The sequence below is a fragment of the Sinohyriopsis cumingii genome, chromosome 8 (genome assembly GCF_028554795.1).
Source record: "Sinohyriopsis cumingii isolate HCF-2022 chromosome 8, ASM2855479v2, whole genome shotgun sequence".
Taxonomy (NCBI): domain Eukaryota; kingdom Metazoa; phylum Mollusca; class Bivalvia; order Unionida; family Unionidae; genus Sinohyriopsis; species Sinohyriopsis cumingii.
The window spans coordinates 61609400-61731295 of NC_142968.1; the positions used below are offsets into that span (position 1 = coordinate 61609400).

At 35.3% G+C, this 121896-nt stretch overlaps 1 protein-coding gene across 1 annotated transcript; it reads right to left on the minus strand.

The window, feature by feature from the left end:
* Positions 1 to 1614: 1614 nt before the first annotated feature.
* LOC149793664 (SCO-spondin-like) lies at positions 1615 to 114362 on the minus strand. The gene is made up of 43 exons (XM_089969031.1): positions 114268 to 114362; positions 112127 to 112171; positions 110639 to 110722; positions 109881 to 109913; positions 109579 to 109608; positions 107776 to 107891; positions 105116 to 105241; positions 104559 to 104658; positions 104106 to 104147; positions 101233 to 101400; positions 94269 to 94430; positions 92363 to 92524; positions 90579 to 90740; positions 86198 to 86362; positions 85080 to 85139; positions 68132 to 68302; positions 65335 to 65478; positions 63807 to 63955; positions 63164 to 63317; positions 61872 to 61993; positions 56866 to 57017; positions 54338 to 54370; positions 47218 to 47360; positions 42413 to 42541; positions 41539 to 41583; positions 40143 to 40229; positions 39688 to 39720; positions 39365 to 39394; positions 38323 to 38438; positions 36162 to 36293; positions 35305 to 35404; positions 34848 to 34889; positions 32834 to 32995; positions 19930 to 20091; positions 18323 to 18484; positions 15676 to 15840; positions 14759 to 14818; positions 14355 to 14525; positions 11443 to 11586; positions 9472 to 9620; positions 8795 to 8948; positions 7437 to 7558; positions 1615 to 1792 (listed from the first exon to the last, which is right to left on the minus strand). Exons 1-43 carry the CDS (start codon positions 114305 to 114307, stop codon positions 1637 to 1639), a joined length of 4884 nt encoding a protein of 1627 aa, XP_089825157.1. The 5' UTR covers positions 114308 to 114362; the 3' UTR covers positions 1615 to 1636.
* Positions 114363 to 121896: the final 7534 nt, after the last annotated feature.

Sequence of the window (121896 nt, forward strand, 5' to 3'; positions counted from 1 at the left end):
AAATTGAGTTAATTTCTGCTTGACCTGGTATACTATGTTCTATTTCATTTAATTAAACAACTAATTATAGCTTCTTTATTCTCTATGTGGATGAGCTTAGTATCAGACTTATTTTTCGGGTAAACAAGAATTGGTAAATATGTTGATTTTTGTCAAGGTTTTTGAGTGAATGTTATAGGTTAATATGTTGTAAATAAACAAGGCTCATTATATCATTCTAGAAGGTTATTTTCCGTTAGGTAATGATTGTATTTAGAAAATGCTAATTGCAACCTGAGTTCAAGCAGAGAACTATATAACCTTGTGACTGAAGATTTTACCAGTCGTGCCTTAACATCTAGCACCTTCAAGTTGCATTATGATGTGACCACTTTGGGCTGAATTTTATTTTCTTCAAATTATTGAATTCAAGCGATTTTTATTCTCTGGAAATACAAGAGTGCTCTAATATAGGTCGTGGATAAAGACATTCATGGAATTTATACTGAATTCAAACCTGGAATAATATTTCTGAGATTCAGGAAGAGACTGCTGACACATCAGCACTCCGAAAGCTTTACCCCATCGCCCTCAGTTTTGGATCTCTTGTGGACTGTTACTGAATTTTATTTTGGACTTTAAATTACTAGGACTTGTATCTTTAGTTCATGGACTATTTTTGGATTTAATTCGCAATACCGTAAGTTTTTTTTCTTCTCATTTTCACTTTTTATTTTAGGGAAATAAATTATTTGTAAAAAATTTCAAAGCTTGATGTCTTTCACACTTTTCTGTTACTTATTTTAAGAGCATTTGACTCCTAACTATCATAACCATCTAAAAAAAAGTATTCTTATGAATTATGTTTGACCAACGCACATAAAAGACACCCCTCCACTCGGACTAATTGCATAAAATAAAAGCTACAGCATGTAAAGAAGAAATAGTTGAAGGCAATTTTTATATGCGTGTGTCTTTGTGCGTTTGTGCCTGTGTCTTGCTGGTTTGGAAAATTGTTATTGAATTATATTAAGGTTATAAAAGAATTAAATAGTTGCAAGATATTGTCTTACCTGTTGAATGATGATTGGAATGAGTAAAACTTGGTCCAAAAAGCTCTCTTTTAAGCTTTTAAATCTACCACCTCTTGTCTGTAATTTATATGCAACATTGCCATCACTCAGATCTTGTACTTTCATTGTGGATTTTGTTAATGACTGTTGTTGAGTTTCTTCATTACTGAGTATAACTTTGGAGCAAATGTTAACTGTGAAAAGCTAGCAATTGAATGCAACAAGGAATGACTACATCGCATTAACGATATCGAAAGAGGTCAGATGGAGACATCCTACCTGGACTGACCTAAGTCGAATTTGAAAAATATGCGTACCTGCTAATATTTAAAAGGCAATCATTTACCGGCAGTGTATCCAACACTGTGCTTGAATGCAATGAGGAAACATAATGGCTTGTGCATGTACGGTCGTATGATGTGTTTATGTGTGTATGAATATATGAATTTTTACGCTGGCAAAATATATCTATATTTAAAACTTAAACGTTCGCCATATTACGAACACAACAAAACGGTCAAAGAGTTAGACAATGTATCGATTTATTTTTACAACATCGTCAAAAATGTACATGTTACACAATATTAAACAACGATATCTCTATGAACTGATCCCAGTTTGTTTATTGCACTGCATGTCCAGGTTCCTCCATACAGCACACTTTGGAATGAGTCAATATCAAGTTCCTTTCCGCCATCTTTGTAAGACACTGGTGGTGGTACGTACACATTTCCGGAGCGCTAAAGACCAATAGGAAATTTCAATGTTTGCATGCAATTATGTGCGGTTTTAAGCGGCTATCAAATACATTGAAGAACACTGGAAAGAAACTGTTGCAAGTTTGATGACGATGAAATGAGGGAGAACTTTAACCTAAAACATCTGTAATTTATGACTACTGGTGAAAATCTCTATAAAACAGTTTTAGGTTTGGGACTGCTGGCATAAGAAAGAACAAACAAACTAACGTGACTTTATGATTGTATTTACAGCGAAAATGACTCCGTGTTTACAAGGAGAAGCAAATATATCATCCAGTCAATTTTGTTCGAAATCATCGTGCGTGTAACATCCCCAACTTTAATATACAGTTGCAAAATATAAAAACGACTACAATAAATGTTTGCGGTTGCATATGATTTCAGTGTATATCACAACTGCACTTAACTGAAGGTCCGCCGCAATACGTATCTAATTATAATGATTAGTCATTTTTAATAGATATTTTAATGAGATTTATAAGAAAGTAGTTCCTTCAGAACTTTCATAATGTAAAAATAGATACTACAGTGATATAAATATTATCTACGTTAATTTTATTTATATGGCAAATATTACACACTAGTTATACATATAAAATCGCTATAACATCGATGTTTCTCTCTTTTAGTTTTCTTCCACAATGATTGTTTCATCTCTACCGAGCGGAAAATAATACATTTTCGCATCGATCATGTAATGCAGTGACATGTAAGCTCCTGTGGTTTGTGACCCACTCTGCGAACTTGAAACGTTGGATTGATGCGTACTAACTTCTAGCATGTAGTGTTGAGTGGTCTTCAACATATGTTGTAAACCACTCCTTCGTAAGTGAGCCATCTATTTGCCCTTCGGGCCTCAACTTCCACATCATTAGAAGGAAAACAATCAAGTAACAGACCTAATGTAATTTTATAGTTTCATTTTAAGCCAGAAATGGCTCAAACATAATCTGATGCCGTGCGTACTGATGAAATGTTAAAATGCTTTATAGCAGACCAAATACTAACAACATAAGAATTTGTATAGATTACTACAAATGGGGTTTCCACAACATTCTAAGGCAAAATTTTGTAATATAGTATGCTTTACTAAAATAAGGGCTGCAAATGCATGTAGTCGTAAATCCTGATTCAACCAAAATTTGTATTCAACATATAATGAATCAAATCACCCATCGGTGAGCACTGTTAAGATAACGTTTCATTAATATTTCTTTTAAAATATCAAAGTTCGATATTATTATCATTGCATTTACATTTGCATGCAATTACAATAGGTATTGTAATGATAACGTTTGATTTAATGATTATTCAGTTAAACTACCAATCACAATATCTATCAAAGTGAACAGGTAATTGCATGTATTGACAGTACAAATCCATAATTAGAAAGGTGAACATTGTTACATCTGCACAGAAGCACTACGCATATTGTAAGAAAATTGGCGTTATTATACCGTGTTCGCAACTGCAGTCTATTTCAGCCTGACATTGTTATACCACTTTCAATTGACGAATAGTCGATCAGACTACATATTGCCAAAAAGTTAAAACAGTCAGCAACTTTTCAGACCATATTTAGGAGGATATTATAAATTAAAGACCATATTAAATCAACTTATTACAAAAATGGGTCCATATCGTATTCAGTCACAATATAGTTTGTATTGCATGGATTATTGCTGCATGTACTTTTAATTCTGATAATAATAAGAAACATTCATTTACATCATGCATGGGTATAATCGTCAGGATCAAGAACGATTTAGAAAAGGCAATACAAAGAAAATTAGAGCGTCATGTTCAGATCCAACTTAGTACACGAAATGATTTTTATATCCAACTATGTGGCAATATAATGCAATATCATGAGTCCAAAAGGATAGCGCTGGCATTGGAATAGTGAAGTTAAACCCCATTATTCTATCCTAATCATGATACATTTCACCGCCTGTGTGTATGCGTGATGCAGGCAATATAAAGGTCCATTTAATTTTACTTGTGAAAATTATTACAAACTTCTTATATTAATGCAAACTTTCATCAGGCGTACGCAAAAACGATCCATAACCTCCTGCTAAAGTTTCAATAGGGACTCTAAACACTAAGAACAGACTTTTGAAAAGAAACTGATTTGAATCATAATGACCTCATGCTGATGTCTGTTCAGAACTGCAAATTTAAAACGAATACTACACCTATTGCAGGGGCCCCGAGTGGCCGAGTGGTCTAAAGCGCTCTTCGTTACGGATCACTGCCATCTCACCTCTGTCTGCGGCGGTTCGAGTCTAAGATTCAGCCAATGTGGGTATGTGAGAAAGCTTGCCAGTAGCTTCTCGAGGGTCGGTGGTTCTTTCCGGGGTTTTCCCGGGTTCTTCCTCCACCATTAATACTGGCCGCCATGTATAGCCTATCGTGTGCTGAAAAATGGCGTTAAACCCCACAACAACAACAACAACAACTACACCTATTGCATGACAGTTGCACTTTTTAAGAAAAGCCAAAGATATGGTGATGCCCTGCATGGACGTGGTCAATTTGTCGAATGTAAGGTTTGAACGCATTGTGCGTCAGAATCGTAAGACCCAGAAAGTTCAAGTAACGCACTTTTCAGGATTAGCATTTAATTGCGACATAACGTTTACTTCACAACAAGACACGTCTTTCAAATCGCTGCTGTTATGCAATTACATATTCATGTATGTTATTGTAATTATATAAAGAAAACGGTCCTCCATTTATTTCATTTGATTAACACCTTTTCTTTGAATTTTGTGGCTTTTCCCTGCTGAAAACTGCCACATAGCTTGTGACTTCACGAATATTATTACGTGTCGTAGCAAAGGCACAACACACTTGATAATGTGATACGTTCCTAATGTGAAAATTACAACAGATGATTCAAAAACAATGGAACGAACACGACTGTTTATACTTCGCATCGCTGTCCAACCTAAATCTAATCAAATCTTGTTTGCAAACACACACAATGACACAAATATGACACTTCCCACGAAACTTCGAAAGAGTACTAATATTTAACAACTAACAAATGATAATGTATTATAAATAGATATGCAGAGCACAAGCATGATTTTTCGCATTATATTTCCATACGGACTGACAAGTGGCTGTTTCTTAAATTACCTTACAAAACATGTAAAACAGAATCATGTAGTCCATGAGAACAAAAGCCAAAAATTAAACAAAATAAAGCAAGCAGTGGCTAGCGTGATACACTCTCGACTAGACTGTGAGGATTTCAAACTTATTCTCGGTTCAGCCTAGTACAGCTGCAATGATGTGTCCTGTGCCAAGGCATTTTACCAATTTGCATGTCATGAGAGTAGTGTGCTATTGAGTCTTGAAACTCCAAAACAAAACAACGTCAAACTCGTTTTTGACTCATGTTAATCACGTGATAAGAATAAATATATCATATATTATTTTACAATATAGTTTTATTTACGTCGTTTTGGTTTTTGACATGTTTTTCAATTATTTAATTATGTGGCTGGCTTGTAGTGTATGAGGAGTAAATGTACGTGCATTCTGCATTCATACATTACTGTAAAACGTATTCTAAACAGACAGTACCTTGCTGGATTATTTTGAACTGTTGACGGCGTTGGAATTTTATTTAATTTAGTTGGATTACTGTGAAAAATTAAAAGACTTTCATGACATTCACTTTCATTAGATTTACCTTGACGTAAAACGTTTGGATAATATAACTGTATTTCTAAAGTGGTGACAGCACATCAGCACATCAGAACCTTCATTTAGAATATCATTGTATAGTTTTTGGATTGCTAAAAATACATTTTAGTAGTTTTAATGAAATTCATATCATGCTGTAAGTTATGTTTAATTCTTTCAGATTGTTTTGATGTTTTATTTTAGGAAAAATGATATATGCTTGGAAACTTGAATGTTCGTTGGATTTTAACTTGTCTTGTTACACAGTTTATACCACTATGATGTAACAAATTTAATACGTTAGTTTAACGAGAGAGATAGAGAGCAGGAAATGGATAATCAACCAAAAAAGTCTCAGTTGATTTTATTTTTCAGATTCTTCCTGTTTCAAGGATGTGCATATTTTTCCGTCACACCAAACTATTTCACCACCGGGGCACGACGTACGCGAGCTATAGCCAATGCATTTTTTACTGTTATCGGTTATTTTGCATTGTACTGAAATTCAGATGAAGTAGGTCTATATCACATTGGCCACCAATACATCACTACATTTGAAAAGAACCAAATAAGATATTGTCATCTATTTCAAGAGTTCTGAATAACTGAGTAAATATCTGCAAGTGTTTGAGAAAACCTATATGAGGAACTGATACATGCTGATCGGTGCCGATCGGCGCTACTTGATTTGTCATGGCATTGTCAAACAGCGAGTAATATTTTATCAATTATCCTCATCTGAAACGACAGACAATGAAACACTATTCTGGAAAATGTGATGTAGAACAGAGTGGCTGTCTTCTATTTGATTGATGCCTGCCAACTCGTCTAGGATTAAAGATATGGCAAATGTTATTCTACCTATAATAATAATAATAATAATAACAATAATAACAATGCTATCAAAACAATTAAAACGGCTGAAACAATGATGTAGCATAATATATTGTCAAAAAAAGTAAGTTATATTTTGTGAAATTTGGTTTCATATCTTTTTTAAGCAATAAAGGTTGCGCAACTATGACAATCAAAAGCAAAGAATTGGAATTCTGTCGGAAGTAATTTGATTTAATTAGGATAGGAAATCCAGTTTTCAATTGGGAACTGTCAGTTTGATACTTTTCGATACATTTACACATCATTCCGTATAATACTAGCATTTACGTTGTCCATAAATTTTGAGTATGACGATGTCATAACATTTACAATGTTTTCTTTTATATCAACTGTCTTATCGGCAAATTATATAAATATGCCTCAAACAAATATTGATAATTGATTGGGGATGTTGACACTGCATGCTGTCGTCATCAGAAGTCTAATAAATACAATTGTATTAATATATGTATAGTGATTTCATGTAGTCGTCGACCGGAATGGTATTAATTTTTACAATTTACAAAATAAATGATCGTTGTAATATAATCCAAATAACTGCTGATCGTTACAATTATACCGATAGGTGATATAGTTCGATATTCGTCAAATAAAAGTTGATATCATAACAGGAGCTAAATTTGATTCTACCGCAATCACTGTTGTAATATCCAAAACGTGATTACGATATGAATTATGATTGTACGCAATCCACCCTAACTCCAACGGTAATAATTATTACTACTTGCAACTTTGTTAAAGTAGGATTTACACATGATTGCAACTTTAACCAGTCGAATCATTAAAGTCATTCAAGTGCAGATATTTGCTGGGTTTTCTATTTATCGTATTCTTTTCTCTCAGTTAATATTACTGTAAGATATCTACTAAAAGTCAGTAAAGTATCATTTATAAATTAGTTGTGACAATGTCGTATTCATTGTTAAATGCAATCGGAACACTGGAGCTTTTACTTTTGTTTCACAAATTAAACTATGTTGTAAACTATCACAAAAAAAGGTGTCCATAATATGAATCGCTGACTTACATCTTTGTATCCCCATCTAATAACAGGATCAGGAAATGCTAAAACATCGCACTTCAGTTTGACTGGCGAGCCCTCAGCAACAGTATCAGGACTTTTTATCAAAGACAATATTACGGGCGCGGCTGTAAAGAAAGAAAACCTGTATTATTTATCTGTAATACCTGTATTATTTATCTTTACCATGACCATTAAGTATATAAATGATTATAAAAACTTCGTCTGTATTACGTCCCATATTTATATCAGTGTTAGCATATTTTATGAGTAGCAAAATTCATTATTTTTATTGTTATTACTATTATTATTATTAGTATTATTATTGAAATGAATCAATTAATATCTGTATTATTTATCCCTTTGTTTTTAGTATATTGTAACAGAATGGTGATATTTATGAATTTTAATTGCAACTCATTGAAGAGATTGTTGTTGTTGTTGTTGTTGCTGTTGTGTTGTTTAACGCCTTTTTCAGCGCACGATAGGCTATGCATGACGGCCAGTATTAATGGTGGAGGAAGAACCTGGGAAAATCCCGGGAAGAACCACCGACCCACGAGAAGCTACTCGCAAGTTTTCTCACATACCCACATCGAAGAGAAGGTAATGGAGAGCAAAATTTGTATATCGGCTATAAAGCCCCAACTTTGACTTTTCAAAGACAGTTTAAGGTATTTTCTCATTTGGCTTTCAACCGTATGTTTCTTTAAGAAGACTAAAACTGGCTTCTGTTAAATGTTCACTGTATGTTTGAAGCGGCTGACACTCTTATTCTCATTGTGGAGTACTATTAGGGTGAGATGCTTTAATGAAGCGGAGGAATAATTTTAATTAATTAAAGAACATATGTGAAAATATGATGTTTCATAGGACTGCAGTAGTGGTGGTCGTATGACTGTTTACGCCATGGAAACTAAAGTAGGTTATTTGGTGCCGCGGCAAAGAGCATTGAAAGAAGGACACGACTCGTTGGCAGACCAGGCTAATTCGATGCTAGAGTTCGAAACCGCAACCTTTCTTTTTCATGACCTGCACTCTAACCATTGCCTTATCTCGGCTCGGCTGGGAGGAGAGGTTTTATGAACGTATCTGTTTCTGACCGATGATAAAGACGAGGCTATAAATATATTAAAAAGATTTATGAATTTCTAACTGGCAATCTTTCCAGAATGCAATGCAGTTCGTTTCTGCAGACTACTTCAATATAAAGGAGATGTCATGGTTTCAATGCGGCATGCAACAATATTAAAAATAGTAATCTGTTCTGTAAAATCCATATTCTACAACACATATTATCTGAAAGTATGTTTGTTTATATTATGCGTCGTTTATAAAATATATAAGAACTAAAGGACACGTACACTCACGAAGGTTTATAAAGACTTGATTTTTCACCGTTTGAGAACTGTCTGAAAGGGCACATGTATATTTCCCATAATTCTTTGAGTTGACACCAGTAATTATAAGTTCATTTGTTCCAAATGGTTGGCGTACTCCCACAGGAAGGCTACCGCTCTGAAAAATTATGAGGTAGATTGAATACAAAAAATGGCATTGACTAGTTACATCATATCATATTGGAACATATTAAGTTTATCTTTTTGAGTCAAATTAAAACGAAGCGAATTATTAATTTTGAAATTGTTAGGACCATAAGAAGAGACCGAATATTATTTTGAAACATTAAGCTAAATTTGTTTTCTTGTTATATGACTTCTATTTCTTGAACATTTTAAATTAATAAACAGTATTTCTCTGGAGACTTATACTGTCGTTCGCTTTATTATAAGATTGCAGTATTAAAGTGTCTCTCTCTCTCTCTCTCTCTCTCTCTCTCTCTCTATATATATATATATATATATATATATATATATATATATATATAGAGAGAGAGAGAGAGAGAGAGAGAGAGAGAGAGAGAAAGATGATTCAGATATATGCATATAACTTGAACATTTCCGTACTCATTATTAAATGTAAATTAGTAGATTTCCGTATGAGAGAACACATAAGATTCATGAACATGTATAACGTTTACCTCTTGGTAAAACCAGGTGACGTTAAGACCCGGTACACCTGTCAGACATAGAAGAGTGATGTTGCCACCAACATCAGTTTCAGTAGGACCGAATATTTCTGGCGGAAATAACTGGACAAGCGGTGAAAAGGTTGTAACCGTTGTCTGTTCTGAAAAGGGTAAGCTACATAAAGTAACGATATTTAGCAACCATGTCAACTGTAACTGCATTACAATTTCCTTTTCGATCCGATATGTAATGAAGACAGATGTAATAGTAATCATTATAGTAATGTATCCTTTTAGTTTCAGTGCCTTTTTTCATAACCTATCAACTCGCGTTTTGTTTGTCTCTCTGTCTTTCAATAACTCGTTAACCTCGCAAATCGCTCTATCAAATTTCATATAGGTGTTCTTATTAATTAGGTACAGATTAGTGTATTATTTTCATCCCCTTCGTCCAGAAACCACACTAGTCTAGTTGGTAGAATGTCGGACTCGTAATCCAAGGGTTACGGGTTCGATACCCACGCAACCTTGATTTGCTGCTTCTGTTTGGTCTTGAAAATGTGACCTACCGAGAATTTATTTTCATGATATGGCAAATAAAGACCGAGAAGTGCCGTACAGAGCCAAATGTAAACAAGTACGGTATCCGAAGTAACTGGGAAGGGTTCGAAGATCATATAAGTACTTTAGACATTTCCCAATACTTCTTTTCAGGGAAATTATATTCAGGTACTTTTAAAAGGAAGAAGTATAATTTAAGTTATTCTGGGTTGCGACCCGTGTGGAGTGACAGAGGATGGTAGAAATTATATTAGGTGCATTTGGACAATTATAAATATTATTCAAAGCAAGATGGTTTATTATTGCATGATATCAATGTTATGGGTTGCGACCTGTGTGGAGTGAAAGATAATTATAGAAAATGGTATTGGGTGCATTTGGACAATTATCACTATTATTCAAAGCAAGATGGTGTACGATTGCATGATATTAATGTTATGGGTTGCGACCTGTGTGGAGTGAAAGAGGATGGTAGAAAATGGTATTTTATGCATTTGGACACTTATCACTATTATTCAAAGCAAGATGGTTTATGATTGCATGATATCAATGTTATGGGTTGCGACCTGTGTGGAGTGAAAGAGGATTGCAGAAAATGGTATTGGGTGCATTTGGACAATTATCAATATTATTCAAAGCAAGATGGTTTACGATTGCATGATATAAATCATACTGCTAGTGGTAGTAGGAATAACAGTAATTTGTAGTCGTCCTCGTGGTCATCTGAATCTCTGTCAGATACAACATATTTAGCTAGAAAATTTCATATCTAAGAGTGATTATTGAAGCGCAAGGTTCTTACATGGAAGTATACATATTGATTGATGTGGTGTGGGATGATTGCCAAACAATTAAAACTGGAAGCAAGAAAATGTTTATTGTATAGGTCATTTTATAAGTTCCAACAACTGTTGTATAAGTGGTTATATTTTAAACTAAATTTCAATATTTCAATGCGGGAGGAGTGTTTCGATAATTTTTAACAATATTTTATTTTCTATAATTTTTTAAAAAAAGACACTTAAACATGTGTCATATAAGCTACTGGGATTAAAACTTCTTCGATAATGGCAATACCTCATATTTTCATTACTTGCGGACCGTTCCGTTAACCTAGTGGTTATAGTGTCCGTCTCAGATGCGGGAGGACACAGATTCGAACTCCGGCCGAGTCATGACAAAGAATTATAAAATGGTATTAACAGCTGCCTTGCTAGGCGTTCAGCATTACGAGGTTATGTTAGGACTGGTCAGCCTGGTGTCAGGATGATGTGACTGAGTGGAGCATCATGCTACATGTTTGCGACATGATGCCCCAGTGCTAGACATCACTATAAACTGTCACAAAGCGACAGTGTAGCTATCTGACTGAATTTCTTTTAAAGCTACATCAAAATTCCAAATCACACACACAATACTTACCAATACAATTGGTTACGTCTTCATTGGTTCCCTGGCAATCCGTACCATTATAGAGTGGAGCTGGATTATTACACTCCCTTGATCGGGATTGTAGTCCTCTGTGACATCGACCCCATCCGTTCCACTCTGACCAGGAACCGTCCACTATACAGTGGATAGAGGATACAAATCAAATTAGACATGAAAAACAGCAAAGGGAATGAAAAATTTATTAAGCGACTCTTAATAACTAAACGCTGTAGCATTTACCTTTTAAAGTCAAATAATCACAAGCGTTAATGAAGTCATTGTATGTCAAGCATTAAGGTTTATAGATTGCTGCATTTGTATGGGAAAATATGAACGAGTTTTTGTATAGTTAAACTTCGTGACCATGTGAGTGCGATAATAGTCCGAAAACAAAGAGTTCATCTGCAGTAGCCTTTTTATTATACACTAATTTTATTTTACCACATATGGCTTAATAGTGCAAAGAATACACTGCAAAAAACAAAGTAAATGAATTTCTGTTGCATTTTTAAAAAAGCCCAACCGTTGATTCATCAATATACATTTACAATATTAATGTGCTCATAGCATCACCCAGCGACCTTTGAGTTTCGTCGTACGCTCAAAAGTATTTAAAAATAAAATTCTTATTTTTGTCTACATAATATTGAAATTTAGAGTAATATTTTGAATAAATGCGCATTGAAACAACTTTTCCAGGGAGTCTGAAATGGATTGAATCTGTGTTTTCTATTGATCCAACATAGTTTTGCTTTTCTGCTTGTGATAGACTGGATTTTTTAGCTGAGTCAATGTCATAAGATGTACAAGGAATTTCATCAGTGGACCGGCTTTGAATCAACGGCACATCGGTTACATCATTGATTGTGGAATCATAAAGTGCAACAAATATTAATTATTTTAATTGAAAGTTTCAAAAGATGTTTAAAAAAATTACATTCATTTCATTTTGAGTGCAGTAAAGAGAATTCTGTTTCTGTTAGAAATGTAGTTAAACTTACAGTACATTTTTGCGGTGTGTAACAAATCTTGGAACCCATGACATGGGTCATAAAATTCGGATTTGCAGACCTAACTATGAAAGAACATTTTCAGAAAATTCGAAATGCCAAAATATAAGTACATTGTATTGCCAGCTAAAGAAGAGATATGTGTATGCCCTGTCAGTTGCATGTTCTCTGTTGAGGGACCCAGAGAAGTACATGACCTGCATGACTTTTATTGTTAGCCTACATAAAAACATTGTATCGGTAAATTTATAAGTGGAAATTGGCAAAGTTGGCACTGTGTGACAACCAGCAGATAGAAACTTCCTCGTCATCTTGGCATAATTCCCTGAGGCTCTGAGTTTTTTTATATCGAAACCTTTAGTTGCATTTTTTCTCGAATGTAATATTTGAATGACTTTTAAAAGGGCACTATTTGATAGATATGCAACATCTCTTTGCCTCAATCTGCTTTGTATGGTATTGTTATATATCCTGCAGTGCACTGGTCATTTTCTCGACCATTTTGTTCGCGAAAGCCTTATGAAAATTTCTCCTAAATAACTCTTTGAATGATCAGAACTGTATTTTCGATACTGCGTCTCTCACTTTGTTGTGGACATTGTGAATATCACGTTTATCCGTTGGCTTCTTTGACAGTTTCTTTATGCCTCTTTTAAATACATATTTCATGTTATCGTCTCGACTTTAAAATGGACGAAAAAACTTGGGTAATTATCCACAACAAATGTAATAAAACAATTCTTAACGTCTACTACACGAGCGTATATGGCTTGTTTTATCAAATAGTTCCTAATACTCGGTGCTAATGTTAGACACACGTGTCTTGTTATACGGAACCTTGCAGTACGTAAAAATACTACACGGTTCTCACAATGTAAAGTTAACGGAGTAAACAAATATGAAGATATAATGAGAAAACAAATGCATCATGTGTAGCACAGATGAACCATTTACATACTCTTGTTCCATTCGTTGTGTTATGTTCATGTATCAATCGATGGGCTAACTAGAATAGTGTTATTTATGGCTTGACATCAGTTATTACTTTTATAATTAATTGCAATTATAAGAATTGAACCTTGTAGTTTTAGAGTATTCATGAAACCACGAGGTTTGAAAATCCATTACATATTATACACTCATCCCTATGGCAATACATGCAGTACATAATCTATACCGAAATCGACATGCCTTCTTAACGTCTAAATAAAGATATCAGACCATTATTCGAGAACCCGTCTATTCGTGGGGAAATATAAAAGTATTAAACATTTTTATATGCACCCATTTGCTTGTACATGGGTTTAATTTTCTTCCGTTATACATTTCATAAACTTCAATAGTAGACAACACAATATCTACTGTAATTTTGATATCATGTATTAAATTTCTTGCTAACTAAATATCATATCAACTCTTAAAGCGAGGCTATGTTATTAGATGAAGACCAAGGAGAAACATATCTATTTCAAGGCCTGAATGGAATCGTGTGTTATTTGTATGTCGATCCAATAAAGACATTTTATTAAGTTCTACGTGAAACGAGTTAATGGTCCGATCTTAAAAATGTAAAGTTACTTTTTCAGGAAATATATTTCTTTCGCTGACTTTCACAGGTATGACCAATGTTTGATTGCCTCATTATTATCAAAGACGTTTCTGTTGTCACCATCGTTATTATCACTGTGCTTGTTTTTATTTTGTTGAGATACCGAAATACCTTAGCCATCACTAATATAGCTAAATTAAGTAAATTTAAATATATATTTGTACTATCAACTTTGTTTGCGATACTATCAGTGAAACATGAAAAATTATCAGGAACATTATATTGCCATTACCGAGACAATTAGCAACTAAATGTTATTACAATTAGTTGATTAAATTAGTTACCAGGACAGTTCTTTACATCACAACTCACGCTGTCAACGGCCAATCCAGGACAGTCATGTTTCTCATGCTCTGTACGAGGGCCGATGCAGAACCTGGCAATATAGCGGAATCCGGAACCACAACCTGTGCTACAGGCTGACCATTGAGTCCACTCTGTCCATACTCCAGGACCTTAATAATGTCACGTGAATTAAATATTGTACATAAAGGGCCAACTTTACAGCGAATCATATCGTTTAATATGTATGTATGTGTGTATGTGTGGGTGAGAGAGAGAGGATATTTTACTTTTGCTTTATATGGAATTCAACGAGAAGTACTCAAAAAGAACATAATGTCATTTTAAGTTCTAAATATTTAGCTCTGCATAAGACATGTTTATGTAACATTGATAAATCACTTACCTTCGGTAGTCGTAGTCGATGGTGCTGTCGTCACAACCGTGGACGGTACTGGGGTGGTGGCTAAAACAAAACCATATCAATCAAGCAGATTTAGCTCATGATGTTATTGCTGAAGAAAACAATACAAACTGTTAAATTCTCCTTAATAAATATCAGTATCAAACGTTCTAATCAAGTCTTGTATATTTTAAATATTACTCCTTTTTGTATACTATTGCATCGTTACATACATTTACGGTTGCAGCCCCTCTGTCTTTACTCGTTAGTTTCGTTTTATATCGCCTTTTATCATGGATTAACTTGTTCACTTCTACAGCACATGCTCCAAAGATTAGATCAGGCATGCAAATACATCCTACGGCCAGCTGGCCGAACCTGGTAGTATCTACTTATTTACGCCACAGGATGTGACCATAGTTTGAGTCAGTCTTGTTTGTAACTTTCTCCAGCCCACAGCTCGGGATGAACCAATATGAAGCAAGAACAATTCATTCTGCACTAAACGCATGAATTTCTTTTTTCACCTTGTTGTAAATGTCGTACGATTTACAGCAATGCTTTTTAGGGCTGGCTCGAAATGTTGGTTTTGGCCCTTTTACCTGAAACGTACATTTGGGCCCTAGAACCATCCATCCATCAATGAAAGACAAAAAAGCTTATTTTTTTTAATTTTTGTTTACGGAGAACCGCTGTAGATGGTGAAGCGCACGACTCGTAATCCAACGGTCGCTGGTTCCATAACAGTCCAGGCAACCAGGAATCGTCTGAATCTGTGTATCCTCGGAAATGGTACTTGACTTCCATTTCTTCGACATGATATAGTCTGGAATATTTTTAAAATGCCATTAGAACTGCAAACAAATCAATATAATGTCTCTTGTGATGAATGCGTGGTAAATATGAAAGAGAAGCATTACTTGGGCATGGCAAATATCTGCAGCTTTCATATGCAATGGACTCTCCAGGACAGTTGTAGGTTTTAGTGATGTTATCAGAAAGAACACAATGGCGGAGTCGAACACGATTTCCTTCACCACATGTTGAGGAGCAATCCATCAATATATTCCATGCCATCCACTGACCTACATGAAAATAACACTAATTGTATCACTGAAAGTTTCAAATTCGTTGGTAGAAAGAAAACAAAACATAATAATTTGGGGGAGTACAATATTATATCAAACACAAAATGCAAACACAAAAATTAGATAGCTTATGACATAAAGATCAACTACCGGGTCCGACATAGTGTGTTGTTACTATCTTTTATTTATTATGTTTAATGTCATCAAATCTATGTTCCAGCTTTCGAATAAAGTGTATGTGTGTGTTGGTTTTTTGACGTAGCTTTAACAGTTTTTCAGTCATACGACTTCTGCAGTGTATCAGTTTATAGTGATGTCTAGCACTTGGTCATCATGCGGTAAATATGTAGCATGATATCCCATCCAGTCACATTAGCCTGACACAAGGCTGACCAGTCCTAACACTAATCGCTTAATGCTGAGCACCTACTGAGGCAGGTGTTAGCACTATTTTTGTACGTCTTTGATAAGACTCGGTCGGAGTTTGAACCCGCGACCTCCCGCAGCCGAGGCGGACGTTCTTACCACTAGGACATCGGAGCCTTTTCGAATGAAATAGGTTATGCGACGGATGACTCCGACCAACATCGGATTCATTCGTACTCGTGCGAAAAATGGCCGGGTGTCTCGGTTTGAGGGAGAAATTATATGGCTCATAATGTTATCAAACGTCGATATTATGCAATTTTAATGAAACGCATTAATGATTGGGACAAATACCTTTTAGGATTATTCAGATGATTTGTGTATAAAATCTCTTGCACGCAAATGCGGCATTGGGGCTTTAAATCGCAAGACCACATAACGTCACCACAAATTCCGGGTTTTAGAGCTTTGTGGCACAAAAGTTCTGAACGTTAACATTTCCAGCTGAGATACAGTGTTATTTACTTTGTTTTTATTGAGATGCTTATTTTATGATGTCATTCCCTTTTTAAAAAAATGTGAAATTTGGCAAAAGGCCATTTTTTAATTATCGAAACCACTAATATTTCAATATATAGAGAGCTCTAATGTATGTACCATGTTCACCTCTTGCCTAATCGACTATAATTCACCTATCATTTTACACGTTAAATGGAGCTTTGTTACTCCAAGGCATTTTACACCGAGTCTTCCGGGATATCGCTTATTTTGGCTTAATTTCACATTTCTATATAACTCCCATATGAAGTTTAACTTGCACCGAGTGTTCCGATTAGCCTTGCCCTGGGTGTTCCGATTAGCCTAAAATATGTAAGTCCTGAGTATAATTTAACTCATCTCATCTATAATAATAAAAACAAGTTTCACACTGTTATTCGTTTTCAGTATTTTAATACAGAGAATATTGTATACAGAAGACAAAACGAAATGTTAAACAAAACCGCACATCTTTTTGAAACCAAATGTTTTAGTAAACACAGTTTTACACGGTTGTGCTTTAACACTGGCAATGAACATCTATCACTACTTTTGACAATGGCATATAATTATATGAAACCTACAACCTGTATACCCAATACTACTTACATAATTTAAGATATTCAATATTTGCCTTCAGCATGAAATAGTCCCATTTCGTATCTAATATAAATGAAAATCTTATTTAATAATAGCTTTACATTCACATATATATGAGAGGGTCAAATGATAGGCGTAAGCAGCAACATTACTAATAGCTTTACATTCTGGAATGTGGTGATATATAAGATTGTGACCATGTCACTTTTATGAAAGTTTTTGGTTTCATTCTAGAGTTTCCCGAACTATTTCCAACCATATTTCTGGTGTCTCTGTGGTGAATAGATAGAACACTTCACCACCAATCAGATCTGTGGCGAATAGATATAACACTTCACCGCCAATATCATATCATAATTTTGGTTCAGGGAGTTGATCTGCCGAAGGCAAAGGACTTGTATCTGACAATAAAGTACCTGCTGTAAATAGTTCAAAGTGTTCATTTGTCCTATATTTACTTAGGTATTATGTTTTAAACAAGCGTCCTTAAGTTACGTCACATGGATGTGCTTTACGTGCGCATTCTGATGTGTGTCAAAGGGTCATATTCGGATAAATTCTCGACTTTTGAGACATATATACATCTCAACATACCACTATACTGTCCCGTTCTTATAAACTCATTAAATGACAACATTTGAGGTCATTTTACTCAAGCACAACGACTATTTTATGCATACCGTGTAAACAAAATACATCTGAAATATTGAACATGTTCCTGTAAATGAAAGCATGTGATAACAAGAATTATAACATGATACAATATACAACTGGCCATAACATGTCAAAGAATGCTTTTATTTGGGCCACGTAAACCTATGTAAGGCATAAAATGGTAGCATTTTTTCACGTTAATTCTCTAGCTGATACTTTACAAGAAAATTAAGATAATAAGGAACCGACGGTCTAAGGACAAACAACAAAAATAAAAATGGACTCCATTCGTAATACAGTCCTTTAAAAAGAATAACGTTACCTGGGCATTGTCCAGCACATGATGATTGTTCAAGTGGAATCCCAATACAATCAGCACCACCTCTAGCTGGCACTGGATTGTTACATTCCCGAGTACGGTTACGTGTCCCCGTGTTGCATACACAATTACTCCATGTTTCCCACTCGCCCCAGTTACCATTAACTAAATGATAATAATAATAATAATAATAATAATAATAACAATAATAATAATAATAATGTGGACTTAGGAAAACGCAGCAATTCTAGAGGCTCAAAGACCTTTACAGTATTTGATGGCGCATGCAACACATACAATGGTAAGATTACAAAATAAACACCATGATTAATAATGCAAAACATGATGATAATAAGTAAAGACGTAAAAATCATTAAGTCATTAAATCTGTTTTAGTAGTGGAAATAGGTGCATTTAAGAGCATTCTCGAATGAGATCACATTGTTCGTGGAAATAATGAAAACACGATTGTCTGAAGAGGATCGTAAGTCTCTAGATGGGGTTTACACATGGGTGAGGTCATATAGTTATATTGTATTGGAACCAGTAAACGGAATATAGCATAGTGACCTAATATTATGTTTGAATTTGGATAGAATGGATAGCCAGCGGATGTTACAGAGCATGGGAAGTTTGTTCGGTTTTTCGTACTCGAACGATTATCTGAGCAGCCGTGTTTTTTTTATTTTTTTCTTGGAGTTATGTAGTAGACAATGAGGCGAACTTGAGACAAGTGAATTCCAATAGTCCTTTCTTAGGCGTGCTTAGGAAGACACAAGTGTTTTAGTGGCATCAAGCGAAAGAAAAGTGTGAATTAAGTGCGTTTCAGTTCCAGATCTTTAGTAATGCATATTTTCATTACGTGTTTATTTAATGAGAGGGTACCGTCGAGTGTGACAATTAGGTTTAGCACGAATTGTATGATTTTAATGTTGGTATTGAGCATACTTATTTTTTGTAGGTAAATGATGTGAATTATGAAGTTTTGTTGTGGTGATCAGAAAGGCGTATGTTTTAGCGTCATCACCTGCAGCTTGGTACATTGTGGCATCCATATATTGTCACCATAATTGCGTCTGTCTATGCCTTGAATGGTAGCCTCAGCATCAACTTTGCTAGAATGTTTTCTATAGCAAGACACAGTTTGTGTCCTGTTGACTAATAAGGATCAGAAACAGGCAATGGCGGGTATGATTAGGATATAATTCTTATGGTCTAATTCCATTATTATTATCTTTATGTATAGTTGAAAGCTGTAGGTGCGAACAGGAGATATTAGCTATGACAACCGTAGATTTTAAAAGTCTATTCCAAATATGAGAACTTTAAGTCAAACGACAAAACAACAGAATCCTTTAAATAATGACACAGTCAATGGCACTACAATGTTCACAAGTTCTCAAGGGAATGAAACCCAGTGATAATATGAATTGGAGTATGATAATATTTGCCATGCCACGTAAAGTCAATAAAGCTTTAACTAAATGAACTTTCAAAGCAAAATTAGTCTATTTTCTAAAATGCCTGCACATTCAATGACCCATGACCCAAATAATAAAAATTTACATTACGAAAACAATGATCAATGAAATGACATAGTATCGCATTACCTGGACACTGATCTATACATGACGATTGTTCAAAGCGGTTCCCAACACAATCAGCACCACCTCTAGCTGGTGCGGGGTTGTTACAATCCCGAGTTCGGTTATTTGTCTTCGTGTTGCAATTGCAATGGCTCCATGTTCCCCACGTGCCCCAGTTACCATTAACTAAATACAAAATAGTAAAGAGTGTGTGAAAACTTCCAATTCTTTAGAATGATTTGACATTTTAGCATCTGCTTCTAGAGCATGAGCAAGGAACGTTGTATGATTTTATTATTTGCAGGGATAATTTGTGTTAGTGTTGCTCGACCCAATAGGCACGTTTGAAAACACTAAACCTAATTTATTATTTGTAGTAATACACTATAAAAAACAATGAAATATTAAAATATATTGTGTTGAATGATTCCATTCAGTTTCCAGGAAAATTATTTCCCTTGCAAAATACAGAAAAAACTAATGCACCTGAAAGAAGCATTTGTCCTCTGCCATTTAATTTGAAGCTGGAAATGTAATGCCATCGAGCAACACTACCTGGTCATAATACTATTATTTTTGTTCGAACTTAGATTCTATTGCGATCCTTGATCTAACCTCAAATTATTTTTACTTTCAAATTGTCAAAAAAGTTAAAAATATTTCATTTCATTGCTATACGAGGATTTGCCTATCTTTTCTGTAACATTGCATGCACATATTATTATTAATGACTGCGGTCATGAAAGTAACTGTCTAACTGTCACTCAGGAAGAACCCGGTCAATTTACATAACATACATGATAGTGTAATTGTCTGTTACATGATTTTAGTACTCATCAAGATCATTCATCAATTATACAATATGACCATGACTACTATTATCAAAGTTAATTTTGGTTATTATTACTTGGTTGTTCAATCTATGTCCTGCATACCAAGAGGAATCTAGGATAATAATACGAAATAACCATTGTTTGTACATATGATTAGATGAGTAGCGGTCCATGTTTGTAATCATCAATTGAGTTATAAAGATGTTACATTTGCAATATATATATATATATATATATATATATATATATATATATATATATATATATATATATATATATGAGATCCACGCCTAAAAGTGTTGTCGAGCACCAATATAATTTGATGTTTTGTAAATTGAGCGTCATATTGACTACTCTTAACATTGTTTCACACCTTTCATTATACAGACGTATAACGACAGAATGATATTTTTAACATCGCTAGGTGAAAATCACATAACAAGGACCAGGGGTCGACTTCAGGCTTAATGTGTCCAATGTAGCTATTACAGCGTTTCATTAGACCATAGCATTAATATAATTCGCAAAACCGTTAAGTTATGTTTTCTCATTTTTCACTTTGTATTCCTGAGAAAAGTGTTACTGGTTAAATGATACATAGCTTGTTGTCCTCATAATTTTTCTGTTATGTAATTTAAGAGCGTAGACTAGTAACAAATGACTTGTAATTCCTAGTGCACAAATGCATTTCTCTGTGCTGGTGGTATCAATGATAGTGTGTTGGTTGTTGCGGAGTGTAAATCATGTCTGATATCGTGAATGTAACTAAAGATCATACTGGGTCAATAGCACGAAGCTGTCCATTTCCAACTACCCATGTTTATACATGTACCACACCAGGCCGTTTCCATCCAAGCTTTTGAGATAAGTATGCGAGAGTCTTTAACCGGATTTTGTAATAGGGTCTTACAACCGTCTTACGTGTTGTTTCATTAGCTAAAGCCAATATGACCGGGAACGATTGCTAATCACTTCGCGATTCATAAGGAGTTGCTGCTCGTGCTGATGCCTGAAGATTCCTACTGAATTCGTTCAATAATGGCTTGGTCGGGACGCACGATGACATGGTTGCAACCAGCAGAAAACCTAGTGTTTCGTCATAAACGCAGCTACGGTTCCTAGGAATTCACATCCAAATTTGTTATATCGAGGACTTGCATAATTCTTTCGAAGACAATCTTTGTGGCGATTCTTTCTGTAATGGTCTACAATGTCTACAATGTCATTCAACATACGGATGAGATCCACGCCTAAGTGTTGTCGCGCACCAATATAATTTGATGTTTTGCACGCAAAATCATATCGGTAAATGCAGTATGTAAGAAGCTTACGGGTCCTTGTCCGGACGCTAGTCGGTTATGGCGTGTTTGATCGTCAAGAACAACAGTATATAGGGATATGTTTTCACCAAGATATTAACTACTCAGTGTCGCGGTCAGCTTCCTCAGCGAAACAGTGCTATCAATGCTAAAATAAGTTCAGAAAACTTTGTTTTTGAAATTTAAATTCCCTAATTTCGGAATTTTTAAAATCCCAGTTATGATATCAAATTTTAGAAATCTTAAGTGATATCAGCAAGCTTTATAGAATGTCATCAAAAGTGGAGATCTTTATTTCAAATCCTACCCAGGAGAAGTTAGACTCTTAGAGAAAAGATTAATTGCTTCAGCTTCCCAGAAAATATGATCTTTCTGATGCAAAGGCTAGAAAAAATATTAAAACTAAGAAACAAATTAAATTAAATATTTATAACACAATGCCCTATGGATGTTGATGGACGATGATAGTGAAAATGCTGGACTTCAGATTAGAATCGCGAATCACTCCGTCCGAAAAACAGCAGTTACCATACTCTCAAAAGTACCACACAAAACCCCATGCAGATCATAGACAGAAAAACCTTTTAACAAATGTTTTTTCGTATCAATATTGCATCGTTTTTCATTGGTTACATATCTGTCGCCCACCTTCCCCCCTTTCGAAACCTTACTCTTGTCCAAATCATGTCAACACATGTGTGTATGTGTGTGTATGTGTGTGTGTGTGTGAGTGTGTGCAGCGGGTGGCTGATAGCACTGCCACCTCTGTCAGCGCGGGTTCAAGTCTGTGGATGACATGCTTCAACAATCAGGAACAATATTGAGGTATAGTCGTTCTGACGTGGAGTTTTTAAGGCGATGCTGTGGAAAATAATTATTAATTTAGCACGGAGGGACCTATCCTTTGAAAAAAGCCTGCAACATTGACAAAACGTGTTTCTTAATGTACCACCAAAGTTTCATGCCAGAGAAGACCCTTGCTTTCATTCGCCCTCAAACAACCAATTGTGTCAAACGTCAATAATTGATAAAAGCTCTACGCCGGCTACATTACTTGTGTGATAAGGAAACAAAAGGACCCAACAGGCCCGAAACAGAGGAGGTGAACCTACCATTGGAATTCGTTCGGTGGATGGTTGGAACCTAGAAAACCCTCAAATAGTTTAACGGTTGCTTATTTCACGGATGTCCTATCTGTAACCTCAAAGGTATATTAAAACTCAGTTTTTACAAAGTGTCACGGACTTCTACGATGCCTCTTGTCAGCGGTGCTTGAAGTTAGAATATAGAGGATACCAAGTGGTAGAAATGTGGGAACACGAGTAAGATCACATTATGAAAACCGATCCGGAGTTAAAATGTATCGTGGAATGTTACAAGCTGTTAAACCCTATTAATCCACGGGTAGTTTGTATGGAGAACGGACAAATGCCAACTCTTTGCTGTAACAAGTCCACTAGGAGAAAGGAGAAGAAATTAAATACTTGGACATGTGTCAGCTGTATCATTACGGGTGCAAATATTGTCACTTTCCCAAAGGACACCCACAAGTGCTGACAGAACACATCGACTTGGACAACATTCGACATTACGAAGGATTGATTAAATGTAAAGTCTTGCCTTTCGGGGACTTGTACAATCCCGTTTTACCTCACTATTGCCAAGGCAAATGATGTTTACCTTGTGCCGTTCTTGTGCCCAAACGTGCAATCAAGACCAACCTTCTCAGCATACCCAGGAACAACGCGCCTTGACAGGAACATGAGTCAGCGTGGGCGTTTTTAAAGTTCTGGAACTGGGATTATACTGTCTGTTACAAGTGTACAAAATTTACCATATTCCCAAGAAAGAAAAACATCACAAGGGTGACGAGACTCAGAAAGGTATTTTTTGCAGACTGCGTGGATGCCATTATGAAATTAAAACAAGAAGCCAGTGGATATCCTTCCTCGTGCCACCCTCCCGAAGACCAAACTAAATTCAAAGATGAATACTTTGGGTAGGAAGGCATCATTTTAGATCACTTGGAGAAAAAACGAAGAAAACGATCGTTTGACAAAGTGATGGCACGAACGAAAGCAACAGGTCACGGACTAAAGACTTCCCCAAAAAGGGAATGGTCTAAGACTGCAAGGAAACCCTCATTCATGGTACGGTCAAGACTCGGGCGACTCAGGTCTAAGACTAATCTGGAGACTTCGCTAAACATGCTTCGCATGTCCAGTTTGGATTTACTTGATGATGATAAGAACTTAAACGTCAACATTTTCAGAGGTATTTTTATGTGTGATCAATTACAAAAGCAACCAAACCGTGTTGAAACCGAAATAATTAATCTCAATGGAATTTCTGGTCCAGGTACTCACTGTGTTGCATACGCGATTGATCTACGTGGAGATGGTTGTTTTTATTAGTATCGGCTGGCTCCAGCTAAAGCATTTCTACGATATAGTTGCTTAGCTGGTGAAATACCAATCTGGTATTCAACATTACCAATACAAAACAATAACTGATCCGCCAATATGTGGCCGTGAAGTACTCCATGTGCTCAACGCTCTATCAAGGTCCCAAACACTACCTCATAAAGTTGTGTACGAGTATATCGCGTTGTCCAACGTTTAAAACAGGCCTTAGTGAATATGCAATGGTAGATATTTACCTACGTTTTGCTTGGAGTCTTACTCAAGGCAAACCGAAAGATGAATTATCAAAATATGCAACCCTCAACAACGTCAAGGATGAACCCGCTAATCATTTGCGTCTAGCCGATGTAAACCAAAATGTTGTTGTTGTTTTTCAGCATTAGCAAGGACAATTAAAGCCAAGCAATTTCCCGTTGACATATATTATTCTGCGGGTTCAAGATACGGCCGAAGATAAGTTAGTGGTGTTGCTAAAAACGGTACAACTAAAAACTCGGAGGAATCAATTCTTACACTCCTGAAAGATTACCGGCCTGTTGTATTATTGGTGTATTGAATTCGTCGCCAAACTACATCCTACTTAGAGTGTTCTAATTACATAGCAATAGGAATCTAAATAATAAACCATTCGATTGACTTTCAAAGCGATAATGCAGTGCAGCATTACATATACGAGCAGGCATGTTTTAAATTTGTTGGAAGTTCTGCAGTCCTGGACATAATTTCTTTTTACTGATGATGTAACTTCGAAATCAACTTTATGGACACCACTTAGTAAATCCATCACACATGGCACTGAGGTTAACGGCATATAATGGCTCTCCGTACTCGGCTTTACAAAATTTGCAATATCTATCACAATTTCACGGAATGTTCCCATTCCTGATTCCACAAGGCTGATCTTCTGGATCTGTGTAAGTGATACTGGAGCAATATGACAAAGAAACATTCGTGGTGGAAGAAAAAGCCATCGGCCTGTTGAATTATTGTTGTATTGAATTCGTCCCTAAACTAACATCTATTTAGAGTGTTCTTATCACATAGCAATATGCATCTACATAATGAACCTATCGATTGACTTTCAACGCGACATTGCAGCGCAGCATTACATATACGAGCACGAATGTTTATGGAAGACCCAACTGAAAAATATAATTAATGTGGAAACAGTAAATCTAAAAATATACCACATACTAGTCTTTGTTACTGATATAAATATATACTATGCATCCGGGGTAGTCGCTGGAGCACCAAATATAATCGGATCATAATCGACTACATAAATAGGAGTAAGTATTGCAGTTATATCCAATGTTGCTGATAATCTTAATATCATCGCAAAAAATATATATGTATTCGGTTGATGAATTACATGAATATACAACTTTACTATAACGGAAGCACTAGCACATTCGAATTATCATCGTTATTTTCATAGGAGCTTAAAGATGGAATAATATCAGATTAAATGTTCGAAGAAATGATTAAGGTTTACCATAAAGCAACTCTAACTCAAGAAACCGCCGTCTCAGACAAGCACAATAAAAATCTAAAGATTCCGCCTTCTCCAACATTCAAATTCCGGACTTAAATAATAATATCGCAATAATTACTTGAACATATCGTCACTAAACACAACACACCAACAATCAGGATGATATCAGCAAGCTCAACCAAGCCTGAGTTTGATCTTAGCTTTCCAACGGCAATATCAGCTAAAGAAATAGCCTTAGCTCAATTGAGAGTATATTTTAGCTGGCCGAATATTAGATCATTCCATGGGTTGCACGTAAATAAAGCATTAGTGTTTTCGTACCAAGATAAATGTGATGGAAGCCCTGATTGGCTATTGGTCTGGTCTTCCTACTGGCAATTATCAAATATAACAGATCAATAGTGAATTCCAACGCAGGATTAAATCTAGAAAAGAATCCAAAATCGATATTAGGGCTCAAAAGCCAATATTATCGGCGGCAATGGAAATATCGGCACAAGATTATGTAGTACATGTATATCAGTCGTCGGTTTGAACTGTGTTAGAATGGCCAGAGATAGCACCACCAGCACCTGTCAGCACGATAGCACTGTCAACGCGCCCTCAACTGAGCGAATTTATCACAAACAAATAATCGCATTTGGAAAACATTCCAGAATATCATGGGTCTCGGATGTGGAATGAAATTTTTAAAAAAATGGACATTTCTGTATTTGGTACTTCTGGGATTAGAATCATGCGTGGGGGGAGGGGATTCGTCCCACAGAAATGAGTTGGAAGTATTCCAACCTTTTACTTACCGAAGATAATATCAAAATGTTGTTTGATGGTTTTTGATAAATGAGTATGTCATTTAGTCGAAGGATGAAATTATCAAACAAAGAGAAACCTGAACTAAGTTGCACGGACTTTGAGAATGTTCACCAGAGCCTTATGCAGGCGGTTATTGAAGCCATCGGTGAATCTATCAATTTGCTTGATGGCACTAAACACCAACATAAGCAATTTCTCTTGAACAAATATTCGACAGCAACAACTCAGCTGTCAGAGGCAGTTCTGCCAACATTTAAATTTCCTGGGTTTAACGCCGACGAGCTGAAGGAAAACGTCAACGCAATCATAAATGAATACTATCCTCAACTCGTTTAGGCATGAAAAAATACCTCCTCTTCCAGGTATTCTCAAACATAACAATGACCCAGACAGCGGTGGTCGTCATATATCACCAGATATTGTCAATATTGCATTAACAATAACAATCAATATTGTATGTATGCGGTCTATGGCAGCTATCAAGTAGATCACGAAAGATCTAGACATGCGCAGTAAGGATATATCCTATATTTATTCACCCCTGAAGTTACGCCTGGATTTTTAATTATGTCAGTACATGTTAATCCGGTATATCTACGACGCCATAATCCGCTATTGTCTCGGATAGATTTTAGACTTTACGACGAAAGTGGACATATGCTTGATTTAAAAAATAAATCTTTGATAATAAGATTATGTGTGAGATTTTGATAATAATCAGGGAGTAATAAAATGTCTAGCCCGGGTACTTATCCCAACATGCCTTTAAATTTTCGGAATTCATAATATAATGAATATTTATTTAAAATAAAAGCCCAAAATAGACAGAATAATGAGCGATTTCCCGTTCCATGGGATTCCTTCATTTTGCCAATAACTGCCGTTTCAAGCCATCAGTAATGCCTTTTTTTCTTCGGATATCTTTCTGAATATCCTTGTATGGGGTACCCTTCATGATGCCTTTTTTCTTTCTGGATGGCATTCTTTCTTAATGTCCTTTTCTGTGGCACACTTCAAGAGGGTGTGGACTCATCACTCTTGCTGTGGAGTTTTTGTCGTTCTAGTTTTCCAATTTTTTAAAAATTTTATGCACACCTCACCCTAAATCAAACCCCTGAGAGTGCAGAATAGCACCGACTATATTGTCCAACATGGTGGGAGGTGTATACAGATGTATTTCTGGGGGAACCCAAATTTATTAAATTGCGATTATCGCCGAACCGCCGACAAATTTGTAAGACATGGGATTGGAACGCCAGACATCGAGTACGAACATTCGCAGCAATAATCGCTTGCTCACGGATCCTTCATACGATTTTATGTTTCAATAAATTATTATAATGTTAACTATACCTGTAAATCCAGAATAGCTTACCTGGATTATATACAAGGGGCGTGGCGTGTATGCCCCTTTTATTTTTCTGAATTGTCAGGGACATTATCAAGGCCTATAATGTACAAGAGAGACCGGCAGTCAAAGGGGGACAAACAAACGAACAATCATCAGTGGCCATTATAAATTATTACGTAGTTACAAGCGAGGCTACAGTTTAATTACTCTACCGAAGGGAGTTTTACTTGCCAGAGTAATCTCCCTGCATCTGGAGTGAGTTTTGCATACAATTGACGACTACAACAAAATATATAATGGAGTCAAACTAGATTCAGGAGTGGATATACTGGAATATTATCTTTTGTTTGTATTCTTTAATGAAATGTTGATCTGGTTATATTATCTGCGACACATTGTACTGAAGGTGTGAAAATACAGAAATAGTTAATAGTAGCATTTATCAGTTTACATTATGTTTCTTTGCCTGTCTCCGCAATCACAGATCTTGCACGCTTATCATGTGTTCCAGTATTTTCACGTTTACAATTCTGACTCTGTGTAATAGTCTGCAAATTATTTAAATAATTATTTCTTGGATCTGAATCAATATGATGAATACCAAGACCGTCTTTGATTAGACCATTATACAACTGATACACAAACATGTGAAAGAATATTTAAAAAAAAAAACAACAGAGAACATAACATAACCAGCATTATTTACAAAACAGACTGATTTTTAGTCGACATTTCCTGATGATATCAGCACGAGATGCCTCATAATTCCTGATGATGGAATGTTTCACAAATTCATCTTTTCTCCATTTATACATTAAATATTATTTCTTTAAATTATTATTTTACTGTTTGAAAAATATTTTTGCTGCTAACCGGAAAATCATCCTTTTTCATTTTCATCATTTTTTAAATAATAATATAATTTAAAAGCTCTGCATATTCTACCTCTACAGTCTACACACAAATGCGTTTCACCCTAGACTCCGACACTACACTTTAAAAACGGCTTTGGCTCAAGACACGCTCGTCGCAGACTCTGCATGTAACATCCACATAATTCATTTACACAAGCCGGAGTACAAAGAGTTGCAGATCCAATCATCATCAACTCACATGTCTTTGATTGAATCACTATATGTTTGTTTTGAAGTTTAATTTAAATATATAATTACCTTAATTAGAACATGGAGGAATTTAAGCTCTCTAAAACTAGATTCGATCTTGACAGAATAACCCTTGACTTACAGAGCGAGGTCTAGTTGTTTGTGATTTGACGAATAAGACTCCAATCAATTGTATCTATGAAGCCAAGAGAGAGTTTAGCAGCGATGGTGCGACTCATGTGTGGTCAACATTTAAAATTATACAGGACGACATAACCTCTGACATGGTCAGGATTGATATTATAATGAATGATCAAAGAGCGAGAACAGTTACTCGTTATCTTGACAAACAAAAATCATTTTTTAAAATAAAATTTTATGTTGCTGTAGACCACATCTAGATTATCCGTGACAAAAACAACCCTGTTCAAGAATCACACCACGCAGGAGATATTTACGTTAAGTACAAATTTCAAACCAGGAATGTTGATTGGTTCTGATAAGCCATATTATGGATCAGCATATCTTGTGGTATGTGTGGTTACACTCAAGACTGGGTTATTCGTTCTATTCCCCCCTTTAAGTTCACCCGATTCATATAAATGTTTAACAGGCACATTACCTAGTACTGACTGTTTTAAGGAAGATTCCTGCCGTTGTGCTGTTGTTTGTTTTTGGTGAATGCATTGATAGGTTTCAAAGAAATTCCACGATTAATTTAATTATTTAATGGTATTATTGCAACCTTTTCACGAGATCTGTTCAGAACTTTTGTAAGGGATATTTCCTGCGCCTATTGATACTCAAACAATCTCTCAGCAGGTTTTCTTTTCAATATTTAAATGATTGACTGATTGCAGTGAATGATGTTTCATCAGATTGTATGTGGCTGCATGAAGACATTCTTTGTTAGGGTCGATCTGCAGCAACTGTGGCCATATCAGCCTGACACGTTGATAAATTCATTTAAATGCAGATTCATGTTAATTTGATGTTTTGTTGATAGTGGTTCTGCTTTTGATATCTACTTGAAACATCAACGGCAGTCAAGGCGTATGTGTATGTATGTGATTGACGTCTACCAGTTTTAAAAGTATCATGAGGTGAAAACAAAATATCTGACTGATGAGCTTCATTGGAAATGCTGTTATCAAAATGTGCGTACTGAATTTTTAAGGCCGTGGTAGGTACATGTGCCATATTGCCTGTCGTGCTGAACAATTTGCAGCAACCGTAGTTACGTTACGTTGCAGTTACGTTTGCTGCATCAGCAATATTACCATTCGCTGCTCTACCCTCCAGTATCCTATTGGGTTATAATAAATTGATTCCATTATTATAATAATAAAAGGCCGACTAATTACCGGCTCCTAGTACTAGTTTACCATTCATCTCAAATCTTATCAGCCAATGAGCAAGCAATTCTCTGAGAGATTTATTTTTTTACAGACTTTATAGTGAAATAACTTCATGACTACAATATGTCATTGTTGCAAATGTAGATTTCTGTACGCGACATCATAAAAATGGCAAGCTTGATCAATCGCATTTATTAAATGCTCTGCATACCGTGATTGATCTGTTTCGTCAAGGCGGATATCAAGTCGGGTTCCAAGACCACATTAATTATATCCAGCAAGATGATTCTCGCCAGGAAGCTTAGTCCATGAAGCATCTGTCAATTTTCCGAGTGAAGTAGTGATATATCTGCATGTTGCATGAGAGATCAATCTGTATTTATTTATATCACATTTCACACACTTGCTGTAAGTGCACGCTTTTATTACTCTTCGTTATTGTTTATAATCAACTGTTGGGGGTGGATGCTCTGATCGAACACAATATACATTCAAATACTTATTATATAATCAGACAACATGAATATCATTGATTTTTCAGCGACACGAGAGAAGGAAAAGTTAATCATCATCCAGTGCTACCAACTTCAATCAGATCATTTATCACGGGCCCATCTGGTTCATGTAAAACAAAATTGTTAGTTAATCTAATAATGAAATGAATTAAGTGTAAAATATATTTAGTGACGCCATCTACAGATGACCAGCCATGCTACAACATGCTGAAATATTTTAATGAAGAAGCAATGTTGATGGACGAGGATGGAATGATGTTATTTACTTTATTATCGATATTGTTAGCCAAACAATTAAATCCAGCTCATATATTTTCCCAAGGCAGACACAATACACTGATATTATGTTACTCAGCGATAGACATAAGTACCACAAATGATCAGAGGTAACTGTAAATGTTTCTTGTATTTAGCGCAGTTGATACCCATAAACTAATATATATTCACCAGACTTGGGATTTACTAGACATGAATATGTTTAAAAACTTCTTCTCAAAAGCACAAGCGATTCCTCAAGGATTTATCACGATACATTTACATTATCCTCGATCACTGTATCGTGTAGGTCTTGATACAAAATTTTGTTGAGAGACCTGTTGTGTTCAATATTTCATTTGGGCTGGAACTATTAATTTAGAATTATTTATCTCCGAAAATGCAAAATGCTCATCTTTAAGAAATATTCCTGCACATAGACATTTGCTAGGATATATTTTGAATTTAGACAAGGAAATCTTGGATAATATTATTTTGGAACAACACAATATTGTTGGCACCTCACCACTACACAGGCACATCAACACCTTCAACGTTTGATTTATTTTGATTTATTTTGGAATATTACTTACGTTTATTCAGAATTTTGTTAGAACTTGTGTTATAAAACTCAAGGATTATTTGGAACTTAATTCACAAACCAATACGTTCTATTTATATTTTCACCTTGTACCCTTGAGAATTGAACTATGTTTTAAATTTTTCACTCATTTCTATTACTTATTGTATGACTAAAGAGTAGTAATACTTCAATTAATGCACACCAATGAATACTGTGTTTAAGACGTTAAGCTTGCTATGTTTGATAATGCATTTAATCTAGCACAATACTCAATTTTCAGTTTATGTCTCGTATCTGTCAAACCCAAACGATGGAAGATGGGACATTGTGCATATATTTATCCTCAAGGTATCTCCTATCAGATACCGTATAGTATGTTTATTTAATTTTTAAATATTTGATTGCATTCATACCTAATGAAACTCTGTCGACCAAAGTTTCTCTTTGATATTTTGGATTTATTCAATAACAAGCACACTTGCATTGTACAGGAAATTACTAATGAGAGAAAATGTTTTGTTACTGATGTAAACAATATCCCGAATATATATAATTTACTTACGAATAGTTCCAAATGATTAAATAAATTAAACAAGGTATAACCCGAGTCCATAAGGAATGAGGATTATTTTTGTCATCATGAATTTCATCCGCACTAAACAAGCGATTAAATAACTTTTATTGAAATACAAACGCCTCACCAACACATAAAACCCAGTTGATCAAGCTTCTACATGTAATGAAAGATGTCGCTACGATAAACTGTTGAAAAGATGCGTTACACGAAACCTTAAAGTGCACAAATGCAGATAAGAATAAGGCAATACACAATATTCACACTGGCCGCTTACCGACAAAGCATTAAAGGAAATAAACGTACCATGGCATTCATCCGTGCACGATGATTCTTCACGCCGATGACCTAGACAATCAGCACCACCATTAGCTGGAGTTGGATTGTTACATTCTCTCTCTCGGGTTCGTGTCTCCGTATTGCATATGCACTGACTCCATGCTCCCCACATGCTCCAGCCACCTATGACTATATCCAGGATCGTTTATATACAATGAAGCTTACGCAAGAGAATTGGTCAGTATTTAAACAGAGCTGTTTGTTGCTGGACCGGTTAAATAATTAACTTATGCAAATTCGACTCAAACTGATCAAGACCTTGCAAGGACATCAATCAGTTATACAGAAGACATTTTACAAAGGAATTAATGCTTCAAATGAAAGATAGTCAAGTATTTTATTTTCTTTATTTAATTTTTAAATATTTCTGATTCCTCGTTTTTTGAAAGAGAAAGGAAAGTGTATGTAATTATAACTAATTTCATTTCTCTTAGTTCTGTAAACATCCTTTCCTTTGAAATGTCAGCAATTTCCATATATGAAAGAAGAGTCTTCAACCTACCTATTTGGCTGTATGTGGGCAGTATGAATGGAATGAAATGATGTAGATGACAATATTGATATTTGCCTGATTCAAGCGTGCAAGAGTTAGTAATGTACTTAATTTAAAATATACAAAATACTTTCAAACACGAACACTGTTGTCTGTTGTCAGTATGATGCAAATTTAAACAACAAAAAACAATATAAATATAATCGAAAATTTATATTTTGCAATGACAGTAACATCCTTCATTATCTTCATTGCAGACATATACATGAATAAAACTATTGACGTAATTGACAATGGCCCTCAAGAACATAACACTGTAACAGAATTGATGAGAGCTGCCACGAGCTGATGTTATAAATGCTTACAAGTGTCATTTGAATGATATAGAGGTTCAGTGACATATTTAGGTGAACGAAGTAGTGACATATATGTCCACAAGAATTGTATTATAGTATATAGCAGAACCAAATTAATGTTCTCAATAGCGGCTAAGTATTTTACAAATTTATAGTCATATATTAAATAACAGAAAAGCCAAACCAAACATGTTTTGCAAAACATTGACAAATAATTAAATTGTCTAAATTATAAAATGAATGTTTAAGAGGGATGTACAGTATTCATAATTAAATCTAAAATAATCCTAAAAGGTTCTGCACAATTCCAAACATAACTTGTTGGAAAAGTAAAGATATTCATTGTTTGACCAGATTAGGTATATTTGGAAAGGATACAACGTGTACAGACTGTTATCAAAATTGTTATTTTTATAGCTCTTGTCTTAATATTGCATCAAGGAGTTACCTCTGTGAATCTTGTGGATGCACACATTATGGTAAAGACAAAATGTATTGATGTCCATTATTGTATGATTTATATTCTTCTGCGTTAGCATATAATATTTATGCCACTACAAACCATTCTGTACGGTGTGTTGCTTCCATGTGAATTCGGATTAATAGATTAACCATTCATTTAATTCATTCAATTCAAAATATTAATCAGAGCTTTTATTGATGCTGAGTCACGAAATTGTCTCAACGATCCTTGAATTTTACTTTTATTTTATGGCGCTTGGCCTGTCCCAAATATTGTTTGGTAGGGAGCTGGGTGGTGGTGGTGGCGAAATAGAAATATATGATTTTATTTTAATTTGATTTTGGTGGTGCTCCATGACATTTCAAGAAACATATTTGGCACGGGAGATTGTGAAAATGGACTGTATTGTGCTCTGGGGTAAATGAACCAGGATTGTGGTTGCAGGCCAGGAAATATTTCAAACAGTTTTCATGCCGATCCACGATTCTTATGAAATAATTTGCTGGAAGGTAGGTTCCTGGTATATGTTGTTTTATAAAAGATACACAAGCGGTCAGGAGACTGCATGAGTTAAGAAGGATATATTTTATATTTTACTCATTAATCAATACCAAAAAAGTTCCAACTAAGAGCTTGTACGATTCCATGCGTTTTACAGAGAATATTTACCTGGTGACATTATAGAATGGATGACTGCAATCGCTTGTGCATCTGAAAAATATAACTGATTACAAAGGTGATGACTGTACTAGATGAAGTTGTCATGGTCATGGACGGGATGCTGGAGCTGCTGAAGATGGTTTTGTGATAAAACAATTGATATCGCGTGTGCAATTTATTTATTTTAAAATAAATACAGATAAGGTGTTAATTCTGTACGATCACTATTAATTTCGTCAATGAATCAGATATAAATTAAAGTGTTTACATAGCCATGTCTCTCAAATCCAAGAAAAAATTAAAAAACCTCACTTTTATGTAATTCCTGAAAACAGTTACGCATTATCGTGCTGGATGGAAAGTAAGTTAAATGTCGTTTTGGCGAATAAGATGAAATGGTGTAAAGGTTATGATTCAGTTTTCTCATACTGCGATAACTGACACTGATTGAAGATGAAATGAATACCATTGGCATTGCAGAGAAATCCAGAGCATGTGGCAATCTCGTAGTACGCCCGTTTCGCACAACTTGTAGTGGATGGACATGTAAAGACCCTTTGAATTGTCTGGAACGATGAACATAACATTAACTGCGTTATTTTCGACGCCTTAAACAATGCCATATTTTGTTAGCCCGACGAAAACATTTCTATTTATTTCATATGTAAGGAAAAGAAAATGTACATTCCGACTTTATGTAAATATGCACCGGTGCATTTCAAGGAATGAAAATAGTAAGAATACTGATAATAAAAATTATTTGCATACAAGATGAAATAGCTCTATTCTTACACAAGTTGGAATATCTCTAGTTATCATGAGATGCTCAACTCTTTAAATGCGTTGTCTACCTCTCCATCAAAAATCTTCTCCTCCCTATCCTACCTCCCGTGATCGATACAAATCGGTCATGAATAATGTAATCAATGTTTCCAGCATTCCCGCATTCAGCCGCAATGCACCTCTCTCTCACACACACACATATGATTATTTTCTATAAACAAAATAATTTGAGTATATCATGGGATTTCTAGACTGGTTTCTCTACTGAGAATGTTTGATTTATTTAACCGATTGCTTCAGCAAGAAACCTAGATATCGCTGGTACCCATATCTCCATCTTTGAAAAATGTTGTTTTAGTGAGGTCTATTTGGGAATTGTTTTTAATGTGGAACATGGTTTATGTCTTTGATTTCATTAAACGGTCCGTCTCCTTGGTTCGATTGTAAACAATGCGCAGCAACTAATGTATAATCCTTTTACTTGTAATATTTTAGCAATATATTAAACACTTATTCGTAAGTAGTATATACTGTACCCACCGTACGGCAAAGGTGAACATTAGGGTTACAACAACCTTTGTATGGGAAAGATCCTGTCTGGTCATTTATAGCCTGTAGATCTTGTAAATGACTAGCATGGGTAATGTTTACTATGGAGGCATTGATGCAAACCTGCAATTATATATATATATATATATATATATAGAGAGAGAGAGAGAGAGAGAGAGAGAGACAGAGAGAGACAGAGAGAAATAAGAGAATATGCATGCATTAATGTATAATTCTACACACAACAATTTATAACGGTTTTCTAACGTTCAGAGATGAACATGAACATTTTCAAATGACGACGCATCTTAAATCCACAAAACAAATAACAAATATGTTAAAATGGGTAAGTGACATATATAGGTTGTGTTCTGCAAAATAGAAATAACAAAGGGAATATATTGCCTATCACACACAAACTGAGTTCACACATACGCAAACACAGGCACAGGATGGCTGTACAAGATAATTAGATGTAGAACTTAAAATCGTAAAATGGTTAATAAAATATAATGCAGTACTTTGATTTAACCAAACGTAGTTAACGTGGCGTTTGATACCTATCTTCAATCTAAATGTTTACATCGTACACTTAAAGCGAAATTATGTATTTTACTGACGTCCGTGATTGTACACCTTGGGAAGCACATAATCGAACATTTATAAATTCAAATTTGTTTTGAATTTTATTCGCTCGTAATGCTAACAATATTAAAATGGCGAACAAAAATTTAGATATAGTACGTACTAAACCGCATTTACTTTTTGTAAAATGATATATCTGTTCAATTCATATAACTTATGAGCAAGTTTGGGTCTGATGGTCTCAACGTAAAGCATGTTAGAGTAAGCTATCATAATGTATTATTTGTCATGGATTTGTATAAATTTCATTAGTTATTAAATACATATACCAACCCGGGTTTCGTTGTTTGTGTACAACGATATCCAAGGGTGATTTATGTATATTGTACAAATATTTCGAAACAATTGTACTCGTACATGCTTAACAAATGGCAGAATAACTAATGTATGCCCACATGAATCTCAAATCCAAAGGGTACTAAGTATGAAATTAACTTTCTTAAGTCTTCGTATTTAAGGAAAAAGTATTAGACATTTTTCATAATCTTCTTTGTTGCACAAAAGTCCGATACATAGGATCTTTGTTTGTGGCAGGCGTTCGATGACGGCCAGAAATGAGCAATAATTCTCAACTTGAAAATTTACAGCTGTTCCTTTAAGCAAAAAGAAAAACATGTTCTTAACTGAAAATTTGTCTTCTATAAACAAAATAATTTGGTGTCATTTATTTCTGCTTTTTCTCCACATACTTCGTACCGTTGTAAAAGTTCATGAGATTTGGAATATTTGTACATATTCTTTAGTGCCTTATCCTATAAGAAAGTGTCGATATTGTTGTGTTCCTGTACATAATGGAATTCATTGGAGCCTTTATATAGCACCATAAGAACGTTTTAGTTTGAACGATTGAATTTTTGTTGATATTCTGGTCCAAGAATTAGTCGACCAGTCTTGTTCACATGCCGAATTGGCGAAGAAGGAACAAACGGACTAACCAACGGTTAATATACTACTACTGAGTGTAGTGGTACCCTGTGTTCGTTATCACACTCACGTCAAAACATGGGTAGTCTACTGTTTTTATTTGATCATAACGTCAAACTAAGTTAACGAACCAACTGATTATCAAAGTGAAACATACGTCTGGGCAAACATCTACAAAAGACATTCGCTGGCAGCCAGCTGGGTCTGCCGTGATATTCCGGTCATGGAAATATATTGTGTAAGTCAATTTTGGTGGGTCGAGATAGGGTTGACTGCTCATATTTCATTCTATGTATTTATTATATCGCAAGCCTAGAATGCTTTACATAAAAGCAAAGATAATTTATTTACATATTATGCCCCCCGTCTATACAGATCCCGTGTCTTATTGCTAAAGTATTCATGTAAGGAATGTATGAAGCCAGTAACATGCAAGGGAAGCATGTCAATATTCTGACAACCAACTGCGGATGAAATTGTCAATGGAGTTGTATAATTTAAATTCCACGATGGCACCGTAGTCTCCATATGGAAAAAAATCAACAGATTTTGTTCTCTGAGTGTGCGAAATAATTCTACTCACTGATCCCGCATCGCAGATTATTATTTCATCTTGGCAGTTGTGACGAAACAAACTTGTTAGTGAGCTATGACAACCGAAACAGACCGTGTGATTTGTTCTTAGCTGCAAAATTCTATCTGAAAAAATAAATGAATCATATATGCATAAAATAATCATCGCTATTCGACCCTTAAAATTATACACTAGTTTATGGAAAGTCACAGTACATAGTAATAAAATGCCCGATGGAAGGATATGTCGCTATTGCTATAAAAGAAAATATTTTTGAATAATGTCAATTCATTAGCAAAAATCATATTAGAGGTAAACACCCCACTCTTCATTTTGGCCTCCTTTTACCATTTTATTTATTGAAAGCTTTAATGTAGCTAAAGGTTTCTATGTAGTGACAAAATTGGGTTTTGCTGTTGAGTTTGTTTCGACACTATATTGTTTGAAGAGATGACATGGTAAAACGAAGCTGCAGACATACGTTTGATTGACCATACAAACGTATAGAGATGCAAGAATGTTTGACTTTTGTAAATAACGCCCAATTTTCGAAAACAATTTACGATCGATTATAAAGTTAACTTTGAGCATTTGAATATTGATGAGCTACGTAATTATATGGCATAGTATTGCTGAACAAGATTTAAATCTCATATTTGTCAATGCAAGTTTAAGATCAAGAATTCTTAGTGTTGTGGGCATGGTATAAAGACAAAGAAAAACGGCCTGGTGAATGTTTACATGTGTTTTCTGATAAAACATTTGGCAGGCCGTATTCGACATGTTCTGTGATTCATTATCCGAACGCAGAACTGACATGTTCAATTCGCTCGAAATATGAGCACCAGACAAACTTCACAAACAATAAACTATATGAAATATTCCCCGTTTTCAAAACGCATAATAATGACTACAGTTATCATAATTATTCATCTTTTTCGGCATATGACTGGAACACCCTCAAAATATGTTGAATGTTAATTATAATGACTACATGAAGCATTAAATAACAAAATGGTAACTTATTGTGAATGTTAAAGTCCAAACATACCTATATCTGTCTGTTTCAACCCCAACAAGCCTGAAAAAAGAGGTGAAAATCAAAAATATTGTAAACGTATGTCTATAATATTTGCAACAAATACAAAGAACTTTCTACTGTGAAGATAATAATCTTCCTGTACGTTTCTGAGCCAAACATTAAATTGTATTTGGTTACTGGTGTAATGTGGTCATAATCATTATTGCCATACTGATTAATAGTCACTAGGCATTAAGAGCGATTCTAGTAGTAGTAATAGTAGCAGTAATTCTAATAGTAGTAGTAGTAGAAGCAGTTATTAGTAACAGGAGCAAAATAAACACACTACTTACTATATCTGCTAGATGGAAGCGTTTCGGTTGACTCTGCAAAATAAATATTATGATCTAATTTCCATGACGATCGTTACATTCGGAATATAGAATCTCTTTAGCTTATATCAGCCCATAGCTAATATATATCTGTTTGTGTACCGTAACGCTTTTGCAAATGTTTTACTATTTTTAAGTAGCCATTGGTCGATGTCTGTATGTAACGTTTTCAGACTGGACTATTTAACACCACGCCTGCCTCATCGTGTTCAACTGATGTAGGTGGCAGATCAATGATGTTTCAAATGCACATATTCCTTATGACATATCAAACTAGCATCCTCACAAACAAACGACAAGAGAAGTTTAGGTCATTTTAAATATTGAGGATAGAAATGATAGACATTTGTGCCTAATGTGAATATATGTCCGGGACACAGTTTGACAATATGAAAAGTATTATTGATTATACGTACCTGGTAGATGATTTCGTATGTCCTGTGGATAACTACTCATCTGGTTAGTTGATATAAATCTCTTGATATTTGCTTGTCCTATCACATCTGAATAATAATAATAATAATAATAATAATAATAATAATAATAATAATAATAACACTAATAAGTGGTACACATCGAGGAAGAGATATTGAATATCCATTATAATTAAAAAAATAGGCAATTTGATTGAAATGTGAAAGAAATTGACCCAGAAAAAATGAATTTAAGAACTTATTTATTAACAAAATAAGAATATTTCTTTAATTCTTCAAATTAGAAAATACATAAACATTTCATTGTTTAATATAGATGGATTGCAGTAGTAGCAGTGGAAGCTACATCGGCTGTGTTACTATAGTATTAGTAGTTTAATTAGTAGTATAAATTATGGCATCAACAAAAATAGTAGTAGCTTTGAGGATGAATTAGGATTAGGATGAATTGTGTCTTTTTGAAAAAGAAACATGTAAGACAAGGAAGGCACCGTGCTTCTTTTAAAATGTGTTACAACGTACTGTGGAAGTTTTAACTACAGAACGTTATCGAATAAGGATAATGTAAGAACGGAGGATAAATCTGGCTGAAATAGAAAATGTTCTCTTGACAACAACCCACTTTGTCCTATATGTTTGAAAAATTACCTTAATTATTTGCAACTTTCAAACGTAAATGCTGCCGATGTAATATTACTTTGGGTGAAATATTAATCAAGTTAATGTTGAAAGGTGCGCATTCAGAAGACCAAATAGTGTACAGAGAAAATTTAATTAACTATATCTGATTTAGTCTATAGATAATATGACTATATCCATACTTTCTCAGTCTCCGTACATATTCGTATATCAGTTAAACACATCTGAGTAGATTCTCTCTGTGCTATTGTCAATTATCTTCTGGGAAAATAGAACTGTTAAACTGTTAGATTTACCTTGCAGAATAACACAATCACCTTTAGAAATTACGCGACCTATCGACAACCGCATTCATGTTTACCTCAAAACCGGGCATTTGTGTGCATCGACATCACATGTTCAATATCTTGTACATTCTATCTTTAACTGACAGATGAACGATTTATTTACATCATAAATATATAGCTTGGATCCTGACTCACAATGATTAGTATGTTGATATATATGAACCTGTTGGGCACATAACCATAACAAAACATCACATTTTGTAGAACGACGTCTGTACTGACATGTGTTTCTTAGCTATTAATCTTCTTAGTCTTATTAAATACCCCCCCCCCCCCCCGATCTCAAAGAGTCGTATCAAACTTAACATTGTTTGGCATGTACTATTCAACTGAAGGGAGAAGACATCGTACACAAACATATATTCAAAACTATTAATAAAATAAAACATTACCTTTAATGTCAGCGGCAAAGATGCACCCGAAGATTATGAATAAATCTGGTATAGGAAAATAATACAGATGATCGTTAATGCCTTTATTATTTTCATTAGTTTTATTATTATTACCGTTATTATTCTTATTATTAACTAATTAGAGACCAAGCATTTTCAAACAATACTTCCATTACACATAGTTATATAAATTTCTTGCGATTTCTATACATTCTTTTGTTCGCTAAATGATCATGAAAAGTTAAAGGCGTTAGATTAAACTAGTTTTCCATAGTTTGTTGTCAGTACTGTTGCATATATTTGCTATAAATTCTTGACATAAGCGAACATTTGCTGGATTCAGTGAATCTGAATAGACTGTTATGCGGCCATTAAATTTTAATATATATGTTAAAGTATTCAGTACGAACAAAACAAGGAGAATACCTTTCGTTTCAGTTGCAATTGGCGACAACTTTACAACATTTTGCCGTTGAGTTTCAGATTCTTCCTGCTCTCATTTGTAATATTTTTTGGACTTTTACAACATTCATTGCGTCTACTATGCACATTCCAGACACCAAGAATCCTCTACTCCCAGTGAATGTTAAACTTTTTAGGTGTGGTGGTGTTTCTGGCATTTACTGTCGTTAATACCACTAGATTAAGTTTTAATTTACCGGATTCTTAATAAGTTATGTCACTAGTAAATATCACGAGTTACTCTATTAAAAGATATGTAAATATGTAATTTAAGTTTATCAAGTGCACCTACGTGGCATATTTGCTAAAATTCAAAGTTTCCTCTAGCATTTTCGAGCGATTTCGACCGTTACAGAACGTACAGCAAACTTTATTTTCTGGTAACGTCTTCAAAAATGTAGAGCTGTCTTACCAATCAACTTCAGAAAGTTTCCGAACATTGTTAACAGAAAGAATGTCTTGGCTGGTAATCCTCTCTTCTCGCTGTCAGTCAATTCATTGTATTGAAGTGTATACAAGATATTGTTAAGATAAGACTCCGCTAATCAAATGTATCTCTCACGATTCCAGATATTAGTGTCACTATTAAAGACACGTCTATATATTCTAATACGTCATAATTCTCTACTATCTGCCGCATATTGGAACACATCGACTTAGTTCTAAATAGTCGACTTGGACGGAATAGTACATATTAAATGACCTGTCTAAAAACGGCCAAAGAAGCATCTACACCCTCCTTAAGAGAGGTCTTAGTTGATGATGGAAACGTTATGCACATTGATACAAGGTGTATTAGTGTTTAAAAACAATATTTCTTTCAAGTCTTGATTATTGGTGTAAATACGTGTACCCGACTTTAGAATTCGATGTTTTCTTTAATAAATAACGAATTTGATCTATAACCACAAATAAAGACGCGGTACACGAGTATTTTGAAATAACCTCTGCCCGTACAGCACATAATACATGAACGTATGACCGTCTACAATATTCTGATAATTTCCATCATTTCAAGATTACGACCTAGAATAACCTAGAAGACAGATAAGCACATATACTCTTCTGATAATTTTGCTCAAATTCGTGTTTTTCTTTAATATACTCTCTGTCACTTTGGAGCGATATGTTGAATGTGACTGATACAGTTATGTTACTTTGGTCAAAAGTATTAACGCTATGATAGGAACGATTTACTCTTTCCCTCCCAGTTACATAAAGCAATAAATCATATGTTTCCTTTTCTCTTCCTTTTGCAAACAATTACACTGTTTGTCAAATTGGAGATAGATAAATATGGATATGAAAACTCATATAACATAAACGGTTATCACATAAACTGCTTTGTAATGTAGCAAAGAACTTTCGTAAAATTTAAACAACGAGAAACCTTAACCATGTCGATCCGCCTAATTTCAGTCTGGTTAAGCTACTTCTTTATTATATTTATTTCTTGGTTGGTTGGTTGGTTTATTCGATTAATTTAAAATCATCCAGGATGCATTTCAAGCCTAACGGCCTTGAACTACGATCGAAATTCTCGATTTCCAAAATATGAAAAATCTGCATGACTCCAAACTATTATATTCTAGAGCTAAGTGCCAGATTTGACTTCGATACACCTACAATGTGTCTAAGAATAGCTAAGTCATATTATTAGAAATGTTGTTGCATTGTTGTATTATCGTTATTACTCCACGGGCTTAAACTAAGCAACATTAAAGAACAAAAACCAACAAGTTTCGAAAAATTCAACAAACAATTTATTTCCTTAGAAAACAAAGTAAAACTTTACAGAGAACTTACAACATTGCGAATTAAGTTACAAAGAGACTTCACAAATTTATCAGAAGTCCAAATGTAAAGATTCTACTATTTCCAGTGGTATGTCAAATAAGTTCCAATATTGATTGTTTTAACGTGCCTGGAGTCTTGAATATGCTAATGCTATAGTGACATATAGTGTGACGGTGTGATAAAGGTCTCTTGATGTACCATAATAGTATAACCCAAATATTTTCATTTTTAAAATCACTGTAATTCCAAAATATTCCAATATTGAATGTGTTAATGTAAAGATTCTACTGATTTCCAGTGGTGTTTCAAATAAGTTCCAATATTGATTGTTTTAACGTGCCTGTAGTCCCAAATATGATAATGGTACAGTGATCTATAGTGTGACGATGTAATAAAGGTCTTTTGATGTACCACAAAAGTATGACCAAAATATATTCATTTTTAAAATCACTGTATTTCCAAAATAATTTTCAAGAATATTAAATTATGAGCACTTTTGTAGTGCTGTTGTTGTAGGGTTTAACGCCATTTTCACCACATGATAGGATATACATTCCTGCCAGTATAAATGGTGGAGGAAGAACCCGAATAACCCAAGGAAAGAACCACCGACACACGAGAAGTTACTGGCATGCTTTCTCGCATACCCATATTGGCCGAATCCGAGATTCGAACCCACGCAGGCAGAACGAGCACTTTATATTTCCAGTGAATAATATTTTTTTAAAAATAATTCTACCCCAATAAAAATACTCAACAGAACAGTAAGACTGATTCTATGTCAGGGGTTGAATTCAAGAATAAATAATATTTCAAGTAAACAGCAAGCTAAGACACAAATGAAGAACCAGGATGAGGGTCTAAAGTTCATTTCGATATTATTGCAAGTTGTGATAAAGACAAGGTTTATTACAAAATTATAATTTTAAACACAGGGAGCATCCGGTTAGAAATTTTCCTCATGGAGGCATTCCAATGTCCTAGACCCAGACCCAAAGAACATGTTTGCCGGTATTGATAATGATCCTAATATTTAACTCGCACTTATAGAGAAATTGTAATTATATATTTTTGTTTACAAAATAAAATATGTTTTAATGAACTTATTTTGGAAAAGGTCAAGTCCAAAATACGTTTATAAATAACAAACATTAATGGAGAAGAAATAAACAAGTACAAATTAAATATACATACCACTATACAAACTGTAATGTTTTGCATTATAGATTTCTTCTTGGGCGTAAAAAAGGTAAAATGTTCATGTCAGGCTAAATATGAGAAGGGTTCGATTGTAACATTCGAAAACCCTTGAAACATTAACTAGTAATATTATATATCCTTGGATAGAAATTATTCATTTTGTGCTAGTGGGTTTGGGCAAACAAAGAACAAGGTCACAACCAGTGGCGATGCTGACACTTTTAGCAAATCCCGCAAATACTTGGATTATAGAATTGAATGAAATTATAACGTATTACTAGGATGGCTATATACTTCTGAAATATTATCTTATAGACGTGTTTGCGTGTCTTCAAACAACTAGATGCTTCGTGAAAAGCTTCCAAGATAAGCCTTTTGAACGTCTTAGTTTTATTTTCCCACATCCTGATCTTTGACAAAAACATAGCAGACATTTTACATCCATGCTCAAGAATTGTTATTCTGAAGAGACCAGTCTTTCAAATAAGCAGAACAACTGTCCGCAGAATGAGACTTTGCAAACCCGATGTAAAATTATATAATAATAATAATAATAATAATAATAATGAGGACTTTGTATAGCGCCTAATCTTTAGAAGCTCAAAGCGCTTTACAACATTATACAACACCTATCAGATAAAAAACATATAATGATATGATTACAAAAACAAACACCATGACATTAGAAAACATCTATAAAAACATGCTGAGAATATTTAAGTTAGGAAATATTATTAGGTCTTTTAGTTTGTTATGTGCAGTCGAACTAAGTGAGTTTTGAGAGCACTCTTGAATGGGATCACTGTGTCTTTGTGTCTAAGTTCAGTGGGCAATTAATTCCACGTTGCTGGACCCTGGTATGCAAAAAGAACGCTGTAGATATGACTTTGTTTTCATAGTGGGAATAGTGTATATACGAGTGTCAGAAGAGGAGCGTAGGTATCTTGCTCGTGTGTACACGTGGGTGAATTTGGATAGGTATGTTGGACTAGAGTCCGACAGTGAAACGTAGCACAGAGAACAATTTGTGTATTTTATTCTGGATCGAATGGATAGCCAGTGTAGATTACATAATAGTGGTGAGGTGTGCTCTGATCGTGGTACTCTAAGTATGATCCGAAAAGCTGTGGTTTGAACGTTTTGAAGTTTCTGGAGTAGATATTGAGATGAACCAGACATAATTTAGTTACAATAGTCCAGTCTTGAAAGTACTAATGAACACACAAGTGTTTTAGTGGCATCAACTGAAACATATTTGCGAATTGAGCTAATGCGTCTCAGCTCAGGATATGCAGCCTTCCATATGTAAATGACATGTTGGTGGAATGTGAGAGTACTGTCCAGAGTAACACCTAGGTTTCGTACTGATTGTGTGAATTTACTGGTGTTACTCATATATATATATATATATATATATATATATATATATATATATATATATATATATATATATATATATATATATATATATATATATATATATATATGACATGACACTTTATGTACAGGATGTTCTGTCTACTATTTATAGCATGTCACCACAAAAAGTCTCATTACTTGAACTTGATTGGACTGATACGCTCATAAAATCCTTAGGCAGTATGCTTGCTCTGCAACCAGGGGAATATTTATCGTACCGAAACGTGGTTAGTTTGTGTACAAATACATATGCCATGGTCTAGTATCAAGTGTGATTTGATGAGAACACAATAGAAGCGATGATTTCTGAGTTGTATAATGCTTTCATTAACGACACCCGAGGCTAATCGTGCAGATTCCAGCGACAGAACATGCCATTGCCAGCAACGTGTACATTGAAAACACAAGCACGCCTAGTTCAAGATCTGTTACAGATGATAATTCAGACATATATGATATTATCACTAAGCAGACCAACACACGTGCTTAGAGTGAAACCTTGTTTGATATACCAAATAGGGAAATCATCAAAGTCTCCCAAATGATCTCTATATTCTCTTGTGCATGTTCTGTATTCGTATTAAAATGATTGATGCGTCAAGCTCTGAGCTGAATTCTATTAGGACGATTTTGTAAAGTTTTGTAAATTCGCGAATTCATTTTTCCCTACAGTTTACACACATGACTTGAATTTATTAAATTGCACATTTTTGTCAGAAGCAAACAAGTAGATAACAAAACGGGAAGTTGGCCTAGAAATGATAGTCATTTTCTGATGATTAAACTTAAATCTTGCCAAACTGGTGATGTAATACATGAGAGCATTATCAAAACACTCTATAACAGCACACTTTGGTTTGAGACGGTATGCATAAGTTATAAATATTTGATACGGGTTGAACGTGTCAACCAAAATTCCAAGTGTCTGATCAACGTCAAATTTTCTGAAAGACAAACTTAAAAAACTGGATTATACTCGCGCGATATTCGAATATTTGAATCCTAAATGTAGCAACACCTAGAAAATACAACTTTTACCCCTTGTGACGATGTACATGTATATGCGTTCTATTATATACCGCGACAAAAAAAAACATATTTCTTTCATAGCAATTATGACGTAATGGATATCTTTCATCGAGCCCCCGCACAAAAATGGGTTAACTTTCAAGACATGAACTCACCTCTATTACAAGGATCGTGTTGATTATTGTAGCCTCAATGCTGACAGAAAGTTATTCAACCATAGCGCCCGAAACTATTTAATCAAGAATATGAATTAACACTGCATGCCGCCATATTAAATACAATTATCTGATAATAAAAACATCTAAATTAATCCGGGTCGGAATCATCAGATCTCTATAACTTTTTAGCAGCAATTCGACTTGCACACTTGCTACATTCGATAATTATCACATCAGAGTAATGCTATTTATTCTGGCAACTCCAATACTTATTCTGTGGTGAATGTGTATGGTGCGAATAACACACCTCTAGGATGGAAAGACTGTAAACGACCAGTGACCTGACCGTTTGAAATATGTGATAATACTAGCGTATTCACAGCGGTAATCAATTATTGTAAAAGATAACGTGTCAGTGACAAATGTTCAAATGATTAGGACAGATGGTCCATACAATGTTAAATGTTTCAAATTGGACTTCAAAATGTTATTGCATATCAAAGTGTTCAATATTACATCAACTAGCATCCTAGACGCTATTTCGAAGAATTTGAATAAACAGTACCTGAAACCGAATTAAATTTGTTACTAAAAATATTATATTCGTTTCTCTCTCCTGCCGTTCTCCTCTCATTAAAATATATTATAAGCAGAATCACAAATGAAATAACATGTAATGCCTAATTTATGAAAGATGTTGAACAAGTTCCAACTGATGAGAACCAAGTTTCATCCATTCACTGTTAAATCATTGCCCATTTCTGACAACATATGCATCAGCTATGAGATCCTTGTCATTTCCTTCCCTTAGCATATGTAAGTATCCAATGGTTACAGTGCCGTCACTTAATAAAGACAAAGTACCTTTCATGACTGTAAAGTGAAATATTTTACAGATAGCGACCTATTTATACCACGATCAGCCATTTCAGATTTCACAGGATACATTATATAATGTATGTTCTTCAAACATTAATGTCGGGCTATGTTTGACATTTAGTGATTAGTCATTTAACACATTTCGACCATTCTGAGAATGAAAAAGTTAAATTGTTCGATAACCATAGGACGAGATACTAAAAACACCATTAGTTGTAATCAAGAATTAAATTAATGTTTAGCCAGTTATGATTGAGTTTGTGTTTGAATATATGATTCACTTTGAAGCAACTGTGTATTTTCTTATATATATATATATATATATATATATATATATATATATATATATATATATATATATATATATATATATATATATATATATGTATTGCCAAAAAGTAACTCCAGCATGCAAGATAGCGTTGAAAGGCACCAACAAAGATGCGGTTAGCCTGGCCATATCGTCACATTATTCACACACATCTATATTTTGATCAATCCTTTTCTATCAAGGTGTAATGTTGTTCCCAAGGCAGCAATATCCTATTAGGCAATTTTACCCCTCTTGCTCTTATAGCAAGACTGCTCCTATTCCAGTGCTAGGCGCATCCGTTCTCAATACGAACGTTGATGTGCAGCTCTGGCACTTTAAGGATTAGTGTAATGATCAATTTTCCCTTAACAGCGTTAACATTTATGTCATGCCATGCACACCACGAAACGTTATTAGGTTGCCTTTTCATAGCGAAAGTCTGTACAAAAGCGGTTGGTTCATTTTCTCTTTCTGACCAATACAAGCTGGATTAATACGGCGTGCTGGAAGGTTCAATCACCATCAGTTCTAATATTTAACTTAAGTCTTCATAGTTCGTCTTCCGTTCATAAAAAGGTATTGGTGATTATGTAATTCTAATTGATTGTTTAATACTTTATTAACCAAGTATGTGTTACCGATAAAATAGTCATCATTGAAACAGTGCAAAATGAAATGTCAGAAGAGAAAGCGGAATTAAAAACAATTTTAAAAACACCGTGGTAGAAAAATCGAAATAGAAGAGGAAATATCGCAAGTTCATGAATATCGTTTTAGGGCAATATAGAAAAGAAAGAAAAAATGTCATTCGCTAAGAAATCGAGAGACAATGAATTTCATTGAGGCAAAAAGAACACCAAAGAATGTACGTAGATTCCGTGTGACATTTAATTCTTTTTTATGCAGCTTTGCTGATTTTTGTTTGTGCCTTATTGACATATGGAGTAATTTACTCTTATGAGTTTTGTATTTTAATATTTGCACACGGAATTTGAAAAGTAAATACAGTTTGGAGAAAAAAATAAAAATGTATGAAATTTATATAATAGCTTGTGTTTTTGATGTCTGATAATTTTCAGTACCACGTTTATAGATGCATCATCCTCAGTTCTCAAAGCGATTTACGAAAGATTGTACGACAAAGTTGTGAGGGATTGTATCATCGCCATCCTTATAACATACTGATTGCTGAAATCAACGACTAAGCAAAATTGCATGTGTCAAAAGTGTGATCGAACAAAAATTATATTGTGTATGCGTATTTACTCTTTAATTTAAAACATGTCAGTTTCCTGTATTAGACATTTTATACCATACCAGTTTGTTTCACCATTATTACCAAGAAGGAGCTTCTGTCATGTGCACGTCACCATTTACGTCAATTTGGAGAAACCTTTAACAACATCTTTCACTCCTTTTCTTTCAAACAGTATTCGACATGATATTTGTTCAATCTCATCCTCCTGCCAGACTGTTTCATGGTATGTGTGGCATAAGTTGTGAAAATATGCACAAATCAATTCACATTTGGTTTAAACCAGTGTCAAAGAAATGTTACGATGGTTTATCATTCATATACCCTATTCAACCAAATGTGTTTTGATAAAAAGCATTATGTTGCATTATCACATGTCACTGATCCTGGTATTGATACACAAACAAAATGCAAATGATTTTGAAACATTTGTGACGAAGCTTTTTAGGAGGAGACAGTTCAAATTAGGCGATGTCATCTTCTTTTCTTCTCCTCATTCTCTTTTATGTGTATTTTAACGTCAAAGATAGAAAGATAAAATCCTCCAAAAGACCATAAAGGAAAGAAGCGATAATGATGCAGCAAATTAATAATACAAAAAGAAATGAATGTCCCAAGAGAAGAAGAAAAAAAACAAATTTCATGCTGGAAAGAGTTATCGCTGCTACAAAGAGCACGTGCTCCATATAAACAACGCCGCTCGGGGACAATGTCTCCTGCCACTTATATTTCTTCTTCGTCATTTATTTTCGTAATGACTCCGAGACTTGTTTGAAGATTTTTCTAAATTGATGAAACAATTGATGAATCCAGTACACTTTGTTGTAAACCTGTTGTATTTTGTAACGTTGTCTTTAATGAGACAAATCATTTAGCTCCAACAGTATCTTACACAATTTAGATGGTTGAAAACACCTTACTATCAAGTGATGTCCATACTGAAGTTGATCTCACACGCGGGCAATCATTGGAGAATTATGTCAATATAAAAGCAGCCCGATATGATTCACTTTTATATTTTTACTCCTGAAACAAAAGATGTCAACTAGAAGTTCGTACTGTTCTTCTTATTATCCCAAGAAGAAGCCATTTTATATATGAAAGAAAGGGATTATTTCTGGTTTAGCGAAATATTGGATTGTTTGAATGTACTGGTCACATTAAATGTTCCCATGCAAACAATAAATTATTGCAATTCTACCCAAAAGAATCATCAATACCGTGTGTTGAACGTTTATAAAAGGAACAGTAATTTTTTTCACGATAGAGAAACAACGAATAGAAAAATATCGCCAAATCCTGACAAAGAAAATCCCCGTCAGACACTATATTAAGATTCACGGAGGAAGATTTCTACCCATGCGTATTGGTCCCTTGTTAAGCGTTGCTGCGTCTTTGGTATGGTATATTATTGGACTGTGTTTATGTGGTGTAAAGAAATAAGAAAGAGTAGAAGATAAAACGCGTTATGTATAGGAACGACATCACACCATTGTATCTTATGGACGGACGCAAACTCACTTTATTTCCATACAATGATCATTGGAACTCATTCGTTGTTACGAAAGATAAATACCTCATTTGCCCCCTGAATCTTAATCTCACCGAGATGTCTAAGTTATTCAAAGAATTACATCCTTGATGGCTCGAACGTATTTGTCAAAAACAGAGAAACGGTAACGACAAGGAAAGTATTACTGTGTCTTCAACCTTTTCGCAAAAACACTTAAGACAAAACAGAAGAACCTACTCTGACTGATGACAAGACTGTCATGGGAAGCAAAGAAAAACAAAAGCCGCTAGGAAAGCAGCATTAACAAATATGGCAGAAGAAGACATATGAGAAGTGTTGTAAACTCAGTCCGCTCAAATATCAATTAAATGTGCAGCTTGCCATAATCCCTAATTGCTTTTGATAAATGATGAAGTTGATAGCTTCTTCAGCAACAAGATTTGTGTTGTGCCAGTGACGTATCTTCAGAAAGAACTTAGTTCCACTGACTTCTGCAGAAGCTTCGGTAAATGCTACATAAATCAGCTGGTTTTAGAACCAAATGGTCGTTCTCTCTACAGTGGCAAGCAGACCGTATCACACAATTTCTGAAAAGAATTTCCAAAAAGAATTGAAAGAAATATCGCGTCTGCAAATATTTTACACATCATCACACTCTCTAATACATTACAATTTCAACCAGTTTTATTAAAGTCAGTAATTAGTCGTATCAATAATACATTCGATAAGCACCCAAAGAAGTGAATCCTGCGAAGGAAGCTGTTGTGTTTAATCGATAGTTTGGAACGTCACCTACCACCATTAGGAAATACATATTAACGACTGGTGATGGATTTTGCATTATAAATTTCAAATGTATTTTTTAACAAAGATTACTTATGTAACTAGACATCCGAATCGTTTCGTTTCACCAGAGAAACGTAGATGGACACGATGGACATGTTTATAAATTGAAAGACATGAACGGTGAAGTGTTTACAGATACTTGTAACGTGCATCAATTTAAGCAAGTGACAGAAAAAAGTGTGTACGAAATCATTCTCGATTGCAGAACACGTACAGCGTGCAAATATTGACTTAGAGATTTGAAAGTGCACTGGAACATATCGACCTAAATGTGATTCATGGATTGCCGCTTCACAAGTCATTGATTATAAAAATAAAATGTGCGCCATTATACCGTTGAACACAGAAGCTATCTCTCCTTCTTATAATACATCTCTTCCAAACCTACAAACACAACCTCTGTGATTGTAGTGTTGATAACAATTTCGTTAAAATTAATTTGCATATTTCTGCCAAATTGTTGTTGTATGTTGTGTCGTCGGAGCAGCGATTGCACGTTTTAGTTAGCAACAAGTAGACACACAAGTGTGGACAGTTTGTTCAGCAGTTCTATGAGCTATTGTTTTCACATTCCTTTTTTATAATATTGCATTGACATTAACAACAAAGATAGTGACCACATCAACTACTGAGGTCACAACAACGGTAGCAACATTAACTTGGAATAATTGGATAGTCATTCTCAGTTGACATCGAGTAATGTTTAGGAGACCAGAGCCATCGAAAGATAAATAACCAAGTTAATATGACATATCGAGTAATAGCTCTATGAATCAGTTTCTCACCAACACTTCATGTTGTGTAGCAACTAGATTACCACGAGACAAACAATTGGATTACGAGGAACAACATTGGAAGTTGCTTCGCAAATATCGTTAAAGCTACACATGCCCTTAATATCAATTAAAAAACTGTTGGACAAACGTGACAATGGTCACTAAGAATAATAGAACTCCATTACCTAAATCTTCCGTGGACTATAAATTGCATATATTTTTTGTAGGTATTTATTTTAATGACCAACGTTGTGGTCGAAACAGTTGTAGCTATTTCCAGCGATCAGCATGGCACCGTCATGGTGACAGCTCACATACGTGTACGGATCAATTACCATAAAGATGTTCATCGTCTTAAAATACAATTTATGGCCCGCACCATAATGGTCATTTAGATTTGTTCCAGGTTTTTGTTGGTGTGGTTACGTTTCCATGCCAGACATTCATAACAACGAATGGAAGACATTCACAAAAGCGATCGATTTTAGAAGCATTTTATTATCCAAGTAAAAGTCAACACCGATGTTTTCGAAGACGATTCTCCAATGAATTGAATAATATGTGCCCTGTATATCAAGTAGTAATTCGATAATGAAGACATGGTTTAGGACATATGCTAAAATTATATTTTCTTACGTCACCAACCATCTTAAAACCTATGGACACACTAGAAATGAATACCTTAAGAGATGCAGCATTTATGCAAGGACAAAAATTACTTCAAAACGTTCTCATAGACCAAGTCTAAATAACACTATCAATGACGCAGTCAACAATATGTTCTTTTAAACAAGACCTTTATGGTTGCCGAGATATAAATGTAAATTTACACACTTTTGGCCAAGACATATTTTCTTCCTCTGTGCCACATTAAAGGGAGACAGAAGGACACGTCGAAGCTCTTTCAGATCTGATCAACATGTTCAGAACAAGAATAATATAAGAAGAACAACAGGAAACGTCAAAGAATCTGACACATTTTATTGCTAACTGGAAAAGAAAAAAACAACGATGCACCTAGCTTTTTGACACCTTTCCAAGTCAGAGCTCAATCTGTTTGCCAAGACAATAGCGACAATGTTGATGCAAGAATAGAAATGGGTAAAACTGTGTCCTGAACGTTTTTGACTTGTTAAGCACCTATTAACTTACCTCAAAAGGGCAAGCTGAAAAGATTCCATGGATCTGAATAACAGTCAAATGTACTTGAAAGTCAAAGTTCTCAAAGTGGACAGAAACAATTCGGCTCCCGTCACCATTTTCATATATTCGTTGTTCAGATAACTGTATCTGCGCTTTAACAACATATCAGTCAGCAGCCGTATGGATATTTACCCTTACCGAACGTACTTGGACGATATATTATGCACGGAAAACATGTACACACACGGATGCCTACGTGGTATGTAACATGACACATTGAATGTTTCTAACGACACAGTGTTTAAAAAAGCTGACGATAATCACAATGTTAGATTTAACAAGCGTCTACACAAAATCGAAGCAAGACTCTGTTTAGAGATGATTTATCTTTTTGCCTTTGAACATGTTGAAAGGCAAGTTTTCGCTGGATGGAGTGATTTTATGCATGATACTATGTGTTACTGACCAGAGCATAAACTTACTGACCATTCTAACTGACAAATGCAGTGTTACTGACCAACAACCACACCTGCACACAGTTGTGTAAAGGTAACGTATAAAGGTAAGATCTAAAGTAATGAGGATTGTAATTACATTCTTTGACAGACAATTTCTCACTATCGCCAAAAAATAGTAAACATTTAAAAAGACTGAAAGATGAATGTCTTGAACAGAATGATGCCTAGTGGTTAGATACAAATATCCGATGCTAAATATACGACTATCTCTCCCTCAGATTATGTTGGATGTTTCGGTAAAGTTGCACATAACATGCTGCTGGTGTAATAGCAATACCAATCTCATAATAGCACTAAATGACTATAAGAAATGCTAACATACTAAACTATCATGGAATATTGCGGATAATAGAAAGAAATGCCAGAACATTCCGTTAATATACCTGAGATTAAACGTGATCGTAAAAATCCGAGCCTAATAAGGACTTTATCGGACACTAACAGCAAAATCAGGAATATCATCCAAAAATATATGGCGGTGATCAGAAAATAAGGCTAAAGGTACGAAACTCTCACATCAGTTTAGCCGACACAAGAAAAAATAGACCGGAACAATATTAAAATTGTTGAGACCGAAAGTAATACTAAACTTACTAAAGTAGACTTTATCGGAGACTAAAGGGTCTGAAATATAATATTAAAAATATGGCTAACTTTATAATTTTTGAACATGTAGATAAATTTAATGCCGATCGATGCCCAAATAACGCTCTATTTATTAGGTAAGCACGTCGAACACCTGCATATGTATGCTTGTTACGCAAGATAGTTAAAATGTCGGAAGCTGATATCATATATAATTTTGAGAGGTTTTCATCATTTAGAAAATGATCGCGAATGCCTGGAAAAACAGATGAGGTTGGAGTAAGGGTGATTACCCATAAACATTTTGCATACATTAAATTCGAGATGCCCTTAAAGAGATGAGATTTTTATTTATTATTTCTTTGGCAAAATGCAAAAGAAATAAACCTGTCTTGCTTCACCAAAAATCAAACCATCACCTGCATCCTCATCTCATCACTTGCAGCAATTACAGGAAGGACGACGGCAACGAAGGAGGACTCGGATGAGGAAAACGTATTCTACAGTTGCAACTAATGAAAGAAGATCCATGATTTGTTAGTGTGTGTTTTTATATTCCATAAATAATAATAATAATAATAATAATAATAAGGTTAAGAATATTTCGGTTTTAACCAATCTTTGATACATTCTCGCTAATAATTACATCGAAATTTCAATTTATGTAACAAAATCGTAAATTTCAATGTCCTAGCTAGTGACACACAAAACATTTGTATTGGCTATCTTGTGTTAGGTGAAGAGTTTCGTTTTTGTTCACATTTTGGACCTTCTAGAGCCCAATTTCCTTTCTCTCAAGAGATGCAACAGACATCTTCATTTTTATTTCGACAGGAGCTGTGGTTTATAGAGTCCAAAACGCTCTTTTCTGGTTTGGAACAACACATTTTTCCGGTATAGAGTTTCGTTTTGGAGCTCTTGATTTTAAGATGAGCACATTTTGGACTAATTATTGTTCTTGGGAGACAATATGTTTCAAGGCAAGCACAACAGGACGAAAGTGCTATTTAAATTTACAGACCAAACGATGTCCTCGTTGAAGAACTGCCCTCCGTCAAAAGCATACATGAGTTACAACTCATTCGATAATCGTTTTCTTCACGTTCACATTTCCATAGAAAAATATCAATTTTCCGAGATCTGCTGCACCACAAATATTCACGATGTTAAGATGTGACTAACTGATAAAGACAATAATGGGGAAACACCAATTCTCTGTAAACTTGACAGATGTTTCGTCTTTTGTCATCAACAATAATTGCAGAATCCACTTCACACACACACCAACAGAGCAGATATCCACCTAAATACCGTCTTTCAATCAGTATAACTTAAAATGTATATTTCATGAAAATAAAAAAAAAAATCGCTGCTTTCAACAATGTACGGATTTATTTACTTTTGGTAAAACTGAAACACAAGTTTACATATTACACAACGATATCTCTATGATCTGATCCCAGTTTGTTTATTGCATTGCATGTCCAGGTTCCTCCATACAGCACACTTTGGAAGGAGTCAATGTCAATTTCTTTGCCTCCGTCTTTGTAAGACACTGGTGGCGGTACGTAAGCATTTCCGGAACGCTAGAGAAGAACAAAAAAAATTGTTTCGGTGTTTACATGCAATTAAATGTGGTTGTAAAGGTGATCAAGTGATTGAATAGTATCGGAAAACATCTTAGCCTCATGTTTGATTGGATGCAACAGGAAGGGCATTTTCGCCAAAACAGATGTCCAATTAATGTGCTGATAAAAGCATCTGTATTACAGTTTTAGTTGGAACTGTTGGTATCAAAACCAGGATATATACAAATAAAGTAAAACAATCAAGTAACAGATCTTGTATAGTTTCATTTTAAGCCAGAAATGGCTCAAACATAATCTGATGCAGTGCGTACAGTTGAAATGTTAAAATGCTTTATAACATACCAAATAGTAACAAAATTACAATTTGTATAGATTACAAGGTCTGTTAAGATAACGTTCAACAAAAAAGTTTAAAATACCAATTTTCAATAATATGAAATTAGCATTTACGATTACATGCAATTACAATAGGTATTGTAATGATAACTTTTGTTTTTATGATTATTCAGTTAAAATATCTATCCCAATATATATATATATATATATATATATATATATATATATATATATATATATATATATATATATATATATATATAGATAGATAGATAGATAGATAGATAGATAGATAGATAGATATACGTGAACATGTAATTGGATGAAGCGACCGTAAACATGCATGATTATGAAAGTGAACATTGTTACATCTGCATGCAAGCACTACGCATATTGTAACAAAATTGGCGTTTTTACAACAGGTGTTTGCAACTGCTGACACTTTCAGCCTGACAATGTTATACCACTTTGTATCGACGTATATTCGATCAGACTACATATCGCCACAAAGTCAAAAGTCAGCAACTATCCAGAAGGATATTATAAATTAAAGGCCAGATTATATCGACTGCACCTGAAATGACTTTTTACAAAAATGGGTCCATATCGCATACAATCACAACAGAGTTTGTATTATTACTATATGGAATTATTGCTGTATGTGCTTTTAATTCTTAAAATAAAAAGAAACATTCATTTACATCATGTATGGGTATAATCGTCAGGATCAACAGCCATTCAGAAAAGGCAACAATAAGAATAGTATAGCGTCGTGTTCTGATCAAATTGATTGCACGAAGTGACTTTTATATCAAACTATGTGGCAATAGAATGCAATCTCATGAGTCCAAAAGGATTGCGCTGGCATCGGAATATTGAAGTTAAAACCCATTCTTCTATCCTAATCATCCTCCATTTCACCACCTGTGTGTATGCGTGTATGCAGGCAATATAAAGGTCCATTTAATTTTTCTTGTGCAAATTATTAAACACTTATTTACATAATACAAACTTCCATCAGAGCATGCAAAAACTAGCCATAACCTCGTGCTAACGTTTCCTAGAACAGACTTTCCAAAAGCAACTGATTTGAATCATAATAACTTCACGCTGATGCTTGTTCAGAAATGCGAATTTAAAACGAATACTTCACATATTGCATGACAGTTACACTTTTTACGAAAAGCCAAAGATATGGTGACGCCCGGCATGGACGCTGTCAATTTGTCGAATGTAAGGTTTGAACGCATTGTGCGTCAGAATCGTAAGACCCACATATAGCTCGAGTAACGCAGTTTTCAGGATTAGCATTTAATTGCGACATACCTTTTACTTTACAGCAGGAAACATCTTTCAAATCGTTCATGTAATTCAATTACATATTAATATATGTTATTGAAAGTATATAAAGAAAATGGTCCTCCAATCATTCCATTTGATTAACGGCGTAGAATGGTATGAATCGGTGGTACTGCCATAGAACTGACGAGATTCATCCTATCAGTAATGATAAATATGCCTTTGACTTGAAGAGATACTCGATGGCAGTACACATGCTAGAATTTAGTACTCGTGGTCATGTCGCTTTTCGAGTTTTGTTTTCTAAGGTCTGTTTGCGATTCGCTTCCAAGAAAATGCCCCTTTTTCTTGAATTTTGTGGCTTTTCCCCTGCTGAAAACTTCATCATAGCTTGTGACTTTATGATAATTATTACATGTAGTAGCAAACCAACATCCCACCTGCCAATGCCATTCTTTCCCAATGTGAAAATTGCAACAGATGATTCAAAAACAATGGAAAGAACACGATTGTTTATACTTTGCATCGCTGTGCATCCTAAATCTAATCAAATCGTGTTTGCAAACACACACAATGATACCAATATAACACTTTCCACGAAGCTTAGAAAGCGTACGAATATTTAACAACTAATAAACGATGTTGTAGTGTAAATAGATATGCAGAGCACAAGCATGATTTCTCGCATAATTTTTCCATGCGGACTGAAAAGTGGCTGTCTCTTAAATAACCGTACAAAACATGTAAAACAAAAAGATGTTGTCTATTCGAACACAAGCCAAAAATTAAATAAAATAAAGCAAGCAGTGGCTAGCGTGATGCACTCTCGACTAGATTGTGAGGATTTCAATCTTTTTCTCGGTTCAGTCTAGTACAGCTGCAATGATGTGTCCTTTGTCAAGTCATTTTACTAATTTGCATGACATAACAGTAGTGTGCTATTGAGTCTTCAAACGCCGTAACAAACCAACATCAAACTCTCTTTTGACTTCTGTTATTCACGTGATAAGAATATCTATATCATATATTATTTTATATTATAGTTTTATTTACGTCGTCTGGGTTTATGACATTTTTTTTCAATTATTTAATTATGTGGCTGGCTTGTACTATATGAAGAGTAAATGTACAAGCATTCCCCATCATAAATTAAGGTACAATTTATTCTAAACAGACAGTACCTTGCTGAATTATTGTGAATTGTTGGAGATTATTATTTAAATTAGTTGGATTACTGTGAAACAATAAAAGACTTTTATGAAATTCACTTTCATTAGATTTACCTTGACGTAAAACGTTTGTATAATATAACTTTATTTATAAAGTGCTGATAGCACATCAGCACATCAGAACCTTCATTTGAAATTTATTTGAAAAACTTTCGGATTACTATGAATATATTTAAGAGACTGTAATGAAATTCATATCATACTGTAAGTTAGGTTTAATTTTTTTTAAGTTTGTTTTGATTTGATATTTTAGGAAATTAATGTATGCTTCGGAAACTTGAATGTTTGTTGGGTTTTAACGTATCTTGTTACATAGTGTATACCAGTAGGATGTACCAAAAAGAAAACAATGGTTTAATGAGAGCATAGAGAGCACGAAATTACTAATCAAGACTAATAAGAAATGGACCAAATCAGTCTCAATTAATTGTTATTTTGCAGATTCTTCCTGTTTCAAAGAAGTTCATACATTTCCGTATGTCACACCAAACTATTTCTCCACCGGGACACGACGTAGGCGAGCTATATAGCCAATGAATTTCATACTGTTATCAGTTACTTTGCATTACACTAAATTCAGATGAATTGAGTCTATATCACGTTGACCACCAATACATCACTATATGGGAAAAGAACCACCGGACAAAGAAGGTATTGTCATCTATTTCAAAAGTTTTGAATAACTGTGTAAATATCTACAAGTGTTTGAGAAAACATATATGAGGAACAGATACATGATGATCGGTGTTGATCGGCGCTATTTGAGTTTTCATGTTATTGTCAAGCAGCGAGTGATATTTTATCAAATTGCCGTCATCTAAAACGACAGTGAAATAATATTCTGGAAAATGTGATCTTGAGCAGAGTGTCTATCTTCTATTTGCTTTTCCACTGCCAACTCGTCTATGATTAAAGGGATGGCAAAATTGTATTTTACCTATAATAAAAAATACTAGTAATAATAATAATAATATTAATATTAATGTCAAAAAATTAAAACGGCTGGAACAATGATGTAATGTAATATAATATATTGCCAATAGATTTAAGTTATATTTTTGTGAAATTTGGCTTAATAATTTTTGTTAAGTACTAAAGATTGCGCAACTATGATAACCGAAAGCAAAGAATTGGAATTCGGTCGGAAGCAATTTGATATAAATAGGATGGAAAATTCAGTTATCTATTGGGAGCTGTCAGTTTGATACTTTTCTATAAATTTGCACATCATTCCCTATAATGCTAGTATTTGCCATGCCACAAATTATTGAGTAGGACGATGTCGTAACAATGTTTTCTTTTACGTCAACTCTCCTATCGGCAAACTATCGAAGTATGCCTCAAACAAATATTGATATTTCATTGGGGATGTTGGCATTATATGCTGTCTTCATCAGTAGTCTAATAAATATAATTGTATTAACATATGTAATGTGATTGCATGTAGTCGATTGGTAAGAATTATTAGAATTTTAAAAATAAATGATCGTTATAATAAAATCCAAATAACTGCTGATCGTGACACTTATACAGATAGGTGATAAAGTTCGATATTCGTCAAATAAAAGTTGTTATCATAACAGGAGCTCAATTTTATTTCATCGCAATCATTGGTGTAATAACCCAAACCTTTTTACGATACGAATTCTGATTGTAAGCAATCCATCCTAAACCCAACAGTAATAATTATTGCCATCTGCAACTTTGTTAAAGTAGGGTTTGTATATTAATTGCAACTTTAACTAGCCGAATCATTGAAGTCATTCAAGTGCGGAGATTTGCTGGGTTTTCTCTTTATCGTATTCTTTTCTCTCAAATAATAAGATATCTGCTAAAAGTATAATTTATAAATCATTTGTGACACTGTCGTATTCATTGTTAAATGCAATCGGAACACCGGAGCTTTTTCGTTTGAGTCACAAATTAAACTATGTTGTAAACTATCACAAATTAAATGTGTCCATCATAATATGAATCGCTGACTTACATCTTTGTATCCCCATCTAATAACAGGATCAGGAAATGCTAAAACATCGCACTTCAGTTTCACTGGCGAGCCCTCAGCAACAGTATCAGGACTTTTTATCAAATACAATATTACCGGAGCGGCTGTAAAGAAAGAAAACAAACAAATGATAGACCATCACCTCCTTTATTTCCTGTTAAACAGATAAAGTCGAATTCTTTGTAAATTATCTATCCTCGTGAATCGCTATTTTCATTTTCAGTCTGAAGTTGCAGCCTCTTCCATGATGATAAAGATGACATGAATATTAGTTAGGTATGAACATGTGTCTTTCCATGACCACTCAGTATATACATGATTATAAAAGCTTTGTACAACTTCTCATATTTATATCAGTCTAAGCATACTTTTATGATAGTAGCAAAATTCATCATTATTATTATTATTATTATTATTATTATTATAAATTTATCGGTTAGTACCAGTATTATTTATACTTCTGTTATTAGTATATTATAACAAAATGTTGCTGTTGATGAATTTTAACTGCAACTTCATCAGAGCAAAATCTGTATATCGGCTAAAAAGCCCCAACGTTGACTTTCAAAAACAGTTTAACGTATTTTCACATTTGGCTTTCAACCGTATGTTTCTTTAAGAAAACTAACACTGGCTTCTGTTAAATGTTCACTGTATGTTTGAATCGGCTTACACTCTCATCCTCATTGTGAGGCACCATTAGGGTGAGATGCTTTAATAAAGCGGACCACGAAATTTAATCAATTAAAGAACATAAGTAAAAATATGATGTTACATAGGACTGCAATGGTGGTGGTGGTATTATTTTGTTTACGCCACGCAAGCTAAAATATGCTATTTGGTGCAATGGCAAGGAGCCTTGAACAAAGGACACTCCTCGGTGGCCGACCCAGGCTAATTCAATGCTAGACTTCGATAACGCAACCTTTCTTTCTCATGACCTGCACTCTAACCATTGCCTTATCTCGGCTTGGCTGGGAGGAAAGGCTTTATGAACGCATCAGTTTGCGAGCGATGATAAAGACGAGGCTATATACATCTTTAAAAGATTTATGAATTTCTAACGAGCAATCTTTCCAGAATGCAATGCAGTTGTTCGTGCAGACTACATCAATATAAGAGAGATGTCATGGTTTCAATGCACCATGCAACAATATTAAAAATTGTAATCTCTTCTGTAAAATTCGTATTTGACAACAGTTATGTTATCTGAAAGTATATTTGTTTATAGTGTGCATCGTATATAAAATATATAAGAACTGAAGGACACGTACACTCATGAAGGTTAATAACGACTTGATTTTTCACCGTTTGGGAACCGTCTGAAAGGGCACATGTATATTTCCCATAATTCTTTGAATCAACACCAGTAATAATAAGCTCATTTGTTCCAAATGGCTGGCGTACTCCCACAGGAAGGCTGTCGCTCTGAAAAGTTATGAGGTAGGTTGTATAGAAAAAATGGAATTTACTAGTTAAATCATATCATATTGGAACGTATTAAGTTTAAGTTTTTAAGTAAAAGTTAAACTAAGCAAATTATGAATTTTGGAAATGTTAGGAACATAAGAAGAGAACGGATATTAATTTGAAGAATTAAACCAAATTTTTATTTTTATTTTTGTTATTCTGATTATATTTCTTGAACATTTTAAATTAATAAACCGTATTTCTCTGGAGACTTATATTGTCGTTCGTTTTAAATTAGGTTTGCAGTGTAAAATGTGATACTCTCTCTTTCAATATCTCAAAAGATAGATAGATAGATAGATAGATAGATAGATAGATAGATAGATAGATAGATAGATTCAGATACCTCCATGTAACCTGAACATAGACGTACGCATTATTAATTGTAAATTAGTAGATTTCCGTTTGAGAGAACACATGAGATTCATGAACATGTATAACGTTTACCTCTTGGTAAAACCAGGTGACGTTAAGGTCCGGTACACCTGTCAGACATAGAAGAGTGATGTTGCCACCAACACCAGTTTCGGTAGGACCGAATATTTCTGGCGGAACTAACTGGACAAGGGGTGATAAGGTTGTAATCGTTGTCTCTTCTGGAAAAAGTAAGCTACATAAAGTAACGATAATGAGCAACCATGTCAACTGTAACTGCATTACAATTTCCTTTTCGATCCGATATGTAATGAAGACAGATGTAATAGTAATCATTATAGTAATATATTCTTTTAGTTTCAGTGACTATTTCATAACCTATCAACTCGCGTTTTGTCTGTCTCTCTGTCTTTCAACAACTCGTTAACCTCGAAAATCGCTGTATCAAATGTCATATAGGTGTTCTTATTAATCAGGTACTGAGTAGTGTATTATTTTCATCCCCTTCATCGAGAAACCGCAGTAGTTTAGTTGGTAGAATGTCGGACTCGTAATCCAATTGTTACGAGTTCGATACCCATGCAACCCTGATTTGCTGCCTCTGGTTGGTCTTGGAAATGTGACCTACTGACAATTTCTTTGGCAGGATATAGCGAATAAAGACCGAAAAGTGCCGTATAAAGCCAAAAGTAAACAATTACGGTATCCAAAGTAGCTAAGGAGAGGTCGAATGTCATATATATGCTTCAGATATTTTCCAATACTTCTTTTCAGGCAAAATGTATGCAGGTACTTATAAAACGAAGTTGTATATTTAACGTATTCTGGGATACGACCTGTGTGGAGTGAAAGAGGATGGTAGAAAACTGTATTTTGTGCAATTGGACAATTATCACTATTATTCAAAGCAAGATGGTTTACGTTTGTATGCTATTAATGATACTGTTAGTGGTAGTAGGAACAAAAATTATTTGTAGTCGTCCTTATGGTCATCTGAAGCTCTGTCAGGTACAACATATTTAGCTAGAAAGTTTCATATATGAGTGTGATTATTGAAGCGCAACGTTCTTACATGAAAGGATACATATTGATTGGTGTGGTGTGGGATGATTGACAAAGGATTAAAACTGGAATGAAGAAAAGGTTTATTGCATAGGTCAAATTTAAAGGTTGCAAAAACCGTTTTACAAGTGGTTATATTAGAAACTAAATTCCAATATTTCAATGCGGAAGGAGTGTTTCGATGATTTTTAACAATCTAGTTTATTGCAAAACTTTTTAAAAGGCATTTAAACCTGTGTCATACAAGCTACTGGAATTAAAACCTGTTCGATAATGGCAAAACCTCATATTCTCATTACTTTCGGACCGTTCCGTTGACCTAGTGCTTAGAGTGTCGGCCTCAGATGCGGATGGTCACATATTCGAACCCCGATTTGTCAGGATAATGTGACTGGGTGTGACATCATGATACATGTTTGCGACATGATACCCCAGTGTTAGACCTTACTATATACTGTCACACTGCAGACATTGTAGCGATATGACTTAATTTTGTTTTAAAGCTACGTTAATAATCCAAATGACACACATTACTTACCAGTACAATTGGTTACGTCTTCATTGCTTCCCTGGCAATTCGTACCATTATAGAGTGGAGCTGGATTATTACACTCCCTTGATCGGGACTGTAGTCCTCTGTGACATCGACCCCATCCGTTCCACTCTGACCAGGAACCGTCCACTATACAGTGGATAGACGAGCAAAATCAAATTACACATGAAAAACAGAAAAAGGAATGCAAACTGTATTCAGCGACTCTTGTAATAGATGAAAAGTTCACCATTTACCTTAAAAGACAAATAATTACAAGCGTTTATGAAGTCATGGTATGTCAAGCATTAAGTTTTATAGGTTACTGCTTTTGTATGGGAAAATATGAACAAGTTTTATATAGTTAAGTTTCGCTACCATGGGAGCGATATTAGTCCGAATACAAAGACTTCATCTGCAGTAGCCTTTTTATTATTTACTGATTTTATTTTACCACCTATGGCTTAATAACGCAAAGAATACGCTGCAAAAAATTTATGCTGCATTCATAAACAAAGAACAACCGTAGATTCATCAATATACAGTCAAAATATTAATGTGCTCATAGCACCGCCCAGCAAACTTTGAGCTTCGTCGTGCGCTCAACAATAGTTTAAAATACAATTCTAATTTTTGTTTACATTAATATTGAAATTAAGAGTAATAATACGCATTGAAACAACTTTTTCAGGTATTCTGGAATGGATTGAATCTGTGTTTTATATTGATCCAACATAGTCTTGCTTTTATGCTGTGATGGACTGGATTTATTAGCTGAGTCGATTCCATGAGATGTACAAGGGATTTCATCCGTTGACTGGCATTCAATCAACGGCACATCGGTTCCATCATTGATTGTGGAATCATAAAGTGCAACAAATATTTCTTCTTTTAATTGAAATTTCAAAAGATGTTAAGAAAAATTACATTCATTTCATTTTGAGTGCTGTAAAGGGAATAATATTTCTGTTAGAAATGTAGTTAAAATTACAGGACATTTGTGCGTTCTGCAACAAATCTTGGAACCTATGACATGGGTCATTAAATTTGGAATTGCAGACTAATTTACGAAAGTGGGGCCCCGAGTGACCGAGTGGTCTACAGCGCTCACCGTCCCGGATCACTGCCATATCACCTCTTTCTGCTTGGGTTTGAGTCCAAGGATCGGCTAGCGTGGGTACGTGGGAAAGCCTGCCAGTTGCTTCTCGTGGGTCGGTGGTTCTTCCCTGGGTTTTCCAGGGTTCTTCCTCCACCAATTATACTGGCCGCCATGTATAGCCTATCTTGTGCTGAAACATGACGTTAAACCCTAGAACAATAACAACAACAACAACAATTATGAAAGTACACTTTCATAAAATTCAAAATGCAAATATGTATTTACATTTTATTGCCAGCTAAAGAAGTCATGTTTATGCCTGTCAGTTGCATATTCTATATTGAGGGACCCAGTTAAGTGCATGACCTGAATGACTTTCATTGCTAGCCTACATAAAAAAAATCATTGTATCGGTAAATTAATACGTGGATATTGGCAACGTGGTTACTGTGATAAAACACTTCATCATCATCTTGGCTTAATTCCCTGAGGCTCTGAGTTATTTTATAACGAAACCTTACTATTTGATAGATAGGCGACAGCTCTTGGCTTCAATATGACTTCAATATGCTTTATATTGTATTGTTATATACCCTGCTGAGCACTGGTCATCTTTTCGACCATTCTGTTTGCAAAATCGTTATGAACATTTCCCCTAAATAACTCTTTGAATGATCAGAATGGTATTTTCTATACTGGGTCTCTCATAATTGTTGTGGACATTGCGAAAGTCACGTTTATGCGTTCGCTTGTTTTGAAAGTTTTGTCTCTGACTCACTGTACATTTTGAACGTTATCGTCGTGACTTGAAATGGACGGAAAATCTTGGGTAATTATGTACAATAAATGTAATAAAACAAAAGCTAAACGCCTACTATACGAGCGTACATGCTTTGTTTTACAAAATAGTTCCTAATACACAATGCTAATGTTAGACACGCGTGTCATGTTATATGGAACCTTGCAGTATGGAAAAATACTGCACGATTCTCACAATGTAATGTTAACGGAGTAAAAAATATGAACACATAATGAGAAAACAAATGCATCATGTGTAGCAGTGATAAACTATTTATGTGCTCTAGTTCCATTCATGATGTGTTATGTTCATATTTGCAATCGATGGGCTAACGAGAATAATGTTATTTATGTCTTGACATCAGTTATTACTTTTATAATTAATTGTAATTGTAAGAATTGAATCTTGTAGTTTTAGAGTATTCATGAAACCATGAGGTCTGAAAATCCATTGCATATTATACACTCATCCCTATGGCAATACCTGCAGTACATAATCTATACTGAAAACGACATGCCTTCTTAACGTCTAGAAAAAGATTTCAGACCATTATTCGAGAACCTGTCTATTCGTCGGGAAATTTAAAATTATTAAACATTTTTATATGCACCCGTTTGCTTGTACATGGATTTAATTTTCTTCCATTATCCATTTCATAAACTTCAATATTAGACAACATAGTGTATACTGTAATTTTGATATCATTTATTTAGTTTCTTACTAAAAAAAATAGCATGTCAACTCTTGCTGCAAGGCTATGTATTACATTGAAATATATATTTCTACTAAATTAAAATTGTTTGCGATGCTATCAGTGAAACATGGAACATTAGGAACATTTTATTACCATTAGCAAGAAAATTAATAACTAAATGTTATTATAATTAGTTTTAAAACATGATTACCAGGACAAATCTTTACTTCACAACTCTCGCCGTCAACGGCCAGTCCAGGACAGTCGTGTTTCTCATGCTCTGTACGAGGGTCAATACAGAACCTGGCAATATACCGGAATCCGGAACCACAACTTCTGCTACAGGCTGACCATTGAGTCCACTCTGTCCATACTCCAGGACCTTAATAATGTCACGTGAATTAAATATTGTACATAAAGGGCCGACGTTACAGCGAATCATATGGTTTAAATCAGGAATGTATAATCTTTGTGCGAGAGGCCATATTGTATTTTTTGTCTTACCCATGTTGCTTTTATAAATCTGACGTACCTTTTCCACTACCAGTCTGAACAAGTTATAAAAGGTTGGCGGGCCGGATAGAAAACTGTATTGGGCCAGATTCTTGACCGCGGGCCATATGATGGACAACTGTGATTTAAATTATGATGTAGCGCTAACTATATGCACCCCGTTCAAAATGCAAATTAATCAACAGATAATGGTACATCCGAGCTATCTTCTTTGTTATGACTTATGAATTTAATATTTAAAATAATATTTTTATATCTTGTTGATTCAACAATCAATTAAATTGGGTAAACATAAATTTCTGGTCGATAATATATTAATAACTACAATTAAATTATAATGTGGCATAAGAAACTACAGAGATTGAAATGCAAGTCAAATAAGATAACGTAACAGTTTTAGCACTAGGTTTCTTCAAAATGGACCAATGAACCTTTATCTACAGAGTGCTGTAAATTGTTGCCCCTTGTTTTTTTATTGAATCGCATATGTATACGAATTAAATATTGCCTTCATATCATATCAGAAAATATTCGAATGCGAAGCCCGGATCATGTGCTTTTCTCGCACTATGACATCAACATTCTTTATGAATGTTGCTGTAGTAATGTTCAAAGTCGGCCAATCGTTCTTTTTATTGATATGTTTCTTAAAAGTTATCTTTCACGGATAATAAATTAGAAACAAATGAAAATTAATTTAACATGAAATAGACGAGCAGCCGGGGGGGGGGAGCGAACCATACAAATTTGAGAAGGTTCCGAATGTCGAAATAAGATCTCCACAAGGAAGGGTTTCAACCGTGAATAACGTCGACTACGTTTCAAGAGGAACTCTCGGAGAGATAAGCCTCTTTGGGAGGTCCTCCTGGGTTAGTCCAAATGTGATTTCTGGTTGAAACCCCATTAATGGCGCTTCGATTACAAAATTATAAAAATGAACCAATTCGTTGTCGTCGCCCTCCCTGCTGCTATGAATTAAAAATTTATGTTACTGATAATGGCCAACATTGGAGAAGCATATACCACTAGATTAGCTCGAGAGCGACTAAAAGCGATCAAACAATTTCTTCCTGTGAGAGATTCTGTGAGACCAAAATTACAAGCGCGGCAGGAAGCACAACTTGAATATGCTACAGGCACAGAACAATTAGTTAAACCCGTTACAACAGCTACTGAAAAAGATGCGGCGGTCACTGAAAGAGCTTTATTGTGAGATATTAAGGATGAGGAGGAAAGAAAAAGGGTATTCTTTCAATATTAAAGCAAACTGCTGAGCAAGCTGAAAAAATTGCGAGGAGAACTAAAAATACAAAAAAAGATTTTACGAGATCATCCAACTGATATAGCTGCAGCTCAGCCTCCACCCGTCTAGGAAGAAATATTTAAAGGTATCAGCGAAATTCGCGCTGAAATTGGTGATATAAAAAAATCGCACACCAGCAACATAAACAGCAACAGAAACAGAACAAACCAGGACTAGGGTTAATATAAAAGATTCACCGATATGGCTATTAAATCTATAAGGGCCGTTTCGACCGTTTATGGTTTAGCTGAGTTTGCCATGCAAAGTTTTAATTACCGAAACCGGGTTTTAAAACCCGAGTATGTCGATGATGATGTAAGTCGCGAAAACTGGTACAAGTGGATATTTCGCATATACTATCATGCTGATTTAGCCAGAAACAGTGATACTAGATTTATTGCGTTTAGTAACGCAATTTATAGTTATTTTAAACGTCTACAACAACAACAACCGCATGGACAGCAACAATCTTCTCAGCAACCGCAGAGAAAACAACAACTTCCCTCCCAGCAGCGGTAGAAAAAAACAACAACCACAATCTCCTGGTGCTTCTGGCTATGGTTTGGGAAGTGGTTTTATTCCCTTTCCTAACAGTATCTTCAATGATGCGAAACGGTTAGAAGTTCTCATAGGAGGAAAGCGAGCTGGGAATAACTCACTGGAAATAATTAATGAAGCAGATGATATTTGCCGGTGTTTATTTCAAGGTGGTATCATGGATATCGATATTTACGGAGTGCTTATTAGTGAGCTCGTTGATGACTACTACAGTGACTAGTTGTTAAATAAACGAATAATTAAATAAAAATGATCGTACACATTCTCATCGTGGGCCCGTACCAGTCGGCGTGGTAAACTCGCGATTACCAACCTATAAAGCAACTTACGGAGACGGACTCGCTCATGCTGTTCAGGGTATATTCAGAAGGATAGCTTTCAAAGCAATACCGATCGCAAAACAATTATCAATGAAAGCTATTGACGTTGTTCGTGATAAAGCTGCTGGCGCTATTGGTAACGTTGCCAGTAAAGCCTTCTTGGCAATCAAGGACAGACTAGCACGATTAATACGCAGACCGAAAGTGGTCCAGCCACAACCGGTCAAATTACCAAGCACCGAAGTGATGCCTGCAGATGTCAGTAAGTAATAAATCAAGCTGCAAATCAAAAACGAGCAGCGCTGATAAATCAAGGGGCTGAACAAATAAATACAAGTCTGGTGTCGGGAAGTGGTCTTCGTTTTAGAAGATAACAAATTATAATAAAATGTTTAAACGTGTATCTGACATAGCGTTTGACATGGACGCACCAGTACTCAAGAATGAATCCGTGCGCGATAATCAGCATTATTCTTATGAATCAATATCGCCAAATCAACGTGGACGAATTGAAATAAGAGTTCAGGATGCAAGTAGGTATTTCTTGCCCGCTGAAGCATTTATTGAAGTCACAGGTGAACTTGTAACAAACGCTGCAGATAGTGCAGCATACGGAGCTGATGTCAAAGTTGGATTTGTTAATAATGGCATCATGGCGTTATTTAAAAGTGCCGCCTATATGATTGATGGAAACGAAATTGACACAATCCAGGATAATGTTGACATTGCTACAACGATTATAGGCCTAGCAAGCTACTCAGATGATTATATTAGATCAGCTGGCCCAAATATGATGTTTGCTAAGGATAATTCTAACAATCCTGATCACATTTCTGTGGCCATGGGTAATGTGAGAAACGCAGCTGGTACCGCGGAGACACCTGTAGTAATAGGAACAAATCGAAATTACAACTTAGGTTTTGATAGACGTCAATTAATGTTAAAAGATGTTCGTAGAAGATTTTCATGGCCAATTCCACTATCCCACATCTTTGGATTTTGCAGAAAGATCAGAAAGGTCATTTTTGGAGCTAAACACACAGTTGTTCTTCATCGAGAAGGTGATGATAATGATGCTATCTAGCGAGAAGATGGTGCTGCTGATGGTAAAGTAATATTATTTAAACTCGCGTTATGGATGCCGGTAATGTCACCATCAATCGCTGAAGAACAGCGTCTACTTTCTTTAATGGATCAAGGTGGTAAATCAATATTGTCGTGGTTAACGGTAATCAAAATCCTGTCAACGTTTTATTCACTTGGCATATATCATCACAGCAGGGTGTTTCTGCACCAAGTTATGTCTTTGTTGCTTTTCAACTGGTTGAACGATTGAACCGTCAAGGAAGAAATCCAATGGTATTTGACAATCTTAACGTCTCTGAAGTATCTTTAAGAATAAACGGGCATCAATAACCATCTAACGATATAATGTTGAATTTTGAAAATAATTAAGTAGCACGTGCATATCATCGCTTGATGACATTCATGGGATGTGATCAAAATATATACACTGGTTTACAAATAACACAACTGGATTTTACAACGCTGTACCCGATTTATTATTTTTCGCTGGAACGTCTTGATTTAGTTAAGCAATCTGTCGTTAATATACACTTCAGAGCAATCAGGCGTTCAGCTGATCATTACAGAACAATCGCATTCATACTCAGTGACAAATCAATGATACTTGAAAGTGTTGGTGACCGAATGAGAGTCGTTGATGCCCCAGTGGAAAACATGTAGACAATTAGATCAATCTCATTAATTATAAAAATGTCATATAGTCACGTTAATGTCACTCTGACTCCTGGTCAGGCGAAAAAAATACAATCGAAAAACGCGAGCGCATGTGGGACGACGATAACACTAAAAAATGATCAAATTGCTAATGGTTGCCCAAACAAGTTATCGTTGACTAAAACTCAACTAAATCATCTCAATAAAGCAAAATAAGGAAAAACGGAGTTCAACTTGATTTCGCTCCAAAAGAAATCAAGGACATGATTCAAAGCGGTGGTATATTTTCACTCCTCGCAGTAATACAAGCGTTGATAACTGCTGCTGCCCCAGCTGTCGCAAAATCAGCCGCGTTAGGCGCTGTTGGCACCACTGCTGGAATGGCTTTAAAGAAAGCAACTGGAAAGGGAATTTTATACAAGGAGAACTTAAAGAAAAGATCATCACGGACACAAAAACCAACAAGGCGTCCAAAAAAGTCCAATATGCCTCAGCCGGGTCGTCTAAAATTACCAGTGGAACAGAAGGAGCGGATCTAAGACTTGCAGGAACTCCGCCTTCATGGTACCCAAAACGGTTCTGAAAACCAGCGGCCTCACGCCGATGTCAAATTTTGATTTCCTCGATGCCGCTAAACAATTAAATATATAAAATTTCAGAGGTGTTTTCATGCGGAATCAGTTACCACAACAACCGAATAATCCAGAAACTGGAATTATTAATCTCAATAACAGCGATGGTCCAGGAAGTCACTGGGTTGCTTACGCACTCGATCTACGCGGAATTATCTATTTAGATTCGTATGAGTTAGCACCGCCAGTTGAATTTCTAAAATACGTACAAAGCACTCCCATTCCAGTTAGGTACTCAACACTACTAACACAAACACTAACCGATCCACCAATATGCGGCCGTGAAGTAATAAATGTGCTTGACGCGTTATTAAAATCAACCAAACCACCCCACAAAGTCGTGCACGAGTATACCGCGGACCGATTTAAACAATCCCTAAAGAATAATGGTTGATATTCACGGAAGATCTCTCAGCGCAAAGGGTAAAAAACGCGACGACATAGATTTACCAAAATATGCGACTAAAGATGAAATCGACAATCTTTTAACGCTATCCAGGATAGACCCAGATTGGGTTGTTATTTTTGAGGACCGACATGGCAAGCTAAAAACCAACAATATCAAATGGAATTACATAGTTTGCAGGGTTTTTGGAGCTACCCTGGATAACATCCCTGTGTTGACTGACAGCGGAAAAATCAGAGACTCAAGTATATAGTTTACAACCATCAGAGATGAAATCATGCAGAGAGTTGCTAATCGCCTAAAAATACCGGTGACACAATGACAGGTGAACTCAACATGAAAGGAAACTAAATAGTAGCTGTAACAGCTCCAAAATTCGACAACAAACTATACTTCGACAAGGTAGACAGTAAATTATCCACGCTGCCGGTGGAGTATGAGTTTTACGAAGGCGCTTTTGCAAGATTTCGCAGAAATTATCAAAAAAACCGATGAGCCCATAGATAAATTCTTTGGTACTCCGCTCACCGTTGACGCAAAACTTTCTGATATCAAAACCAATATTGACACGATCAAACAAACACAGCAAGATATCGTAAGTGGGATTCCTGAGATCGTTAATAAAACCAGCTTGATTAAAATCCCACCTGAAGTTACTCCCGGTATCATCTGGATTTGCAACATGGTCAAAACAAAATAATGTTATCAAGTATACCGCAACAGTCACTGGAGTGTACAGGCTGTCTGTGTTCAGTGCTGCAAAATTTGAGATTTTCACAACATATCCCTGGCGACATTCCACCGACAAGTTTTCCGGGCTTGTGACTATCATATTAAATAGCGTAACCGAAGAAACATTTATATTGGAAGCCGCAGATAAGAAATTAACCGCAACATCTTACTGGTGGTGTTTGGAATTTGTAGCTGAAGCACGTCAATTGGTTACTGCTTAAAATGATAATTGACCCCCTTAACAGAGCTTAAGACGACAACATTTAATGTCCAGCAATACAGATAAGATCAAGTACGCGAATGGCAATCAGAGTTAAAAACTCTCAAGAACAAATGCACAACAAAAGTAGACGTTGAAGTATACTTGGTATCCGCGTTAGTTGCATCCACCGGAGTAGTATTATCAGCACTAACGCCAGTAACAACTCCAATAACAGTTTCATCATCAGCGGAAATTGTATGTGTTTTTAATATAATCGCGAAAAAAATATCAACGTGCACGAGCATAAAATTGCACGATTATGTCACGCGGCTAAATGCAACAACAGCAGCATACTTAAAATTATCGTCGCTGATGTAATCAAGCCTCAACGGCGAATCAATATCAGATTCCGAATTCACGTCAGTGGCAAACACAAACGCAAACTGCAAGCAGTCAGAGTCTCACCATTTGAAAACAACGAAAATGAATAATGACAGAATTACTTCAGCAGATAGCCGAAAATACAAGCCCCAAGCGAACTTCAATGATAACAGTAAGCTCAACTAAACCAGAATTCAATATTAATTTTCCAACTGCGATTTCAGTAACAGAGATTGCACTAGCACAATTACGAGTATACAACAGCTGGCCAAATATCATACAAAAATCATTTGGTGGATACCAGCAAATAATTCGGTTGTGTTTGCACATAAAAATAAACCAGATGGTACACCCCACTGGAACGTTGTTGGAATACCAACCGGGTCTTATCAAATCGAAGAAATCAATGAGGAATTACAACGTCGAATAAAAAATATCACAGGGAAATAATCCAAGATAGAAATAACTGTTCATGAACCAACGATCGAAATAAGCACTCCTGACTACGCCGTTGACATATATCAATTTTCAATCAGAACAGTATTAGGATGGCCTGAAATTCCACCACCGACACCACCAATACCACCAGAACCTAAAAAATCTGATTATGTCACAGACGCGCAGTCATACCACGAAATTGAACTATCGTACAAACAACATTTACTTAGTATAAAAAATTCAGATTTGTTCAATCGTTTTGAATTCGTCGGTAAAGACCAGATGTTTTGGGCTTTTAAGCCAACACTAATTCCCATAGAAAGATATCCTATAAGTTTTGAAGTGAGTGAAATGATTGACTACTTTAAAATCATTAATCCAGAACATAACACACAACTACAATGACTACGGTAAAGTTTCCAAGAACATCTTTTTGATATAACTTTACGCAGCGAAATCATTAAACACGTATAAATATTAAATCAGCTCGTATCCGACATGAAATATTTTCACCGGCCAGCAATCCTGGCGATAATAGATGATGTTGATAATAATTCTAAACAACAATTTTTGGAAGCATGCTCGCTGACAGAAGCTACGCTACCAGATTTTAAATTTCCCGGGTACATCGCTTAGGAACTAAGGAAATCTGTTAATGACCTCATTGATGAGTTCTTTCCTGACATACTCGCACAGTACAACAAAATGCTACCACCGGTAACTATTCTTCGGCACAACAATGACCCAGAAGGACAAGGCAGACATGTATCCCCGGAAATCGTAAATATAACCCCTGTGGTCGCAGTCAATCTTGTGTGTGATGTCATTGATGGCAGCTATAGCACGGACACAACAGTATCAAATCAAGCCCAGCAAGGATTTTTTCTTTATTAATTGACACCAAAAGAACCACCTGGATTTCTGATTGTGCAAGAGCCGATCAATCAGGTCTATCTGCGGTGTCATAATCCACTGTTATCAAGAATAAATTTCAAACTAACAGACCAATCAGGCCACCTTCTGGAGTTGAGGTATGAAACGTTAAATATTAATTTACTTGTGAAATCCTAAAAATCTCATCTTAGATTTTCTCAGGCGGATGTTATATTTTGCACGATTCGGAAAGTAATAAGGTCGTCAAAATCATGAAAATCGTCCGATTTGTTAATTCTGAAGGGGTAATTACTAGTTAAAGTCATGCACATCGACTGATTTGCTAATTTTGATAGGGTAATTACTAGTCAAAATCATGCGAATTCAACGTTTTTCAGAAAAAGCAAAAAAAATATATATAATATTTTATTGAAATCTGCAAGTGCATAAATGTTATAAGAAATTTATTTTTTTACTGCGCATCGACTGATTTGTAAATTCTGAGGGGGTAATTACTAGTCAAAATCATGAAAATCGTCCGATTTGCTAATTCTGAAAGGGTAATTACTAGTCAAAATCATGCACATCGACTGACTTTTTAATTCTGAAGGGGTAATTACTAGTCAAAATCATGCGAATTAAACGTTTTTCAGTAAAAAGCAACACAAAATATTTATTGAAATCTGCAAAAAATTTATCTTTTACTGACAGACCCTGATTTCTAATTAATCAAGCGAGTATTATACCATGTACCAACAAGCGAAGGTTTTCATACACGACAAGCAAGTACTTGAAAACTACATCAGAAACGTGTTTACACAGTTTCTAGTCGGCCCATTTGATTTGGTTATTGATGTATACGGTAACGAGGATTTTTAATTGACAAATCGCAGCTGGATAAACTACAGCGAGAACGTATTTCTATGGTCACGTGAGATAAAGATCAGATTCTAAATTACTCGCACTCCTGCATTAAATCTGATCGACTAAAGGGAATATTATCTAACTCATCAGATTGATGCAGGTCAGATTGATATAAGTAAAAAAAATAACTCATCGGATTCATACAAGTCAGATTGATATAAGTGAAAAAAATATTATCTAACTCATCAGATTGATACAAGTAAAAAATATTATTTTTTGTACTTTCGATTTCATTTCCACGTACTTGACTTCATTTCCTTGATGAAAGCACCTTGATAAAATCAAGGGGTCTAACTTTCGATCGTTTCACAATCTGACATAAAAATGTCTAGTTGCCTTACGCGAGTATTAATTATTTTTTTTATTCGTATTCTTGAGATAATTGTGATATAATTTTTTCAATTGCACGAGACAACGAAACAAATTCATTTATTTGTGCTTCTTCTACTGTAGCTAGCGACTGACACATAGCCGTTTCAATCTTTTTTATAAATCTGTACTAAGGCGGCAAAATATACCGCCCTTCGCATTTAATCTCATGCAGTGTTTCAAAATCAGAAAAGATTTTTTCAGGATTTAATTCATCAGATGTATTAATTCCGTTTTCTTCTAATTTTTTAATAGTAACAATCACATCATTGATATTTTCGTAATTCATATTATTATATATACCGATACTATATATTTAAAAGAAAAATATTTTAGACCAAAAATAAACAGTAACTACGATGAGCGGTTTTCATTTCAGTGGGCTCCTGCACTAGCATATGTGTCTCCACGAGGTCCTTTCAGACTTTTGTCTTGAGACTTTTGTCTTATAGAGACCTTTCTTATGATCTTCACGGCATCCCGGTGATCGTATCTTTTTGGCCGCATTCTTTCTGAATGTTTTGTTTTTGTGGGGTGCCCATGTGACTTAGAGCCTATGCATCCACGGCTACTGTTTATTTTGGGAGGCTGTCTATGTATTGTAATACATTCATGTACATCCCCCCAAGATCAAATCCCAGGGGTGAACCCCCCACACACGATTTGACGTTGGAGAAAAATGTACATGAGCGGCTTCGGCTGCCGCTTCCAATTATAAATCCTATTAATCGGTACCGTCGACAATATGCCTGTTACGAGACTCAAACCGCTGCCTGTTGACTCTGCCGGAATGAGAATCAACCCCGCTACTGCTTGCACCACGGTTCTAATCTACTAGTATATGTTTCATAAATTATTATATAGGTAGCCGTTGACAGACAGTTAACAGTTTACAGCTGAATTTAAGTTCTGAAATCCAGTTGGATCTAAATTTTAACACAGAATTCATATTGCTTATGAAAAAAAGAATACCTGTACAATTCTTGATTTTATCAACGCGGAAGTGTTAACGCATTGAAATAGACTGTGGCGCAGTGTGTATACAATAAGACAGTTACACCACGAACTGTATGGCTGTAAAAGAGAACTGTATACAGTTTCTGCCGCGCTGGATAATATATTACCTGTAAAATAGGTAATGACATGTGTTGCACAATCTCCTTGATGAAATCAAGGGGGAGTGTTGCACAATCTCAGGGAGGTAAGTTCATCATTGAATTTTACACAATCGCTGCAGAGTTATCTCCGTTATCTTCATCTACATAGAAAATAAGATCCAATTTTCGTACTTGTATGAAAAAGTTGATTTGGTCACTTTATCTGCAACACGTCTTACCCCCGTGTGGTTAATACCGAAATACTTGGCAGCTGAGTTCACTGATTGAAAAATTCTCTCTTCGTCGGTCGCTATATTTAAACATTGAACCGCTTTAGGTTTTTTGTTTCCCCTAGTATTCCCACGTGCAGAATTTTCGCCAGGTGTGATAGCCTGTAAATTTTAAGAGAATTATCGAGTTTGTCGTTGTTGATGTGATCGATCACAAGACCGTCTTAGTTCTTTCCAAAGAGACATTCAAATACAAACCTGTGATTGTGATACCTCTTTTTCCCAGCAGTAAATCTTAGATAATCAGCATTATCAACAACACCAACTGGTTTTTTCAATCTACAATTTCTGACTTCACCACTACGAGAGGCTTCATAATTCTTGATGATAGGATGTGGGATAAATTCTTGATTCATTTATAGAATGATAATGTCATTTGTCTAGTTTATAATTTGTCTGAAAACTTAGTTATGTAATCGCGCTCACATTTCAGCGCATCATTGTTATCTTTTTTATCATAATATCGCCGAAGTTCACGATTTCTTTATCCACCACAACTTGCGCACAGCTGTGTTTTACCCCTGACTCCAATGCCACATCGCAGGCTTGGTATTAGTCCTAAACTCCCCTTTCGAATACTTTGTGAATGTTCCCCGCAGAATTCTTTTCTGCAGGATTTGTTGCAATGATTTACAGATCCCACCTTAAACCACTTGCACTGATTGGTTTGAGACATTATATAAATAATAATTTTATTTAAATGTTTGTCTGAAATATAATATGGATGAGTTTGAGAGATTATCCAAAATCAAGCCCTGGAAAGCTTCTAGATTCGATCTTGACAAACTAACCCCTGACTCGCGGGGGCGAGCTCTGACTGATCTGATTGATATTATCAGGGATACCAAAAAAGAATTTCGTGATGATGGAACATCCCACGTGTGGTCTACATTCAAAATTATACGCGACACTGACGAAGACGGCGTTGACTCTGTCAAGGACACTATATTGAGCGATATACGAGGGAAAACGATTATCGATTACCTCCCCTTGATCAAAAATATTTTTTCAGAGTAAAATTGATCGTGCTAGCAGAAACAGATAATTGGATTATCCGTGACAAACGTGACCCTGTCCTTGCTAATGGAAAAACTGTCATACTGAGTAAAAATTCCAAACCTGGGGCGCTGACTGGGATTGATAAACCATGTTATGAGAGAGCGTATCCTGTAACAGCAGTCATTTATGGAATTCATCCGATAAAAAACCCAACATTAATGATCTTGCCCCAATGAGATTTTCATCACTGAATTGTGTAGCTGAACGAGTAGCAGAACATTTTACAAATGCGATGCGTGGAAACGGTCTAACGGCGTTACGACGTGAAAAAATAAACAAATGGGCTGAACGCGTCAAGGATACCGGAGCTACGATGAACGATGTTGCCGAGTTAGAAAAAGCGCTAAGATTCCCCATAACCATAGCAAGGATAACAGGGGCAGTATTATACGAATCGAAATATAAATCGCAAAGAGCTCCAATTAATATCATTGATCATAACGCTCACGCTTGGACCAGTGCAGTCACAATATTCCCACGAGATCGAACTGTAAGATTTTACCCCCCGGAGTTTTCCGGGGAGAACTCTGGGAGAAACATGTTTGATTTTATTAATGAGATAGGTAAAAACGATCCTGTGTCAGTGTGGTTATTTTCAAGTTCAGATGATGAAAAATATGATCAATTTGTACGCGGTAACGGTGAAATATATCGTAAAGAATCTCTTTATGAAACAATGAGAAACTTGCGCAGAGATACTCAAAAGATACTGACCGATTACTAACTAATTGTTCCACTGTTGCATCAGTTGCGGCCCACGCTGCCAGAAAAAAACATTCGTGGAAGCTAACCCGAAGTGAGTTTCTCGAAGATGTACAGTTAAGTTGTCGTGAATACGGATACGGCGGATTGTGGAATACCAAATATAATTACAGGGAAATGATGTCAGTTGATATGGTTGCGTGTTATCCAGGAAGCTTTCTCGGGATGGGAGAGTGTTCTGGATACTTTAAAGATTTGGAGACCCCACGAACTCGATGACGCAAGTGGCCATTAATGGGCCATGACCCGATTTTGACCTGACAGGATTTGCTCGTGTAGCGTCATTTGAATTCGCTAATGGTCTTCCTTTTATTTGTTATGTTTGGTTTGGTCGGCATTTTAGTGAAAAACGCTGGGTACCAATAGTGCTGTTACGATATATGCTTGATTGCAGAATATTGATATCGTTGACGGTCAATGAGGCAATTATATCATATCGGGCACAGGCTGAAGTTTGGTTACCGACGCCTGAACTGGTTGATTGCGAAAGTGATGATTACAGTACATTAATCGCCAACCTCGAAAAGAAAAGAACCGTGAAGGATCTCAGTAGAAGAATAATTGGTAAATTTACTCAGGGTGGTGCATATGATCATAAACGGCATCACACAAGACTGATTATGGATCCCGCCGAGTATAAATTTGTGGTCGCTGATGCAACAGAAAAAGGTATAAATTGTGATTGGCAAGATGTTTTCTGAAAAACATTAGACACAATTTTTAGTTATACTAATGACAAGTCGCCCCCGTATACTCATTTAAGATTTTCAATGCTAGCTTATGTTTCCATCAATTTGCTATCGATGATAAATAGATTCCCTGACACTGCAGTTAGAGTTGCAACGGATTCGTTTTACATCATCAAGAAATACCTGAATTCGGTAACTCGTTTTACAACTGATGATGCATCATGGGGTTCGTGGAGAATAAAAGAAGAAATGGTATATGATTATTGTGAGTCCGCAGATGTTGTGATCAAAGACAGTTATTATAAATCAGAATGATCAGAAATGTCGAGTACACCATCTTTGTACGATCCACTATCTAGACACAATACTGTTTATCTCAATGGGCCGGGAGGGTCTGGTAAGAGGACTCGAGCGATTGAATTATTTCGGAATTCAGATATGATCGTGTTAACACCTACACACAGACTCGCGCGGGAGATGAAACAACGAGGGGTTAACTTAAGCACTTATCACAGCATTTTCAGATGCAAGGGCGACTCATGGACTCCTGATCGAATGGGGAGAAATATATTCCAAAGATCATTATTTGGGACGAAATATGTACGATACCGTTAGAAACATTAAAAATATTTCTCGATTGGTAATTAACAAAATATACAGCTGTAATAATGTGTGGCGATCATGGTTAGCCACCACCTTTTGTTGGTCCATCTCCACATTTGTGGTTAAAAGATTTTGTTGATTATTACGAGGAGATAACTGATGATTATGAGCGCTTGATGCAGAATTAAACGAGTTTAAGAAATTAATCAGACTACAACCGAATAAAATTCAATGTGAAATAATGCGTAAAATAATTTCAGAGACTTCAATGAGCGACTTTCTGCAAACGTGGAGACCAAGCGACTTGATAGTTGCAAGTAGAAAGATAGTTCGTGATACACTTCAACAGCGGTTGTTTGAGTTACACAAAGAGAAGTTTCCAACGTTGCCAGTGCCGTTGTGTTATCAACCAGCTGATACGTGACGGCAAAATATTGACGTTGATATACCAGGACAGACCGAAAAACAAAATCTCGTATTAAATGATATTGTTACAGTTGATATCAACGCTGTTGAAGATGCTCTTCAGGCTGATAAATCCCCGTGGACGCTAGGATACGCAATGACGATACATTCATAACAAGGACTGACTATCTGTGATACAGTTGTTTGGATAGTTGATGATCGTATCGAGTGGTCAAACTTAGTTTACTTGGCGGTGTCCAGAGTCAGAAGAATATCTCAGCTGTGCGTCGTAATACTCCAGATAGGATCAGTCGCTCTTTTTTTTTTACCACCTTCGAGTTCACCTGGTTCATATAAATATCTCACAGTGACATTGCCCAGTATTGGTTGTGCTGAAAAATCACGTCGTTGTACGGGTATATTTTTTTGGTAATTGCGTTAATAGGTTTCATGTTGGTTGTTCGAGTTATTTCTTCATTTAATGCAGCTATCACACCTGGTAATCTTGAAACCCATTCGCGTGATCTCTTGTCCTGAATGAATTCCTTTGCGTACTGATATCCAAATAATCGCTAAGAAAGTGTTCGATTAAATCGTTCAACAATTGCCTGATCACGGTGAATTGTAGTATGTCCTCGTCTGATGGTGACATTATGTCGCTTCATTAGCGATGATAATGGACCCTGAAATTCCTTGCCAGGATCAACTTGTAGCAGCTGTGCCATCGTAGACCACCTCGATGATAAATTCATTCAAACTCAGAAGCTACTTCAGATGCTGTTTTAGTTGTTAACGGTTCTGCATCTTTATATCTACTTGCAACATCAACTACAGTTAGCGCATACTTGTATGTAATTTGACGTCTTTGGATTTTAACGGTATCATGAGGTAAAAATAAAATATCAGCCTGTTGAACTTCATTAGGAACACTAACATCAAAATGTGCAAAGTGAATTTGTTTAAGCGGTTGTTGGTACATTTGCCATATTGCCTGTCGAGATAACCAATTTTTAGCAGTAACACGTGTAACTTTTGCTGCTTCAGCGAGTTTACTAATTGCTGCGCTACCCCTCCAGTATCCTCTTGGGGAACAATACATCGATTCCATTTATAATTAATTAGCACCTAGCGCTAATTTACATTTCATTGCGGATCTAACCAACCAATTAGCTAATCATTCTTTGAAAGATTTATTTGTAATAGACTTTAGCACATGAATTAATTTCACATCTGCGATATGCCTATCTTGTAGATTTTTACTTTCATAAGCTACATCATTAGCATGACACGCTTTATCAATAGCGTTTATCGGATATTCGCCTGGTTTTGGTTGATCTTGGTTGTCAAGTCTGATATCATGTCGGGTTCCTGGGCCCCAGTAATTATATCCTGGAAGATGTTTTTCTCCTCTGTATTTAGCCCACGGAGTTCCAGGTAGTTTTGTTAATTTTGTTGCAATATCACCTCCGTGTTACTTTTTCTTTTTACTTGTCTTTGGCTTTGACTTTCGCTTTGGCTTTGGCTTGTCACCTGACTTGGCGGAGATAAATTTAAATTATTGTATACCGCATCGCTCACACTTACCTGTAACTGCTGATTTGTTATTGTTTGTTGTAATAGTTGTTAGACCACTTGTTGGGGTGCGCGTCCTGCATTTCACGCAATATAAATCCATAATTATATTATATATACCATGAATGTAATTGATTTTTCTGCAACACGAAAGCAAGAACAGGTCAAGCATCATGCTGCGTTGCCAAATTCTGTTCGTATGATCATAATTGGACCATCTGGATCGGGTAAGAAACAATTGCTTCTTAACCTGATAATGAGATGGCTTAAGTGGGATAAGTTGTATTTGGTAGCACCATCTGTTGATGACCATCGGTGTTATGAAGTTTTAAAAGATTTTAATGAAAACGCAAGATCGATAAATGAAAACGGCGACGACGTCATTGAATTTATAACCGACATCAATGATGCGCCATCTGTAGAAGATCTTGATGGGTTTATTAACAATTTAGTAGTGTACGATGATGTCATGCTGGATAGGCAAACAAACCCCGCTCGGATATTTTACAGGGGCAGGCATACAAACACTGATGTGATTTATGTTACTCAACGGTATACACAAATTCCTAAAGTGATCAGAGATAATTGTAATATCCTTGCTGTGTTCAACGGAGTCGATACTCACACGTTGAGAAATATTCACCAAACTTGGTGTAGAGGTGATATGGATATAAATAAGTTTAGAAATTTTATTTAGTCAGGATCAATGAACTCCACACGGATTTATCACGATAAATTTACATGATCCTCGAACACGATATCGAGTTGGTCTTGATAAAAATTTTGAATAATAGCAGCAGGGAGGGCGACGACAACGAATTGGTTCATTTTTTGTAATCGAAGCGCCATTAATGGGGTTTCAACCAGAAACCACATTTGGACTAACTCAGTAGGACCTCCCAAAGAATCTTATCTCTCCGAGAGTTCCTCTTGAAACGTAGTCGACGTTATTTCCGGTTGAAACCCCTCCTTGTGGAGATCTTATTTCGGCATTTGGAACCTTCTAAAGTTTGTATGGTTCGCCCCCCTCCCCCCGCTGCTAGACGACATAAGACCATCTAGACAAATATTCAAATATATATGTGTGCGTGTGTGTGTGTGTGTGTGTGAGAGAGAGAGAGAGAGAGAGAGAGAGAGAGAGAGAGAGAGAGAGAAAGAGAAAGGGAGGATTTTACTTTTGCTTTATATGGAATTCAACGAGAAGTACTCATAAAGAACAAGATTTCATTTCAAATTCTAAATATTTAGGTCTACATAAGAAATGTTTATGTAACATTGATATATCACTTACCTTCGGTAGTCGTAGTCGATGGTGCTGTCGTCACAACAGTGGACGGTACTGGAGTGGTGGCTAAAACAAAATCATATCAAACAAGCAGATTTAGCTCATGATGTTATTGCTGAAGTTTAATTCTCCTTAATAAAAGAGGTATCAAAGGTTCTAACCAAGTCTGAATTAGTATACACCATGTTTGGTAATTAACTTAATTATGCACGAAGTTTTTAATCGATCTTTTAAATATTTATCATTCATGTGTACTATTGCGTCGTTATATAAATTTACGGTTGCAGTCCCTCTGTCCTTACTCCTTAGTTTCGTTTTATATCACCTTTTATCATGGAGTAACTTATTCACTTCTATAGCAGATGCTCCAAAGTTTAAATCAGGCATGTGCATGCAACTGATGGCCAGCTGGCAGAATATGGCAGTATCTGCTTATTTACGCCACAGGATGTGACAATAATTTGAGTCAGTCTTGTTTGTAACTTTCACCAGCCCATAACTCGGGATGGATCAATGTGAAGCAAGGACAATTCATTCTGAAATACACGCATAAACTTCTTTTTCCACCTTGCAGTCAATGTCATAAGATTTACAACAATGCTTTTTAGGGCTGGCTCGAAATTTTGATTTTGGCACTTTTACCTGAAACGTATCATATTTGGATCATAGATCCATCCATTCATTAATGAAAATAATAACTTTATTTCTCGTTTTTTTTATTTTTACGGAGAACCGCTGTAGATGGTGAAGCGCCCGACTCGTAATCCAACCGTCGCTCTTTCCATTCTCGTCGAGGCAAGCAGGAATCGTCTGAATCTGTGTATCCTCGGAAATGGTACTTGACTTCCATTTCTTCCGCATGATATAGTCAGGAATATTTAACAATGATATTAGAAGATCAAAGAAAATGATATGAAACGAGAGATATCGTTTCTTGAGACGAATATTAGATCAGTGCATTTTAATTTAGTTTGAAATTTAATTTCTGTGACCTTTACAAATAACGTAGTAACATATGTGACATGTTGAGGAGGTTTGAGTTCACTTTGAATGCAATGCTGCTCAAAACGTCCATATTATGTCTCTTGTGATGAATGCGTGCTAATATGAAACAGTATCATTACTTGGGCAGGGCAAATTTATGCAGCTTTCAGATACAATGGACTCTCCAGGACAGTTGTGGGTTTTGGTGATGTTATCAGAAAGAAGGCACTGGCGGAGTCGCACACGCATTCCTTCACCACATGTTGAGGAGCAAACCACCAATGTATTCCATGCCATCCACTGACCTAAATGAAAATAACATTAATTGTATCACTGAAAGTTTTGAATTCGTTGGTAGAAAGACAAAACAATAATTGGGGGTGTAAAACATCATATCTAACGCAAAACGCGAACGCAACTATGAGAATAGCTTCTGATACAAAGGTCAACTACCGGGTCCGACATAGTGTGGTGTTAGCATCTTATGTTTATTGTGTATATTGTTAACAAACGAAATGTGTGTGTGTGTGTATGTGTTTTGGGTTTTTAACCTAGATTTAACATTGTTTCAGAAAATATCACAACAGTCTCTGCAGTGTAACAGTTTATAGTTATGTCTAGCACTGGGTCATCATGCCGCAGACACGTAGCATGATGCCCCACCCACTCACATTATCCTGGCGCCAGGAAGGCCAGTCCTAACTCTAACCTCTTAATGCTGAGCGCCTAGTGAGGCAGGTGCTAGTACTATTTTTGTAAGTCTTTGGCATGACTCGGTCAGGGTTCAAACCCGCGACCTCCCGCTTTCGAGGCGGACGCTCTAACTACTAGGCCATCAGAGCGGTTTTGAATGAAATAGGTTGTCTGACGGATGACGCCGACCAATATCGGATTAATTCTACGCATGTGAAAAAAGACCGGGTTTCTCGGATTGAGGAAAAATGACATGGCTCATAATGTGATGAAACGTCGATATTATCCAGTTTTATGAAACACATCGATGTTTGGGACAAATACCGTTAAAGATTTAGGATTTTTCATATGCTTTGCATTGTTATGAATATTTGAATTAATTGTAACTGATTTAATACATATTTATTTCCATTTAATTGTTTGTCAGTTGTAATATTTTTTATTGCATGATATTGTAATATAAATTTATTCACTAGAGATGATATTTTTCAGCCAATCTAAGCTGTCTGTTGATGCAAGTGATGTTGGGGTTGGAGCAGTTTTGATTCAAGGAGATGAAAGTGGTATTGATCATCCAGTGTGCTATGTTTCCTAGAAATGAAATAAACACCAAAGGAATTATTCAAAAATCGAGAAGGAATGTTTGGCTATGATATTGGCATTACGACATTTTGAAGTTTACCTTAGTTCAGCTCCATCCTCGGTTATTGTATTTAGTGACCACAACTTCCTTACTTTGATCCGCAAAATGAAAAATAAAAATCATAGACTACTAAGGTTGAGTTTGTTTTTACAGGAATATAATATAGATATCAGGCACATCAAGAGAAAAGATAATTTAATAGCAGACGCATTTTCCCTCGTATAAAAATATATCATTTCAATGTACATTGTGCAGTTTATATGAGTTCTTTTAAACATCATTTATAATTAGTTTGTGGTAAAATAAAAGCTTTATGTATAAATCATTCTTTTTCTTTACGGGGGAAGTGTTATGTATATTTGATTTAATTATATCTGATTTAATACATATTTATTTCAATTTATTTGTTTGTCAGTTTTAATTTTTTAATTTTTGACTTTTCATTACATGATATTGCAATCTAAATTTTTCACTAGAGACATTTTTTAGAAAATAATGTTTGACCTTGACTGTTAGTTTATAAACACTGGGTGTTGATCTAAATCCTGAGTTTGTTTCAGAATTTGTAGAAACCTTCGTAATCAAGTTTATTTTATTTTAGAATTATTGGTTGTTTCCAAGGTCAGGATGGGACATTGTCTTTAAGATATAAACAAAATTTTTTTCTTAGAGTAAAAATGATCGGTTTCGTCAGGGTCACACTGGTAAACGTGAGCCTCAAGTACTTGCTTCTATAAATTTCTAGAAGATGAACACTTGACCCTTGTTTCCGATTTATAAAACCCATATAACCTATGTTTTGCAGAATTGATCAGTAGACATTGGGCCATTAAACTGTTTGTTGTATGTTGTGCTTTTGGAGTTATTTCAAATTACATGGTTCGGAGTTATATCAAATCACTTGGCTTCATAAGGACTAACTATGTTATCATTCTGGAAAATATGTGTGTTCATATAATATTGTGAAACAAGGACAATTGTTTTAATAAAACGTTGTTCAGATATCAGAAACCGGAGTGATACTTCGTATTTCTACAAGGAACTGTAGACTTCAACACTGCATATTTTAGCATACGTCATCGTCTTCCATCTTGGATTCTTGGTCGGGATTCGCACGTAAAATCCGTAAAACATTTTGTTATTAGGACTACTAAAATATTATTCTCGGATTATATTTGGATCATTTTTGGATTTGATTCTACAAAACCGTAAGTTCACGTTTTTTATTTTCACAGACTTTTTCCAGGGAAATAAATTATCGTATTTTTTAAAAACTTGTCATTTTCACTCCTTCATATGCCACTGTTTATCCGAGACTAAACAAGTGAGATAAGAGTATATAAGATTTCTTGCAGGCAAATACGGCATTGGGGCTTTAAACCGCAAGACAACATAATGTCACCAAAAATTCCAATACATCGGCCCTATCTCGGGTTTTAGAGCTTTGTGGTACAAGCTTGTGAACGTGAAAGTTTCCAGCTTAGATACAGTGTTATTTGTTTTGTTTTTATTGGAATGTTTATTTTATGATATCATTCAATATAATATAAAATAACAATGATACAAAATGTGAAATTTGGCAAACGTCCATCTGTCAAAACCTCTAGTATCTCAATATATGGAGAGCTGTAATGTATGTACCATGTTCACCTCTTGCGTCATCGACTATAATTCACCTCTCATTTTAACCGTTAAATGGAGCGTTGTTACTCCAAGGCATTTTACACCGAGTCTTCCGGGATATCGCTTATTTTGGCTTAATTTCACATTTCTATATAACTCCCATATGAAGCTTAAACTTGCACCGGGTGTTCCGATTAGCCTTGCCCTGGGTGTTCCGATTAGCCTAAAATATGTAAGTCCTGAGTATAATTTAACTCATCTCATCTATAATAATAAAAACAACTTTCACGCTGTTATTCGTTTTCAGTATTTTAATACAGAGAATATTGTATACAGAAGACAAAACGAAATGTTAAACAAAACCGCACATCTTTTTGAAATCAAATGTTTTAGTAAAGACGGTTTTATATGGTTGCGCTTTAACACTGGCAATGAAGATCTATCACTACTTTTGACAAGGAAATATAACTGTATGCAAACTACGACTTGTACACCCAATAAGACTTACGTACGTTTAACATAGCTACTCAGTATTTTCCTTCAGCATGAATTAGTCCGATTTCGCATCCAATATACATGAAATTCTTATTTAATGATAGCTTTAAATTCACATATTTTTTGCAGGAGAGGGTCAAATGATAGTTGTAAGCACCAACATTACTAATAGCTTTACATTCTGGAATGTGGTGATATATAAGATTGTGATCTTTTCATTTTTATGAAAGTTTTGGGTTTCATTCTTGAGTTTCCTGAATTATTTCCAACTATATTTTATGGTGTGGCGAGTAAATAGAACACTTCACCGCCAATGAGATCCATAGCAAATAGATAGAACACTTCATTCACCACCAATGAGATCTGTGGCGAATACATAGAACACTTCATTCACCGCCAATGGGATCTGTGGCGAATAGATAGAACACTTCATTCACCGCCAATGAGATTTAGAACAGTATGTATGCTATATTATAATTTGGTTCAGGGAGTTGATCTGCCGAAGGCAAACGACTTGAATCTGACAATAAAGTACGTGCTCTAAATAGTTCAAGATGTTCAATTGTCCTATATTTACTTAAGTATTATGTTTTACACACGCGCCCTTAAATTACGTCACATGGATGTGCTTTACATACGCATTCTGATGTATGTCACAGGGTTATATTAGCATCCAGAGCAATTCACGACTTTTGAGACATATATACATCTCAACATACCACTGTACTGTCCCGTTCTTATAAACTCATTAAATGACAACATTTGAGGTCATTTTACTTAAACACAACGACTATTTTCTGCATACCGTGTGAACAAAAGACTTCTGAAATATTGTACATGTTCATGTAAATGAAGACACGTGACAATAAGAATTAGAACATGATACAATATACAACTTGCCATATCAGGTCAATGAATGCTTTTATTTTGGCTACATCAACCTACGTAAGGCATAATATGTTAGCATTTTCTCACGTTAATTCTCTAACTGATACTTTACAAGAAGGTCAGACAATAACAAAAATGGACACATTCGTGCTACATCACTTTAAAGAGAATAACATTACCTGGGCATTGTTCAGCACATGACGAATTTTCATGGGGAATCCCAATACAATCCGCACCACCTCTAGCTGGCACTGGATTGTTACATGCCCGAGTTCGGTTGCGTGTCCCCGTGTTGCATGCACAATGGCTCCATGTTCCCCACGAGCCCCAGTTACCATTAACTAAATAATAATAATAATAATAATAATAATAATAATAAAGATAATGATACTAATAATGTGGACTTAGCAAAACGCAGAATTTTAGAGGCTGAAAGACGCTTACAGTATTTAATGGCACATACAAAATATACAACGGAAAGATTACAAAACAAACAATTAATAAAGCAAAACATGCTGAGAATAATTAAAAACGTAAACATCATTAAGGCTTTAAATACGTTCTGGTAGTGTAAATCGGTGAGTTTTAAGAGCATTCTTGAATGAGAACACGTTGTTCGTAGAAATAATGAAGATACGATTGTCGGAAGAGGTTCGTAAGTCTCTAGATGGGGTTTACACATGGGTGAGGTCATATAGGTATATTGTATTGGAACCAGTAAACGGAATATAGCATAGTGAACAAATTTTATGCTTGAATTTGGATCGAATGGATAGCCAGCGGAGGTTACAGAGCATGGAAAGTTTGATCGGTTCTTCGTACTCGAACTATGATCCGAGCAGCCGTGTTTTGATTTTTTTGAAGTTCTGTAGTAGATAATGAGACGAACTTGATAGAAGTGAATTACAATAGTCCTGTCGTGCTAAATAATATATAAGTGTTTTAGTGGCATCAACTTAAAAGAAAAGTGTTAATTAAGCTGATGCATCTCCGTTCCAGATCTTTAGTACTGCATATGTTCATTAAATGGTTTTGTAATGAGAGGGTACCGTCGAGTGTGACAATTAGGTTTCGCAAGAACTGTATGATTTTAATGTTGATATTGCGTATACTTATTTTTTAGGTAAATGATGTGAATGATAACATTTTTGTATGGTGATCAGAAAGGCGTATGTTTTATCATCATCATCATCTGCAGCTTGGTACATGGTGGCATTCAAGTCTTCTCACCAGAATTGCATCTCTCTATGCCTTGAATGGTAAACTCAACGTCAGTTGGGCAGCTAGATGTGTATATTTGACTGTCATCGGCATACAATTGGGGAGACACTGGATATCGATCTCTGATCCTTAAACGCAGCTAAATGTTTATTGTAAAGAGAACAGGGTCGAGAACCGATCCTTCAGGAACTATAAAACTTACTGGGCTGGAATGTAATGAATATGTCTGGACACAGTTTGTGTCCTGTTGACTAAGAATGATCAGAAACAGGCAATGGCGGACATGATTAGGATATACTTCTTATGGTCTAATTCCATAAGTATTATCTTTAAGTATAGTTGAAACCTGGAGTTGCGAACAGAAGATATTACCAACTGTGAAAACCGTAGATTCTAAACGTCTATTCCAAATATGAGCACTTTAAGTCAAACAAAAAAAAAAGAACATGAGAATCCCATAAATAATGACAAAGTTAATGACACTACAATGTTAAAAAGTTCTCAGGTAAATGAAAACCAGTGGTAATATGAATTAGAATATGATAATATTTGCCCTGCACGTAAAGTCAATAAAGCGTAGGCTAAATAAACATTCAAATCAAACTTAGTGTATTTTCTTAAATGCATGCACATTCAATGACCCGTGGCCCAAATAATACTAATTTACAATAAAATAACCATATTATAAAAACAATGATCAGTGGAATGACATAGCATTGCATTTTAGAAAAGCATACATTACCTGGACACTGATCTACACATGACGATTGTTCAAAGCGGACCCCAACACAGTCAGCACCACCTCTAGCTGGCGCGGGATTGTTACACTCCCTAGTTCGGTTATTTGTCTTTGTGTTGCAATTGCAATGACTCCATGTTCCCCATGTGCCCCAGTTACCATTAACTAAATACAAAATAGTAAAGAGTATGTGAAAACTTCCAATCTTTTAGAATGATTTGACATTTTAGCATCTGCTTCTAGTGCATGAACAAGGAAAATTGTATGATTTCATTATTTACAGGGATAATTTGTGTGAGTGTTGCTCGACCCGATAGGTACGTTTGAAAACACAAAACCTAATTTATTATTTGTAGTAATACACTATCAAAACAATGAAACTTTAAAATATATTGTGTTGAATGATTCCATTCAGTGTTTCAGGAAATTATTTCCCTTACAAAATATAGAAGACAAAAATGAATGCACCTGAAAGAAACTTTTGTCCTCTGTCATTTAATTTGAAGCTGGAAATATGAAGCCATCGAGCAAAACTACGTGGTCATAATACTTTTATTTTTCTTCTAACTAATATTCTTTTGCGATCCTTGATCTAACCTCATTATTTTTATTTTCAAATTCTCAGAAAAGTTAAAAATATTTCATTTCATTGCTTTACGAGGATTTGTCTATGTTTTGTTTTTTTTTAACATTGTATGCACATCATATTGTTAATGACTGCGGTCATAAGAGGAATTGTCACTCAGGAAGAATCCGGTCAATTCACATATAGGGTAGTATAATTGTCCGCTACATGATTTTAGTACTCAAGATCATCGATTATACAATGTGAGTATGACTATTATTATCAAAGTTAATTTTGTTTATTAGTACTTGGTTGTTCCATCTACGTCCTGCATACCAAGAGGAATCTAGGATAATAATACGAAATAACAAAAATATTTTCATTTGAATGCAACATTACCCACATGTTTAAGCCATTGTTTGTACATATGATTAGATGAGCAGCGGTCCAAGTTTGTACTCAGCATCTGAGTTACAAACATGTTACATTTACAAATTATTCGGTCTTCAAGCGTTGAAATCCAATCATGCCAGAGCAGATGGATTAACGTCGACTATTTTGACGAAAAAAAGAATTATTGTTTTCAGGTTGTTATTATTGATATAGATATCGTTTCTTTAGACTGCATTTTCAGCATGTTTCTGAGCGTTTATTTATTCTTTATATACTTTTTGTCGCGTACACTTATTACTTCAAACACATTAAGGAATAGTTTGTGTGGCAAATATAACTCTAACAGCCCATGAAGCAGTTCTCATTGTTGGACTGGTATCTGTCAAACCGAACGGAGTGAAACTATATAATATCAGATAGGTTATAGTCCGTTTAGTTTTACATTTTGAAATGCTTCTTCAATTCAAAATCAATGAAATCAGTAGGAAAGGATTTTTTCTTTTGTATTATTAAATTATTCCTTTACAAGTACATATCTTCACATTTATTTCTGTTGCAAGCTAGATTCAGAAAGTTTCAATATATTTCTAAATAGTTCCGATGATTCCAGTATATAAATTGAAGGAAATATAAGCCCAATGTATAAGGAGTAAAGATTTAAGTTTGGTCATCACAATTTTTCCTTGCATTTAAATGCAATTGAAATGTGATCTTAAGATGCAAATGGCTCTCTAAAATATCCATTTTAATCATAAAATAAAATCTATTGTGATACGTTTGGCGCTCGGATGATCAATATTCAAATGTCTATCCACGTACAAATGACGATGATCCTCCACAAAACTGTACAATACAAACAAAACACGCAACGCAACTGTGGAAATGGGCGACCAAGAAGAGGTTATAATACACACTCGCTTATTGGAGGAGCATTGCAAGAAAATTGCTTACCAGGGCATCGGTCTGTGCACGGTGACTGTTCAATCCGAGTACCCACACAATCGGAACCACCCAAAGCTGGAGCTGGATTATTACACTCTCGGTGTCGGGTCCATGTTCGAGTGTCACACGCACACTGACTCCATGCTCCCCACGAACTCCAGCCACCATTTACTAAATTCAGCATAATTCATATTGAGCAAACACTTTTAACGAAAGCATTGATCACTGCGTAGCTGAGAGTGATAAATATCGGCATCAATGATACAGTAAGATACAACGATAGAAGATCTACTAAATTATCAGATCTTAGTATAATCAATTCTACAACAGAGATTATACAAACTTGCTGCCTTGACTACGTACGAATACTTCAAGAGGACAAACGTTGTGTTGCCTGTTTGTGATTTTCTACTGACATCAAAATAGAAAACAACTTAAAATCTGTCAACAGAGAGAGAAAAAAAAACAGGCACTATTGGTTTAGTGTTTTATGGCATAATGACGAAAACGTAGTTATTAAATTTCACATCCAGATCAGCAAGGGTATATATATATATATATATATATATATATATATATATATATATATATATATATATATATATATATATATATATATATATATTGCTATCAGTTACGACAGTTAAGGAGAGCGTCGTAATGCTTTTTCTTAATATTGTTTCATACCTTCCATTGTACAAAAGTATATTGATAGAATTGTATTATTAACTCCAACTTAACATCGCTAGGTGAGAATCACATAACAAGAACCAGGGGTAGACTTCATACTTAATGTATCCATTCTGGTCATTACACCGTATCTTGAGACCATAGGCAATCATATCAGCAGTGCAGAAAGTGTACATTGTAATTAAGCCTAATAGATAGGCGATCGAAAATTACATTACCGTAATTAAACGTAGGTAGTTATAAACTACCACAAGAACTAGATAATTATGTATTTCATTTTATTTCCAAAGATCCACCTAATCCGGATTGAATTCAATCCTTTCTTGTAAAGTTCGTGTTTCTTCCAATGTCAGTTATCGTTGTGGTTAATAGTAACTACTTTGTGTTAACTACTCTGTACGACACAACATCTCGGTATATACTTTCAAGTATTGAGGTTGTTCTTGTTTTCAAAATAGACTTTGGATTGCCATTGTTACTGAAGGCGTAGAAATTAAGTAAAATTATATTCCAGGGGTAAAATGATTAAATCGTTTTTACGTATTTGTATTTATAATTGTTTAATATATGTACAACACTATATTGTAGGTACTGCACAATCACTTATAATTAATTAAAATGTATAGAAAATGTCCAGCACATTTGAAGTCATATTACGCAAATGCCGTGTGTAATGACCAAATGGATACATATTAAGTGTCAGTCAACTTGAGATCGGTTCGGTTTATTATTCGAATATATAGTGCCATGCAAGTGACATGTAAAACTGATTTTAGCATACGTTTTGTTAAATTAGTAACAGGGTAGCAACACAATTACGTGCAATCGGAAACGAACATAAACCTGTAACTGAAGCTATGATGACCTAGTGAATAAAACTAAAGCATGCAGAAGTTGGTCATATTTATCAAGGGTGAGTATTTTTCAGTACGTTTTGTTCAACTAACTTATGAATGACTTCTACATAGCTTTCCACTTAATACTGTTTGTGTCACAATTTTGAAACAAAATATGTATAAGATATATATCAGTTCGTAGTTCGTTGGTACATTGGTATCAACACCGTGTGAAACAACTACCCTTCATATCACTATAAAGATCAAACAGCACAGGATGAAATTGTATCCTACCTAATTTGGTAGATAACCTAAAATGTAAATTTCGATTTCGCGATGGATATTGTTGATGTTATCCATATCGTCGATGAAAAACAAATAGTCCCTGAACTAATATCAAGAATTGAAGCGATTTAGATTTTTGATCCTGGGAAAGTAAATAAAAACAATATTACATAAGGTTTTCAATTAGGTCCTGATTTTTCTTATAACAGTATTCCTACAGTGAATCAGCTCATGTGTAGTTTCCTTACCTAAAGCTAATAAGACGGGGGCACACCTATTGCCGGGAACGAATGCAAATCACTTCACGATTCATAAGGAGTTGCTTTGCGTGCTGACGCCTGAATAATCCTTCTGCATTCGTTCAATAATGGCGTAGTTGGGACGCACGTTGACATGGCTGCGACCAAACCACACCTAGTGTTTCGTATTCAACGCAGCAACGACTCCTAGGAATTCACATCCAAATTTTTTATATCGATGATTTGTCTCCAAATATAACCTTAGCCTTAACTCTTCCCATGACATTCTCTGTAGCGATTATTTCTCTAATGGCCTACAATGGCATTCAACATACGGATGAGATCCACGCCTGCGTGTTGTCGCGCACGAATATAATTTGATGTTTTGTGAACAAGATCATATCGGTAACATGCAGTATGTAGGAGGCTTACAGGTCCTTGTCTGGACGCTAGTCGGTTATGGTGTGTCTTACGTCAAGAATAATTGTACATAGGGATGTTTTCACCAAGATATTAACTATTCAGTGTCCCGGTCAGCTTCGTCAGCGAGACAGTGTTATCAATACCAAGTTCTTTTCTTTCAACCTGAAAGGTTTCACAAAATGGAAATAGTTTTCCTCAACATAGGAAGCGTGTTCTAGCTAGTGCACCCTCAAGACCAAGTTGGATATGCCCTGCGCATTGTGCTGGACACAATAAGACGGCATGGCGATAGCATACAACGATTGGAATTTACTGCGAAAGAAACAAAATGCCAATTATTTTACCATCAATGACTTCTCTGCATATGCGAGGACTCAGACGTCCTAACAAAGAAACGTGTTTCCAAAACCGGTTCGCGCGTTGATTATCGGCCCAGCCGGACCTGGAAAAACCCAGCCGTTAATGCTTGAGCTCATTCAATGGTTGACGTGCACCCTCCGATCAACCTAAAGTATTTCACAGACGCGTTTGACTCCTCAAAGACAGCTTCCTTGTCAAAAATCCAGTCCTTTTCTATAATCGAGGAAACCCCTACCATCAACGACTTTAACCCGGATGTAAATAATCTTGTCGCGTAGGATGATGTAATGCTTGACAGGCGAGACAACCCGTGAGAATATTTTGTATTTTGTCGTAGCTGCTCAAGAATGCAGATGTAATATATGTGACACAACAATACGCAAACGAATGTAAAGGGATCCGAGAGAATTGCAACTTGTTGATGATATTTCATGGGTTTAATTTGCACGCCCTCACAAATATTTACTGTACCTGGTGAGATGTTGACCATTCGTGGGATGAAGTTCTGAATATGTCCGCTCAGCTCACCCTGGACCCGTACAGTTTTCTCACGATTGACTTGACTAATGGACCGCGCCGAAGTTACTCTTCTGATGGACAATATGGAGCCGGTTTAATTAAACCAATTTAACAATAACGGAAATGTATATATTGAAACATTCCACCAGTGATGTTATAGAGGAGGGTATTGAACGACAATTCACAGCAAATAACTGGAACGTTTCCGCGAGCACATAGCTCTTCCTGAACGAGTTAAAAAAGCAATAAACTATACGGGATGAACTCCAAGTGAGCTTCGAACAAACGTTTGCACCTCTGATCAAACTCACTCTCAAAATCGCGGATGAATTCAAAAAAGTTGCAAAAACCGTGATGATCGGAACAGAAAAAGAACTTGGTTCAGTTGTCAGGATGGTCAAAGCCGCCTCGAGAAAAACAGCGGAGACTACTGGACATTTGCCAGACCATTACTTGAATCTGAGAAGTCATCAACAGCATCGAAACCGAAATTCTTATGGTCTTAAAAGACGCCTTGTACTCGACGAAAACATCACAGATGTACTAATGAATCTTCCTAAGGTATCATCACCCGTGTACAAGTTAATGATGAAATCACCGAAGCACTTATTTCACGAAGAATGTTGCCGTGGATCTTTGGCCACCCCATCCTTACAGACCCGTCAACTGAGCAGAGGTGGTGCTAAAAGTATCAACGAGGACAATATATGGCACAAACAGGTATTTATGGAGATCACATGGATCTGAAAGATGAAATTTTAAAAAGTGCGGCACTGAAATGAGTCGAGACCGTAACATGAACAGAAATTGAATCCATCGAAAAAAAGAACCCATCAATGATGCTGAATCTGCAACACAAGGAGTAAACACAAAAGTCAGCGAAAGATTGGCTGATACTAGGTGCCGCCGCCAACACCAGCTTTCTTAATCAACTTTTATACATTTTGTCCTGGTTGCCCCACTGGCATAGAAGAAAAACATCAGCAGGACTATTCTTTCTTTATCGTTTAGACCGGATATTTTTAGCGTGTACTCGATCCCTAACAAAAACAACTAAAGCTAAATTATTTAGCACTATGTCGATTATGTTCAGCCAGGATTACTGGGTTGGCAAAAGAAAGTCTAATTTTTAATAACGGTGTGTAGCAGTCTTTAGGCAACAATGTGAACGATCGTTCACGACGACAAGCAAGGGTATAATAAATGTCGTTCTAATTAAACCCGTAAGCGTGCAAATAATCACTGGAGGCATAAATATTCATCGGAAAATATATTTGCTATTATTATATACTTCATAAATAGCCTCTTTAGTTTAACATTGTTGCTACTGGTCAATACCCAACCGTATTGACCGGGATAAAGTAAAAATATTCACATTTTCCTTATATGGTTATAATGTGTCCTCGTTCAAAGAACTATTTTGGTCTAGTTCGAAATAAAAATGGCGACGAACGCTGACTGCTTCCAAAGTTTTGACGTTTTCAACGGATTACTCGAGATGAGTTCAGAACAGTTATATTTATATATTCATCTGTTTGAAGAAGAGATAAAGGTGAAGGCACAAGATCTACAAATAAATCCAGGTGACGTGGAAAATGTCATATAAAATACAAAAAATCACAATACCATAAAGTGGCGATGCAACGAGATGCAAACATTGTCAGCTATGGATATGGAATGTGAAGAGAGAGAGAGAGAGAGAGAGAGAGAGAGAGAGCATAGCACAATGGAAGAAAAAACAAAACAGCCAGATCTACTTAATGACTATTTTTGTGAACTTTTGGTCTCTATACGCCGATGTGACGGCTAGATAGAGCTCTCATCCAAATTGAAATTAAAAAAAAAATCTAATGTAGCCACCACCAAAATTAAACAAAAAAACATGAATAGGTCTATATCAAAGAACTTAAAATTGCAAGAGAAAATACAATACAACGAGAGAGAGAGAGAGAGAGAGAGAGAGAGAGCATCTCATATTAACATTTAATAAAATATATAAATCAATCAATGATCAAGTGCATGAGCATTAAGTTGAGTCAATGTCATACCTGGACTGCATGATATGTGTCATATGCTAATTGGTAACAAACTTCCATTTTTTTCTTAAAATAATGAACTTTTGATCCTCATCCGGGAACCTTTTTTGTGTCGTAGTTAGTCTTATAACTGATGTTTTTGATAAAGGTTTTCAGTTGAGCTTTAAATACTTGACACGTTAAACTCTATTAGGTTGTGACCTGTTTTGGGCTGAATTTTATTTTCTTCAAATTATGGAATTCAAGTACTTATTTTCTCTGGATTTACAAAAGTGCTCTGACAAAATTCTTGGATAAAGATATTCATTGGAATTTATACTGAGTTCAAAACTGGAATACTATTTTCTGTGATTCAACAAGAAACTGTTGACATATCTGCACTTCGTAAGATATTAAAGACGTCATCGCCGTCAATTTCAGATGTCATCAGGACTAGAACTCTTTCGTGCAGGACATTTTATTACTAGGACTTCTATTTTTTATTTCTTGGATTATGTTTGGATTTAATACGTAAAACCGCTAGTTCGTTTTTCTCATTTTGCACTTTGTATTGTTTAGGGAAATAAATTATTTGTTGAATTTTACAAAGTTTGTCTTTTTTCTGTTACTTATTTTAAGAGCATAGACTCGTAAAAGAAAATTAGACGCTCGTTCTTGGAATATGAGTTTGCTAAAATATTTCAGAAAACTTTGTTTTTGAAATTTAAGTTCTCCTAGTTTCGGAATTTTTAAAATCCCAATTATTATATCAAATTTTAGAACTCTTAAGTGAAATCAGCCAGCTTTATATAATGTCTTCAAAAGTGGAGATCTTTATTTCAAATCCTACCCAGGAGCAGTTAGACTCTTTGAAAAAAGATGAATTGCTTTAGCTTGCCAGAAAATATGATCTTTCTGATGTAAAAGCAAGAAGAAAACAAATATTAAAAACTAACAAACAAATTAAATTAAATTCATAACACAATACCCATTGGACGTTGATGAACGTTGCTGGTGAAAATGCAGGACTTCAGATTAGAATCGTGAATCACCCAGTCATGATAACAGCAGTTACCATACTCTCAAAAGTAACACCAAAACAACATGCAGATCATAGGACACAAAAACATTTTAACAATTGTTTTTTCGCATCAATATTTCATCGTCTTTCATTGGTTACATATATGTCGCCTACCTTTCTCCCTTTCAAAACCTTGCTCTTGTCGAAATCCTGTCAACACATTGGTGTGTGTGTGTGTGTGTGTGTGTGTGTGTGTGTGTGTGTGTGTGCAACGGGTGGCCGATAGCATTAACACCTCTGTCCGCGCGGGTTCCAGTCTGGGGATGACTGGATTTGGACAAAAGCAAGCTTTCTAAATGGAGAATGGTAGGCGACACTATCCTACCTTTTACAAAAGGTTGTTCTTTGGATTAAGACTCGTATATTTAGAAAGGGATGGCTAAAAGAAAACAATTGCTTACAAACGTGTACATGCGACTGATCTTTAAGCAAACCTTAACCAGCGGATAAACAGACGAATATACCAATGATATTAACCTTCGTCTATATTTATCGTGAATAATTATATTTTTCACGGAAGCTTACCATGACACTCATCTGTGCACGATACACGTTCAGAACTGGATCCACTACAATCAGCACCTCCCATGGACGGCACGGGATTGTTACACACTCGGTGCCGCAGATGTGTACCTGTACCTGTGCGGCACGTACAGTGACTCCAGGATCCCCATGTGCTCCAGCCACCATTAACTGAATAAAATGACATTTGTATTCAATTAAAAGAAACAACTTAGAATATGTCCACTTTTACACCAATGACTTGTTTCAGTTCGATTTACTTCAAGATCTGATAACTCCATGCGCAGTTTGACTTGAGTGCTACTGAACTCATAACCTGTTATCGTTATGATTTGGAGATTATATGACACTCATACATTCGAGTATGATTGTAAGTCCAGCTTAACCTATAGTACACATAATCAGTATGGTTAGAGGTTAAAAGAGACTACAGCAAACTTGCTTGTCATACATAAAGAAGAGAAAGCAGTACTGAGAATTGATTAAACCGATTAAATGAACTTGAAAAGACGCAGAGAAAAATGACCAATGATTAAAATTAAAATTAAACACTTGGAAGGCATCCTGTTACATTGTTTCATCAGTTTTTGTTTTTTTCTTCACCTCTTTTACATAATGTTTCGAGCAGAGAATCTGTCATCCACTATTTTGTGACTGAACAATTAAAAATGACGTAGGCATAACTATATGCTCCTCTGCTCTTATGATCATCCTGTCAAATAACATGTCCAACATCATTTCAAACATTTACTGTAGCATCATAAAGGAACGGTTTCGACAGCAAGAGTTTGAGTTAAAAATGATATCAAAATTAATAAATAAATTTCATTAGATATATGATATTACTGAATGAATGGTATTTAATAATTTTGCACTGTTGTCGCTAAATTTTCGACTCCAGTTTGCCCTGCAGGCAGAGGGCCTAAATATAACATTGAGGGAAGCTTTTGAATTATAAAGGTTATCTGTGCACAAAGAGACTTTTTAATTTCAAATGCTGAGTTCATTCAAACATAAAAAGCCACAATTAAAGTCACAGTCAGGGGGAAATATAAGAAAATGTGTGTTCCACAACCATTGTGTAATTCTTCGTTCTTGAAAATAATTTCAGTGAAATACATGCTTACTGCTGATGGAAAATAGGATGTGCTTGCTTTGTTGTACAAACAAAATGCCAAACGAGCTACCAGAAGAACTAATATCAAGGCTGTCAAAGTAATAGGTTAATGTGATTTGTATTTTAGGTCACAAAGTACAAAATGCAACATATAATGCTTTATATTTTTTATTATTCGATACATTATAGTAAAGAAGTTGTTTCAAAAATTAACTTTCGCCGAACAAAGTTAGAATGTAAAATATTACAGTTATAGTGCAGCAAAATATTTATGTTTCTAAATTATATTAAACTATTTTATTGGTGGTGATGGTCTATTTATGTTATCAAGAGATATAGTGATGAAAACAGATAACATTATCTGGTATAACAAAAATTGAAAAGAAACATCAAGTACATGCAATTCTATACGCAATTCGATTTATACAAACATGATAAAGAATATAAAACCAGTAGCTGATACGCAGCCTGAAACGATTTTACAAAAGCAAAGAATAAAACGTGTGCAAGTTTTCGACTTAAAAAAACAAAAAGGGAAGATAATCGAACAAGTTCATGTTTAGGAATTATCTGGATTTGAATGAAGAAAATGGCGATAGTCTTGAAACTGCAATTTCAGTCTATATCTCATGGTTCAAAAGACCATGCAACAAATAAGCAAGGTTATGTCTTGACGCTGTCGGAGCTGACGCAATATACTTGTTTACTAAGTCAACTAAGTATTTAATAGATCAACTGAGGAAACTAAACATTAATAGTTAATTATTATAGTACTTTTTTCTGAATTCCTTTACCTCTTATTCGTTTGACTACCAAAGGTTAACGTTTTACAAAAAAAAAAAAAAAAAAACAGCATAAGGCAGGCTATTTAATGTACGAATTAGCATAAACTTTTTTAGGCAATGTATAGTGACCGGTCAGTACTCTGCCATATGACACGAGGCAATGCCGCTGCTGTTTTGTTACGTAAATGAAACAAATAGTTGGCAATTGTCTTATCCATCACGACTAAGCACAAATCAACGAAATAGTATTCTATTTAATCGGTGTTATATGCACTCGTGTGCAGCAGACACACTCGCATGACAACCTAGTAATGTATGCATTGGAATCCAGAATGACTGTAGATAGATGACAATTAATTACGAGGTCGTCATGCGTTTGTGTCTCTTACATACGAGTACTTATAACACCGATTAAATAGCATCATTTTTGGGTGATGGAATACGGGCTGATGTGTGTAGGCAAGACGCGGACCTGGGACTGAATCTCCGTAGAATACGAATTAACCTGTATAATAGTATTATTTATATTAAATATTAATTCTGCCTACTACCGCCAAGCATTCTTCTATATAATCCAGGGATAACATTTTCCGTTCTGTCTGGTGTATATTTATAAATCTCTCTCTTTATATATATATATATATATATATATATATATATATATATATATATATATACATGCATGTGCGTGTGCGTGTGCATCGGGAGCACGACTTCCAAATGCTACCACTGTCACCTATTCAACAATTTACAAACTTTGCTGTGGTTAAAACACTAATTGCTGCTTTCGTACCAATTCCTGTAAAAAACATTAGCAATTGTTCCGTCTTCTATTTTAAAGAGCTGAAGTTGGGTGGGGTGTATTAGACGAGAGTGAGCTAGATTTGGGTTCTCTGTACACTTCATTACTCTATAAATTTTAACGAAACTCTTTTATGCATGACGAAGCAATGCGTTGTGCTGTAAATACTTACCTGGTGGCATTGCCGATTTGAGGACTGCAATCTCTGATACGTCTGAAAATGAAAACAGCCGGTTATAAACGACGGTGACGATGGAAGTTGCGGTTATGGTTATAGTGGTTGCTATGATCCTGTATTAGTAGTGTTGATGGCGTTACTGAAAATACTTTCTAGAGACAAACTTCCAATACGATGTGTACAATTATCTGTTATAAAAACAGTGATGAAAAGGGGAACTTAACGATTCAGTTTATTGTAGTTACTAAGTCAGACATAAAATACATTTTTTTACCGAAATAAAACTCTCATCTTAAAGAAACAATTGAATAAAGTTAACTCTTTTGGAGTCATCTTTAAATTAAACTGAGGCCAAACTTATAAGTGTCAATAAACATGCATCATATTTAGAATTCAGTTCTAGAAATGACCAATTGATGCATGCACAGTTGAAGATGAAATTAATACCATGAACATTGCAGAGAGATCCTCTGCATACTGCAATTTCGTAGTTTCCCCTTGTTGTACAATTTGCAGTGGTTGAACATGTATGCACACTCCTCGTTGTCTGAAACAACGAAAGGAATATCAGTATTTAATTGTCGCTCAATACTTTAGACGTTTTCTAGAGGTGTTTATCATAGACCTCAATCTCACCAATAATTGAATCAAAATATTCATACATACTGTTCTATTCAATGTTTTCGACCTGCCCATCTTAATTCGGCTTCTAAGTTGAACCATTTGATATCGCATATGTCTCTTTTCTTTTGATAGATGATGTGCGTGTGGTACAGGATTTCGTGACCGGTTTCTCTCTTCAAACCACATCTTGATCAATAATGTTTTAGTGAATCCCGCTGGAAATTATTTTCTAGTGGCATTTGGAGTTGTAACTTTGACCGCTTGAAACTGACAGTCCCTTTGGGATGATCATCATTATCGAATACATTTCGGTTTGATTGTTTTACTTATGATATTTGGACCACATGGCAAACACTTACAGATCAAGTGTAAATACCCACCGAACGGCAATGGACATCACTAGGGTTACAACATCCCTTGTATGGGTAAGATGCTGCTTGGGCAGTTATAGCTTGTGGATCATGTATATGACGGACGTCTGCCACAATCGATGCATTCATGCAAACCTGCAATTGTACATTTATATATATATATATATATATATATATATATATATATATATATATATATATATATATATATATATATATATATATATATATATATATATTCGCGTATGTTGAATGTTTAAGAGGCACATAATAAATCCATTCATAAATCCCAGTTAGTTCTGGATTTCATTCAAACTATAAAGCTATTTAGAAAGCGTACAAGAAATGGTACGTATTACATACGAAACCGCTTTCGCCTTTAGTTACAAGTAAAGGGAAATAACTCGCTTATATGCTTTATCAATATGCCCAGACCTGACGATCTCTAGCGCCATATGAAAAAAGTCCTTTCTTTATATTCGGTTATAGTTTTGTGCATTATAAATTCACCTTTCGAGACTGCAAATATTACTCTCAAGGATTCATATTTCGTTACATCCTCATTTACGCTTTGTCGGTTATTCATATTCATTTATATTGACTGTTAATCGGTTGCACAAAGTCACTTCAGTAACTGTAAATTCGTTGCATGAGCGATGGTTCAACTTATGTATTATAGTGCGCTTCTTACAGTACAAATTAGTCATGTGACTCATATATTTATTCCCCTTTAGAACAAAAAATAAAAAAACATCATTTTCCATCTGACTCAGTTAATCATGTTACTTCATGACTGAAGGTGGAAACACACCTTCGCCTTTATACTTTTATCCTCAGAAAAGCGAACAATATATTACCAAAATGAAATTTATTTTTGTACACTAATAATTACATATAATAACTTATTGTGTGTGCTTGCTACCTAAGTGGTTTTGCATTGTTGATTGTCGTCAGAGGCAGTGCTGAAGTTGCCTTTTTTGCTATGAAGCTTTCTTCTGCAAATTACGATCAGCTTTCAAATTCGGAATTTTTTTTTCGCTACTAGTTCTTGTTCTGTGTTGAAAGAGAGGCACAGCGTCTATGTTGTTACTAATCGGAGATATAATATACAACCATCTTAACCAGCATATATACAGCCTATAAGTTTTGTAAATTCTAATGGACAAAACTGTTTAAAGATAAACAGCATTGACTGTGCAACAGTATCACAGACATTTTTCCCAATACGTATTTCCTAATGTTTAACCGTTCCTTGACATTTTATAAAGGCTTTTACAAAGAAACTGCTGTACTGATATTTGAACTCCTTCATCATCAATAATCATGGAACTGACTTTAATCTGTTTTATGTTTCCTACTTACTATGGACAAGCACGAAGTGTGCGCTCGGTTCAGGTAACACAAAGATACGATAAAATCGTATTTTCTTTTTTCCATTTGAAATAAGGATCTGACAATGACAATCCATTTTACATGTTTCTCTCTCTCTCTCTCTCTCTCTCTCTCTCTCTCTCTCTCTCTCTCATACGTCATCTTTTTATCACTAACATCACTTTCATACATATTTAAGGTGAGCTTCACTGATTCAAATATTTTTAAGTAAACAAAACCAAATTAAAAACAAATATCGAGTAATTGATTGTCATTATACGTGCATTACCTAGTAGACTCTAAAACACATACATACATACATGCAATCGTACATGCATGCATGCATACATGCATACATACATACATGCATGCATGCATCCATCCATACATACATACATACGTACGTACGTACATACATACATACATACATACATACATACATACACACGTGTCGTATCATGCTGAAACATGATGATCTAAATAACAAAATTACTTATCTATGTCAATAGAAATGTCATTGATAACTGGACTCAATTATGAAATAATAGCAATTAATGTCTTTATGCTTAAAACAAAGGCAGAATAAATGTCATTTCATAATCTGATTTATTTGCAACCAAAGTGGCCATAAAGAACATGCTAGGATACTTGGTGAATACCATTTTCTTTGTTCCAAAAATTAGCAGTGTTTCTCAAGTTGGTAAATTGTTGAAGTTGCTTCTTAACCAAGAAACATAAACTATAGTTGTCATATACGAAACTGTTCTTGATTTTTACCTTAAAACAAATAATGACTATGCATTTATACTATTTTCCCACCGTACTGATACCTTATCTATATGGACCACATTGCATTTCTCTATGATTAGAACATCACATCAAACCTTATTCCTGAATAAAACAGCCCCAAACGAAGGTAATTGCAATGCAGATTGAATATCGTCATAATATGATAATGCGAATAAGTTGTGTAGCGTGCTATGCTTTGCTCTTTCGATGTGTTCTTTAATTCGCTAGTCTAATTGAAAACTTATGATAATTTATATATATGGTTTGCCAGTCTTCCATAGAGGTCCTATCGCTTATTGCTAAAATAAGCTTGCGACCTCTGACGTTAGTCAGTTTTCTACCAGTGAATCCTTTCAGTTTTCTGTGTTTTTAAAGTGGACCAACTCTCGATTGATATAAATTCCGCAATCATTATATGGTCTCTTTGAGGAACATATATATATAGTTTGAGCTCTAAGTGATAGAAAAAAATACATCTATCATATAATTTGTCCATTCGATCTACTCACCGATCCTGCGTTGCAGATGATGATGTCATTTCTGCACTCATGGTAGAACAAATATGGTGTTGAAATATGGCAACCCAGACAGATGGTGTGGTTTTTACTTAGCTGTGAAATTTTGTCTGAAATAAAATAAATCACATGTACATCAAATTAACTTGCGTTTTCAAAGATGTCTAACCAAACATTTATGCAAACGTTTTTTTTTTCGAAATCGAATTCCACCAAAAGAACGAAAATGTCGCATCATGTAATGAAAAACGTATTTCTTGTAACTTACGACTGAAAGACGCTGATATAGTTTTTGCATGACAAACTTTTACTCTCTATGGATAAATTTGTGATAAGATTGCCACAAAAGACCAATCTAGAACACGGATTATTTTGTATGCAGATATTCTATGTATATTTTATTTGTATTTATCAAGAACTATACTTTTATATACGAACTATAACTATACCTTTTATTATATTTTGCATTTAATACTGATGTTTATACATTTGCAAAGGATATAAATCGTTTGTGATTAATAACAACTCAGTGTAACTGGCCCCTCTCTCGCAAAACTCTGACTCGGCTCTAAATCTTACAATAAAATAGTCTAATAAATCCAAAAATGATAATTCGTCCATTTTGAGCAAGATATCCAAATTTGAAATAACATGTATTACTGGAAAAGTTAAGCAACGTTTTTTGACGGAACGGCTTAGCCCCATATTCACGAAACTACTCCACTTGAGTGCACACTGAAACTTAAAATACAACAGCTTGCAAGAAACTAATTGAAAAACAAAAGACTTTAAATTACTAATACATGCATGGGCGCCAGCAGCATACGTCAAGGGGGGTCACGTGACCCCCCTGGAAATCATACTGCAAATATATATATATATATATATATATATATATATATATATATATATATATATATATATATATATATATTCCGACAAGTTTGATCATGTAAATAAAGCTGAAAATAAGTCTCAAGATTCTGACTGACTGCCCCCACCCCCCAGCAAAACAATCCTGCCGGCGCCCATGAATACGTGTAGATACAAACTCGTGTTAAATATGCATAGTTTATTTCGTAACAATTTCTTAAATATAAGACCTATGACTAAGATACGTTTGAATTTGTGCGTACCCTCAAATTAATTAGTTTTATTTTAATACAGGGCATGGTAGATGTGTAAAGTAGCTTTCTGTGTCATACCCTTTTAAGATTATGCGTTTTGAAATAATATATCCCAATAAATTCTAATTATCAAGAACTCTTAGTTCTAAATCCTACCTTGGAGCATGCTGCGTACATTTCAATAAAAACTGGTCAATACTGTTTTCGAAGGCATCGCTGCTGTCTATGGCACGATAGGTGAACTAGTCGTAAAAAACACACAGACGGGTGTGTTGATTGTGTACCTATATATTCAGTCACAATTTTCAGGGAAAGTTATTCATCATTTAATATGATTTATTTTTAAGGGTAACGTAATAGTTTTGTGAATTTTTGGTTTTGATGTTTCACAGCTTCATATTTTCGAAAATTACAAGTTTCCAATACTCTTATAAATACCTTTCTTTTTAATCATTGCAACGCGTGAGGAGATCGCAAAAGTTGTAAACATTAAACTACGTGAATGAGTTCCATATGAAATCTATGCTAATTATAATTAGTATTTTCCTTTTTATATATGGCTTTAGAACTACACAAATGAGTTATTCGCTGATTGCGAACCTGTTAAACAATATCAAGCTTACGCTATCAAGTAGTATTTACAATCAACACTGCTAATGCAAATACTTACCTAAATCTGCATGTCTCAGCCCCAACAAACCTGAATAAAAAATAGGTGGTATAAAATGTTTGCAAACTCATTTTCTAGAAACGTTAGGTGCTAAATATACGAAGTATTTACTACTGCGAAGAGAAGAATAACTTCCTGTACGTTCTTGAACCAAACTTTCCAGTCTTATCTCATTTAATTACTGTACTTTTAATCATTATCATTACCGTCACCATCATCATCACTGTCGTGTTTATTAGTATTAATTATGTACTAATAGTTAGTTACAGCACTAACAGTAGTATGATTAGTATGTTACTTACTAAATCTGCTTGAAGTATTAGTCTCGCTTGACGCTGTGATAAAAGTAAAAGATTAATATTTAATTTCCAGGACAAACGAGGCAATTTAGAATCAAAATTCAGATTATGAGCAACCTAATTTTAAACCATCGCAGATATGTACATATCTATACATCATTAAGCTTATACGTGTATCGAGCAATTCATTAGTAGCGACTATTCAATTTCTATATATAATGTCCATAGCGACTGTTCAATTTCTATATATAAGGTCCACAGTGACTGTTCCATTTCTATATATACGTTCCATAGCGACTGTTTGATTTCTATATATAAGGTCCATAGCGACTGTTCCATTTCTATATATAAGGTGGATAGCGACTGTTCTATATATATATATATATATATATATATATATATATATATATATATATATATATATATATATATATATATATATAAGGTCCATAGCGACTATTCAATTTCTATATATAATGTCCATAACCACTGTTCCATTTCTATATATGAGGTCCATGGCGACTGTTCCATTTCTATATATAATGTCACCCGACTGAATATTTGCTCTTCTAAGTACTACGTGCTGTTAGCTAATATAGGAGACAAGGAAAAGTAATTACAAATTTACATATTCATTACGATATTCCTAACTAGTAAGCTGGAAGACGAATAATTGGAGAAACTTGGAATATTTGAGATTTTGAATATGAGATTTTAGAGGAAAACTAAACGTTATAACTAGTATGATTTTAAACATATACCTGGTAGAAATGTTCGTATTTCTTCAGGATAGTTCCTCAAAGGGTCAGTGGATAATCGTTTGAGATTAACACGATCTAGATCGTCTGAAATAATAATACAAATAATAATAATCATCATCATCATCCTTATCATCATCATCATCATCATCATCATCATCATCATCATCATCTGTCGTAAACATCTGAGAATATATCTTAAGGATCATGAGCCAATGGACAATTCCATTTTAAATGGAAAAATAGGGAGTCAAACTGCAATTTTAAAAAGAAAATCCTTAAATCTGTGAAATTAGAAAAATTTGAGACAAATGACATTATTTTTAAATTCATGAACATAAACAAATTACATCAAGGTCGTTATTTAAAAATGGCACGCAGCAGCAGAAGCAGTAGGAGTGGTAGTAGTATATGAAATAGCAGCTGTCGGTTAATAGTAGTATCAATAGTAATAGTGATAGCTACAGCAATTATTATAAACACGGAATGTGATAACAAATTAAAATTTTGAGCACTCACACAACCGAAACAATTCAGTTACAAACGACACCAAACATCTAAACGAATAGTCTTAAATTCTTCATGCAGTTCATAAATTTTTGCTGCAAGAATTTATGGTAAAAAAAATAAAACAAGGACATAAGGTATTGTCAGTTCCAAAGTCCCCAGATATGTATACCAAGTTAACCATCTTGTCGCATCAATTAGAGAATTAATTGACCATTTGTGGCATATATTGTAAATGCCGAGTACTGTGATTACTGTTAGAAGTGATAATGATTAAGTACAGAGAGGAATGTCTGCAATATAAATAGCAAAAGATAACGTACGAAAGAACACAACAAATGTGCCTGATGTATAGACATTTTACATATAGAAAGATCTACGTGTGATTTCGACCAGAAAATCTAAATGAAGATAAAAAGACATGTGCCTGAACCTGCAGGGGTTGGTGTCTCGCCTTGTCTGTTTATATACATATCGGCATTTGGATAGAAATTACGAAACCAAGGTCTGAACTTGGGAATTAGGTACAAAGTGTGATGCATTAGATTGTTTAATGTTCTCTCAACATGAAAATGTACAAATAACTGTAGGAGGAAACATCATCTAAAATTCACATTACAATGGGGCAAACCTGAGCAATGTACTTAAAAAGTTAATGTTTTCATTCATTGATGAAGGCAGTAGATCACCTTGCACAATTTCCTTACTTGGCGCTTGATTTATCGCATTTAAGAGACATACATCCTTGTGAGTAATGTTGATTAAACAGTGGATGTGGCTGCACTTGTGCACCTTGTAGCATAAAATAAACAAAGCACGAGTTTCTAGGCTTTTCATAGTCGCATCACACCAAATACATACATCTGTCTCGAGGAAGATTATCCAGATTTAAAGATATTTTTTTTATACGTACGATATTCTTAATCGAGAAAAAATTGGCACAAACGTGTAAGATCGAAATTATGAACGAACATGAAATATTACCTTTAACATCAGCGCCAAAGATGCACTCCAAAATTAGAAATAAACCTGGCAAAGTAAACATAGTACAAAACAGCTTCAAAAACTTTATTATTATTATTATTATTATTATTATTATTATTATTATTATTGTTGTTGTTGTTATTATTATTATTATTATTATTATTGTTGTTGTTGTTATTGAGCTTATATCTACCTATCTTACTATTGACATTTTAAATATAATATAATATAATATAATATAATATAATATAATATAATTCATTACAAACTTAATACAAATGGATACGAAAAAAAGAACTCCTAGAAGAAGCGAAAGCAGCATAATGGATATTTGTAACAGGGCATTTAGTACACTGATATGGCGCTTCTGATAAGCTGTCTGAACGTTTGATGAACTCATGCTACGACAATGATATGACAGACAACACTAATGGCTAAATAATAAACCTCGTTGATATATTAAATATAGAGAACAAGAAAAAGGTTGATCGGATACCATTTCTCCTGACCTACCATCCATAAAGCACAAAGTAGGTCAAGTCATCAAGATACACAAGCACATCGTGGTATCGTGTGACACAATGAAATTAATCCTCCCGTACAAACCATTAATATCCTACCACAAACCCAAAAAACATCAAGAACATCCTACTCAGAGCAAAGCTAACGCCAATCACAAGTCAAGATCATAATGGCACAAAACGGACATGTGATGATTAAAGGTGACCAACAAATTATCTATTAAAGCAACTAGCAATAAATGACCGCTACATAACGTGCAAAAGATTGAATGTAATTTATAACATCTGCAGCCATCGATATATCGGTAAAATCAAAATGCTACACAAAAGGGCCCATTATTTATTTTATATAAAATCTGCAACTGATCACAGCTTCAACTGGAGTTCGAAAACTCATTAAGAACAGGAATCGTACTGGACACTCCACACCAGAACACACAAGTGACACTTAACGGTGACATGGCGTACGCAGGTTTGAAACGTCACCGGTACATGTGCGATATTTAGCGGCGGCTGTGAAAGCTGCGTTGCCAAATAACGAAATGTGACACTAAGGTCGATGCTGCAAATATCACAAAATAGAAGTATAGATTCAACAGTAAATGCCATATTACATCAGATGAGCGTTGTTTCTTTTGTATAAGGGATTGGCGGAGAAAATACAATCGATTACTTCCCTTGCCTGTCCGTCAGGTTTTGCCCTGATTTATAGTGCATGTGTATGTGCATCCGTCAGTCCGTCGTCTTCTTTAGTTTCATATTTCACAAGGAAGACAGTTATATGTATATATATTTTCTTCTTCTACTTACCCGAATATCCATCAATAAGTACATCTATGGATTGTATGTCCTAATGTCTATGAATCTCCATCAATAAATAGCGGGCATTGTCCAGATTTTACTAAGTGACAATCGTGCAAGTTCATATTTACGGCTATATTCACGAAATCATTGTTTTTGATTTTTAGAAAAGGGTATAGGTGAAGATACCGTAATACATAATCGTGAGATATGGCCATTTCTGTATGAAAGGTTCGATGATTACAAGCTGAATAACGTCGTAAACGAAGTTTATCAAGATTAATATCTCGGGATATTAGGGATGAATTCAGTTCCGCTCATCGTTAAAACTATCTGAGATCTGCTAAAATAATTCTTTTTTCTTTAGAATTTAGTATAAACAATAATGTAAACGCTTGCAAGGAAATCTTTCAATAATATTCGATAAGGACATATGGATACATTTATACTTTCTTCCAGCCGCGATGGACATTAATTGCTTTTAAACATTTTACCATTGGGCTTCAGACTCTTTTTCACTGTTGTCGTCTGTGACATTTATGGCCGTTTGTATTATTTAATACACGTATAGTGCGCATTCCCAAAACTGCATGTCCTGTTCTGCCAGTAAATGTCACAATTTCCAGTCTTGATGTTTACTAGTCACTGACTACTAGTGTTTCTGATCTTTACCGTTATTAATGTAAAAGGAAAAAGGTCACAGTCACCGGTATCTTTGCATACGCTGTCTACTGACGTTTTATAATGTTTACAGACTGTACAGTACGCTCATTGCTGTCTCTGTAACATGTCTTTTAAACAAATGCAAAGCTGTCTTACCAATTAACTTCAGAAAATGTTCAACCATTGTTAAGGCCATGAATGTGTTGGCGGCTGCTACTCCTCTGCCGATAAGACTATCTCGCCTACACTCGTGCAACTAAATTATGACATTTCAGTGAATATGACATATTTGTAAGATAAGACGTCGTGAATCAAACTTATCATTCACGACTCTGACTTTTGTGACTTCTAGATCATAATATACTGCAATAGTTTAATTCTCCTCACATACGTTGGAACCAGAAACCGTGTCGACCAAAACAAACAAATAACACCAGGTACATTTATATTTTAGGTTTTAATTTATAAAATACCACTTGCAAATTTTGTTCAGGTTCTTTGTATAAATTGATAGATAAATTTGCTTACACATGCATGCATGCATACAGACATACATACATACATACATACATACATACATACATACATACATACATACATATACGGTGTATTTCTGTAGAACAGGATGGTCTCTCCTGAAATTTCAATGCGGATAATTCATAATTTTGTTGATTTTCATATCATTACAGTTTACAGGATTACTTTATTTTCTATATTTAGTTCTTGTTTCTTTGGTCCGGCGTAAAATTAATCTGAAGTTCTCAAGTTTATCCACTCTGCACTCTGATCAAACGTCTTAATTACGAAACATTTGCATCACTCAGAAACCATATGTACTGAAAGCCTTGGCCAGATCTCGAGTCGATACCTCTACACATCGTCACGCGATGGCTGAATGGTATAATTATTGTTATGTTATTCTAGGGTTTAACGCCATTTTCAGCACAAGATAGGCTATACATGGCGGCCAGTATAACTGGTGGAGGAAGAACCCTGGAAAACCCAGGGAAGAACCACCGACCTACGAGAAGCTACTGACAGGCTTTCCCACATACCCACGCTAGCCGAGCCTTGGACTCGAACCACGCAGACAGAGGTGAGATGGCAGTGATCCGGAACGGTGAGCGCTTTAGACCACTCGGCCACTTGGGGCCCCGAATGGTATAATTAAATATGCTGATATCCTGGATATACAAGAGAGACTGTTGTATATGAATTTGTTCTTCGCCGGCGTAAATTTTGTAAAGGTCAGGGTCGTCCTGTATCTGAAAAGATCCATTGTAATGCTCTAAAACCCTTTTAAACATTTTCTATACTGACTTGGGTGCAATATACTGGGTTGAGATAAATTATATAGGTTCCTGTGGGTCGGTGATTTATACGGGGATTTCCTGTGTTCTTCATCCACCAGTTACACTGGCTGCCTTATATAGCCTATCATGCGCTGTAGATTGAGTTAACGTCAAAACAATAACAATGACGTGATATCAATCATTTGAGTGTTTTGTAAAGCATCTTAATGGTAAGCCGATTTCAGTATATCCCAGGAATATTTTCCAAAATCTCGTTCTTTAAAGATATAAAAGACAGTCATCTCATACACTTTAACATTAATGTTTAAGAAACATTGTGCTGCCCAGGAAACATGTCAGTTTTGAAAAGGGTCGCGGCGACTACACGTATCACCCATTGAAACCTGTTACTTAATAATGACGTGGTATTTTATCCGACAGGAAATTTTGATCATATGCAAATGTTCACCCCAACCATAACACCTACGACACTGGTGGCACAACAACCCGACACACCACTATATATGTCTGTGTGTGTGTGTGTGTGTGTGTGACATTTGCTCAGCCACAGTTCGTAAGTCGTGTATAAACTAAGGTATTATTACAAGCCATGGTTTGATGTCTAAACATTGCTGCAGGCTATGGTTAATCTCATGCGGAAGGTTACCGAGACCAGAGAGAAGATCCGGCATCTTGAATCGGCAAAGGAGTTGGATCGCGGTACTTCCCACTTATGTGCTACAGCTAAGTCCTAAGACTAAAGGAACCCGCGAGGGGAACGGGGCGTATTCTAAATCCGTGCCAACGTGGACAGACAGCGAGAGTACATTGTCCGCTAAGTTTGATTGGATCGGGTCGCAGCGACACCCACTCGGAATTGAGATAGAGGGTGTGATAACATTTTCGATCCGAGTCATAACTTCTAACTAACAAGCGAAAATTTAGTCTCGCCTAGGAAGATAATTGAGCGACATAGGGTTACGCCGAGGAAGTCACTCGTAATTTGGCGGTAAAACTTAGAGAGGAGAATCTAAGGAAAGAAAATGTTTCGTAAAGGTTGCAGAATATTACGGCATTGTATTTGGAATTATGTTTAGTATGTATCCTTAATTACTAGGAGAGTTTTTTACGTATAATTACCTTCGTAGTGTTAAATTTATATGTGTATTTGAGAAATGAGTTTGAGTATTATGTAGAGAACTGTGTAGATTGTTAGCTTGTGGTCATAATTAATTTTGTCATTCGCTAATAAGTTACTTCGTAGTAAACTAGTGCATTTATTCGTGTGATATGTTAGAATTTACACGTGCTTGAATTGTGAATTTGGAGTGTGTAAGATTAGTTAAGTTGAATGTATGGATATATCAGAGCATGCATATTTAAATATTTGTGTACTTTGTATGAGTTGTAATGTAAAGATATGAGTCTCATTGATGTGATGTTGTTTAGTATGATGGGATTAGGAATATATACTGATGTGACACTATTTATTGATGTATGTATGAGAGGTAAATGATACCGTGCTTTTATTCCGACGTTGTTTTACCATACAAGAACGTGAGAGTATTTCGATGTGAATGAATGCGTGACCGAAATAATGTAACAGCCGTTATCGGATGATAGGCTGGGTGTACTGTGACATGAGAGTGCTAAGGAAAATACTGTACAGTCCTTGTGTTTTCACAGGAAGCTTTTGGGGGACAGAAGTTCCGGTTCAGTTGAGTCCCGAGTCTCTAAGAGGGGAGACCGAAGTGAGACTATCAGAGCAGTCGGATAAGTCTAGTCTAGTCGGTGGAGAGAGTCGACGAGAAGGTGTGAAATGAGTCGAGGAGTCGGGAAGGAGGAGGAGTATAGAGAAGTCAATAGGAGAAGGATTTCGGAGAAAGTCGTGTCGAAAAGGAGAAGGAATTGGAGGAATAGGAGAGAAGAATACACAGATGAGTAGAATACAAGGACAAGTGGAAATCTATCTCACACTGCTAATCAAATGATGCAATAGGCTATCACAGGGTCGAGCGGATGGAGAGTACTTGGGAAATTTTAATCATTTGACTTATGAGTTGCAGTTAAATTGTTATTAGTTTCACCTTTTTGTATATTCAATCGTTTAACCGTCGGCATTGCTGACTGAAGGCTTGGAGCTTTACATATACCTTTTACTAATCGAACTTCCAACCAAAATCGAGCCTGGGTGGGACTTTTATAGCGACTTAAATAATATATTGGGAGCACCCCATCCCAACTATAACACCTACGACACTGGCGGCACAACAACCCGACACACCACTATATATATATATATATATATATATATATATATATATATATATATATATATATATTACCTATTTCACCTACAGTTTGCTCATTGGACACCAATTGTGTCGGAATTTCTAAATAGTTCCGACTTTGTAAGGAAAGAGGTATCTATTTTTATAGAGTTACGCAAACCGGTACTGAGAGGGACTTTCTAGCTGAAGTCTAAGTTTGCCACAAGTGTGGTGCCAGGGTACACATTCAGTTTAATCCGTTACAAGTCAAGCTATCTGAGAAAGATGAGGAAATCAAAACTCTGAAACTTGCTGTCGACTACTTGCTGGATAAATGTGAAGACTTGGAGCAGAATTCAAAGAAGATAGATAATGTGCCATCAGGCGATGAGCGTAAAGATGTAAACCCAGATTGTATAGCTTGCCCCCGCTGCGTCATAAATTTAATAGACTGTTTTGCTCCTTGTCGCTGCGAATGTGTTACATTGCTATAAAAAATAATACATCTTTTGAGATTTCTCTGACAGGTTTGTATTCGGAAATTAAAGGCACCGGTTTTAAATGATTAACTACCAGTTGGATTTCGTCGAAAGCGCAATTTATTTTGGAAAAATCTAGCACCTACAGGAGTTTGTAAATTTCCGTGGTAGTACTTACAAGGAACTTGATACATAATACCTGACAAACAAATCAATGGACAAAGCTAATTTTTCTAACCTCATTCTCAAAGTTGAATTCTCACATATTTTGATGCTTCTTGTCAATTTGAAAGTAACATTGAGCTTACCCAAAACATAATATCTCCAAAAGAGCAAATTAATAATAGAATGTGTTGTGTATTTTAAGAAAATCGCGTTATATTTATTTTAACTTTTTTTACCTTGTATCTCTGTAGACGACATAAACCATATGACGATGGTTGAAGTTATCTAAAAATACATTTGAAATTTAGATACGTAGGTAGATATGACGATTAGAGAGATAATACAGATATTGCTGGCAGAACTAAAGCTGTCGATATAAATATATATATGTATATATATATATATATATATATATATATATATATATATATATATATATATATATATATATATATATATATATATATATATACATACATACGCTAACGTGCCTGTAGCGTAGAATATACCAATGTGCCAATGTGCCAAGGGTCTTGATTTATCACAATGATATAATCAAAAATGTCCCTAAATAAGTTCACATTAATTCCTAAATAGTGATTTAGTTGAAGAAATGCTAGTGATCACTTTCTAATTCCAGTGAATCATTTAAATAAATAAATCATTCCAAATTAAAAACTGAACACAACAATCATGATAATTAAATTTCAGATGTTAAGGTAGGAAAGAGTAATTTTGAAGTAAACAACATTGATATAAAAAGCAAGGCACAATAAGAGAGTCAAGAAGAGGGTCAACTTCCTTTCTAGAACATCCTAAGTGTTTATATCAAGATCAGGAATTTCCAAGTAAAAACTAATGTCCTAAATTCAGATACATGTAAACATGTTTATCGCTATCAATAATGATCGGAATAATTATAGAAATATTTGTTTACAAGCTAAGTGTAACTGGTCAGGGAGGCCCTTAACTCGATTACTAAGGTCAAACACAAAATATAGATATAGATAATATATTATCATAGAGAAAAGCCAACAAACAATACATATTAAATATTCATAACAGCATATTCAAATGAACAGATATGCTAAAGGCGGAAAGATCACAAGTCCATAACAAAATTAGGCAGACCAAATCATTATTGGAATTACATACTGTTCTAGTAGAGCCGTCCTCGTCTGAACAACTGGAAATTTTCCTCTTGGTTATAGCCTGTGCTGACTTTGTACAAGTCGAGACAAGCGATGAACATAACCGCACTTCTCTCTATTCGCTACAGTTGTCTTATGGCTTAGCTAGTGCCGACTAGTATTATTAGAAGACAGTCTCCTCGGGCACTACCATCTTCGACACATCCCCTTGACCGTGTACGGTGATTCTCATTCCCTATATGTTTAGCCTCACCTTAATGATACAGATGGTTTAATAACTGGAACTTCTAGACTGCTGATACTTAGTGTCACTAACGGACATTCAAATTCGCCCCCTGAACATCGTTCTATAAGAGTCTCACAACTTGGCTGGGCCTTAAGTTTGTTTACTGTACGTTTCAGTCAACTACCCTAGCCGAAATGTGGAACAGTCTTATAGACCCTTCCTCAGACAAGAACACAGTTTTCAACTGCCACTGAGGACAAAAAGTGTGGAAATAAAGGTCATTTCCGTCACAGTTTGTCTCCCTGTCAGCTACCATCTCGCAGAAAATGAGGCGTCATGCTCAAGCAGCCCTTTCCACACATTCCGGTAAGAAATAGATTCAAATCGTCTTGGTGGGACTCCAGACCATATCTTGTTTGCACTTCAGAGCCATCCTCAAGTCCATGACTTCCATGTCCCTGGGCAACATTAAGCAAAAAAACTAGATGTGTTAGATCTAGACCAACACATTAAATACCTTATTTTTACTTCTGCTCAGCTGTGGACTTCTTCTTAGCTAGGACAAAGAAGATATCTTCCCATCTCAGCATTTTATCTCTTGGGTATAGAGTTACAACTCCATGTTAAAAACTTCTGTCTCTCTTTTGGTAAACTTTGATTTGTATCGACTGACGACTTTGTTTTTGTGTCTGAATCGGAACCTGTTATGGGATCTGACATGACTGAATTAGGCACCTTAGTAGTTAATAGGGGCACCCTAGGGACAATGGGAATTACCATTACAGACACCCCTGGGCAACTCTGGGGACTATGTAAATTTAACATGGAGAAAAATCGTGGGCAACTCTAGGGGAATTAGCATTACATGGGAATAGAATTTGGGTCTGTCTAGGGACAAGGGAAATTGAACATGGTCAATAGTGTTTGGGTATGTCTAGGGACAAGTGAATTGAATATGGGATTTTTTTTTTTTTTAAAATTTTAAAAAATTTTAAAAAAAGGGGGTAGGCAATTGAAAAGTCATTCTCTTTTCGAGAAATATGGGTGGCCCTGAAAAGGGCCTTTGGGTTTATGTTAATGTATCCATTAACATAAAGGGCATCTGCGGCATCTTCTTGTCCTCAAGCTGCGTCTTACTCGAGGGCCATAAATCAGTGTCCTCTTGAGGCAACCTTGTCTTTCTACGTACACTCTTCGTATCCACAGACTGGTGTCTGACTTGTCGACAATGGTCCACTTGGACCGGACATACATGAGTATGTCCGTCCTAAACATCATGGAAGACACAAGGGTGGATGATTCGACTGTGGTCCACATCTTGAAGCGACGAGAACAGGTGAATCAATGCAGTGAACTGCGCTTATTTATAGGTAGATGAAGGATTGAAACGGATTGAGTTCATTCACCAATCCAAACACGCGTTACAAAATTCAGTCAGCCCGCATCCAATCCGAAGAGAGCAGTCTGTGACGTCATGTAGTCTATATAGATTCGCTAGCACTTGTGTGCAGTCAATCTATGCGACAGTGATTCAACATGACGGAAACTCAGAAAACGATCCATTGGGGTGCACCAGGGGAGACTGCCCAAGGGAACCCGGACTTACTTTCAGAAGAGGTACATTGGGATTTTGTGGATTTTCTTACCTCGCAAGAATTTGTTCCGGAACCTTCGTTACCTTCTTCATTACCGCAAGTGGAGAAGTTTAGACAGAGACTTCTTCTTCTTCCTCCTCGCTTTCTTCCTTTCTTCTTTTCTTCTCCTGTTTCTTTTTCTTCACCTGTCTGCTTTCTTCCTCTGAAGAATCTCTCTCCTCCTCTGAAGAATCCCTCTCTTCTTCTGAAGAATTCCTCTTTTCTTCTGACTCCTCTTGTTTCTTTTTTGGGCAATCTGGAGACCAATGTCCTTTTTCTTGACAATAATAACAGGTATCTTTACTTTTGTCTTTTTTAGTCCCTGTTTTTTTTTTCTTTTTTGACGGTCTGGACACTCTGAAGACCAATGCCCTTTCTTCTGACAGATATAGCAAGTATCTTGACTTTTATCTCGAAAGGAAGGAGAGTAGTCCGTGGGCTGGTCTGAAGAGAATTTTCCAATGACTCCTCGCAAAGCTCTGACGAAACGTTCGATTTGGCTAGTCTCTTCCATCGTTGTGCTCAGCTTGAGAGTGAAATGAATAGTGAAAGGACAAGACACACACCC

What these genes read in the sequence shown, in the direction of transcription:
- LOC149793664 (XM_089969031.1), bottom strand. Translation starts at nt 114,307, where the DNA reads ATGGCCTTAACAATGGTTGAACATTTTCTGAAGTTAATTG. An exon ending in ATCGACTACGACTACCGAAG is followed by an intron (nt 68,303 to 85,079) that starts GTAAGTGATATA and finishes GACATTATTAAG; the next exon opens with GTCCTGGAGTATGGACAGAG. An exon ending in TTTCAGCTTGCCCTTTTGAG is followed by an intron (nt 47,361 to 54,337) that starts GTAAGTTAATAG and finishes TTTGTCTTTCAG; the next exon opens with AAAATTTGACGTTGATCAGA.